Consider the following 144,179-nt stretch of genomic DNA (forward strand, 5'->3'; position numbering starts at 1 on the left):
TGCTGAAATGAGAGCTGGAGTCTTGAGGTCTCTTTCCTGAACGTTTCATTTGCCACATTCAGTAGAGTTGAATCTTCTCTACTTAAATAAGTTCCACTATTCCAAGTTGTGCTTCAAAAAAATAGCACAAAGAATGGAAAGTCCTTGGGTGTCTCTGGATGTTTTCATTTAAGGAAGAGATACAGGGAGGTCTGCCTTAGATTCACATGTGTTGTGGGATGCCACTGCAAGTCCCTTAATCTGTGCCAGGGTGTTACTAAGATCATTGTTTTGCTGCATCAGCGTAACATTTGGAATGGTGAATTCTAGAAGAACTAACTAAAAGAAATTTTAGTTTGTTGTTTGAATTTTCAGTAAAATTCTTTCTGCCATTAGAGAAGAGAATGGCTGATTAAAAGGACTTGAGTAATTTCCCAATGCTGTGTAAGAATCAGTAACTAAGTAGTAGTTCCAGTGTTTCATAATATTTAACTTCCAGAGTTTTGCAAGATTAATCCAAGGCAGATGTCCACTCCTTTTCCTTTCAAAATAAATATTCCTTGTTTATTTTTTTCATGTGCTGTTACTAATTTTTTACGTTTCCTCTTTCTGATTTGTAAAATTCTACTAGATTTTATTTCTTTTGATGTTATATAAAGAGAAGAATGTCTATGGAACACTACTTAGCATTTTCATTTCTTGCTTTGGATTTTTTAATTTGTTTTGTTCTATGAATGAACAAATTAATTAATCTTTCACAAAAGAACAAGATATTCTTGATAATTGGAGTTATAGAGGCAAACATTTTGAAAATTAACGCATCAAAATAAAACAAATTCAACAAAAATCTAAAATCTTGGCTTTACATTCAGACATTCAGTGAAATACAGTAAAGCAACTTGGTAGAATGGAAAGTAATTTTGTTGGCAACGATTGTCTCTTTCTTCTCCTTTGTAGATGAATCAGCACTTCTGCAATGACTTACTGTGACTTTGCCTTTTCCTTATTAGCTTACTGTGTAAAGTGTAAGCAATTATTAGATAACTGTATTTGTAGGCAGACAAGCTTCAGTTTCTCAAAAATGTAGATATGTGCTGGGTGGATAGATTGCTTGGTTTACAATATTGAACAGGGATTTCAGCTGAGCTGCATAGAACATTCATATATAAAATGCAGCATGTCATCCTTGCAAACAGTTGCTTTGGAAAAGAAGAGGCAAACACTGACACTATTGTAATGTTTCTTGTAATAATTTACTTCAATGTATTATATACAAATTTTATGTAGTGTACCACATAAAAGTGTGTATTTGTTAAACAGCATTATTTAGTGTGCCTTTCCAAATGCACCAGTTTAACAAGAAAATGAGACATTTTTAAGGCTCCTTCCCAAGATAAGTTAGCCAAGGAATTAACTACTGTGTGGCCCTCCAGCTTAAGTCAGAAGCAAGTAATTTTTTTTTTTTTTTTTTTTACAATAGAGAGTACTGAAATTTATTGTATTTTTTGTTACTGGAGAATTTACAACATTAGAGGAAAGCCTGGGAGTGTCTAAACAAAAAGATGATGGAGTGATAACTGAAGAGACTTAATTGAGATAAATACATGTATGCATTATGAATGAATACGCAAAGGAAAGTAGGAGGTGATAGAATATGGAGGAAATTTTGAGACCAGAAGTAAATGAAGCAAAGAGGATAACTAGAAAGTTTAAAGGATTAAAATTGTGTGTCTGTAGGGAAAACAAAGTGGAGCAGGAACTTTGAAGTTCTCACTTCAGTTTCCTCTTGAAAAGGTGAGGTGTTTGGTCAGGTGTTTAGTCAGAGGAAAGAGAACAGGAGATTTGTGAAAGGGTACATAGGGACTTTAACTAGAGAAGTAAACTTAGAGGTTGGTGAATGGACAAAGAAAGAGAACATCTATCTTAAGAAACATTGTGCAGTGGTGGTGGGACTTTTGGGGTGGCAAACAATGTAATGGTACAGAGAAGGAAGTCAGAGTGGAGTGAACCCTGAAGAGATTAAACTGTTCTGGTTTATTCCTTCCTACTTCATGCCAACTCCAGTCAGCCCCACCACAGCATCTCCTTGGAATGGTTGATATAATTCAGAAAATTGATTTACCTTCTGGATTACTAACTTTTTCTCTTTGAGTCTCCTGTTGCCAGATTGGGGTGAAAATAGAGGTGACATACAACTAACCAGGTATCTGACTGAGAATGATGGAAAGCCAAGAGGACCAAGAGTCAAAGCAGGACAATAAATTAAAGTTTTCCATTAGGGTTATTTAGCCTCTGACAACTATCTGATAACCTTGGGTTTGGTGGGTATCAACTTTCCATTATGAGACATTTTCACTTCTTATTTTGAGCAGTATAGTGTAGTTCTGATGTGCCCTGCTACTTCTAGTTTTAAAAAGGAAGAATGAGGTAAGAGAAAGTCCTAGTAACAATGTAAGTATTTTCCCTTTTGGTTACAGGGTGAGAGGTTCTGCCTTATTCAATATATGAAAAATCTGCTGGTATCAGTTTTATATGTCTTGTATTTTTTTACCTAAATTCTACCATATGTGTCTTCAGGGTCTTTAAATACCCTGGAGTACACTGATAGTTTGAAAAAGAAGCTGAACCCTGTCAGCAGCCTTTCCAGGCAGCTTTAAATATAGGAACCAGTGACTTGTCCAAATAGACTTTAAACAATTATGTACCATGGATACAGAAGATAATCACGGATTAAGCAGCAGAAAACTGTGAGTATTTTTAAACCACAACAGAAGAAAATAAAAAATTTCTTGATGTCCTAGTGAAAAGTTCCTGTTTCCACAGACAGGGACTCACTGACTTTTGATAAATTGTGTCCCACTCGAAGCATTTTGCCTTTGACTAAATTAACCCATGCTTTGCCTGTGGTAGATGTGAAATATCCTTTTTATATTTTTTAATAATGTAATTAAGGTTCAAATATCATCTTTCTCTCATTGCATCTGATCATTAATGCCACTTAAATGTCAATACTCTGTCTACTGCCCGTGGTAACCTAACACTGTGCCATACAAATCCAGGCAATGGCTAGTAATAAGAAACAACTCGTGTTGTATACTAGTGTCCTAAACTCTTTAGTTTTTATTTACCTGTTGATTATATTTTAACTAAAAATTTCAACTTGAAAAACAATTGGCATGCTAGTATTAACAGTCTGAAGATGTCTCCTGGACAGCCAAATAATTGAATATTTTTCCATCATTACAGAATTGGTACCTTAATAATGCCTCCTGTCAGTTGTGTTTAGTAGATATTTTTTTTTTTTCCACCAGACAAAGTGCTTTATTTCTTTCTGGAATAAGTGCTCTTTGAAATTATGAAACCAAATTGACAAACATATAGGTGCCACCTCCCTCCTTCATCTCAGTTGTTATAACAGAATTAAAGCTTTTTGTAACTAATGGCTCAGTCTACTGAGGTAGATAGAGATATTCAAGATCTCTTGACTTGTTAATGCTCCTTAAGAAAAGTGTCTGTCAAGGGAGAGAATACAGTTCTTTCTTTTGGTCATTCAGTCAGTGTCAAATTTAACCTCTGAGCTGAAGTAAAGTAAGATATTAATGGGATGAAAATGATATGGGATTGGTGAGCATATACTGTTTCAGAGATTCAATAAACTGAGGACCTTCTAGATGTTAAACTAAAAAATAGAAAAGAAGAACTTAATTTGCTTGATCTTTATGAATATAAAACCCTCAAATGTTGTTTGTTTGTTTGTTTGTTTGTTTGTTTTTAATAGTTTTCTGAGTTAGTGGAAACATGAGTTTGTAGAAGCCTAATTTCCAGTGCATTTGTTTCTTCTTGTTGATTGACTTTTTAAGCTGAATTTATACTAAAGATTTAGAGTGGACTTGAACTTCATTAGATACAAGAAAATTATAATTCAGGAGAGTTTATAAAAATGTCATAACAGCAGAAAAGGTTTGAGTCACCATTTTCTGTCGCACAATCTGATCTGTAGGCTCCCACTGTCATTGACTTCTAGGTGCCTCACTCTCCCCTTTGTTTTTGATGCATAGGCTAATATATTATCCTGAAATATGAATGATTCAGTATTAATCTATGTATCTCTAATTCCTGTAGGGTTTTGTTCATTTATCCTGCAAAGCATACAGCTTCCCACCCCTCCATTCTAAAATCTGCTGGGATGTTTTATAAGTCTAGTAATGTAAGATTTGTCTGTATTAAATTTCATTGATCACTTCTCTATGAATGCACATGTATATAACCATCTTACTTTGTGTACGTATCTTTTTTAATGTATCATGAAAGACAACCTCTGTAAGAGCTCATGCATTACTGCGATTTCTTCTGTAAACTGCCAAAATGATACACAGCACAAAATGTGATGTGTGCTTATATATATCATCTAAACTGACTTTTCAAAGAGTAGAGAAATACCTTGAAAAATGATGGCAAATCTCCTCTGAAATTTGAAGAAAAATTTTATATGCAGCTGTCTTTGTTTCCTTTGATTAAACAAGTATAGCTTATTTAGAAACTTTGCTTTCCACCTTGTCACTCACCTAAAAAGTTTACTATAGTAAAAAGTATGCCTTCCTGGTTGCTGAAGAGCTGTGAGTATTTTTGTGTTAAGATAAGAGTGCATTTCAAGATTCAGTGTAGTGTGCACTTCAGTTACACACATTCTTGTTGGGCTCAGTATTTAAACTAGAGATTAATTACTGCTGAGTACATGATCATCTTGACCCAATATTTCTTTTAATTCTCCATTCTCTTAGTTAACTGATAAGAATAAAAAAAAAAATTAAGAAGAATTAAAAAAAAAAAAAACAACAAAACACACACAACAGAAAATCACCGTCACTTTTATGCAGTTTCAGTGTCTTACATTTTTAAGAGAAAGAAATACACTGGACATCCACTTAACCAGAAGATAAGAGATATGGTGTCTGTATTGGTTTTCTGTGGAATGCAATGTTGTAAAAAAACACTTAGCTATGTTAACAGACAATTTTCACGCTACCATGAAATGGAAGAAGAGGCTTTGGGGAATATGTAACCTAGACCTAACCTATTGTATGTGCCTGTATGGCTGATTAGCAACTTGGGGCTCTGGGAATAGTAATTAGAGAACTATTGGTACAGAAACTGTCACAACTGTCATACGTTAACCCAAATAATTGTATAAGTTCTTTTGACATCTGGAAGCTGTCTTGATTGGCATTCACATGAAAAAGTAATGGCAACTTAAATTAGAAACACTGTGCTATTGTCCTGAATGGTTCATTCACTCACAAGAAGTGAGCTTGTGTTTGCTGGTTACCTGTTAATTTACTTACATGTTGCTGGAAAGAGATGGAGGATTTGTGCACACTTGTTTGGACTAGAAAGGCTCTTTTTTTTTTTTTTTCATTCCATGTATGCTTTAGATGAAGATACACCCTAAATTTGGTTAATATGTCAAAGTTTGACCTGCTCTTTTAATAAAGTTATCTATTGTAATGCATTTTCCTTCTAACCCTCTTTGCTCTTGTTTTCCACAGGTAGATACAAATCCAACAGAAGTTTTGAAGCAGTGTCTGGATAGTGGTTCTTCTGAAATTAACTAATCCACGGAATAGAGCTGCTCATACTCAAGGTAATTAGATAATGAAATTAATGAAATAGCCTTTTTTAAGAATTAGCTTACAGCTGGTTTTGTGAAGCCCCATTCAAAATCAAAGAATGTTAAAGGCTGATTTCCATCTTGAAAATAAAGCTGAATTCAAATTTCAGAGTTTACAAATAAGGTTGAGATAAATACATTTTTAAAATAATTAAAATATGCTACATAAATTACACTTAAAATGAAGTACTATTTAATTTTGCTTTCCATCACAATATGTTCAAAGTTCCGTATTGAAGTCCTATTGAAATAAAGGGTTTTATTTTCAAAAATATAACCACATTAGAGATGCTTGCCATTAAACAAAGTAGATCTTTGTATGGCTGTGCGCTTATGTGTAAGTTTGCAGCATATCAGAAGGAAAGTCAGCAGGTATATGACCTAAATGTAATACCTGTCATATGACAGATTAGTCTTTAGGTATAATCTAACTCTGGAGCAATGTGTGTCATCTTTTAATAAAAGACAGTGTTCTTGCATCTCTCAGTTATTTTCGCAGAATCTGAAGACATGTTTCTAATTTATACCTTGAAAGTAAAAAATACTGTTTCTAAAAGCACAGAAACATCAGAATTACTGCAATCTAAGAGCATTGTTTTTGATATTTTGGGTATTTTAACAATATTATTTTCTGTCTTTTATACCTGCAAAGATTTAAAGTGATAAATAGTGTTTTAAAACCAAAAAGCCTTTGAAATACAGCATAGTGTTATGAAATAACATAATTATACTTTGCCTGTATGATGTGAAAGTTAAACCAAAAACGCATATTGCTATCTCAGAAAGCCTGACTTGCTGTTAGTCTGACCCAGAAAGAATGACATTTTGAGAAAAGCAACATGTCTCTAATAAAGACAACAGTTGTCTTTGGATTTCTTTTTGTCTTTCTGGTGATACAAAGAAGGTTTGTCTAGTCCTAATTTTGCAGTGACCTCAAATTGTATGATAGAAAGTTTGGTTTGATTTTTTTTTTTTTTTTTTTTTTCATTTGGCCAGTTTTTCATACCTACATGCTTCTTGACAGCAAAAGTTAACTGCTGCTCTCTGTAGGCACTGTTTCAATCCCTCTTTTTATAGGTTCCCACTATCGAGTAAAAGATTGTTCTGGAAGCATGCCTGAGTTCTGGGGAAAATCTTTTGACATTTCAATGGGAGTGGTGACCTTTCAATTAGTCAAGTGTACTGCAAGCCTTAGAATTGTTCTTCCAGCTCCAAATAAATAGAAAATGTCAAAACATTCTTATTAAAATATTATGTATTTTAATGTAATTTGTAGAAATTATATAGTCATTGTAAATAATTATTTTTACTTGGTGTTATTGTAGCATCCAATTGGTTTCTAATAACATGGTACTAATATTAGCATTGCACTTCTGACATTATTTTCCATTATATTTCTGCCAGTGTTTTGTGGAAATTACTTAGGAATTTGTAGATATAAGTAGCTGGTAAAAAAAGGGCAATTGATTATAAGCTACCCTTACCCAATTAGGGGAAAAAAACATAGTCAAAATTAGCCAGCATTGCATGAGTTTCAGTGGAAAAAAAATTGTCAGCTGATAAGTTGAATGATTAAGAGGAAATGCAAGGAAGCAGTAAGATTTGCACAAGCAATGTGCAAATTGAAGGTGAAATATATTCATACTGTAATTAATGTCTCCATTGTAGTGATGAATATAGGTAAGTGATTGGCCAAAATTCACAAAAGGAGTGGATAACAGAGACTGAACAGAGTTGATTATCTCTAGAACTTGCCATGTGTAGTTGCTGTTAAACTATACAATATTTAATTTATAAGATATTACATAATAGAAGGAATAGTAGAAGTATAGAAGGAAGGAGAAGTGTAGAAAGAATTTTCTCTAGTAGTCAAATTATTCCTACTCACATTCTTTTTCATGTAGCAAATCCATTAATAGTGAGTGATGTCCTGTGCATCATCTTACAGCATTCTAAGTTTAGTGTAAAATTTTACTTTTTAAAAAATTTTAATTCTGCCAGTTTCTGAAAAATATAAGTCTTATTTTCTTCACAATGAAACGTAGAAAGCTGTCAAGACAATCTTGAGTGCACTGTATTTTCAATTCAGTTTAAATGTCCTGAGATCTACACTTGAAAAAATTTGCCTTTATCTTTTTCGTTTTGTTTTGTTTTGTTTTGTTTTTTAACTTAAAAACAAATCAAGGGCCATATATGATATTCTGTTTTTAAAGGTTCTGTTCCGTGGTCTGCATCTCTTAATTGCTAATTCTGCTTATGACATTTATGACAAAATGAATGTTAAAAACTATTTGCTAGCTTCTAAGAAAACTGTGCTAGTAGTCTCCTGTAGATCTTCATTATACCTTATAAATTCATGTTATACTGCACAGTAACATAGTTAAAAGATGTCAGAACTTAGATCTCTCAAATACTTGCTTTCTTGGGGATGAGGATATAGCACAACAAATGACCTAACAAGAGAGTATACCCAGGCTTCTTGGCTGATGGCCAGTTTGCAGATAAAATATAAAAGGCTGTTGGCTGTTTAGGGTCTTGCTCGTTTTTTATACACACACTCACACACATGTACATATTTTAATGCTACTACCCTGAGGCTAAAATTTTATGGTCTTTTAAAAAGCTGTATACAAAATTCATTTTGTGGTACATTGTGACATTTTTTAACAAAAAGAGAAGGCATTAAGTGAATAAAGTGTGAATAACTTCTGAGAGGTTTACATTACTTTCTTGCCATAAAGGTGATATTGTGATGAAATGCTGAAGGATTAGAGCTTGAAGGTAAATTTGCTTCCTGTAACACTGAAGTAATTTCCTGACTCCTGCATACAAATATTTAATTAAAGAGGAATACATTTCTAGAAAGGCACATATTTAATTTTATTTTGAATATTTCCTTTTATGTACAAGAAACAATGGGAAATAACACTGTGGTAAAAAACGTGTATGCAAAGCACAGAAAAGTTCTACATCTACTTTTGGAATGAAATAAAAGTATCAGATCCTAAGCTTCAAGTAGTAATGAAAAGAAAACAATTCACGTATGTTGTTAAAATATCTAACAAAAACCAAAACCACCGCTTTCATTTTTTTGTCTAAAAGTGTATAATTGTATTTAAAAAAGCACAAAGTTGTACAAAAAAAGTAGTATATTGTGACCTTGAGCATAGCTTTAACTGTGTCATGTTATATTCTTTGTAAGAAATTCCTTTTGTCTTACTCTAAGTCATGCAAACCAGCAAGAAAGAAACACATGGTGTGTATTAGCTTTTATTCTATCTGGGGACCACCAAAAGTAAACTAGGTATCCACTTATTTATAAATTTTAAACTAATCTGATTTCATAGGCAGTTTTCTGTGCCAAAGTGTGTTCATCCATTTTTATTTTGGCATCAGATGTTATGCTGTGACTTAAGCGAATCTCCTTTCCATTTCTGTTGAGTCTGCCAACAAGGTTGCTACTCTAATTAGTACTGATAATGATTTTTATGTGTGCGTATTTATGATGTGGGCACTTACTCATTGGGCAGCTGTCCAAGGCGATACAGTGATTTTATGTCAACCAGTAACTGGACATTAAATGGTGAAGATTTCTGATTTTAACTGCAGATTAAATTGTAGTGTAAGGTACCTGCACAGTCATTTCCTCAGTTAAATATTTTGCCTATTCTGAAGATGTTAGTTTTAAAAATGGGCCTTGCCTGTAGATATCACATGATTTTCAAGTGCAATGTCATATGCTGTTATTTGGCTAAAAGTTGTCTTATGACAACATTTTTCTTTTTCAGAAAGCTTAGCGATTAAAATCCTGCACTCGATGTAGGTGCTGTTCTTTTAGCTGGAGTTAGTAAAGGACAGACTGTCTTGAAAATGAGTCATTTGTTCGGTGACACTTCATTAGGGTTCTTCTGTCAATACAGAAAGATCAGGTTTCAAGGCTTGAGGAGGAGTAACTGTGTCATCCAAACATTCGTTGACTTCAAGTAATTTGCCTCTGGTGTTAGCACTGTGCACATGTCTGCACTCTGACAAATGAATACCATCAGCCCTCAAAAGACCAGGTTTTTAAAAGTGAGTCCTGTGGTCTATGTAACCAAAGCCCTCACTTTGGCACTACTTCTGTAATCATTTGTTTAACTTTTCCAATTCTATTGGCCCTTTCCAGCCCTTTCCCTTTGACCAGAAGGATTGATGAGAATGCTACATGTGTTCCTGAGCCCTTCACTGCTGCTCCCAGCGCTCTATTGTCTTTCTTGATAGTCTTCAGATTATTCCTATCTGTATCATTGCTGCCCATGTGAATAATCAGTGGGCCATACAAGTTAGTGTAATCTTTCTGTGTACCACAGTTAGCTTTGTGATTGGGAATTTAGGATGAACTTCAGTGTTAACAAAATATGCTCATTTTTTCACTCTGGTGCCTGGTTTCCTTTACTGCAAGAATACTAAAACTGCCTTCTGCTTCTTGGTACAGGTTTTTTAACATCCTTCTGTGTAAGATATAATCTTTTAGAGTAGACCTTTAACTTTCCCTCTTTTTTTTTTTTTTTTTTTTTTCACTTTAAACTGCACCAGTAACACTGTGAATTTCTCTTTATGGAATTCACCACGCTCCCAAGTTTTCTGCCTTTATGATACTTATTTATAGTTTATTAATGCTTATATTTATTTCTGTTTATTCTCAGATAGTATCTTTGAAGCTTCATTTAGAAACATAATGGTCTGTGCTACAAGCATAACTTAACCTAGGAGTATTTATCCTGAAGAGATACTCAGGATAACTGAGATAACTGAGGAGAGATGTATATAGAGAACAGGACAGTTCCAGTAGTCTGTTGGGGCTTGAAAAGACCCTTTCTGATTCTCTTATAGTCTAAGCTAAGTGGCAGAGGACAGAACTTTTAACATCTCTTGGTGCTTCAGTTTCTTGAAAGCCACTGGGGACAGTAATGGCCTTAAGGATAACCTTCTGAGGAGAAGTTCATCATTACCTTGAAAAAGTCATGTCTCCTGACAGTCCAAGCAGAAAAGAAGACAACAATTGTAGCTTTTAAAATAGGAGGAAGTCATTATATTGCCAAGTGCACCAGCCTAGGCAACAGAAAATTCAGATTTTATTCCCAGTTCTATCATGGACCAGTTTTACATTATTTCTTTTTCACCCATTGTCTGTCTTGTTTCTTTGCAGACTATTGGATTATATTTGGGGTCTCACACAATGGTGTACTGGCTTCTTGAGGTCTCTGTTAAAATACAAGCAACTTGGAAGATTCTGATGATTCAGTGAGTAAATGCTCTCTAATAAGGGGTGACTACAAGATCAAACCAAGAAGTAGTTTCCAATATGACAGAATATTGGAGTTTATTGGACTCAAATGTATAAAACCTATGTCTTCCAGTAGAAGATAAATGCACCTCTACAATATACTTATATTAGCTTTTTTGGTACAATTAAAACATAAGAAATCAATTGTTACTGGTACTGCCTCCTAGATGAAAGCTTTAAGCACAGAGACAAAAAAAACCTAGTAATAATGATGAATTCTGTTGAAAACTGCTCTTACTGAGAATCCTGACTGCTTCCACATTCTGAAGATGACATTTCTCAGTTAGAATTTAATTTTGCACTGAAGAAAAAAATGCAGTTTCAACATTCTCACTTCTCATTTTGTTTATGCAATGGATCAGATCTAGGAGAATTCTGACACTGACAAGACTACATATGCAAAATTATTACTGTTCTATTGTTCTCCAAGTGATGCAAGTGCCATTTTCACGTACTTGATTAAAATGCTTTCAGAAAAGAAATTCACTGAAGTTCTAAGTCTCCTGATTTGATTTGTACTTGATACTTGTGCAAATTTTTCTTCCTTGGATTTTTGTCAAAAGACTTTGCTTTCAATCTGGCAGTCCTGGAATTCATGCTAATACCATTGCTCTCATAAACTATGTGAGTCTTGAAATATAAAATTGAACCGTCAATAATGATGGTAAAATTTGAAGGATTCAACCTTTATTTCCCAAAATTTTGAGAAAATATTTGTTGTTTATACCAATAGTCTAGCTAATTTTTACTGTATTTCTACTTTTGACTATATAGACTTCACTAGAAGGTGAAGTTAAGTAGGTGAATTTGCTACCAATCTCTCAGTCCTTATGTCTGGATATTGCAGTGTTCTTGATCAGTTGGTATATACAAAGTCTTTTGTATACGTAAGTAACTTTGAGCATAGTGTGCATTGCCTCTAAAAAAACTTGTACGAAATAACTATACATAGAATCTTTAAGTCTTTGATTTGCATGTTGTTAATCAGGATTTTTACCAAAAAACAAATCAAAGTTTGGTCTTAATGTTTCTGTAGCATTTAAATGTATGTCTTTTAAGTGGAACTCATGGTTTTCTCTTGAGTCATGGTACTGAGTAAGAAATTGTGCAGTAAAGTCCCCCCTCTACCTATGGTCAGAAATAGACTGAGTTTGTCCAGATTATCTAGAATAGATAGAAATATTGCCTGAATTATTTAGAACCAGAGCCCAGGTTGATCTTCTACCCTCAACAGGGGCTTATCATTACTTATCATTGCTGATATTTTTGTTAGGACATGAAAAAATTAAATGCTGTATCACTTCTGTTGGTAAACAACTTTCCTCTCTCTAAACTTTAAGTTTATGCCTGCACAATTCTAGATACCAAAGAAGAAACTGTGAAATTGCTTAGGTTTGCAAACCAAGAAATAGTGAAATAGTGCTAACAGGAAAAGAAAAAATATTTTGCAGCCTCTGCCGTTCACTAGTTTTGTTGTCTCAGTTAGAACTCAGTCCCAAGTCTAAACTCTACTAAAGAGGTGTTTCAAAATAAAGGTGAAGTACAAGCGCAGAGCTGATTCTTACCAGGAGAATTTATAGGTGAAAACTTAGAAGGAATAGGCTTCCATACCTGCGGCTTGCAACTGAACTTGGTAACTGCAAATCATTTAAGAATGGTTACGAAAGAATTAAGGATGAAGGGGATTGGGGCTTTTTTTGTTGTTTTGTTTTATTTTCTTCTTTGTCTGGCTTGTGACCTGTTAATGCTACTCTCTGTGAGTTCATTGGAATAAAGCATTTTCTGAAGTGTACTGCTTTGCAAATTGGAAGCTTGATTCATATCAAGCACAACAGACAACAGAACGGATCCTTTCTTTATTTCACTTCTTTTCTGCTATCCTAACTTTAAGGTGTGCCTCTTGATAAATAAGAAGGTAACACAAAAGTAGCGCTTTTCATAATCTGTTAAAGCTGAAGAGTCAATGTGCATCTTGCTAATTGCATATGGACAGTTCAATTAATAAGAAGCTTAAACTATCCCAAAGTCTCTCTGAATCCTAATGTGATAGAGCTAAAGGTTATACACATGTTGATATGTAGTACTTCTTTGTATTTTGGCTTTTGATTTTTCTGAGTAGGGTTATCTTTATTACAAATGTAATGCCTGTTATTATTTAGACTGAAAAAGTATGCTTAATTTGTTTTGTTGTTTTTTTTTCTCTGCAGAGATACAGTATTTTTCCAGTGTGAGCAATTGATCTAAAGCTGTGTAGCAGTTTCGCTGTTCTTAACATATCCCCCATCACATTTGCTAAATGTAAAATGATACATCTGTGTTCTTCCAGATATCTTACTGGAGGGATTTCTTGTGTACTTCTTAATTTCTTTGCAATTGCATATACACACATATTCGTATATAAGTTAATGGAAGGGCACTAAATCCCCTGACAAACCTGCAGCATTGGTATACAATAGTAAAATTAGAACCATGCAGCTAAAACAAACTTCTCAATAAAACCAATGTTTAACATTTTTTTACATTATTTATGCAGAGAAACATATTGATATTAGATGGGAATGAAGCAATAAGTTGTTAGAAGCATTCGTACAGTTTCTAGTGCAGTTGCCACTGAATGGAAACTGAAAAACAGAAAGACCAAGGAAAAGAGAGATATAGTAACTTTCACATTATTATGATTAAGGACATCTTTCATAGCAGTATTGTGTTTACCCAGGGTTATGACTGCAAGTAAACTTTAGTAATGTTCAAGCCAGTACTAACAGAAAAATAACGAGCTAAGTGACTTGAAAAGGGGAAAGTCACAGAATAATTTTAGTGAAGTCAACTGAAGATATTTTCTGTTATATTTATTTCCATAGTATTATACAGAAATAACACCCTTCATCCAAATCAGAGGATATCTCTTTTGCCAAAAAGTTTTGCTTCGTTGTATTAATAGAGCATTATTTCTAAAAAACACCCTGTCTGTTCAGGCTGCTAAAAACATGATAAGCAATTTGAAGAATGTTACCAATAATCCATAAAGATTTTTCTTTGTGGTTGTGTTTTTTTTTTTCGTAATCATTAGGTAAACTATAGACAAGTTGGTATACAATAGAGCTGGTTTATGGATATCCAGCTTAGTAATTTTGTGTTTTGTGTATATAGTCTTTTGTACGAATTCTGTTTAATTTATACAATATTTATGTGTGTTTTCTAGGTAACTATAAAGTTTTTTTTAGTTTACCATATTAAAATTCACTTGCAGTATCAGAGTATTTGAATGCTCCAATACAGGAGTAGATGATTTTTAAAAGCAAGAGTTTTAGCAGATACCAGGATGTGTGCACTTAGAAATAACTGAAATGAATGAAAGAATAAGTTGTTGATACTTTGGAGATGGCTATATACACTTGACGGCTTTCAACAAGTGGAAAAAAAAAAAAAAGTATGTTTTGGTTGAAATGGGATGCCAGAAACTCAAAGTATGCAAACAATTTATGGTGATGGTGGTGATTTTTTTTGTTTTGTTTTCTATCACAATAGATCAAGGGATATTTATAACAGAGGTTAGGGCACTGCAAGGCATTGCTGAGTCTCTAATGGAGAATTAGAGGAAATGTGAAATACTTCATTTGTGTGGGATCTGTTGTAGTTGTATTTTTGTCCATGTGGTCTCACAGAATTACAAAACAGTTATGGTTGTAAGGGACCTTTGGAGGTTTTTTTGTTCAACCCAGCCCTGCTAAAGCAGGGCCACTTAGAGCCAGTTGCCCAGGACTATGCCTGGAAAACTTTTGAATATCTCCCAAGGATGGAGACTCTACAACCTCTCTGGGCAACCTGTGCCAATTCTCAGTTACCCTCACAAGATAAAAGTTTTTCCTGATTTTCAGAGGGAACCTCCTCTGTTGGGTCTCTCTCATCCTGCTGACACCTTGTCATCTTCCTACAAATGTGACTCTTGGCTTCTGGGGTCTCTGGCAAGTTTGTAACTACAAATGAAAAACAAAGCATCTCCACTGTAGTCAGAGTAGGTATCATACTAGACCTATTGTTTCAGAGGAAAAAGCTGCCTATCTTGAAGACACAGATGGCAAAAAGCAACTCCAGAGAACCTGGTAAGGTCTATGCACTATACCCCTCTTTCTGACTTTGATATTTTTTTTTCGTTCTTTCCGCTCAAGTTTTCTTGTCCAGTCTTGATGAATGGACATCTTTACCCCTGTTCTGTGACTTTCTTCCTTCTCAATTCTTTAGCAGAAATATATATATTTTTTTAATATATTTATTTTTTTAAATTTGCTGTCCAAGAAGAATACATCCTCCAGCTGCCACTCCTCGTGCTCCAACCACTCTTATGTTAATGCTTCTTGACCTAATCTGTCCTCACTGATAAGCTTCTCAGACTCAAAGGCCAGCTGTACCCTGTGGAGTTTTATATTCTGCTTTCAAAGCACGAAGGTTGTTTTACTCCCGTGAGAAAATTTCAGCTGTATAGTTTTTCTTCCTTCTATGAAATCTCAGTATCATTTTGGCTGAAATGTTTTTAAATTATTTCTGCCTGAGGCAGACCATCAATGTAGAAAATTTAATTCTAAATAATTTGTTTGGTAGATGTATAAGCAACTATAAAAGAACTCTTCTAATGGGAAGCATTAGACAGTATTAAAAAATAGGTTATGATGCCACTTTGTTTTAAAGTTACTGTTGTGTATGAAGAAGCAAATGATTGAGTAACTGTTTTGCCTTAGATATCGATACGCTATCCACATAAATGAATACTGGCTTTTAAATAGTTGACAATACCAACAGAAACAAGAGTTAGTGACAAAATATGGCTTTTGAAACTTAAACCTTAACTCCCAAAGTTAGTCCAATCGAAGTTTGTAAGTGTGACTTGAAGTAACTATAGCCAAATATATTAATATAGTTCTAGGATAATATTGGTTCATTCTAGCTGCATAAAACCATGAAAGAAATATACCAAAATTACTCTGCAGAAAAGTGAGTGTAGATACAGTGATTCTGAAGTTCTTGTTCCTCAGTAATTCCACTAGATCATTATTTTCTTTGACTTCAGAATTTGGTGTAGTTCTGTGTGTTAGTGTATGCACATGTGTAGAATGAACTTTTGTGCATACACACAAATTGATATTTATTTGGTTGCAACTCAAATAACAGAAGACAAAATGTTAAAAGGAACTAGGCTTTCTATTTTAAACACTCAATATTTTGTTCATTATCCAAAAAAGCAATGCAGATTTAAAGAGCTACTTCCCAGACATATAGATAGATTTCTACATATTTCTATCTCCTTTAATTATAATTTACTTTATCGATGTTACCAAATTGAAAATATAACTTTTATTTTAACAAAGTCTTTAGCTTTCTACTGTAAGGTCCAAGCCTAAATCTGGTATTTTTGGAGGAAGAAATGCAGTGCAGTTGGTATAGAAGAAAATAAAATTCCATGAATCATAGAATCAACAAGGTTGGAAAAGTTCGAGATCATCAAGTCCAATTGTCCGCCCTGAACCCCTAACCACTAAGCCATCTCCTGAAACACCATGTCTACCCATTGCTTTTTTTTTAACACCTCCAGGGATGGTGCTTCCATCACTTCCCTGGGCAGCCTGTTCCAATGCCTCACCACTCTTTCTATATAAAATTGTTCCTAATACCCGATCTGAACCTCCTCTAAAGCAACATGACCCCATTTTCTCTTGTCCTATCACTAGTCACTAGGGAGAAGAGACCAACACCCACCTCACTACAACCTCCTTTCAGGTATTTGTAGAGAGCAATGAGATCTCCCCTCAGACTCCTCTTCTCCAGGCTGAACAGCCCCAGCTCCCTCAATCTCTCCTCATAAGACCTGTTTTCCAGACCCCTAATCAGCCTAGCTGCCCTTCTCTGTACCCTCTCCAGCACCTCGATGTCCTTCTTATACTGCAGTGCCCAGAACTGCACACAGTGCTCAAGGTGCAGCCTCATCAAGGTGTAGTGGAGGGGCAGGATCATCTCCTTGGTCGTGCTGGTCACACTGTTTCTGATGCAGGCCAGGGTGTTGATGGCCTTCTTGGCCATGTGGACACACTGCTGGCTCATGTTCAGCTGTCTGTCAGTCAGCACCCCCAGGTCCCTCTCTGCTGGGCAGCCCTCCAGCCACTCCTCCCCAAGCCTGTAGCACTGCTGGGGGTTGTTGTGGCCAAAGTGCAGGACCTGACATTCGGCCTTATTGAAACTCATGCCATTGGCCTTGGTTCATCTTACGCTGCTAGTTTTGCACAAAAAAAATGGGTAAACTTGGAAGACAGCACAAATGTGTTAATATTGTCAGTCTGATGTGGATCACTAGGAACTTTGCACAGTGTGATGATGTTAGAGATTAGGAAACCTGATTTAGATCCTGCAGTCTCCTCCTTTTCCTATGATAGGACTGAAAATGAAGTTCTCTGAAAATCTGTAGGTGGTAACCTGATGACCTGACTATTGATCGAGGGACAGGCTGTGGATATTGTCTATCTGGACTTCCAAAAAGCATTTGACACAGTTCCCCATAGAACTCTCATTAAAAAACTGGCTTTTCATGGCCTGGATGAGCACATGATCCATTGGATCCAGCACTGGCTGGACAGTCGGGCCCAAAGAGTGGTGGTCAATGGAGTAAAATTCAGCTGGAGGCCAGTCACAAGTGGTGTTTCTCAGGGCTCAGTGTTGGGACTGTTTCTGTTTAACATCTTTATTGATGATCTTGATGAGGACATAGAGTGTATTATCAGTAAGTTTGCAGATGACACCAAGCTAGGTGGGAGTGTTGATCTGTGTGAGGATAGGGAGGCTCTGCAGAGAGACTTGGATAGATTAGATTGTTGGGCTAATGTTAATGGTCTGGGCTTCAACAAGGCCAAGTGCTAGGTCCTGCACTTGGGCCACAACAACCCCCTGCAATGCTCTAGGCTTGGGGAAGTGTGGCTGGAAAGTGTCTGGCAGAAAAGGACAAGCAGCTGAATATGAGCCAGCAGTGTGCCCAGGTGGCCAAGAAAGCCAATGGCATCCTGGTTTGTATTAGAAATAGTGTGACCAGCAGAAGTAGAGAGGTGATTGTCCCCCTGTACTCAGCACTGGTGAGGCCACACATTGTGTATTGCGTCAGTTTTGGGCACCTCAGTTCAAGAGAGATATCGAGGTGCTGGAATGAGTACAGAGGAGGGCAATGAAGTCGGTGAAGGGCCTAGAGAATAAATCTTATGAAGAACACTTGAAGGAGCTGGGATTTTTTAGTTAGAGGAAGAGGAGGCTGAGGGGAGACCTCCTCAGTCTCTAACTACCTGAAAGGTCATTGTAGAAAGGTTGGTGCTGGTCTCTTTTCACAGGTAGTTAGTGATGGAACAAGAGGGAATGGCTTCAAGCTGTAACAGGGTAGGTTTAGACTGGACATTAGTAAATTTTTTTTCGCAGAAAGAGTGGTTAGACACTGGAATAGGCTGCCCAGGGAGGTGGTTGAGTCACCATCCCTGGATGTGTTCAATGGTCGTTTGGATGTGGTGTCAGTGGATATAGTTTAGGGGAGAACTTTGTAGAGTAGGGATGATGGTTGGACTTGGTGATCCCAGGGGTGTTTTCCAACCTGGATAGTTCTATGATTCTATGATTCAATTCTGAATTTTGTATTGATACAATGGGAAAGGGAGAAGGAAAGCAGTGGAAATTTTTTTTACTTACGTGTTATGTATTGCACGTGTATTAATGAACCCAAGTACAGCCAAAGCCAATGAACTTCGTTGTCTTTTCTTGGAAGATTAAAAATCTATCATGATATGTAATTTTTTCTAAATCACTTTGTATATGGTAGTAAAAAGTTCCCCCCAGCCCCTTGCCTTTTGCTGCTTTGCTTCTTTCTATCTAGATGATGTGTTCACATGATAGAATTGTATTTTACCTAAATGCTGACTTGCTCATCTGTCAAAAGGTTGTGTATAGGTGGTGGGTCATTTCTGCTCCTACTGATGGTTACAGATCCCAGGAAATGACAACAGTTGTGATACGAGGCATGATAAGGATCTTGCCTTTTTTTGGTGTCTTTTCTACTCACATTAGCAGCTGAAAACAAGAAAAAGAGTTACCACTGAGCAGCTAGCAGCCACCAGTTGTCTTTGTACTCTTCACTAGATCTTCTGATAATGAAATAATTTTCATTGTTACTTTCTTCCTCACTCCCAAATACAACATCTTTTAGCTCCTGTTTTGTCAGAATTTGTCCTTTTTTATTATTTTTAGGAAGACTTTTTTACCACCAGAGAAAGTCACTTATGACGCCTCTTAGATAGAGCAATACTGACATCCATTGGTTTAGTCTTATGTGACTATTTGTTAAATCTCTCCTAAGTAATGTACGTGCAACTCTACAGTGTCACAATGAAAGGATTGGAATTGATATGATCCAAGGAGGATTGTGCTAAGTCCAATTTGCTGTATTAGAAATATGAAACTAACATAGATTAACTTGATGAAAAGGAACACATTGCAAAATGTGAAGTCCAAATACGGTCCTCCAAATGACTGGAGGAAAAAAAAAAAAAAAAAAAAAAAAAAAAAAGCAGCAGGCATTGCAGGTTTCAACTGGGGAAAACATTAATGGGGGATTAATAGTGATGCTGACATTTTTTTCCAGATACCTAATATTATATTAACCTATCTTGCTTTATATTAATCATAGAACAGCTGAAGCATGAGGAAAAATATTTTCGTGTAATAACACAAGCAGTTAAATTAAGAAAAAAACTCCTCTGGTTCATCTGAGTCCTCTGAGGTTGTAATTTAACTTGACACTCTGCTATTTTTATGTATATATATATTTATAAACATTGGTATAAGATCACCGGTGGTATAGGAAATGGCTATATTTAATCAAGAAAAATACATCACAAAAATTCGGTATTTATTATCACGAGAAGCTAAGCAGATGAAGCTGATTACCTTAGACTTCAAAAACAGGGAACCGTTCTGTCAGCGAAGGGAGGGCGATGGGCTTTAACAAAAAAGCTCTCCGTTTGCTGTACCCTCCCACCGCATTCACTTGCAAATCACTGTGTGCTTGGAAAAGCCTGCACTTCCCTAGTCTCCAACCTTCCCAGGCTAAGTGCTGAGGCTCCATCAGCAGCGCCTCTCCGCGCTTTCGTCCTCGGAGGGAGAGTGAGTGTGCGTGTCCGTGCATCTTGCGTGTGTGTGGTGGTGATGGTGTGCCGTGTTTGGTTGAGGATTGTGGGGATTTTTTGGTTTTGTGGGTGTGTTGTTTTTTTTTTTTTTTAATCGGGAGCTCTGAATGAGTGCCAGTCAGAGGGAGAACTCTCCTTTAGCTTTGATTCCCGGCTGTCCAGAGTTAAGTGATGCTGGGAGAAAAAGCCTGAGTTAGAGCCAAGTAGGGTCAGCCTTAGAAAATAACAGGAGAAAACAAACAAAAAAAGGACTCTACTAGCTCGTTTTTCAGTTTGGTTTGCACGGACATCACTTTCTCAGAAGCAGAATAAAAGGTAGGAACCTTTCATATTTTCATTTCCTTAAGCTCTTTGTAGTTATTATTACACCAGGAATAGTAAAATTGTTCTACTATGTATAACTTTTTACATTTTAGAAATATGCTTCAGGAGTAATGAGACAAGGGATAGGAAATAACTGCTATGCATTCTCTCCTCAAAGTAAACCAATATAATATTTATTCAAGATTGAAGCACTGAACATTTTTTTTTTTTTTTCTTCTAGTAAGCAGGCTATCTTTTGAGTAGCAGTTTCCATCTGTATTCAGCTCTTCTGAATTCAGTGGGGGTAACAGTACTATTTGGATTGAAAAAATACAATTTTCATAATGTAACTGTTAGGAACATAGCATGAAACATACACCTATGTACCCTCACTTCCTCTATATCAGTGCAAGTCTGTTAAAGCTTTCACTGCTATTTGCTGTGTCCTGAACTGTATTTCAGAGTAATTGTACACACTCAGAGCAGATGCTTCTTATAAAGGAAATTCCTATGAAGAGGGAGTAGCAGGGTGAATACAGGCAGCGTTTCAAGTATCTGTGCAGAGCTATATACACGCAAATGGGGAAAATGCTGCCAGGTTTGACATTTCAGTAAAGGGAGGGTGGGGGGGATGGGGAGGGAAGAAGGGAAAAGGTGGAGAGAAGAAAATTTCAGTCTGCACCTGTGTGAGCATTTATTGTTGCTGCTGCAATGAAGTCCCTATTCTGTGTGGTGTTAAATTAATACAGCACAATATAAGTCTAAATCCATGTCCCCTGCTGCTAACTATTGATGGCATTGTTAGCTGCAATAGAAATTTGCAATAAGCTAATAATATACATGGTACTAGCTGCAGCCATAAAACCCAAACAGTCCTTCAGCTCAAGAGAGTGCATCTGCATGGGCAATCAGTAACAAATAGCAACTGCTATTTTAAAATTGACTTACCGTGTTTGTTGCTCCCACATAAATGGGACTGTTGCCTATAATCTTAATTTTTCATTTTAGTATTACCCAAACTGCATACCCATTGCTTTTAAGTTTTGTTGTTTGGTTTTTTTTTGTTGTTGTTGTTGTTTTTTTAATTATATAACTTGTTGTGTATGCATAGATGAGTGTGTAAGTGTGTGGTTTGAGGAATCAGGCTTGTTAAACATGATGTGGTTTGGGCTTGTTTTGTGTTTTTTTTTTTTAAACTGGTAAGCTTTAAATTTACAAAATTATATTAACTGGAGGGTAAAAGCAGGGGGTGGGAGACTGTAACATGATTATGAATCTCAAAATCTTTTTCAAATATGCTTTTTACTAGGAATACTATGACTGGTACAAATATTTATTGAGATTTTCCAGTTACTCAAACTTTTATATTAATTGGTACTTTTTGGATGTAACCATAGTTTGTGCTATTTTAGAGGAAGAGATGAAAGAATGAACTTAAGGGGAAAAGGCAAATAAAAAAGACAAGCTATCTTTCTCTAGAGTTGAAAAAAAACACTTTTTAAAGTCAATATGGGCTTACATCAAGAAATGAATGCTTCTTGGATTCTAAACTGGTAACCTAGTTAGTGTCTGAGAGCATCTTCTCGGATTTTTGTATACTTTGTTAAATAATAACACAGAGGTCATTTGAGTAGCAGTTTCTGTTAATCATAGTTTAGCTTTATGTCCATGTTTTTTTGTGTGATGTCAAGACAATTTTGTACAGTTAAATAGGGACTTTGTATTATCTGAGAATTCTTATCTATAATACAAATATTTAAACTTGAAACTGCTAATGAAGGTTTGATTTTTTTTGTTACTTTGGGTAACGTTAGAAAAATATGTCTTTGTTGCTTACCAAGACAGTTTTCCCAACAGTTTATATGTATAATGCTTTGTAACAGCTCATGGAAAAGAAAATAGCAAAATGTATCTTAAAAGGACTGTACACGGAACCTTACATATTCTTAAATATTCTTGCTGGCTTTGCATTACAGTGAATCGTGTAGATATAATAAAACTTTTTACTGCATGTTCTCAATAGACAAAGGATCTGTGAAGAAACTGATGAAATACTGAAATGGGCTCACAGTAGACACTGTGGTTACTGTTCTTTTCTGTGCTTAGCTTTAGTTTAAAAGTGCATAAAAATAATGTTATATGTCAAAGTAAATGAGCTCATCATTGATTAAATAGATTAATAAGGTACACATCTGCACATGAACACGACTATACAAATTTCAGCTAAGTAATGTAAGTTATTTTTTCATGGTAAATTATTAAATGCAAAAGGCAGAAAATGTTAATTTGAAGGTAATAACTACCTCTGATTCTGAGAAAGTAATTTTCTGATGACAGTGTGATTGCCCAAGGAATCATGACTGAAACAGAGCCTGTCTCATCTGGGTAATTCTATGCAGGTGACTTAGTTTTTATATCTGTTAGGCATATTTACAGCCGGGTTACAGGTCACAACACCCTGCCCAAGTATAATTTTATACCTTATCACACCACTAGGTTGCAGCACTAGTGCAGGGGGTCAAATGAAGATTGAGTGGTAGAAATGGGGTGAAACAATTGAAACCAAGTTTGTAAACACCAAGACATTATAATTGAACTTAACAATATGTCCTTTTTAATAGATTTCAAAAAATATGCTGTGTAGGTAATTCTTTGATATTACAGGATAGAGAGAAATGGAAGGAAAATGCTGATTATTTGGGCAAATAAGTAGACAGAATATAAAGGTTGAAGAAACGTTTTGTGAGTGCCTTAAGTGAATCATGTAAATATATGTTCTGTATTATCATATATTTGCGATAGGCTTTTTAATAATGCATTAATTTAGTTACCATTATTTAAAAGGGAAGAAAATTGAAATTCAAGAGTAAAACTTATTATGAGCAGTTAAAGTATGCCAAACTAAAAGGCATACTGGTGAAGGGTGTCTTTGCTGCATATAAGGATGCCATACCATACTACAGTTTCAGTTTCATCAGTAGTTGCTTACTATTCAGAGCAAGCTCATACAAACTAGAGGTACAGTTCACTGAAACCTTAATTGACTATTCAACAAACACACTGAACTTCCTGCACCCTCATGTCTACTAATGTGAACATATTATTTTCAAAACAACCCCATACTTCCTCTACTGTCCAACTTCTGGGAAAACTTGAAAGCAAGAAACAAGGAAGAGACAGTGGTATTCTGAATTCTGTCTTGAACTAAAAGTTCCCCGAATCTCTTTTCAGGCCAAGAGGAATTCTTATGCTTGATTTTGCTTGTTTTTCTCTCCCTGGATTTAAAGCTCTTCAGCTCTAAGTCCTTGGCATGGAGTTTTTCTGACTTGCCTGTTTCTGTGGACTGGAAGCTCTACAATAAAGCAATGGAAAATAATCCTAATTTCTGAGGAGTTGAATGTGTTACAGTTATCAGGCTGTATTACCACATAAAGAAAAATACCAAATAGACCTGAGCAGTTTTGTCTTTGTTCCAGTTTCCTCTGGTAGGAATCCAGAGCACCACCAAAGAGTTATTGAGCTTATACATTCTATTTACTGGCTTATCAGTCTAACTTTTGTATGTGGAGGATCTGCCAGAGTTTGCCAGTTGAAGCTTTGTACACATTTCTCTGTACGTGGAGTCTTCTTGATTATTAAACATTAGAGCCAGTTACTTCAAGTGTGTGTTTGTACAGTAGAGGCAATACAGGGAAAGTCTTTGTCTGGTACAGTGATTGCATTCCAGCAGACAAAATACTATATGATTCCTCTTTTAAGATATATAAGCTTTTTATCATTTCACTTTTTCTCTAAGCTCCCACTACCAATTCTTGCCTCTGCTAACTTATATGAAATAGATAAGGTTTATCACTTTTTTGATAAAGCAAGTCTAGGAGGAGGCATAAAGCTCTAGCAGTATTTCAGAAGTACTTCCCATCTGATACTTTCACAGGGCGTCTGATGTATAAACTCAAAACTGCTGGTTGAAAGTGTGTAGTACTATGCCTGTACCAACAGGCTGCATCAGGGGAATACAAAAACATTAGAAGTTAACTGGATATCATGAGAAGAACATGGCAGGTGTCCTTTTAAATGTTGTTCCCACATGCACATCATTCTTCACACAATGTTGGGGTTTTTTATTTGTAACTTTATTATGGCATCTCTTAATTGTAACTCAAGGTGAATTTTGAAGCATATTTCACACAGTACGAAAACATAAAGAACTGAGTATGTGATATGTATTTATGTAAAGGTAATGATTAAAAAATATAATTTGAAATAGTTTCTTGAATCCTCTTGCTCAAGAGCTAGAACTGTGTTCTTTGTGTTATAAAAATAAAAAATCCTCTCTTAAATATTTTCTCATGATGAACCATATATTTTGTGATTTTGATGTGTGTATATGTGTGTTTCAGTATTTTACTGTTAATATTCCATCACCTGCCACATTACAGATTTGACTTTTTGTATTATCCTATTTCAGTGCTTTGCATTACAGCATAAAGAATATGACATGGCATTGCTTAGCCCAATCAGATCATGATCCTTTAAAATTAATACAGGCCTCATAAATTCTGCAATGCTATAATATCCATATTTTTAAGACCTAAAAATAGCTAAGAATGTAATTTCCAGCACTATGACTAAGGCTCAAATTACAGTGTCCAACAGGACTGCTAATTTCCCCCCCAAATTAGCATAAAATAAAAATATTTATAATTGTACTTTTATCAGTAGTTGTGAATTGTTATACTGTCCTAGTAGCATGTACAGATAAAACAGAGATATGCCTGTGTCTAGGAAACTTAGGTGCTGTTCATTCTGTCATTGGTATCACAAGTGTACGGCTGATTTTTACTTCCACTAAAATCAATATGGTTTTGTACATAGATTTTCTTGAATATGTTTAATATCATTAGATAAAATACATGGGCAGAATGGGTTTTTAATGAGTGTGAGAAAAGAGGTAGGAACCTGAGGTATTTGTAATTAGAGATGATATTCAAGATAGAGGGAGGTTGGCCAAGTTTATCCTGCTTCAAGGATTTATAAGAAAAAATATCCATTAAATATATAAGTTAATTTCTCTTGCAAATAGTCACCTGCCACTTTCCTGATGCCTTTTTTATGGTCAGTGGAACCGAGACCATAAATACAGATAATGTCCAAGATACAAGTCTTGGTCATTATCAGTAATGTTGCTGTCTGCGCCATGTTAGCATCCTTGCCTCTGTTCACTGTTCTGGGGTGGTGGGAACTCTAGGGCCGAGGCTTCTGTAACCTGCAAAGTTTTTTTGTATGGGTACCACTGCCACAGATGAAGTCTCCTAAAAAGGCTGAGGACAGATGGGAAGAAAGACATGCCTTCCTCTCTCATACATTAAGATTTTCCTGATTCTAACCACATAGTTTAATAGGAATTATTTTTTTTTTCTTAACATGTTAAGCATTTTTGTAATGTTCCCTTAACAATGCTGTCCCTCACTAGACCTTAAAATGTTGTCAGATATGGCCTTGACATGCATATGGACTTCAAATATGAATTGGAGCTGTAGTGTGTTTTATCTACAAGTTCCAATTTTTAAAGGGAGAAACTCTAATCTTTTCTCCATATGCCATTCTACAGCTTTGGCAGAGAGGAAAAGTGGGGAAACGTGTACCTAATCTTTTTTGTAATCTTGACTGAAAATTGCGGATAATATTACTACACGTAATTTTAAATAATTTTTTTTAAAAAGGCTTCTTTCAATCAGTAGGCTATTTCCTCTATTTTTTAAAATGCACTTATAATCATGTTTTCCTATTTCATTTCTTGTTAACAGAGGAATACCTGAGCCTAAACAGATCAAACAAGGTGTAAATCTTTAAGTTTCTACTGGCTCCTGTTCTTTGGTCCTTGAAGACCTGTAGAACCATTTTATCTGTGTGTCATCAGCACGTTATTTAAAAGTAGACTTCAATGTAATTGATTTCACTACATACATTCATTAGAGGTGCACTTGTGGTAATTAGGTGACTAGGATTCAATTCTTTAAAAAATGTAGGGTGTTTTTCTTTTTTAATGTTGAGGCTATTCAGCAGATGACCTGGATTTTCAGTTGCAGACTGTCACTTCTTAGAAATAATTGCAAAACAAAACCCAAGGAAAATGGAAAGAATAGAAAGGGGTGGGGGTTGGAGGGAAGGCGGAATGTGTTTAAAACAGATCCCAAAACATGATGAACTGAAACAGCAGAATGCCAGTATTATAGCTCTTAGTTTTTTTCCACCGGTAAGAATAAATTTTAGTAACAAATTATACAAATAATCCATCACAAAAATTACATCATGTTTTAGATCATATTTTCATTATCAGTAAAGATGACTTCTCTTTTTTAAATTTAATTTAGTAGGGGGAGGACTTTTACAAATCAGTACTGTTGTATATTTAGGATATTTTTTCTTTCACTGTAAGCTTGATCCAGCAAAGTAAGGTATGTAGAGCTACTAGCCTACCCTCATGATTTTCTGCTAAAAAAACAAAACCGGTTAATCGAGCTAAGTCACTCTAGGGTCATGTAGTAGTGAATTACCATTAAATAATTTAAAAAATACCAAAACAAACATGTCAGAATCTGTAAAATTGCAGCCATAGAATAAGGAGAGTTTTAGCAGAGATCAACAGCATTCAGCCATTTAATCAGGAGTCTTTAAGTAAAATGGTCCTGTGTTAAATGGTAAGTAATAGTACAGATCTCAGTTGATAAGTGACTTATTGCGTTTATCCAGTCATTTTGCAGATACATGGAAAAAAAAATAAATCCTTTCTAAGATTAAGGAAGTAAGACTTTTCATTATAACATGAAAGATCATTTAAGATCTGCTTAAGCATATTACTTTGAAGCTGCCTAAATATGCTACTACTTCCCACCCGCCAAGGTTAAGTTTTAAATACTATTTTTTGTTTCCTTCTTCTGCTTCCTTTTGTGATAGTTTCCACAGGCTTTTTGACAGAAATCTATAGTGTCCATAAAAGAGCAGTACATATTGCACTACTATGAATACCATTTTATGGAAGTGTGATTTTTTCCCCTCTGTTGCACAGTTTTTGCTGTCATTAATGTGCTGACATGTGCTCTTTTCCTTGAGTAAGAGTATGGTGCTCATGGTCAACATATAACTGCAGCTGACATCTTGACCAAAATGAGTTAACAGAGCCCCAGGTGTATTAGGTATATTCGGTTCTCTCCATGACTTGATAATTGGGGACATTTTATTGATAGTTTCTGATTAAGAACTTAAAAGCTTATGTGTTACCCGTTACTAAATCTGTTTTTTTCTGGGAATTGCATCTGGATGGCAGATGAATAGATACAGATAGATGGATTTTCCTCTGTAATATTATTTTTTTATAAAATACATTCTTTTTTCCTTTCTTATAAAATTCCTTCAAATTTATCTTCTTAAGTCATTTCAAATGGAGTTACACCCTGATTTGACTAATTAATTTGAGAAAATCTTTCTTAAGGTGGAAATGTATTATTTTTAAAAATTCATATTATTTAGACAGTCTTTAATTGTTCTGATGATCAGAAGAAACTAATCTCTTTTCTGAAATTTAAGTATGTGTGTGAAATATATGTACTAAATGGAAAATTATGACAAAATCAGACCATTATTATTATTATTCTTGACTTTCAAGGGATCTGAAACCATGCTGAAACATGTACATCTGAAATATATCCTAATTATAGCTTGATTTCCTCTAGCTTTCTCTTTGAATTCAGAATCATGAGAAATAGAAAGAATTATAAACTAAGACATAGTGTATTTATAGTAATAATCCCATTAAAGTTTTGATGAGCATAAATCTTCAAGAAAATTCAGGAATCTATAATGTCAATAACAAAGATCAGTGAGCTTGAGCTATTCAAATTTGGATGCCTAGAAGTTTATGATAAAGAGGAAGAAATCAATTCAGTTCTGGAGTGCAAAGTTGTTGGGTTGGTTTATTTGGGTTTTTTTTTTTGTTGGGTTTTTTTGTTGTTGGTTGTTTTTTTTTAATAACATTATTTGGTGGTTTAAATTATATTTGTTATGCTATTGTTTTAGAACAGAATTTACAAATAACATTTTAGAAATTAGTTTTTTGGGTTTTCATTTCTAGCAACACCCAGATGGTAAAGCTCAGAGAAGTTCAGCCTTCTAAATTAAAGGACCAAAAAAACCTGTGTTAATACAGCAGAGACTTCTTGCTGAATTTTGGGTTATGTATACTCAGGAGAGGAAGTACCCACCTTTTCCTTCCTCCATGGCTGCAGCCATCAAGATCTATCCACTAAGTGCTTATGTACATAGGGTCGGAGGTGTGTTGCCACTTGGACAGCCTGTGAAAGGCAGGTCCAATGGGATAAAAGCAGCCTAGGTGAACCACAGCTGCCAGTTAAATGGATCCTGCACATTCTCTGGAAAAGCGCCTGGACAGTCATCTTACAGATATACATAACCATGGGGTAATTTTAGTGATGTAGCTGTTTCCCGTTTATATTGGGTATGCTGATTGGAGTCCATTTCTAGCTGTAGAATATTAAAAACCTTTTCACAAAAAAAAGAGTATACAAGTAAAAATAAATTATACTTCAGACCTAGAAAAATGAACTTTTGGACTAGTTTAGAAACTTTTTTTTTTTAATCATTATACTGGATTAAAATTGGATTATTCGTCATCAGGACAATAACATGAAAAAAATGTGTCATTACGGCATGATGACTACAAAATAAAGAATATTTTAATGGATTGAATTCTATTTAAGTCAACAGAATTCATCTCAATGATTCTAATGTGTAATCAAGCACTTAGTTCTCAGGGTAATCCATTAGTGCATTGAAAGATACGAGTTAAAATTAAGTGATGTACAGAAAAAAAGTTTGGGGGTAGCTTAATACATTTATGTATAATCAGAAATATTGGCAATGAAGATCAGGGTATTGCTGACACAAAATAATTATTTTATAATCTTGGCATAATTTATGGTATTTTTAAAGGAAACAACAATAATTACTTAATTTACTGGTGAATTAATAGTTTTATGTTCTCAGATGCCTAGCTTCTTTCTGGCTGAAGGCTGCAAACGCTTTTAAATAGTGGTTTTGTTGGAATTTTTTAATAAATGAAATGTGCTACCTGAAATAATTGCCTGTGAAGTAATTATGGTTTCAAATTTTTCTTCCCCACAAGGCTTTAGAGTTTTGATTTGGTTTTATGGACTTAGTGCACTCTGACCTGTTACTCTCATACCATACTGTTCTTTGTGAAGCATGAGGTTTACTGTGGGAAGAGAAAACATTTATTTGACAGTTATCCTATAGGCTAGAAATATTTTCTTCAATATTTCTCCAATTATATACTATGCATCTTTTTACAGTGTTCATTAAATTTGAGATTTATTTATTTTTTTTTTCCCTAATGAAAATGGAGAAGTAAAATTGAGTGGAATTAAAAGAAAGGTACTAATGTATAATTTGTTGAACTTTATTTTGATAAAATTTCCTTTAGGGGAGACCATAAACTCTGCCTTTTTCATTTGTAGTTATTCATTTGTGTATATTCTTAAAAAGGACATTTTTCATTCTGAATGTTTACTGCTTGTTCTTTGTAATTTGTAGGAGGTTTAAGCTTTGGTAGAATATTTTTTCTCCTTATTTATTAACTTTATGGTAAGTCTCAGCATTTCTTCAGTTTGTCAAAGTAGGCAGAATGATATTCATATCTTGCTAACCAAGTCAAAAGTCAAACGTTGATGATATTTGTGTGCAATTCCCTGAAAAGTTTGTTCTTTTTTTCAACTGAGAACCTTAAGGATTGCAGCTATTTTTAATCGTTTGGTGCCATCTTGTGGTAAGAGGATAGTTATATGAAACCAGGAGGTACTCTTTTCTAGCCCACAGTGTCTATGTCTACACCAAAATATCTTGCTTTGGTGATACTGTGTATGTCTGATTTTTTATAGTGACTGTAAAATACCAAGTCAAGTCATGCAAAGGACAGAGTTCTCTTTAGTTGCCTTTTTTTGTTTGTTTATTGAAATATTTTCAAATGCATTATAAATACTGATTAGAAAAATCTCTCAAACAATTGACTCTAATTTCCACATAGAAATAGATTTTTGGTGTGTAATGCATTAGATCTCTGTAGAGTACTTAAATACTTGCCTATTACAACATAATTCTCAATAGACTTTTATTGTATTATTGCGTTAGATCTCTGTAGAATACTTTAATACTTAAGTAGCTCAAGGCAATATTCATTTCAGCATGCTGTCATGTTTAGCAGAAAACCAGGGTCTATGCTGGCATTTGTGCTTTTCATTTTATTTTCTGGTTTTGGCTTGGGAAAATTCATACAAACCTGCATACAAAAAAGCAATAAGAGCATAGGAATGTTGTTTATTTTACTGATGGGTGGTTTTGGTTCTGTCTTAATACTAGATTATTGCCTGTTTTTTTGAAGATAATGCTTGTAGATGTCTGCAATCTCACTCTATTTCCTGAGGAGTTTTCTATGTGATAGTCCATATTGACTTACTTACTTATCTTTGAATTCCAGTAATGCTGAAAGCCTCTGGATGCAAAATTATTAATCCCTGTCAATAGCTGGAAAGAAAGTCAAAATGTCAGTCTGGCTTTTACTCAAGTCAGTGGTTCTCATTCTCTCAAAATTAAGAATGGTTGCATTTTTTTATTTTGGTAAGACGTTTATTATAATTTGGTCTAACATCCATCCAAATATCTTGTAGTCATTGAATGTAAATTGCAGATTATACCTTTTTGAGTGATAATAATATCTTTTTTTCAGACAAGGAGTATGAAAACATATAAAGATTAAAAATGCACATACTTTAGGACTAAAAAACAGACTGAAATTTTGAATTTTGGTCCAGTACTATAGCTTTAAAAGTAAAATAAAATCACAGTGTTTTTGATAGTGTATCCTCCCAACTGAAAAAGGAAAGACTGTCAATCAAAATGAGTACACTGATTAAGATCTCACTTTTTAAATGAATGTACTGTTCCAACTGGCTATTCTTGCAATGGCAGATACTTCCATCACTTTTTGTACACATTGGCAGTACTTCTTCACTGCGCATTATATTATTTCTAAACTTTTACAGAAGACGTATTCTAAGGATGTTAATACAAGTTATGTTTTCTAGCAATTTATATGTTATATATGAAAACGTTAGTAGTCAGAATGTGATTTTTAATAAGCAATCTCTAGATGAGGTACAGTTGCATGCTGAACTAGCTTGTGACTGTGATAAATCATTCAACAATTGGAGGGTTCCTTTGGGTGGTTGGAGATTGTGTGATTTCTCTGATTAGGGTTAGCTGAGTTAGCTAGAGATAAAACTCAGGAATGGAGGGAAGAATTAGTGGTTTAAGATATAGAATGTCAACACTTTTTTATGTGTATGTGATTATGTGTTTGTCAGAATTTTCTGATCTCAGTAAAATTCTCTTGACAGCACACTTGAAGGCTTCTCTCTCCTTCTGTACCTTTTGTTGCCTTCTATAGTATATGTTGTCTACAAGATTAAAGTGGTAAAGAAAGATTTGCAATTGCTCATTCAGTGAATTCTCTTACAAGGACAACTGTCACGATCCAATAAGCCAGAGATGTGGAGATTCTCATGGGATCTTGCAGAGACAAAGTACAGTATTGAGTGTTAAAATGCAAACAATCACCAGGGCTGGTGTATGGCTTATGGAAGATTGGGCAGAACCCCCTTGCTTTCTAAGCTCCCTCACTCTTGTGTGGAGCCCAAGTGTGGCCTTCCCTCCTCTAGTATAAGTGGTACATCATGTACATCCCTTTGTCCTGAGGCACCCTGTGAGAAGATCTAAAGGTGATCCCAAATGGTGAAATTCAGATGCAAATGAGGTCAGGTGTCATGTACACACCAAACTTTATTGGAGTTGCACAACAAAAATTCAAGACAGGGAAGTGAGAAGAAAGCAGAAATACGGAGAATAGCAAGGGATAGGTTAGATAACACCACAGTGCAGTGAAGTCAGCAGGTGGGGAAGCGCATCACTGTATTGATAGTCTCACAGCTTTTTATAGTACCTCAATCCCTCCTCCATGTACATGCACAGTGGGTTTCCGAGGTGGATTGGGGGGAGGGGTTCACACATTGACTTCCTCCTCACAAGTCTTCCACAAACCTCCGGCTGCAGGTAAGGGAAGGGGGTTGGTACTGAGCTGTCTCCTTCCTTTGCGATTTCAGCACCTTCTGGATAATTTTGATGAGATAAGCCATTGTTTGGTGCTAAGGTTCATTTCAACTTCTAAGGACACAAGCTTGCATTCCAACAGTGTTGAGACATCTTGACAACACAAGGTTAGCTTCTCACAACAATAAACCTAAATATGTCTTTTTGATAGAAAGGTGTCAAGCTTAAAGTGTGACTCTCAATAATGTTTGCATAAATATAGTTACAATATTATGATATACATAGTAAGATAACAGTAATTACATGGAAATAAAAATATAATTTGTACATTTTGCAATCCATATAAAATCAGTTTCTATATCATTCCATTATTTGCTTTATAAGTCTAATAGAGACAATATAACTATAATTTGTAGGCCCAGTAGAGTTTACATTTTCTTAGATTGAAAAATACAGTCAGTATTTACGCATTAAACAATATTCTCGGTTATTTCAAGCATGAATGGTCTGTAAAAACGAAAACTCGGAAAGATTTCTGGAAAGTTACCAAAACCACATCTTAACATTTTATTCTGGATTAATAGTTTTCCTTTGTGTATGCATGGCACTGTACTTTTCATGTAGTTACTTTTAATACAAGCTGAGTACAGAACATTTAAAAGAACATTAAAGAGAGGAAAAGTATAATTCCGTTATATATATATATATATATATGTATTAGAGTTGTGGGGTTTTTTGGGAGGTTGTTTTTTTTAATTTATTTTATTCGGTTTATGGGATTAAAAAAGTACATTTGCTTAAAAAAGCTGTAGGTAAGGCAGACAGCATGCCTCACCTGAAACGTGGGGCAAGATGGGCAACAAATCAAGCACAGATCCAGAAAGATGATGTGTCATGTCATACATTAGCAAAGAAAAAGTCTCTAATGAGAAGTGGTTGTGTTTATGCAGTGCAAAAAACCAGAAATATAACTCAATGGATGTTGTGGAGGAACAGACAGAGACTTTCTTGGATTGATTGATATACATACTTGAAATACTTCAGAAAATTAAGTGAATGTGTATTTGAATAAATAGTGAAATTTTGAGTGAAATTGTTGTGAAGATTGCATCTCTTAATTCACATGAGAATATACTTCACTAGCCTTCAAAAAAAAAAAAAAGAAGAGGCCGTATAAAAATAAATATAATATTCAAATATAGAAGAAATTCTGGTTTGGTCAAGGATTTGAGCAAAAATAACATTGGCATGAGATTACAAGAATTCACAGATAGTGTTATGTGGCTAAGAGGGATGTAAAATAAATTTAAAGGAAGAAAAGGGAATTTAGATAGTTAGGCAAATGTCTTAGAAAGATTAAATAACCCAAAGTATCAATGTCTCTATTGATGTTAGAGGAAGCATGGTCATTTGAAGTGATTATTACTATTTGTGGAGCTTCTGCAGATGAAGAGAAAATAGAGGCAGTTAAGGCTTTTGTGATTATAGTCACAAATGCCTGGAAATCTGTATATTACCATTTCAGAATATGTTTTTGAGAGAAGTGGAATTGCTAGAATTCCTTCATCTCAGTTGCCAAATCCCTTGTACGCCATCTCTGCAAATTACAGGTGTTGAATAGTAGATTTTTCTCTTGCAATCCCCGTGTGTTTAATTTAGTTAGAATTTTAGATAGGTAAGTAGATACATTATTTATGCTGGAAACTGTTAGATCCTGTATATAAAGGGGAGACTGAAAAGTGTCTGTTACACAACTTGCCTAGACGATCAAAAGAAAAAAATGTTTTTTAAAACTGTTTCTGGGGTTAGTCTGTCAGATAAGATTGATTGCTGATCTGTGGAACTTGTATATTTAGTGTGTTCTGCTCCTGACTGTCAAAATTATTTATGTCTAGTGTGACTACCCGCTAGTCTAAGCAACATTCACTGAGGCTGTGGCAGTGAAAGAAAAAAAATTTAATCCTGCTATACAACTGCAGTAATATATAACTGACATGTTTCAGAGTTTGAAAGCCTAGAGAAATTCTGAACAAGATGTAAAAGCATATAAGCACAGGATCCCTACAAACATGGGTGCTGTTCATACATACAAGACATAGGTGTACCATCTTTTCAGACATCTGCAGAAACAATCTGAGTGAGTTTGTTGCTATGACTTTGTGCTTTAGAGATTACTGGCTAATGTATTTAGGGCAAACCAGGAAGTTCTATTTAAACTGAAAAAAGAACTGCTACAGTAGGGGTATTGGTACTGGTATTTCAGGTTATGTACTTTTTGGCATTAAAGATCTTTTGTTTGCCAAAGTGAACTTCTTTGCCTTCTTATGAAGCTGAAGAGACTCCTAGGTATACATTAACTGCAAATGAAACACTTGTTTACTTCCCTACCTTTTACAATGTAAACATAGTTTGAAACATTTTTGAGGTATGAATACTGAAGTAAGACGAAAATTAAAATGGTTATTTTATTGGACTAATGGAAAAAAGTCTATGTACTTCAGAAATAAAACTGTATCTTCCTGCAATAAATTTATATTGTGTACTTTGATGCAGAGCAAACTGTGAAACACGTGGAGATAGCTGTCATTTTTGGGTACTGTAAAAAAATGCAGAAAACTAAAGAAAAAAGAAATCTTGTTTCCTTACAAATGGGGGCAAAAAGTCCTGCCTTAAAAAAAGCAAACAAACCCATATTTTTTCCCTGATTTAACAATCATTTGACAATAGTCTTTCAGTGCCTTGTGCAGGGAAGAAACATTTGCAGAGAAACAAAGCCTTGTTTTTAGAGCTGTCTCCTTTCAACAGTATTCTGTTGAAATTCTGTAGTGTGAGGGTGATGAGACTCTAGAACAGGTTGCCCAGGGAAGCTGTGGGTGCCCCATCCCTGGAAGTGTTCAAGGACTGTTTGTATGGGACTTTGAGCATCCTGGGAGCATCCTAGTGGGAGGTGTCCCTGCTTATGGGAAGGAGGTTGGAAATGGATGATCTTTAAGGTCCCTTCCAACCCAAACCATTCTATGATTCTATTATATTTTAAGTTTTCAAGGACAAAAGAAAAAAAGGACCTCCAGATATTCCAGTCTCAGACTAGGCTACAGCGATTTTTTAGTTCCTCAGAGTTTGTCACAGCTGATTTACCTGAGAAAGGAATGGTAGCTCTGGCTTTCCCTTTGTTAGTCCACATTGCTATCCACAAGAACTCCTCTGTCACTTCGAAAAGACCATACTAGAGTCTTGCTCCTCATTAAAAATAATAATAATACAAAAAAATCCTGAAGAAGAGGAAGTAAGAGTTAATTCACTCTGCTTCTTTTTGTGTGTTTTAACACTTCCTCTGAAAGGCATTTTGGTTAACAGCAGCAGTCAGGTGCTCTTGTTAATTAAGTCATGCTTGAAATATTTTGTAGTTGTTCATGCGTAAGAGCCATGCGTTTGAAGAACCAGAAGATGTAGGGCTGGACAGCACTGCAGAAGCTCCTCATTGTCAGTGGGTTTCTGATGTTCTTTTCCTAGTTAGAGGGGAAGAGCTTGCCTGCAAGGAGGATCAAAAGCCACCTCCTACTGTTTATTGCAATCTTGGAGAAGGTACTAAACTGCAGAAGTTTGAGGGCCATGGTTTGTTGTTAAACTAAGGTGCTTTTGTGCATGGGAAATCCCAGCCTTTTGCCAATGACTTAAGCCTGTGTTTAATTTCCATTACTGTTGAAAGGATTTGAATATATATGTAAATTTAAGCATATTTAAATTGTTTTTAACACTATGCAGACATGTACACATCCATGTGCTTTTGCCAACTCAGTCTTTAATGAAAGCTGTGCCTTGTTCTGAGACTCTTAATTTCCTAGCAGAAAATCAGAATAAGATGGTTCTGTATTTCTGAGACTAACTGGATGTTAACCAGTGACCTTATATGTCTTTGTCTCAGTTTCTGCTTAGCAGTACTGTGTTCAGAACTTATAATTTTTCAGACATTTTATTGGTTTCCACCTATATTTTAGTAAAAGGGCAATTTTCATCCCTCATGTAATTCATAGAAGGCAGTGATCCTTTTTTTAATAACCTTTTAATGATCTCCACAAAGTATTTGTCACGTAGTTGATGTAATTGATTTAAAGACCAAGATGAGCATTCTGCTTTAGTAATTAAATGCAGAGGGCAGTTGGAATGAATAAATTATATATAAATATATGTGATTAGAGCTTGTCCTGGAAAGAAGTGCAGAATGAGAACCTACGCCGAGCTGATCGTTGTTATTACCTGAGAAATGCTTAATTGCACTTTTGCTTCAGGGTACATTAAGCAGAATTTTTTACATCCAAATCAATATATAGAACTATATAATTAATAAAATATCAACATGCTATCCCACTAAAAAAGCTACAGTGTTGTAAGCCAAACAGTGTCAATTATTTTAGAACTATTAAATCTTCAAAATGAGACTGTGACCCAAAATGATAAGGGGAATCATATTAAGAGCTTTCTTTTCTGTGTTTTTTTAATACATAAATTTTACTCCTAAAATATTAGTGTTTGTTGTGTTATCCTCCTGTTTGTTTCTGTTCACAAAATTTCCAAAATCCTAAGCAATGCTTTTGTAACGTTTCTTACATCCTCGTGTTGCCCAGCTGATACTCAGAATGTGATCAGCTGTTTGCTTTCTGAGCTGTGCATGCACTGGTATTTTGGTGTTGCTTCTTTGTGTCATGTTCTTTGCTTACGATATACTTCTTACATTCTTTGCTTCTCACTTCTTATTTCTTGCCAGTCTCAAATGTTTGTCTTTAATCTGTATGATGTAATATAGCAAAACAAAGGGTGAATACTTTGAAATCCTGGTTATTGTGAGCAAGACTGGAGTTCACTGTGACAGACTAAAAAGAGCCTGAAGTCCTTTGTGAAAAATTTTACTATGCAGCTGAAACTTAGAGCTCTTTTTTAAAGCAAAATATATTAATTCTGGCTGAGCATATACAATTTCTGTTCCAGTGAGTGGCTAAGTACCATGTCACAGAGTCACCGAGTGGTCAGGGTTGGAAGGGACCTCTGAAGATCACATAGTCCAAGAGCAGGATCACCTACAGTAGATTACTCCCAGATGGGTTTTGAATGTCTCCGAAGGACACTCTACCACTGGTCAGAGCAGCCTGTTCCAGTGCTCTGTTCCTCTCTCAGCAAAGAAGTTTTCCTGGATGTTTAACTTGAACCTCCTATTCTCCATTGTGTGCCCATTTCCTCTTGTCCTGTTATTGGACACTGTGAAAAAGAGACTGGACCCATCCTCCTGATGCCCTTTAGATATTTATAAGCATATATGAGATCATAAATGTTGTAACTCTTCCAGGTATGCTCTTCCTGGACTTTATCACCAAGACCCACAAACATTGGTTTAACTTTGATAGGCCTAATTTAAGTAGCAATGCCCTGAATAAACATGCCACTTAAGACAAAATATGGCACACTAGCAAGGAGGAACATTAAAAAATTGTTCAATTTATATCTGTCCACAAAAAGAGACTAACTCTGTGTATCACTATACACATCCAGATACTTCCTGAATACTCTATGATGCTTTGTGTATCCTTACAGATATTTTTTTCTTGTGTTTCTTACTCATACTCAAAGAAAGAAGGACTGATAGAAGACATTGAAGTTGGGGGCAGCCATGGTTGTAGTGACTATGAGATAGTAGAGTTCAGAATCATGTGCAGCAGGTACCAAGCATCTAGCAGGGTCAAAATCCTGGATTTCAGATGAGTTAATTTTGGCATTTTCAAAAAACAGCTTGGAAGAATCACATGGGACATGGTACTGGAAGGAAAGGGGGCCCAAGAGAGTTGGTTAATATTCAAGCACCACCTCATCCAAGTTTAAGATCAAAGTGTCCCAAAGAGTAAGGAATCAGGTAAGAGAGCCAGGAGACATGCATGGTTAAGTAGGGAACTACTGAACAAACTTAACTGCATGGTTAAGTAGGGAACTACTGAACAAACTTAACTGGAAGAAAGAAGTATAGATGATTGATTAAGCAGTTGACCATTTGGGATGAATACAAGAATGTGATCAGAGAGTGTAGGGATGCAACAAGGAAAGCTAAGGCCTCCTTAGAATTAAAACTGGCAAGGGAAGTCAAGGACAACAAGAAAGGCTTCTTCAAGTACATTGGAGGTAAAAGAAAGACAAGAGGAAATGTGGGCCCACTGCTGAATGAAGTGGGTGCCCTGGTGACAAGAGAATGCAGAGTTACTTAATGCCTTCTTTGCCTTGGTCTTTACTGCTGAGGCTGATCATCAGGATTCCCAAACCTTCCAGACCACAGAAGTCGTCAGGAGTGAGGAAAACTTTACCTTGATTGAAGAAGATTGGGTTAAAGATCAGTTAAGGAAACTGGACGTCTTCAAATCCATGGGCCCTGATGAGATGCACCCATGCGTGCTAAGGGACCTGGCAGAAGTCATTGCTAGACTTCTCCATCATCCTTGAAAAGTCCTGGAAAACAGGAGAGGTGCCTGAGGAGTGGAGGAAAGCTAATGTCACTCCAGTCTTCAAGAAGGGCAAGAATTAGAACCTGGGTAACTACAGACTGGTCAGCCTCACCTCCATCCCTGGAATTATGCTGATGCAGCTTATTCTGTGGGTCATCACTAAGTACATGGAAGAAAAGAAGTTTATCACAAGTAGCCATCATGGATTCACCAAGGGAAGATCATGTCTGACTAATCTGATAGCCTTCTGTGATGGTGTGACAGAATGGATAGATGCAGGGACAGCAGTGGATGCTGTCTTCCTTGACTTTAGCCAGGGTATTGACACTGTCTCCTAAAGTGATTTTGCGGGAGAAAAGAATCAGGAAGTCTGAGCTACTTACTGAGAGATGAAATATGTAACCAAGGGCACACATAATGCGTACAGGGGCATATGGTTCTCTGTAAACATATGCGGCTTTACCCATTTAACAATACATAAGAGTGAAAAGAAAATTAAAACATTTATTGTTGTGTGTTGGGGCTTCCAGTATTAAGAAAGACCTATGTAAATGGTTTAGTCTAGCTGTTTGAATTTTCTTGCTGTTGTGGAAGTATTTGTACAGACTGTTTGGAAATGCTAGGGTCTGATAGAGACCAGCACACACATATGGGATTGATAAACTAGACAAGACTGGAAAAGGCTAGAAGGTTGGGAGTAGCTTACAGAGGTTTGAAATAAATTATCCTAACTCACACTCACATTACTTGAAGATTTAGGGTTAGAAACCCTTTCTTCCAGGTTCATCCCTGTCCACTGGCTATGTATCACATTAGATTGCTTAAGTAAAACAACATGAACATGTGTAATAAAATAAATGTGGGAAAAGGAAGGTAACTTTCTGGGACCTTTAAAAGCTGATGAAGAGGTAGTTTACCAATTTAACAAAATACTGTGCTTTTAAAAATGATTTTTGTGTGTGTAGGGGTTTTTAAATTTTTTTTGTCCAAATTAAAAAATACTGATTTGTTTCATATGCTTCTTTCCACTACATCTCTTTGGAAACATAACATTTTCTGTTTGATGATAAATGACGTGTCACATTAGAGCTATATGTGATTTGAAATGGCCAACATATCTAAAAGAATCGAACATATTGGAGACAGGCTGTTCTTAAAAGCAATGTGATTACGGTTTTCATACTATATTTCTTCTTTCAGACAGTATTTCTTCTGCATACTTGAAATAATTTCATCTCCCTTTCCTTGAAGACACAGTGGGTATATAAGCATCAACCATTTGTGTGTTCAGGCCCTTGGGCTATGTTACCTATTACCAATGATGTTAAAAGGTACTTCTGAAAATCCAGTAGTCAAAAGTGACAACTCTGAAAAAGCAACTGTAGAATGAGCTACTACTAGACAAAATATGAGTAGGCATTTGGTTTTTCAAATTATGTTTAATCCCTAGAGGGTTGTGGAAGCCAGTCTGCAAATATTACTTATGTTGAATCCAGGTTAACAGACCCTTTTATTATTTTTTTATTTCACAAAAGAGGGTCTATATGATTAACTTTGGCTCAAAATATTTTATTTTTGTAGTTCTTTCAGTTATTGTGTGGAAGTGAAAGTTATCTGAAAGTATATATTATATAATAGACTATATTGCTTTTTTCAATGTAAATAAATAAAGTTCAAGGTTGGTCTTCTGGGTATAGCATTTACAAGATTCCAGATAGATAGAGGTGGAAAGGAAAGTTAATCTCCAAGACAGTCTTAAGTTATGAGTTGTATTATGTAAATATATGCTAGTTCTGTCTGTAGATGTAATTATCATTAAGATTACCAAAAAAAAGTAATTCTTAGGGCTGGATTTTGTGGCTTTTTCCCCAGCTACATATCATCTTAACTATTATTTCTTGTCATGTTAAGTATATATGGATAATAGATTATCCCCTGTCTCTTTTACAGAAGTCTTATATATTTGAAAGTTCTAACTTGTTCTTCCCTCTAATAGATTTTCATATTATAATGCAATGGCACCAGTGCTGGGATAGTGATAACAATTCTTCTTTTACTCTGACTTCACCATGCCTCTCTTAAGATGTGGTGTAAAAAAATCAATTTATTGTTTTAGCTGAACACTTCCCATTGTTGTAAGAGTAGAGGAGATATACTTTCTTTCCTTATAAATTGTAATCCTCCTTATACATCAGTTTCTTTTTTGGATCCACCTGCTGTCATTAAATCATATTTAGTAATCCTTTTTGTCTCACTAGCATTAGAATGGTTGACATTAACTGATTTTTCTCTGTCCACAAAGTATGATAATTATTCAGTTAAAGAAAGAATTTCAAGTGGAATTGGGTATTTACATATATACATATATATATACATATTTTAAAAAATAAGAATGAAACTGCTTCAGCTAGTTCATGTTCTCTACTAGTGGTAAATTCATTCATCCCTGTAAACCTGTAATTTGCAGTGGAGACAGCATGTGGTCCTTGAGCATGTCTGATTTCCATGCTGTGGTGGTTGTATTTTATCAACACATGAACATGCAGATGCTGGGTTGCTGGATTTTCAGAATGTTGTCAATGAAAGAAGAGTCCCCTAACTTAACATAACCGAGTTACCTTTGTCATAGATGAACACTTTGTCCAGTGCTGTTCCATCTTCTTCAGGAGGAATTCACATCACTTCCAACCTACAAATTGTTTATGGAATTCTCCAGTGTTTCTTGGCTCTTGGTTGCAAACCCAGTTTGTTGCACATTTTTCTGTCATTTCTGTCAAGGGCTGGTCATTCTCATCTATGTTATTCACTTAATCTTTATGCTCACTTTTCTCTGTTTAATGTTGATATCATAATATCTTGTTGCCAGTATTAATGTTATTAGCTACCTGCCTTAAATTTACTTTTAGAAATAATGCTGCTGAGAAAAGACTCTGTGTTCTCCAACTCCTTTCATTCTATCCATAAAAGCACTATTTATCCATTGTTTTTTGAACCAATGTTTCTAATACTGCTGCTTTTATTAATGCTCTTACATAATTATTTCATCTTAGATGTCTCTGACTTCTTCCTTTGTGCCTTGACTTTGTCCATTTTACCTCCTTCTTTGCCTGCTATTCCTTTATACTCGCAATTAGCAATGCAACATATTTTCTTTCTTCCCTGTGTTTTAAATGAAATGAGTGGCTTAGACAAAGTCTGTTCTTTACTGGTATTTCCTGTTCCACTTTTGCACTAGAAAAACCTTTGTGCCATATAGTTCCTCTCAAAAACTACCTCCTCCTTTGGTCTTCCTGTCTTTCCTGCACATAATATTATCATAATACCAGTCCTATGGGATACTTCCTCAGCTCTCTATTATGATTACTGTATGATTTTCAGTTTCTAAAGCAAAAGAGTTAAAGATACTCCAGATTTGTTCACTCTGGCTTTTGTTTCAAGGTACAGATGCCAAAGATGTTTGATAGATGGTTAATGCAGTACCTTCTTGATCCTTTCTGACTTGCTGTCACCTGTTCTTCTTATCCTCCTTGCTCTCAGATTAGTTTCCAATAATTTCCTGTTTATACATAAAATACATATTTATATTAGCATACCCATTTTTCATCTTACTTAAAAATCCTTTTTACTAAGCTAATAACTGAATCTTCCCTCCTTATTTCCCTCCATGTCCCATAAGAAAAAACTCATCTTTATATAATACCTCAACAAAAATGTTCCCTAAGAGAGGAAGACAAAGCAGTCCAAGTGACACCTTTAGTCACTAATTTATTTCCAGAATATGATTCTGTAGAACCGATGTTTCCTTCCTAATGAGAAGATTCTTTAAAAGACAATTAATAAAAGGAGCTAGCTAATGAAAAGAGGAAGATTTTGTTGAAGATGTTGATACTGTGAACGAAACTTGCATACCATAGTATGGATGAGCGTTTGTAGGGGAACTCAGCAATTTGCATGAATAGAGTTTTTAGAGCAGAAAGTTTCCGAATTAATTGGAAAACATTTGTGAAACATGGTTTGGAAAAAAAACATTGAGGCACAGAGGCTTTGAAGAGGCTGCTGTCTAATTGTAGAGCAGAAGGGACACATGCAGCATCTGTCAGGACTGAGAATGTAGATAACAGCAGCAGTGCTACTGGGGTGATCCAGTTGCTCTGTGACCTGACTTCTTGCTGGCCTCATTGACCTCTTACCTCACAAGTTGCCAGAAAGGTGCAAAGCTGTCAGTAGCGTGAAAGTGACTTTAAATCCCTTGGACATTTTTCAAACACCTGTCTGTCTTATAGTGCTGGTGTATTCATTATGGTTTTATTTGCTGTTTTTTTTTTTTTCTTGACTATCATACAGCTACTTAAAGAGTTGTACTGAGTAATGTCATGAAGACTTTGCAAATTGGAAGCTTTTATCGTAGGCACAGGAAAAAATTACACTTGAGCTCATCAATCTTCACTCAACAGTTATTGGAGATTATATATCTATTTTACTTTATAAAAGGTTTTAAAGGAGAGGGAGGAAATAATTGCTTGACATTTTCTCTGAGTTTTGCTAACATCTGTATACATATGTGATAGCATTGTAGTTCTGTGCTTCTCATCACTTAGGAAAAAAATCCCCATAGTGTATTTGAAGATGCTAAGATAGACTTTAATATATATCACACTGTGCTGTGAGTGACACAAGTGAGTATCTTCAGCAAGTATAGTTCAGTTACTGAAGTAGCTGGGTTTTTGTTACTGAAAAGGAAAACAGATCCTTGACATTCTTCTGTAGCATAAATAACTTATTTACATTAGATTCTTATGCTAGCCTGGCTTTCTTAAACAAGTGTTTGGAAGAGGACTAAAAGAAACATCAGGGATAAAAAGAAAATGTTAGGAAAAGAAGGGGTAGCTGTCAACATACCAGTGAAAATCTGTATTTGACATAAAGGCTAAAGCAATTAACTCATGGATGGCACAGCATGTAAATTGCAAAAGTGAATTGAAGGAGTCATAAAAAGAAATAGTTGATAGGATGATGCCATTTAATTTGTGTGACCTTTACAGCCTGTTAAGAATCACTTTTACTTCCAGTTTGGAACAGCTGTTCTTCTGGACCTTAATAAATGCATGTAAGACCTCAAGTAACCTTCTTCCTATGCTTGTCTGAAGTCCCAAGCTTCTTGCAATTGCTTGCTTTACTGTAAAGCAAGTTATCAATGAGTATAGGAATCTTTAAATGTTCATCATTTTTTCTTCCCATGATGACACTAACACTGTCTCCATGCATTTTTGTTGGTAAGTGCAAAATAATGTATGTAGCAGTAGGACAGAGATTCAGCCTGACACAAGCCCACCAGAAGTGACAACCTGGGCATTGTTCTGTAAAAATATCAAGGCAGATTGGATAAAGCAGTAATTCTTTAGCTACTAGTTAAGTTCTGGTATGCTTTGGACAGAAATGGATTTGCTTCCACAGGAGGGATTTTGATCACAGATGATCCATATTTTCTATATTGACACTTCCAGATTTAATTTATTTTTTTTTAATTATCTGAGCATAATGCATCTGCGTATGTACTTTTTTATCTGTATCTGTGTGGATTTATTTCCTAGCCAGGATTTAGACAGTAGTGTTAGTAGAAGATAAGAGATTCAGTTTTAATTTTGCAATCCAAGAATTGTAAGGTGAGTCTGCTACAAATTGTTCTGTGATCTTCTATGGTGTTTCCCTCACTGCAAGTGATTTGAAGGAATCTGTTGGTAAAAATGTACTAGTCAGCTGATTCTTGTTATCCTGAAAGATTACCTTTATTTAACATAGCTTTATTTGAGAAAAGAGATGGATGTATGTTGTGGATTAACTCTGGTAGGCAACTAAGCACCACGCAGTTGCTCCCTCATTCCCCTGTAATGGAATGGGGGAGAGAAAGGGAAGGATAGAAGTGAGTAAACTTGTGAAGACATCTTAATAGCAAAAAAACCCCTGCATTTAAAAGCAACGCAAAACAAGGAATTTCTCCTTTTGAGGTAAAAGAATAAAAAGGCTCCAGCAGATGTTAATCTTAAATAATACACTGATGTGCACAGTAGCTGCTGTGTATTATCTGCCAATTACCAATTTACTATATTCCATTTTTCCAACTTAGAAGCCTGACTGACCAAAAGAGGACAAAGGTAACATCTGTCACCAAAGCAATCCTTACCTAAGTTTTCATTTTCCCGTAATTGTTCTATAAATACCTAAGCCCACAGTATTATTTTTTTTATTGTCTGAATTATCTCTAGTAAAGAAATTGTGTGTGAAATTTATTGAGTTATCTGCAAATGCTATTCAAGACTCATTCTTTTTACTAGAGAATGTTACAAAACAAAGTTATTTTACTCTGCAGATGGTACACTATGCCATTCTGCCACATAAAAAACACACAAGAAGAAGAAAACAAACAAATAAAAACAAAACAAAACAAAACCCAAATACTTTAAAATGGTACTACATGAAGGTTCCATTCTGTTAGCTACTGTCAAACAGTCTAATACAGTCTGTTAGATGAGTTCTTCAGCACAATATTAGTGGTCATCAGGAAGACAAAAAAGGAGGAAAATCTTTTTTTGTTAGGATCATGATCAGTTTAGAGCACTTCAGTTTTCAAGTCCCTAAACATAATGAAGTTAGACTGAAATTCATGGGTAACTGGAGCTTCTTGTGGTTGTTATATGAGAAATTAGATCTTGCAAGTTTCAAGTAAGTTTTCAAAATCTGTTAGCACCTTGGAAATTATTGATGAAATCACTGTTTTATTTAGGATTTTTGTGCCGTTCCTAGAGATATTAATTGGTGTTACAAGCAGAAGACAAGAGCAATGAGATATTGCCAGAATGCAGATTAGCAACAATTATAAGGTAATACTCTGCCTTACTTGATTTTTCTTCCTCTGAGTCTTTCTTGAATGCCGTGGGTATGGGGCAGCTGTCATTCTCTCTTACCATTTTTTTTAATGTTTCATCGACTATGAAAAAGTCTACAATATTGAATAATTTCAGTGCAAGGGGCTGTGAGAGATCCTAAGACCTGCTGATCAGAACAGGAAGGCAATGGCCTCCACATCTCTGCCTGATTAGCTGCCATCTGTACTGAATTTATGAATGATTTTTCAGTTAATTAAGTTGTACTTTGGAGATAAAATATGCTGGGAGAAATAAAAAAACAACACCACAAACCAAACCAATCAAAAAGCACATGCCAGTACTGGATAATCATTCCTTACTTGACCCCTCTCCTTGCAAATATAATTGCTCTGGAATATCTTTGTGCTGTATTTCACTGATGTTGCTACTTCATTACTTGCTGCTAAGCAAACTTTGGGGGTGTAAGAGGAGATTAAGAAATGGAGAGTGCTGATTCTCTACAGCCTTTTTTTTTTTCCTCCCACTCTTCCCTTTTTCCTGCTTGCCAATATGTGCATTGTTCAATATTCATTTCGCAGACATGGCGAACAACACTTACACATTCAGGATACAGCTGCTCATGCACTAATTACAATGGCTTGAATTTGGTTAGTATCTTGCATCTTTGGAAGACAAGGTCTGCTTATGCTTACCCACACAACACCACTTAATACTTCATCTGACACACAGGGTTTCTTCATTTGGAACAGCAAATCACCTGCACATTCAAAGTATTTAGGATTTCAGTGTTTTCTATTTTCAGCAACTTCTTTCTAGAGAATAGCGTCTCTCCTGTATATGTCTTTAACAGTTCCTCATACATTTTATGATTCATTCTCCTATTATTTATCAGTCTTTGGCACTTCTATTTTAAGTAGTTAGAAAATTCATCTATTCATATGCAGTCTCATGAACTTTAATGACAGCCAGCACCAAGTTTTAAATTAATTTTATTCATATTTGAAAGTGACACATGGACACGTCTTGCTCTGCACATCCTTTCTCACAAAATAGCATAGATACCTTCTGTAAAACATTTTCAGTCTTCCCACAAACTGAGAAGATTTTGCTTGTTTTTCCATTTTCTAATTGCTTCTCAGTCCACAAGTATATGTTAATGCTCTATTACTTGAGTTACACAGCTATAATAATTTAAGTGTGTTTATAGCTCTTCAGAGCATAGTTTTATCCTACAGGTAGGAACTTATTATTTTTTCTAGTCTTAGACACACACCTCCCTCACTGAGCTCCTGAATTATTTCACTTGTCTAATAGTAAGCCCATTACTATTCACAGACTTGCTGACCACATCAAACAGACATGAAACATGCTACATAAGTACAGGATACATAAAAGAGGGCTCTCAGAAGAGGATAAATAAAGGGTCACTCAGTACTGTACCTTGAGGCTTCAAAAGATGCAGTTTACCTCCTTGCCTGTCTCATGCTTGCTTTAGAGTCTCAGGTGATGACTATGTCTTTGCCTGTGTTTCTTGTTCATAGAGCCTAGAATAACATACTAGAATAAGAGAATGATAATTTATTATTGAGTAGTTGAAATCAGTATTATCCTTCTCTGGATCATGGATGAAGCAATAATGCATGCCATAAAGACTGCTTGTGTTGCTGCAATTGTTATGTTCCAAGGACATAGAGATGACGTATAGCATTTTTAATGAAGTCAAAATATATTACGAGCCCGTTGGGCTGCATTTGGAAAAATAAAATAAATTATTTCAGGCATAGAGGTCTTTTTTTAGAGTACGGTATCTGTAATTTTATTGAAATAGCCATCAATTACATGAACTATTTAAAGAAATATATATACATATATACAGTTCCCACCAATGAAATAGACTGGTATAAGAAGGGTGCTGAAGAATAAAAATTAAAAAAAAAAATTAGCTCTTAAAGGAAAGAGAGAGTTAGGTAGTTTATAATCTGCAGACAAACAGAGTTTAGAAGGGAAAGGAGAGAGATTATAAATATCAATAAAACCAGAAACTCATTTGAGTCCATTATTTTTGGCTTCCAGCTGAGTTTTGAAGTTCTGTTCCAGATTTATCTTTGAAAAGTGTTTCATTGGTTTCCCTTGAAAATCTGGAGTGAAAGATCAGAGATGGACTCTTTTGAAAAAAATGTGTTTCTTGTGGCAACTGGGTGTAGCCCTTCAGCAATTAACTGCAAATTCATTCCAGTGAAAAATGATGGCTGACTTCCACACATATAGTTACTAGAAAAGAGTACAGCACTGTGTGTGAAACATGTTGCCATATGGGGAAAAAAAAAAAAAAAAAAAAAAAGTAAAATTCAGAGAATCACAGAATTGTTCTGATTGGAAAAGACCTTTAAGATCATGTAGTTCAGCCATTATTCTAACTATACCAAGTCCAATGCTTAAACCATGTTCCTAAGCACCACATCTATACATCTTTTAAACACTTTCAGGAATGGTGGTTCAGCCAGTTCCATGGGCAGCCTATTGCTTTCTTCAATTACACTTTCAGTTAATAACTTGCTTCTAATATCTAATTTAAGCCTCCCCTGTCACAACTTGAGGCCATTTCCTCTTGTCCCGTTGCATTTTATTAGGTAGAAGAGGCCAACCCCCACCTATCTACAACCTCATTTCAAGTACTCGTAGAGAGTAAGGAGGTCTCTCCTTAGCCTCCCCTTCTCCAGTCTAAACAACCCCAGTTCCCTCAGCTGCTCCTTGTAAAACTTGTGATCTAGACCCTTCACCAGCTTCATTGCCCTTCTCTGGACTCGCTCCAGCACCTCGATGTCTTTCTTGCAGTGGGGGGCCCAAAACTGAATACAGTATTCTAGGTGCAGCATCTATGTCATGTATGTAGAGCACTGCCTGACCAAAATATACTTTAAAAATATTATTTCAGTTAGAATATGCATAGTTTCATTTGTCTGGTCAATGTCTACCTCTATATTCTTATTCAGCAACAGCAGTATATGTATAAAGGATGTTTACTGAGTGAGGAGCTCTCTGAATGTCAAGATAATTACAGTCTTGGTGGAGTTTTAAAGTACACAGAAACATTCTTAAGAAAAAAAAATTCCTTAAGAGAAAATTTCCTTACCTCCAAAGTTGCTAACTGACCCATGCCCATTAGCAGTTTATCACCCTCATATGGTGCCATATTGTACAGATCTCTCATCTAAAAACTACTCAACACACATGCTTTTCACTATTGAAATATGCAAAAAATGTGACTTTTTATGATGTGAATTGTAGGTCTTTTATAGTTAATACTAATGAAAAACTTAATTTTTTAAAGATGTCTGCTTCAGTCTGCTGTGTACTTTTTTAAAGAAAAGACCATTTAGGAAGAAGTAGGATATGATCTTCTAATCAGGTGTTATCATCATGCATACGTCGTACAACTGATAGTTTCACATTGTATAGGCAGTATCAGATACTGTACTGCCTAAAATAAACACCTGATGTACAGTATTTCATCTTGCAATGCACTGTAGATGGTACAATGTTAAGCACAAAAGATTACAGATTATTATATGTTATACTTCAGTGGTACTTTCTTAAGAGGTTTCTTGTCATGGCTTAACGTTTAAAAACTTACAGACAAGTCACAATGGAGGGTCTGTAACTTTGACTCACTAATGGTGAAGAAATTATTACCATTTTATACAACCATAGCAAACCAGTATAATAAAAGATATAACCACTCTCTACATACTATTTTTTTTTTCATAATTTCAGATCATCCTGACACAACGAACTGCAGTCATCCCATAAATGGATTTTTACTTTGCTGTATAAACTGAAAACAAAACAAAGAACCATAGCAGAACTTTTTGATATGCTGGAGTAACTGTAACGGAGTTGAACACAAAGTGAAATTCCAAGCACTTTAAGAAATATTTATTGTAAAAAACTTCACAAGCATTGCAAAGATACCTTCTTGTCATTCAAAACTGTGGGTTTTTTTAATGCCAAATATAACATTTATGGGATTTGTGAATAACAAAGTGCATTTTTCAATACTTGCATTTTTATTCTAATAAATGTGAGAGATACAATCTTATGCTTTAACCAACTTTCTTAAAATGTGATCCTCTCTTACATTTCGACTCTGAGCTTCCATGAGAAGCCTTTCTGCCTGCTAAGAAAGAATGTAAACTTTCTGCCATCATCTAATTAGCAGGAATGGAACTATACATGCTGCAGGCACAGGCACTAACAAAAGTAGACATCAGTGAACACTTTACTAAATTACACAGTTTACTAAGTAGGTATGGTCTCTCACTGCCTCAATTCTTTTTGCTTTAGTGAACTGCCTGTGCTCTCTGAAGCCATAAGATATAAATTCTTGATGATATTATGGTGACTTTTTAGATACTTGACACATCTCTGTGCTTATTCTGTTTCTCTAATAAGGCTTAGAGTTTGGTGGCAAGTGAAAGCATCAAATAGCTAAGATTATGAGATTTAAAATTCCACCCACCCTGAAGGAAAACAGCATCTTTTTCAAGACTGTTCAGCATTATTTATTACAATTCACCCTGTTCGGGAAAATGGTCCAGTACAGAAAGAATATTAAGTCCCCAGTTCTAGGTATTGAATGATCTCTCAGTTTTGGCTCTTGGCAGCATCCAGATAATATTTTCTCATCTTTTCATTTCCAGAAAAATCATGGTCTGTCAGAGATGGTCTAGAATTAATAAGAATCAGAAAATGGAGTGTTAACAAAATCTCTTTAGTATATGCTCTTGTGTCTAAATTACAGTGTCATAATAATGCAAATATATTTGCCTTCTCCGATTAGTCACAGTTTTCTTCCTACTCCATACTTCTTCAGAGAATAAAACATTCTGGAACTTGGGTTTTGCTGCTTCCCATTGGAAGGAGTCATTATCATCGTCTACGCTATTACTCTCTTCTCCTCTTCCCCTAGTGTGCATACTAAACATCAGAACAGGTTTTCTTTTTTTAATTGTGAGAGGTGTATTTTATTTTCTCTTTCTCCAGGACCTTTCAGAACTGCTCACAGCTCAGGAGATGCCGTGGGAGTTGCTGAGGGTGGTCACAGGCAATAGGGTTTTGCTCATTCCTGAACACATTTGTATATAATTGTATATATTTTCTTTTTATCATTAATATTTATTTAAAGCTGTCTAGTCTAGTATTCAAGCTGGAAAGTCTCTCTCTCTCTACTCTCTCTCCTTTCCCTACCTGGGTGGGAGGGGATCGAGAGCACTATTTTCACTGGTTCAGTTGCCAATTATGATTCAAATCATGGTAGTAGTTTCTATTTTGTGTTTTTAAAAATCATATCCAGCACATTTCAGATAATTTATTTAATTTGGGGGGAATACTTTGAATTTGCATTCCCTTTTTTTTTGTTGTGGTTTTAATACTGAGGAGGAGGAGGTTAGGATTTTAAATCTGATAAATTAACTTTCTAATTGTTCATTGATACTATGCAGAAAAATACTGGGTGGCTACCAAGAGCTGTGAAAGTTAACTCAGTATATATACTCAGATAGGAAAGAATAATCTAGAAGGGAGAATAGGCTGCAGCAAGGAATGAAATGGTAATGGGACCTCACAGGTGACATAAATTGTAAGTTTTAAAAAGTTTCTTCATGTCATTATGCATGTTAACCCATCATAAGAGGACTACCATAATAGTGTGATACTCTGTGTCTTGCTGTAAGAAAAAGTGAATTGACTATACATAGAGAGCTAAGACTTACTGTTAGGTAGCTAAGTATATCTAATCAATACAGAAGAGCCTGATTAATAAGCAGGCATTATTGTCATGCAAGGTAATTTACTAACATTTTAAGCTTTTCCTTTGGTGTTCTGCTCACCCCTTCACTGTCCTGCTGTATCTTAAGACTCAGAGTTTCAGTCTTCCTTACAAAGAATGGGGAGGGGTTGCAGTGAAGCATCCAGAAATCTTTAGAGGGAGGAGGACAGTGTTCTCTGCAGCAGGGAGTGAGGTGTTAATGCTTTCTTCCTCCTTGGTTTAATGTGTTTTGGGTTATTGTATTAGTTTTTTGCATATCACTTTTACTGAACTACCAGTGAAAGGCAGACTGAATCTTTAACTTTTGCCTTTGAAACCAGTATAATGCATGTTAACTTATTTTTTAATAACATAAATATTATTAAAATAAGATGTAAGTTATACTTCTGTGTCATCTCTCTATTGCCTAAAATACTCATTAGCTCTTGTAGCCAAAGTTATAATTCTCAGTATTTTCTTTTCCTTTGTTTCCTCTGCTTGTTTTTCAGTCCCCACAAACTATGAAAACAATATGAAAAACTCCAATCTGAGCGAAGAAGTTTTGACAATTGGGAAATGTGATTACTATTACTAATTAAAATACATAATTCCTGAAATGTTAGTTACATTCTTGAATTTAGAATCAAACTATACATATTCAGTCAAAACTCCTAAGGGGATCAAGGCCTGAAAGACTTAATAAAGAGGATTGGAGTTCTAAAATTTGATGATATAGATGACTACTTTGCAAATTCATGTTATATTTTAGTAACTGGAAGTGTGGTCACTGTGGTGTGTAGGTGTTCTGGTGGAGGTTATGAAATAAGCAGCTTATTGAGAAATTACCAGTTATCTCCTCAGTTCATAACTAGGCAATTAAATTATGAATGGCTTTAGGCAGCTTAATCGGGGTATAATAGATAAAGCAAGGAACATAAATCTATAATACAAGGAATGATGAAATTTAAATGCGTTAAGAACAGATCATTTGAAAAAGCTCACTTATTTGCTTCAGGCATTCTTACAAACCTTTATAAAAATCTTGTCTTATTTTTCTCTTAAGGTTAACTTACACCTGTAAGTTACACTTATAGAGGGAAGGAAATATTTTTTTGTGTTTTGGGAAAGACTCTCTCACAAAGGTGTTATTTTAAAGAACTTGCTTCATCATACTATGCTCTAAAACATTAAAACTTTGTGGTTTTGATAAAAAGATGGTAAATAAGTTAAAACAACTAAATTAGCTGAGCTGGAGGCTCTTCTGAGGCTCATTGAAAAGGCAGGTTTTTTTTCTGCACTTAGCTGCCTTCATACTTCAGTTTTTACTAGCTTGTTAAATAGTTCCTGTTTTTCAAAACCTAGCCAGAGTTTTGAATTTTGTTTATGCGTTAGCCAGGAGTTGGAGTTCTAATGAAAGACAGAGAGACTTTTCCAAGTTACCTACTCCACGGAGGAAATGAAAGTGATAGCAATTGTGTCTGATGGCTGTAACCACTTTGAAAGAGGGTTTCAGCCTGTGGTGGCAGCTCTCTACTGGTGGTTGGAGGGCAACCAAAGATTTGGAGAAGTGGGGTAGTATAAAATAAAGGTTTCTCAATGTGGTTGTGAGATTGGCTCTATTGGTGTCAGCTCTGCAGAGCAAAAACAAGCAGAAGCAAAATATGCTCCATTGTCTTCCATGGTAATAAAGTCAAAGATTGTTCACTGCATAAAATTACAATGAAGTTTATCCTAAATTGTCACGAAGAATCTTTGATTCCAAAAATATCTTTCTTTTGTACAAACATATCAAAAAATAACTGAAAGAGCAGATTAGAGGTGTGAATGATAATGGCTCTTATGTGAAATAGAATTGTCAAAATAGAAATGGCATTGCATAAATATCTTTCTTTAAACAAACTTTTGGAAATGTTAAAAAATTAAATAATCATTTCATGTTTTACCAAAGTAAACTATAGGGCAAATATCATACCCTCTTCTAAGATAAGATTTTCACAAAAATGTTTCCAATTATTTTTCTAGGGAATTAAAAAAAAACAAAACAAATGATAAATTTATCTTCTGCCATTGACTGTTCTGGCTCTAGCAAGGTAACACAGAACACAAATATGCAATTACAGAACTGGGGTTTCTATCCATGTTCTGTAGTTATATATTAAAAGATTTCCTTAATCCCATTCTCTTCAAACATTGTAATTATTCCAGTGCTTTTTATTTAATATTTATTCAGTCTGATTTTCCTTGTTTGCAAGCTCATTTTTAAAGGTAAATACTATTGCTTCAGTGTAGATTACTATCAAATTTATTACATTTAAAGTAGGAAGCTGAACTCCCAACAGGAGTCTCAAAGGAGGGTAAAGACCTTGCTGGTCCAGACATCTATTAAGCAGCCATGCTTGCCAAGTCCATGTGCATTAGCTACTTTTGTAACTTTTAACAAATTTCATCTGAGCTTTCATTCTGCTGACCTAATTTAACAAGAAGGAAATTCAATAACAACCCCTAATATCGAAACATTATTTCCCAAGAGGAATTTAACAACATTTCTGCATCAAATAATGTGTGAATAATGAAATATATATACTGATGGCAACAAGAAAGTGAAAAAAGAGTAAAAAAAAAAAAAAAAACCTAGCAAAAAAAGAAGAAAATATCTCCCTTAAAAAATCCTCAGTAGCTTTAAAATTTAATTAATAATCTCCTGAAAAGGTAATTTCAAGTCTGAAATTCCTGTGGGTTTGAGAAGAAACATTTCTAAGTATCTGAGAATAAATCATAGTCCTCCTCTCTCATTCAGTATACCTTTGTTTCGAATAACATATATCTGGGTTGTTATTTCCAAGGCAGAGGGCCATGTCTCCAGTCTGTACATGCTCATATAATTCAGCATATGTGCTTAGTGATTTATATTAGGACACGTTGTTCTGAGTAGTATTCAAAGTTCACAGTTAAAGTAAATGTCACAGTTTTAGGAGAAAGGAAGAAGGGGCAAATTAAACAATACCTAACGTGGTGTTTATTAAGACAAATGGTAAAGGACACCTGTGAGTTACTGTGAAGTTTTCAGGCTAAAGTCCTTGAAAGCAGTGGCTTTGAAAAGTTCTTTAGTCTTCCAGATGTTGAAGGAGAGGGGAAAACATTGTCTTGAGAGAACTTAACTCTGAAGACAAAAGCTATTTCCTGAACTGAATCTGTTCAGTTATTAACAAACACACACACACGCACAAGAAGTATTCCAACTGTAAGAAATCACTGTATCATAGGCTTTCCACTCTACATTCCTGACATTTTATTGCAAAGTTTTTGGATGAACACAGGCTTAAGGGGAATATAGTAGCAGTTCAGTATCAAACTTAAACACAGAAAGAATTTCTGAAACTTTTACATAGCTCTGCTTTTAAAAAAAATTTTAAAATATTTTAGATGGTAGTGAGCTATAGTACAATATTGAAACCAGAAGACGTGGTATTCTTGTGTGTAATCTTGCCTATCTATCAAAATCAGTAAAGAGGAGAGAAAAACAACCCAAACTTGAGTTTCATGCCACACGTGGAAGAATATGTAAGTAACTGCAACCACCATATATGCACTTTGTTTTCTGTGAACATGCTAAAAAAATAAAATAAACAAAACACCCTGGTTAAAGTTTGCAGAAATTATACCTTATTAAGAAAACAAATAATAGATTTTCATTTTTTACTGCAGGAAAACATTACCAAATTATATGAGTAAAAGGTGTTAATCTTTAAATGCTGGGATGGAAATAAAGTGATGAGAACCAGGCTGAATTTGTCTTGCTGAAATACCATTTCATAGTTCTGTCAGAAGAAGGAAGAATAAACCAAAACAGAAAGCACAGCAAACCAAAAAAAGGTGGCAACAAAAGAAAGAGGAGATAGGCAAGGCTTGCCATCTCTCTGCAATATCACTTCCGTCAGTAAGATCTATTTCAATATTTTCCAAAATTAGTTATTCAGGATACCTACAAAACAGGCCCACATTTTTTGAATGTTCCCTACACTTTAAGACTAAGCTTGCATCTCTCCTTATTACAATGTCATCTCAATAACTTTTTATATTGAAAAGTTTGCTTCTTTCATGTTGTATTTCTTCTGATGCATGTGATACTCTCTTTTTACCATTTAAAACACCCTGGGAACTGGTCTATTACATTCTCCTCATTTCTAAAACTACTTTGTGTTGGCTTTTCAGGCCACTTGATAGTAAGATTAATGTAACACTGGCATTCTTGTAAATCAAATGGGGTGGAAAACATTTGAAGCAAAGGCAGAAGTATTTTATGTGTAAATTTCAGCAATATTAAACCCCAAGTCTACATAAGGAACACTTTTAGAAGTTTCTAAATCAAAAGGTTTTTACGGGGCACTCTTTCTTAGGAAGTGTTTTGACAGCAGCTACCTAGCATTCACAACATTCTGCCTATCTGGAAAACTTTTACATTCCTGAACAGGTTGCTTTCTATTCTTTGTATCTGCTTGGTACAGTAGCGAGGATGTTGTGTTCTAAGAGGGAATGCATTTCAACTCACATTGTCTCCTCCCTGTTTAATTTCAGGGCTTGGTTACTATGTACAGTTCAGAGATGAGTTGCTGGAAACTGCCTGACTGCACCAGCAACTAGAGACATAAAAAGTAAATCAAGGGAAACAGAACATCTCTGACTAGCTAGAAGAGCATCAGCTGTGGAGAACTATGACAATACAGCAAGTCCTATTACTTCTTTTGCTCTGGATGTGGCTGCCATATCCCTGCAATACAGAAATGCTGTTCAGACGGACTCCTGATCTCAGACCCAAAAGCTTTGGGGGACGTGCGTCAGGGATTGATGGAAAAGCTATTCACCGCCAGAAGCGAGGCTGGATGTGGAACCAGTTTTTTCTCTTAGAGGAGTACACAGGATCTGATTATCAGTATGTAGGCAAGGTAGGTTTTTCATTAATATTTCAGTATTATTGTCAATTTTACTTATCTTTCTACAGAACCCTAGTTTCTATGTTTTTTTTCTAATGCATAAGAAGCAGTTTTTCAGGTGATACATATATTATTTGTACTGCCAGAATTACTAAAAAATTATTGCTGTTAACGTTATTAAGAAATATTTGAATTAAACAAATGAAGGTATCTTTGATCAATTTGTTTGCTTTAGCACATCATTCCTACCAGCAGCCCACTCAGTATCTCTTCTATATAAACCCATAATATTTTATAGTTCATTATAAAATTCTTTTTTAAATTTCGGAATATTTCATGTTTCATGTAAGATAATACTTATTTTGAAGAAAAAATACTCTTCCTCTTTAGCTCCTCTTGTATTTCAATAACATTCAGTGATTAAAACTCACTAACAGCTATGTGATAGAAATGGGATGGTTAGGAAGTTAATAGAAGTCAGCAGAACTGCATATGGGAGTATGTTGCATACTAGATGCAAGTAAATTATTTTCAGTTGAAATTTATGTTTTACATTGTGATTTGTTGAAAAATACATAGTGTCTAATACCACAATAACATTCAAAGAATACAAGGTATTAATTTAAATAGGCAATTGGCTTAAAGTGGAAGTTAGTGTCAGCAGTAATGGGTATCCGTTAGTACCAATTATAGGTGATAAACACAGAAATTTTTCCAGAATTTCTCTTTTTGGATGGTTTTGAACTTGTAAAATACTGCAGAGGAATACTGACTTGTTGAAAATCCCAGCATCACACAATAGAAGAGTTTGTAAGGCACTGTTGGAGATTATCTATCCTAAACCTCCCCTGCTCAAAGCAAGACTAGCTAGAGCTTGCTTAGGACTATTTTTGTTCAGATTTTAAATATATCCAAAGGTGGACACTCCACAATCTCTCTGGGCAACCTGTTCAAATGTTAGAATGCCCAGTCAGTAAAAAGCTTGGTTTTATATTTAAAGAGAATTTCCTGTATTTCAGTTTGTGCCTGTTGCCTCTTGTCACTGAGCATCACTGAAAAGAGACTGGGTCTGTGTCCCCTCATTCCTTCCCGTCAGGTATTTATATACATTAATAAGGTCCCTGCTCAGCCTTCTGTTCTCCAGGCTGAACAGTCTCAGCTCTCTCAACCTCTCCTCAAATGAAAAATGCTCGAGTTCCTTGATCATCTTAATGGCCTTTTTCTGGACTCTCCAGTAGCTCCATATCTCTCTTTTATAGGGGAGCCCAGAACTGGACACAGCATTCCAGATGTCTCTCACCTGGGCAGGGCAAACTTATATCAAGAACTTGTAAAATCTTTGCAAATCAGGAGTACATTCTGATTGAACTTAAATTTTTCATTCCCGTCTGGGGAGATAAACAAATTAGTTTTATTTTATTATATCATTATTTTTATTATTGTTGTTATTATTGTTATTATTGTTATTATTGTTGTTATTATTATCCTCCGGAGTTTAGTAAATTGCTGTTAGTATACTTACTCTTGATTCTGTTTGAGAACTTGTGAATTTTCCTCCAGGAGCATGTGTAATTGCTCTTGTTCTTGTAATCCCCACTTGAAAGTTTAGAAATACAGATGTAGATGTTCGTTTTGTTTTCAGAGCTCTGGATTTTATCACCAGTGAGGGTCACCACAGAGCTGTTACCAAATGCATTTTGAGAGCCTTTTAAGTAGTCCCTGTATTTATTCCATATACTTAGAAAATGTAAAAGAATGCCTCTAAAGTGTTCCAAAGTATCCAGACCAGATACTCAGTCCAAGCCAGAGTAATAGCTTGTGAAAACTGACCTTGCAAACAAAACAAGAAGTGTCACTTCATCAAAACACTATGCTGTTGTATTTGGAAGTGAACTGCTCCCAGGAGTCCCATGAAATAAATATTTTTGCACAACTTTCTGATTTTCAAATGATTTAGATTCCTTTAGAAATTAGCTGATTACTTTTTTTAAAATTGCATTTTTTCATATTTATCATCCCAAATCATAAAGTGTGAGTGATGTTATACGATAATTTTCTGACAGTGAGTGAAGGAAGATTCTTTAGAGGGAAAAGAGTTACCATTTTCATTAGAAAGAGAGAGAGATGTTGATAAATGCAGAAACACTTTAGCTGAGAGAAAATAAGTGTTTGCAAATGGCAAGCGGTAAGTAAAGATAAGTAAAATTACAAATAAAGAGTACAGAACTGAGAAGAAACTCTAGGAGCAGTTAAGACTGCTCTTTCAACTTTTTTTTTTGTTTGGTGAGAGAAAAAAAAAGTTGCTATTTTACACAAGCAAATTTAAAATTAATCTGAATATATAAAGTTACCCTGCAGTGATTTTCTGACAAGTTAGGGAAAAGTGTAGAAAACACATACAGAATTAAGAGAATCATAACATGGGAAGAATTTTACACAAGAGAAGCAAAAGGAAACGGAGATTATAGGTGGAGGTAAGAACTGATTGTTATGCTAATTAATGTTTTTTTCAGTCTGATAGTCCAATTTTTTTAATTACTGGAGACAACAATAATCATTAAAATGCCAGAGCATTAGTGAGTAACAAAAGTTTGAATGGAGCCCAGGACAGCAGACCACCAGTGATAGAGATCTAAGCAGGAAAGCCTTAGATGTTGCCTGTTCTCTAGTTAAATGTGTTTTAGTATTGCTTCATGTAGGCCATAATCTATTGAGAAATATTTCGCATAGGATTTTGCAACAACACAGGTAGGAAGATGCATTTTCCTGAAAGTCCATGTTCTGTTAATATAAAAGGGTAAAGGTTACCTAAGATCAGGCATGCATAGAGTTGTCACTGTTTGAGAAACAGTCACTTTTAAGGAAGGATTAAATTAAATAATTTTCTGAAAGAAATGGAAGCCAAAAATTATCCTGGGCAGGAAGTTGTCTTTACACTTTGGAGTTTTTTGGTGTAACTAATGGATCAAAAAGCATGTTGTTCACAGATGTATATCTTGCAAAATCTTACATGACTGAACATACTGCAGTGTAGTGGAATAGACACTTGAGGGAAAACAACATTTAGAAAATTACTTATTTCTTAGCAAGACTTAACACATTGGCTGTGAAGAGGGTTATGTAAGGCACCAGTTTATGGTAAGGATATGAAAGCTTGTGTTCAGGGGCACATTTTTGTGCTCCTAGATACTTCAGCACAGGTCAAGACTTTTAGAGTATGTTTCAATTTATGTTTTTTTTCAAAGGATTGGTTCTTTTCTACCTCTTCTTGTAGTCCAGAACACAGGAACTGTGATGGCATCTCAAAACACATGTTACAACCTTTGTCCTTCCACAATCGCAAACTTCTGTAAGATTGTCAAGAAGGGTGATTGATTCTCAGTGAGTGCTGAAATGAAATACTTTGTCACAGTCTGTTAGGATCCAGCTTAGTTTATGACTGTAGAGTTTATGATTTCAACTGATCATGAATCTAACAGATTCATCATTTACTCTAAATTGTAGTGTGAAAAAGGTTTATATTTTCTGTTTGCAAAAGGACTGTTCCTTTGGAAACCTCAGTGTATGTTGAAGGCTCTGACTTCATGCTTCATTAAACAGTAATAGAAGGTACTGGTGGCAGAGAGCTGACCTGGCTGAATATTAAGTTTTTGTTCCCATAAGAAATCAATTATTTGGTAACTATTTTACTGGATGTGTCCCTACAGGACACTTGGTTTTTGCTGGATGACACAAGTCAGAATTAACAGATAGTTGTTACAGAATGCAAAGGCTTTGCAATATCCATCAGGCTTTAAGTGAAGACTGAGGAAGCCACACTTGTCATGTGCCTAAATCCAAAGCCAGATGTATTTGTTAAAGGTTGTGGATTCCCAGCCCTGGTCAGATGTCTGTGAATAGGAGTTTCTTAAAAGTGCTGTCTGTTAAGGAGAGAAGGGCTGGGTTGTTTCAGTAGGGCAGTGAAGAAGGTAATTCAACTTCTCCATTTACCTTTTTTACACATTGGTACTTGAGAGCAAACCATTTATCAGTATACTCCAGTTTTGTTTAAAAGAAAAATAAAGGCAGGTGCATTGTGACAATAATTTAGAATCACAACCTTATATCACAAACTATTATATAAGAAGTCAGAGAGATTTTGTGTGGTTTTGTGTATGGTTTTGATTAGCACACTTCAAGTTGCAGCTAAGGCAGAGGTCCTTTTCTGAGTGTACAAGATGTCTACAACAGTAACAATGGTAGTTAAAATATAAATGATTTATGGACTAAAAGCTTCTTTCTGCTGTGAATTTGATGAGAAGTGATAATGAGACTGAGCAGTCAATATGGTCCTACTACTTACTGGGGTATGTTTCCTGCCACTCACTCTCAGTCTCTGAGAAAACTATATTAAAATGTTTTTTGTTTGTTTGTTTGTGTTTTGTTTTTTTGTTTGTTCATTTTGTTTTGTTTTGTTTTGTTTTTTCCCCATAATAATCCCAGTAGCAGTGATCTGACAGGACACAATTCCACTCTATGCAAGCACAAAGTGCAGTAGGGTCAATCAATTGTTGGGAAGATTATGGAGGGAAAATAGCTTAAATTATGGGCATCCTTCCAGCTGATGTAAAATCACCAGCAAGATGTGTTTTTCTGCCTTCATGGAGAAGAGTCTCTTGGATGTTTTCCGAACTCAAGAATTTGTACATTATTATATATTGCATTTTAAATGGCATCATGCTTCAAAATAGTGTAAGCAACAGGGAAGTAATTTAGTCTGAAATCACCAGTTCCTTTCAGTTAAATTTCTCTTTCAATTTTAAGTCTGTCTGCTTTTCAGAAAAAAGACACTCCAGAACAAAAGAACTGATAAACTAAAAGGATTTATATTCAAAGCCATAGCTCAGGAAAACTAGAGTCCATTTCATCACAGTACATATGTTCACTCAAGGAATTAAAAAATAATACAAAAAAGAGAGCTTTAGAAATGTTTCACCTGCACCTTGTTTGAAATGATAAATGTATAAATAGCCAATAGTCCCAACAGCAATTCAAAGGCTGATACTTTAGGTGCTTCCCCTCCCCCCCACCCTTCCTTGATTTTTTTTTTTAAATCAGATGCAGATGACCTTTTAAATAACCCATATATACAGATAACAAGGAAGAGTACGGGCGTACTACTAAGGGAGAGTGTGTGAGTTGCATCAAAAGGCCCATAGGGGAGAGAGTTCTAGAGAAGTTAAAAGTTGTTGTTGCCTCTTTTAAAATGTCTTGCCACTGGAAGCTTTTCCTTATATTGATGAGTGTTTTTTTCTTTAAAGATAATTATAAATAAGCAGAACCAAAAAGGCTGTAACAGCAAGCTCTTTCAGACCCTCCACTGACTTCTGTTTTGAGGCAGCAGTAGCTATACTTTCTATGTATCTGCAGTCTCTGACAGACAGTAAGGTCTGTTGGCAGGTATAAAAAAAACATTATTGTGCAACTCATGAGTGTTACTTCCTCAAACTAATTTATTTCTGTTTCTTCAGTCTTTTAACAACTATATACTTCAGAGTGCTAAAGGAGAATGACCACTTAGGGAAAAAAATGTTATCTCTACTTTGACAATATTTTGGTTTGTAGCAATTTTAAATGTGTAACCACAGATGAGTTCATACACTCTTCAAGTCTGAAAACAGAAGCTGGCTTGTTTCCATTTCAAAGATCCAATTCACAGACCATCCAGTTGCCTGAAACACAGGTGCAAAGTACATTCATACCTTACAAAGGTATGAATGAGTAATTCAGTGGCTTGGCATGATAACAGGCATGTTCAAACACACTGTATGCAAGCATCTAGATGGAAAATAAAAACTGAAAGAAGGATTATGATATTGTACAATTTAAAATTGTATTTCCAAAGATTACAGCCTACACTGTAAGACTCAGGTGGCTGAGCACACAAAATTTCTGTGGGAAAAAATTCTAGATACTTCCAAGAATATGTAAAAATTGGAGAAAACCTCAGTGGTCAACTGTAATTTTCTTAATCTCTTCTGATCTGCTTTTCCTAGTTATAGGAAAGCCTTGTTCCCTCATATTGATTTATACTGATACTGATACTCTGTGCCTTTCTTTTATTTCCCATATCTATGGTGTTAGGTCCAGTTATGCTACCTGAGTTTAGTCTTACTGCTTTACATGCAATGCAGACCCACACCAAATTACCTTTTCTTGAGTAATTTTTATCTAGGCAAAAATGAAGGTGCTCTATATACTTATGAACTTTTATTTTCTTCTTATGATCCTTCCTTTACTTTCAACTTGCCTACATATATATCTCAAAGCAGTGGTGGGAAGACATGAACATACTATGTTTCCTCCTGATGTAAAGTTTGGGGTAATTACAGTGTCCTTCATTGCCAATATTCAGTGACTTCTGATATGTTTTTATTGCCTAAAGAATGGTTGGCTTTTCTTAGTATTTCTCCAGGAAATTACATTTGTTAAGAAAATAAGGTTGGAAATAAGAGGTTGGACGTAGGATTTGAAATATTTTATGGTAAAATATTTTTCCTATTAAGCTCCTGTACACTAATGCACATGGTATGGGGAATAAATACAATGAGTTAGAGATCTGCATGCAGTTGCAGGGCTGTGATTTTGTTGGGATTACAGAGATCTGGTGGGATTGCTCCCATGGTTAGAGTGTTGCAGAGAAGGGATACAGGCCCTTTAGGAAGGACAGGAAAGCATGACAAGGACAGGTAGTTGTGCTTTATGTGAGAGAGCAGCTGGAGTGCATGGAGCTTTACTTGGAGATGGGAGAGGAGGAGCCAATGGAGAATTTGTGGCTTTATTAAAGAGAGGACAAGTGAAGGAGACAACATAGTGAGTATCTGCTATAGGCCACCTGACCAGGAAGAACAAATTTCCTCTAAAGACAGATAGGAAGAGCCCCGTATTCACAGGCTCTGGTCTTCATGGGGGATTTCAAAAACCTTAATACCTGTTGGAGAAACTACACAGCAGGGTATAAATAATCAAGGAGGGTCCTGAAGTTCATTGATGATAACTTCTTCTACAAGTGATTGAAGAGACAACAAGTAGAGGACCTCATACTCACCAAAAAGAAGGGCCTCACTGAGGATGTAAAGGCCAAAGGCAGCCTTGACTGTCATGACTGTGAGATGGTGGAGTTCAGAATCTTGAGGGGAGGTAGCGGTGTGAACAGTAAGCTTACAACACTGGACTTGAGGAGAGCAAACTTTGGCAAAATCTTAGGAGGCCTGTGTGGATGAACAAGGAGCTCATTGCCAAATTCAAACACAAAAAGGAAGCATAGAGAGGGTGGAAGCAAGGATAGGTGACCTGGGAGAAATACAGAACTATTGTCTAAGCATCCATGGATGAAGTTAGGAAAGATGAACTGAATCTGGCCAGGGGTGTCAAAGGGCTTCTAAGAGAACATAGTAAACAAAAGAAAGACTACAGGAAATGTGGGTCTAGTGTTCAGCAAGATGCAGGTCCTTGCTTCTCTGGGACAGAGGACATGGAAAAGATAGAAGTACTGAATGTCTTCTTTGCCTTAATATTTTGTAGCAGGACCAGCTTTCAGGAATCACAGGTCCCAGAGACAAGGAGGAAATGTTGGAGTAAAGAATATGTATCCCTGGTGAATGAGGATCAGGCCAGGGAATGCTTAAGCAAACTGGACCTTTTTAAGTCCAGTTAATGGGCCCTGATGGGAGGCACTCATAAGTTCTGAAGGAGCTGACAGATGCATTGCAAGGTCACCCTCAATAATCTCTGATCATGGTGACTGGGAGAAGTACCCAGAGATTGAAGGACAGCAAATGTCAGCTGCATCTTCAAGAAAGCCAAAAAGGAGGACGTAGGGAACTACAGGTCAATCAGCCTCACCTTGATCCCTGGGAAAGAATTGGGAGTGCCTAATATTGGAAATAATTTCCAGGCACATTAAGGATGAGAAAATTATCAGGAGAAGTCAGAATGGGTTCACCAAGGCTAAATCCTGCTTGATCAACCTAATAGCCTTCTGTGATGAAGCAACTGGCCTGGAAGATGAAGGAAGAGCAATTGATATTGTCTGCCGGGACTTCAGTAAGGTCTTTGACACTATCTCCCATAAGCTCCTCATAGATAATCTGTTGGTGTACAGGCTGAATGAGCAGACTGTGAGGTGGACTGAAACTGGCTTTATGACCAGGTCCAGAGGATGCTGATCAGTGGCATGAAGTCTAGTTGGAGGCTGGTATCTAGTGATACACCCCAGGATCGATATCGGGTACAGTCCTGTTTTAACATCTTCATGAATGATCTGGATGATGGGGCAGTGTTCCCTCAGCCAGCTTGCTGCTTACACCAACTTGGGAGAAGTGGCTGATATGCCAGAGGGCCATGCTGCTATCCAGAGGGATCTTGATAAGCTGGAGAAATGAGCTGACAGAAGCCTCATGAAGTTCAGCAAGATGAAGTGCAAAGTCCTGTATCTGGCAAGGGACAACCCCCAGGCACCAGCAAATGCTGGGTACTGACCAACTTGGAAGCCGCTTGGCAGAAAAGGACCTGGTTTTTCTGCTGCACACAGGGTTGAACAGGAGCCAGCAATGTGTCCTTGCTGCAAAGATGGCTAATGGCTGCATTAGGCCAAATGTTGCCTAATTAAGGTAAAGGGAGGGGATCCTTCCCCCTCTACTCTACTGGACCTGAAATGCTGTGTCCCATTCTGGGCACCCCAGTACAAGAGAGACATACTGGAGAGAGTCCAGTGAAGAGCCATAAAAATGGGCAAGGGACTGGAGCACCTCACATATGAGGAAAGGCTGAGAGAGCTGGAACTCATTACCCTAGAGGAGAGAAGACTCAGAGGGGATCTTATCAAAATATATAAATAACTGAAGGGAGGATGCAAAAAGGATGGGCCAGGTTTGCTTCAGTGGTGCCCTGTGAAACAACCAGAGGCAATGGGCACAAACTGAAACAGAGGAGGTTCCCTCTGAAAATCAGGAAACACTTTTATCTTGTGAGGGTAACTGAGAATTGGCACGGTTTACTCAGAGAGGTTGTGGAGTTTCCATCCTTGGAGATATTAAAAAGTTTTCCAGGCATAGTCCTGGGCAACTGGCTCTAAGTGGCCCTGCTTGAGAAGGGTTGCATTGATCAAGAAAACCTCCAAAGGTCCCTTACAACCTCAACACTCTGTAATGTAATTGTGTATGACTTAAACAATAGCTTTTTTAATTTGCAATTGATCTACGACATCTTCGTATCTCATTGTTTTAAGTCTTATAATATTAAATATAGCATCAGTTCAGATTCATCAGTTTCCTGAGACATATGAAAAAAATATATCTACTCTATCTCTTTCTCTCTCTACCCTTCATTGACATTGATTTTAACAATAATACTATATTATCATGGATATTACTGTGTTAGAGGTTACTACAATATCTCCTTAATTTATTTATTTTTTTATTCCTTAATTCTGATATATACCCCCCACCTTAGTAGATATTTTCTACTTCCTGGGTTGACAGACATTAGCAATAATTTCTCTGTGGTATATTTTGTTGCTATCCCTAAATACATCTCTTCCAAATATACATGTACTTCAGAATATCCATGAGGAGAAAATGCACCCATAATAAAGGTTGAAAGTCTTCACATCTCTTACCAATTTACGTGTTACAGTGATTTTACATGGAAATGAAGACACACTGGTTTAATGTGTTTTAGAATGGCCTTCAGCAGTAGACTAAATTAACTAATCATTACAATTCTTAATGGTATTCTGTATTCGTTTAAAAAAAAACACAGTGCTTTTTATGTATAATGCAAGTTGCACATTATGATAATAACTATAGCTGTTTAAATAGTTATTTCGTTAATAACTAGGCTACTTTATGAAATTATATATAAGCTATAATGAAAAAAATCTTACTGCAAAAAAAAAACAACTTACCTGAAATTGCTTTTTAATTACCTGCTTGTTGTCAGAGCATGAGGATTAATGGTGACTTTTTCCTTAAAAAAACCCAAAACTAAACCAAAAAATACATAAAAGTTGTTCTGAATTTGGTAAAGAAAGAAGATATGTGCTGTTTTAGCATCTTGAATTTCCTAGGCCATTCCTTGGTGGAACAGAGAGATTGATCTAGAAACTACTTAATCCTTTATACAGTATTTAGTATAGATTTTTATTTTAGTCTAGAATCAGACAAACTACAGAAGACATAAATAAATATGTTTAAAAGTCTGAGGAAAATATTATTAGATGTATTTCCATCCTGAGAAGATAAGAATTAGTATATAGCAGCTACTCCTGGAAGCAGGAATACAGGTTGGAGCCACAGCAAGCTGAGTAAGAGAACAACCAAATGTTTCTTCGTTTACTTCAGTATTTAAATGAATAGGGTCCTGCACAGCAGGCATAGATCAGGATTTTTTTTTCCCCTTTAAAACAAGAATTCCCTTCTGCCTATCCATACTCAGTCATCTACAGAAAGTATTAAACCAAGCTGCCAGAAAGCAAGGGCACTTCAGAGTGGAAGAGAACTTACACATACTTACGCAAGAACTCTTTGGTGTATGAAATTCAATTAGTCTCTAGTTAGTTAGAGGAACACTTGCGCGTCTACCGGAGTAAAAGCTGCAACAGTCTAATGAAGCTGAAACTTTCTTGTTCTAGCCCTCTGAACATCAGCTAAAGACCTTGGCTTGAGGAGGGAGTTTGGTTATTGGTGTGCTGATTCAATGCATCTATATAAGATTCTCTGCTGCTCATATGATGTATCATAAAAAAAGAAACTGCCTTTCTCAGCTGAAATCCAAGAAGATTTTGTCAGTGACAGAACCCCACCTACATTCTCCAGATTGTGTATCTTACCTTCAGAATAAGCCACAATAATGGGGGAAAGATTCAAGTCTAGTGATGAAAAATGCCTTTGCTGTATGATTAGTTTGTGGAAATCAAAAGTTTTGCAGCTGATACCAGTTTGTAGTAATGATTGCAGGAGCTGGGAAAATAGTATTTCTAATCCTGTGATAGATATTGCTTCACCAGGGGTGTGTAAAGGAATCCTAAAAATATATCCTAAAACATATATCCTTCCAACCCCTTGAGCTGGCAGACATGGACAGAGAGCAGAATAAACCCCCCATAATCTAGGAGGAAGTAATTAACCTGGTTTTTGTGGTCAATTTGGGGGTTGCTGGGTGGGACACTCTGTCAATGAACAGGATCCCCAGCCAGTGGGGTGTCTTGGCCCAGGTAGATGAATGAGTGAATGACCACAGGTCTGATCGGACTTAGTCCATAAACACAGAGTTCCTGCTGGGAACTCCTCAGTTACGTTTTACCTTGGAGCAGCAGGTCTGTGAGGAAGTTTTCCCCTTATCTCAGGATACTGCCTAAGGAGACTTCTCACATTGAGTGACCTCATTTTTGGTGAGTGATAATTCTTCTAGATACATCTTCAAGCGATCCTTGCCCCTGTTGGGCAAGTGATTCCAGATACCTGAGAAGGAGGCTTGTCCTTTGTCTGAGTGAACATGTGGAGTTATTATTATGTAATTTAAGCCTACATAAAAAAATAAGCTAAAAACAGTCCAGAGGAGAAGGACTTGGGGGTGGTGATGGACAAGAAGCTCAACCTGAGCTGGCAATGTGCCCTTCCAGCCCAGAAAGCCAACTGTGCCCTGGGCTGCATCAAAAGAAGCATGGCCAGCAGGTTGAGGGAGGTGATTCTCCCTCTCTACTCTGCTCTTATGAGATCCCACCAGAGTACCACACACATTTCTGGAGCACCCAACATAAGAAGGACACGAAGCTGTTGGAGTGAGTCCAAGGGAGGGCCACGAAGATGAGCAGAGAGCTGGAGCACCTCTACTATGAAGACAGGCTGAGAGAGTTGTATTGTTCAACCTGGAGAAGAGAAGGCTCCGGGGAGGCCTCATAGCAGCTTTTTAGTACCTGAAGGGAGCCTACAGGAAAGCTGGGGACTTTTTACAAGGGCTTGTAGTGAGAGGACAAGGAGTAATGGATTAAAACTGGAACAGGTAAGATTTAGGTTCAACATTTTGAGGAAATTCTTTATCATGTGCGTGATGAGACACTGGAACAGAATGCCCAGGGAAGCCCCATCCCTGGAAGTGTTCAGAGCCGGGGTAGATGGGGCCCTGAGTAACCTTGTCTAATGGGACGTGTCCCTGCCAATGCAGGGGGGTTGGAAAGAGATGATCTTTAAGATCCCTTCTAACCCAAACCATGCTATGATTCTATTATATGATACTATGAATTTGCCCTGAAATTTGTCCTCAGAATTAGGAGAAATTCAGGGCTTACCTGAATAGAATCTAAAGGATAGTGTATTAAGAGTGTACTGAAGTCTCATTCTTACTGTAATACTTGGATTTAATTGAAATGTTGACAATTATATTGCAGAAGAAAGTAGAAAAATATTTTCTAGATTATACAAATAAATCACTATTACAAAGTAGGACAGTAAAAAATTAATATGTTTACAGAGGTAATATTAGAACAGTCTATCATTTGTTAAAGACTACAAAAAACTGTAAACTGTGTTGGAAAATATTCTGTGTATCATATCATACTAACATTAAAAAAGCAACTTGAACTGTATTAATGCCTAAAGTAAGAATTCAAACTAAAAGCTATTTTGTTAACACAATCTCTAGTCTCTAGAATACCAGTCACTGAAAATTGATAGAGGGACTTCTGAATCTGAAATTTAAATATAAATAGGTGTGACAAATCTTAAAGCCTTTATCTGGCACTGACATAAATATTTCTCAGATTCCAAAAGTAGTTTGTGTGATAAAAAGGGGTCTGACTAACCTAATTTTTCATTTTCACAGTAACCTCTTCTGGTCTTTTGGTGAAAACATTATTAGTACTTTGTACGCTATTAAAAAAAAAAGTCCATGACTGTTATATTAATTCAGGAGATTTCAGACTTGGGTGGAATTCATAGGGGGAGAAAAAGAAAACCCACATTACTGTAATTGGCAGGTTTGATTTGAATAATTGAAACATAGAATTTCCCAAGTTGTAGTTTTCAAGTGATTTTAAAGCAGTATTATTATGTTGATCTAAAGTCTGCTGAAACTTATTCTACAAACATATTTTACAGATCTAAAAAGATACTGAGCTGAATTTGATTGTGACATCTTTTTAGTAACTTATTTTATTAGTGGTTATGTCTAACTTGAAGAACAAGGCAATATATATTAATTAACTCTGTTTTTATTGTAATTGAAAGAAAAAAGAAAGCTGTTTTTTAAAACCTTTTTTTCTGTTTTTCCTGGATTGGTAACACAGTTTCTTTTTTAAGTATTAACACTCCATTCCTTTAACGTTTTTAAATATTATCTTCTGTTTAGCAGTACCTGCCTTTTTAATTTATATTAAATCCTTGTAAATTCAAGAGTTTATTCAGTAAGTTTAGACAGAGCACCAAATATGTAAAATTCCTTTTCACAGTAATTACAGTTACTGTATGATGTAACAGGGCTATGTGAAGTAAAACCAACAGATACTCTGATTTTCTATGCAGTGGGAAAAATTATAGATAAAGTAGGTATATAACTGACAGCTCAAAAGAGAAGTATTTCTGTGGAACAATGGCAAGAAATTCACTGAAAAAAGAGTTTGCAAAATATCAGTGACAGATATGAAAACAAACCCACTTCTTCATTGCTGATATAATTTTGTGCAATAAAATTGCTAAATGAAACAGATGTCTCTCCATTTCTCAGCTTGGTTGACATGAATCACAAATGCCCATTAGCCAAAATAACTATTAGAAACATTTTATCCTAAAAGTAGCAGAGAAATATTTTGCTGAACGTTTTAAATTGCAGAGTAAAATGAAAAAAAACAACTTTACTGTGCTAACTGACACACTGCTCATGTGTTTCAGAGCTGGATAAGGGGTATCCAAGGTGATCAATTGCATAGGGAGGTCTTTAGCCATCTTGATTCCTCTAATAAAATCTGAATTCAAATAAGGGCTAAGAAAATTAATTCAGAGGTATCCTCTTTTCTTACTTACATATAACACATATATTCTCTCCTTTAATTATGTTTGGAAGCCTTGTTGGTTGTATCTGTAGTTTTGTGTTTCATGATCACCCAAGAAGACCTTCTGATATGTAATTGTGAAGTTGAGGTTTTTCTATAAAAACTGTGGACTGCTATGTGTATGCATTACATTTAAATTAGTTTACTAATCTGAATTGAAACTATTAACACTTTTTTAGAAAATGAAAAGTGATATAAAGTGTTCTTCTAAACTATGCAGGTTGGTATTCTTTACAAATATATTACTCTTAAGTGCGACTATCAGATCCCTAAGAGCCATTATGTAGATTTCTCAAAATCTTACATTCAACTCCCTTTTCAGTCTTTTTGCTAATATAGTTGGGAAAAAAATATCTAAAGTTTGAATTTGGTGGAGGTAAGAAGTTACCTTATCCCAGCAGTCCACTGTGAATGTTTGGTTTCAGCACAAAAGGCAAGGAAAGCCACATTCAAAACACTAATAGTTGAATATTCCACTTCGATACTGCCTTGAAAGGGATACTATGGAAGAAAATACATCAGTGAGGCTGCACGTTGACTACTGTGTTCAGTTCTGGGCCCCCCACATTGAGCTGTTGGAGCGTGTCCAGAGAAGAGCATCCAAACTGGTGAAGGGGATTGAGAATGAGTCCTATAACGAGAGGCTGAGGGAGCTGGGGTTGTTAATTTTGTAGAAGAGGGTGGTGAAGGGAAACCTTATTGCTCTCTACAGCTATCTGAAATGAGGTTGTAGTGAGATCGCTGTGGGTCTCTTTTTCCAAGGGAATAATGTTAGCACTACAGGAGATGGCCTGAAGTTGCACCAGGGGAAGTTCAGACTAAGTATTTGGAAGAATTTATTTCCTGAAAGAGTAGTTAGACACTGGAACAGTGGAGGTGTTGGAGTGGTGGAGTTCCCATCCTTGGAAATATTCAAGAAATGTGCAGATGTGGCACTTCAGGACATGCTCTAGTAGGTTTTTTTTGTGGGTTGTGTGTTATTGTTGGTTTTGTAGTGTGTATGGTTGTGGTGGGTTTTTGGTTTGGTTTGGTTTTTTTGTTGTTGTTTGCTTGAGTTGATTGTGTTTCCTCTCCCTCTCCCTGCCCTCAAATGGACAGTTGGACTAGGTGATCTTAGAGGTCTTTTCCAACTGTGACGATTCTGTGACTCTGTGAAGGCCACCATAGAAAAAAAAATAAATTTAAAAAAATATTTCTGAGACTGGACATCAAGGGGATATTTATATTAAGCTACTTATAACATGTTTTTCAGGAGCCAGATTGTGAGCTTAAATTAATGAAAACCCTACACATGATTAAATGTGGTCTTGCTGCAGTTCTAAAATTCCATTATTGTGTGTTCAACTATTTTCACAAAGGAAAAAGTGCGCTAGTTCTGACTTAAACTTTCTGAGACATTTTTTAAGTGTTATTTTTTAAAAGTCTTTATATGTGCACTTCATTTCTGTAATCAGAGCTTCCATCACTGCTTCTACTTGATTTAATCCTTCTGCTGTATTCAAACATTAAAAAGCGTACATTTCATGGTGAAAGTAAATATGAATGCTAGATTCTTTCAGTTAATTATGAAATCAATGAGACTGGAAGGAGCTTTGCAAAAAGGTGACAGGATATATTATGGTAAGTGTATCCAAAAGATCAAATAACCCAACCACACTGATAATTGATTTATCTTAATATTTTTTTTTTTGGTGGTTGTACTAAAGTCAGTCAGTAATACAGGTAATTAATAGATTAATTTAAGCTGTATATTACTAACATAATGGGTATTAAATTAATATTGAATGCTTAAAAATTTGTTTCCTTTAGGCTATTTACATTAGTTGATGAAGTCAAAGTGATAATGACTCAAAATATAGTTTGCCAATATAGCAGAAATATAAATATTAAATATTTATTTTTTTATTTTAAGTTTAGTATGACATGGAACCAGTTGTTCTATTTTCCTTAATTGTCTTGTATTCTGCCATGTTCTTCATCTGCTTAGTGAATTTACAACTAGCACAGCAGGTTGTGAATTTTTAATAGAATCTCTTCAAGGAAGGAAAAGGTCAGTATTAACATAAAAATCTTTTTCAAGAATTGTGGTGCAAAGGTTTCCTAGCAGAGAACAGGTGTTGTTGCAAAACTCAAATCTGCCACAAGAGTCAAGTCAGAAGATTTTTGGAGCTAAGCTAGGAAACAAATGCTTCAGTGTGACACTATGACTGCCAGTCAATGGTGATAGAAATTACTTTGTTTTGTTGATATTAATCACATTTGTTGCACAAAGAATGATTTAATATATAACAAAAAAAACCAACAAACAAACAAACAAAAAACACACCAAAAAAACCCACAACAAACCAAAACAAAGAAAAGGTAAAAGGAAAACCCAAAACCAAACCATATTACTTCTAAATAAAATGCTCTTATTTTTCCTCCTTTTCAGCTTCATTCTGACCAGGATAAGGGAGATGGATCCCTGAAATACATTTTGTCAGGAGATGGGGCTGGTACTCTTTTTATAATTGATGAGAAAACAGGTGACATTCATGCCACTCGAAGAATTGACAGGGAAGAGAAAGCCTTTTACACCCTGCGTGCCCAAGCTATTAATAGAAGAACTCTGAGACCAGTGGAACCTGAATCTGAGTTTGTCATCAAAATCCATGACATCAATGACAATGAACCAACATTTCCAGAAGAAATTTACACTGCTAGTGTTCCTGAAATGTCTATAGTGGGTGAGTGCTTTACACTGGGGCACAAATGCCTGCCTTTTATTTGACAGATAATTTACCTGTCCTCTGAAAAGTAATTCATGTTTGAAATTCTGCCTCATGGGTTAACTATTTTTCTATTTTGTTTGTCCAAATACTGGAAGTGCATCCAGAAAGAGTATTTTGTGATTTGAGATCTCTTTCTAATTAGAATATTTGGATTATTAATTTATAGTTATTTGAAATTTAAATATTAATAGAAAGTAGTTAATGGTGAATCATCCTCCTCCTTAAGAACTATCAGAATAAGATCACTAAATTAGCCCATTGAAAGATGAATAAATTTTTCCTTGCATTTTCACTGAAGGTCCCCATTGGTGATAAACACTGAATGGAGAGCTGTCTCCACTTCTATTCTTTCTGCAGCTGAGGGGAGTTATATGTTTACTCATGTGCTGTTAATGCAGTGCCTGAAGGTAGAGATTATCATTATTCTCTTGGGCTTTCAGTTCCTCCCTTAACTCGCTCATGAATAACAGCTTCAAGACCCTTAAACAGCTGCTTGAGTTCATCTGTTTGCAATGGATTTTCATTTCCTGTCTTAGCTACAAAGTTGTGGCCTGGATCATGCCAGCTGGTCAGATGCATAAGCAACAGCATTTTGTAATATGGGGTATTATTAATTGGTGCATACAATTCCTTAGGAAGAATTTTGAAAAGCTTAATAATTTTTGCTTATTAGTAGTACAAATGGAGATATAATACTAATTTTAAAATTCTAAATAATTACAGTGTTTGACAGAGAGTGTTCTAGTGAGGTTCCTCAGTCTGCTCCATGGTGTACTAAGTACACTGGAGCGGCACTGGAGCATTAATATCTTTATACTAATGTGTGCACCAGGAGGAATACACAAGAGGAGCTAGAAGCTTTGGACCACTCCCAGAGCTACACCCATTGGTGGTACATGAAACCTGGTGGGATGAGTTCTGTGACTGTTACGCCATGATGGAGAGTTATAGGCTCTTCAGAAGGGATTGTTAGGGCAGGTGAGGCAGGCAACTGGCAGTGTGTTTAAGATTGCAATGTATGGAACGTATCGCTGGCAACAACACAGTTGAAACCCTCTGGGTAAGGATGAAGGGGAAAACACATAAAGGGGATGTTTTTGTGGGACTCTTATCAGCTACCCAGCCAAGACAATGACACCAATGAATTATTCTATAAGGAATCAGGGATATCTGTAGATCAACTGTCCTTGTCCTTATGAGTGATTTTGAATTCCCAGGCATCAACTGGGAATATCGTACAGCAGACACAAACAAGCCCAGGAAAATTCTGAATCATGTTGAAGATATCTTCTTGGTGCAAGTACTAAAGGACCTAACTATGAAAGGTGCCCTTCTCGATTTATTGTTTTTGATCAAAGAGGAACTTGTGGGTGAAGTGGTGATTGGTGACTGTCTTGGTCACAGTGACCACAAAATAGTTGAATTTCAGATCATTGGAGATAGGAGAAAAACTGACAGTAAAACTTCAAGCCTAGATATGGGCAGAACAGACTTCAGGCTGCTGAAGGAGCTAGTTAATAAAATCCCCTGGAATTCTGCTTTTGAAAGTGTTGAGGTCAATGAATGCTGGTCACTTAACAAGAGGCATCTCTTAAAGAGTGCAGGAGTAGGAAATTCCAAAGTGTTGAAAGTCAAGCAAGCAGGGCATCAGGCAGGTGGGATGAGCCGAGATCTTCTAAAATTTAGGCAGAGAAGTGTATGGGCATTGGAAATGAGGACAGGTGATATGGGTGGACTACAGAGATGCTGTTCACCCCTGTAGGGGGAAAATTCATGTTGCCAAAGCTTGATTAGAGTTCAAGCTGTATAGCATTGTGAAGGAAAACAAAAGGACTTAAAAAAATATGTTGACAGCAAAGGAGGATCAGAGATAACATTGGTCCATTACTTAATGAGGCCAGTCACCTCACAAATAGGGATGATGACAAACAGAGGTATTTAATGCCTTCTTTGCCTGTGTGTTCAACACTGATGATGGGGCCTGGCACCCCCAGAGCCCTGTATTGGAAGACTGTTGCTAGGGGGATGTTAAAATACCAGCTGACTGGATTTGTTTGAGACTTGGTGCTTTAGCTGGATGAGGCCCCACAGGATTCATCCCAGAGTACTGAAAAGCTGGCCAATGTCTTCACAGGACCTCTTTCCATTATTTTTCAATAGTCTTGGGAGTCTGGAGAGGTTCCAGTTGGCTGAAAGCTGGCCAATGTTCCAATTTTCAAGAGGGGTAAGAAGGAAGACCCTGGTAATTACAAGCCTGTCAGCCTCACTTCACTGCCTGGTAAAGAAGATTGTTCTGGAAGTTGTACTGCAACCACAGTGATGACATGTTGATATTAACCTTCTATGTGCTCATCTGAATGCCAGAAAGAAGACAGGCATGGTAGCATATCATACTATGTAAGCTTACTTACATGCCTCACTCCTTTTAGAGCTACACTGTATAATGTAGATAGTAACTAGAGTTCAGAGCTTTTAAGTTTTTCTAAATACATTTTCAGTTTTCAGCAAGATTGCAAATATTCATCAGTGTACTAAATTTACTTTAATGACCTAATAAGTAAGTAAATTAGTAAACTTTTAATCCACAATATTTCTTTACTGTTCATAAATGAAGGCTGTTATTGCCTAATGTCCTGCTTTCTTCACCAAAAGCATCACAAGAAATGTACAAGTAGCAAAACATGCAAGAAGCATCAATTTGAAATAAATCTGTGCACCCCTTGGAGTGCAGGGTCTGCTCCATCATACCTTCCTCATGAGGAAGACAGAGATGTAGTAAGGCAATGCAGGGAGAAAATTAGGAGGGCCAAAGCCCAACTTGAACTCAACTTGGCTACTGCTGTCCAAGTTTTTATATTGATTACTGGGTATTTTATCTTCTTTCACTTTTTTCGTTTCCTTACTTTCAAAGTGTATGACTCATAATATTCTTACAGTTTTGACTGCTATCTGTCTGTCATATTCTTCACCTGCTTATATCTTTCTGCTCATTTGAAGGTTGCTTTTCTGAACTGCAGATGAGTCTGTTTTCCACTGCACAGCTTTTCCTGTGGGTTTTGCCTATTGGTATATCTTAGACAAGCTTTTAGAACCTTTTGCTATTTAGAACTATTTCTCTGTTCATCTATTGTAGCCTATATATTTTGCAATCATACTTTATCTTTATTCCATCCTGTATCTTCAGTCCTATCTCTGCTATCCATAATGCTCCCTAGCTGGTCTTTTCTGCTTTTGAATTAGAAATATCAATATATGCTTCATAAGATGTTACCTCCCTCTGGATTTAGAAATGAACTACAAGTTGAGGGTCTCTTCAGTCTATCGTCTCTACCTGTAGTTATCTTTTTGTCTCTCTTCAGACAGCGTTTAGAGCTACTATTGCTTGGCTTTCTCCCTAGGCTATTTGTACACTGCCTCATTAGTGCTGTTCCACCAATTACCAATGCATAATCCTATCTGCCGTAATATTTATCCTGTAACAATTTCTTCATGTTTTCTACTAAGAAAGTTATTTTCATTTTTTTTTTTAAATAATTCTCTCACCAAACTCTTTTGCATCATCTGGCTTATAATTTCATAATATCAGTAATGACAGATTTTGAGAACCCAAATGATGACAATTTTCAATTTTTGCAAACTCCACCTTCACTCTGCACACAAATCCTGATATAAGGGAACAAAAAAGGAGAAAAAAAACACCAACAAAAGAACTTATTTGTTTTGCTTATTTCTGTGTGTAGTGTACTTTTTTTTGTTGTTGATGTTTGGTTGTTTTTTTCTTTAAAAGGTACATTTTAAAAGAATTGGAAATATCCACTGATGTGCTTCATTCCTAGTTGTTTTCCAAGACCTTTTCAACAGCAGCTTCTCTGAATATATAAACCTTCCCACTTCTTCTCTGTTACTCTGCTGCACTGAATAGTTTATTTCAGGAGAGAACATGTGTCATTATTTTCCCCTTTCCCAGTAGAAAAAGCAGAAAATTTCTGTTAATTTGATTTGTCATTTGTATGGATAATTTACTATGGAGGTTACTTGGTCTAGTTAAATATCACGTAACTCAGTTGCGAATAAGGAAAAGAAAACACAAGTTCTAAATTCAGCTCTACAATAGATATTCTGTGAGTTCTTTTTCCGAGTTAATTATCACCAGCAATTCTTATCTAATGCATCTGCATTAGAAATGCATTGTGAGGGAGGTCAAAGTCATTAATATGTGCGTGGTGTCTGAAGATGCTTACAGGGAACACATTAGAAAGGGCCAAATATTTTAATTACTGTTATAGTACAAGACCCTAGGGAGATTAAAAAATTATAATTAAAATTATGTTTTTTGAGAACTCAATCAGATAAATGACTGTTTACTTCTGGGCCTGGGCCTACCTCACCACTGTATAGTTTTAGCTTATTGTATAATAAAATTTGCCAGTATACAGGGGCAAAATTGCAGAATTCATCAGTCCTATTAATAACATAGCTGGTGCCATGTTCTCCAGGATATTAACACGGTCTTCCTTATGCACTCGTATACGGTTCAGATTAGACTTTAGAAACTGAAGGCCAAACGCTCTTTACTGTCTTCATCAGAAGCAATCTGTGCCTATGTAGAAGGCAGAGCAAAGCCCAGACTAAGTAGTTCTGACTAAGTCACACCCACACTGTAGGTTTTAAACCCCACTATTACTGATTGTCTTCTGGGCCTTTGTATTTCTGGTCCAGTTTTCAGAGAAACACAGAATGGTTTGGGTGGGAAGGGACCTTAGAGATCATCTAGCTCCAACCCCCCTGCCATGGGCAGGGGCACATTCACTAGACCAAGGGGCTCAAAGCCCCATCCAGCCTGGCCTTGAACACTTCTAGAGAGGGGACATCCACAGCTTCTCTGGGACAAACAATTTATTTGTAGTACTGAGCATCAGTGGTCTTCAGTGACTAGAGTGAACTGAAGCAAAACAAAAAAGGTGATGGTTTGACAGTTGATGTGCACAACATAATTGATACACTGATATAGTCCTCCTGTTCATTTCTCTGCATGGTTTCTGTAAGATTTTTCACAGAAATCACTGGTTTCTCTGTGGAAGCCTAGAGAGCCTGTCTCTCTTCCCCTTAAGAGCAGCAGTCAAGATCAAACTTCTGCATCCCAAATGGCAGGCAGAAGTGTAGTGATGCCCTTGTACTTTTCCTGCTAGGTATGTGACTAGTGACTGGCCAGCAAAAGCCAAAGAGCTCAGACAACATTAACAAAGGGTAGTCCTTACTGCTTTTGGGTGAAGGAGCGTAAGTTACCCTGAGTACAACCCATAGTGTAAATCGTTGTGCGATAGTGATGAAATTAAGGACCAAGTATTTTCCCACTGACGTTAAAGAGAACAGGATCAAATCTAGTTTCCAAAAGGGTCTGATAGATTTTATTGAGTGTACATGCAGCCATGCTCACTGCAGCTAGAGAGAAGGATAACTGATACTATTTTTTCTCCTTCATGTGTATTAAAATAGGATTAATATATATATGTGCATTATGAAACTCTTAACTGAGGCAGCAATAAATATTAGATGCATATTATTACATTGCAAATGGAATTTTAAAATTTATTTGGAAGCTATTAAACAAATTTTTCAGTTTTCTTCTACACTGTCCTTTAAAATACATTATGCATATTTCTTTAAACTGTAATGAAATAAAAATCTCCTACAATTGGCCTATTAATAAATACTACTGGTTTGAAGATCTGAAGGAAATTAGAAGCAACTTATAATTCAGTTACATGTAACAGAGATAAAATACCACCTTAAATAGTTTGCAGCATAGACTTTTCTCATTAATACATGGTGCTGTTGTGATAGCTGCCTTGATGATGAGTGTATTCCAGTTTTATGGATATAATATGGAGGATCTATAAGCTTTACTCAGATAATGCCATGTCTATCACTGTATTTAGGGTGTTGAGTTTTTTTCTTTATCTGAACCACTATGTTACTGAACATTATTTGTTCACATCTCTCTTTTACATACCCCTTTGCTACTTCAGAGAAGATATTCTTTAGGATCAAGTATATAATCTAGTGCTGAAGTTGGCTACACACTGCAGTGGTCCAAAAAGTGCATTTAAGAATCAAGGCAACACTCTTCTGACTTTAAAAATATTTAAAAAAAGACCAGCGTGTCCTTTCACAGAGTTTATTAGACCTATATTTACAAATGGAAACAAAGGGAAGGAGGGTTCCCTCACCATTTATAGTCACGGGCAAAACAGACTCAACTTGGGGGAAAAGGTCTGAAGGTCTTCTGATCCTCAGAGGGCTAACCAGTCACATGCATATGATTATTTATTTACTTGTTTATTTTCACTTCTTTCCTGTGTACTAAAAATCATATCTGCATTTTATGGAGGTACAAGATGGGAGAGCCTTGCTGATACTTTATTTCTCTGGTGGAAGAGTTCAACAGAATGTACAAACTATTTTTATTCAGCAAGAAATGGCAGAGGGAATTGTAAGCATTACCTGTTTTGAAGGACTGGTATATTCCACTAAAATGTAGAGCTGGTCTTTAAGATTAGAAAATTTCTTGTAGTCTAACCCACATATTTCAAAGTCCATACAACAATATTTCTTTTGGTAGTATGTATCTATACTTACACTTTAAAAGTAGGGAAAACTGATTACTAGTTTTTCCCAAGTTCCAATGACCTATTTAATCAACTTTTCCTGTCATGTTCCTGCATGCATAGTTTCATACATTGGTCAACAACAACAAAAAAAACCCAAACCAAACCAAAACTAACCAAACAAAAAACCTGTTCTAGGTAATGGAAAGCAGATACTTATTGTAATAAAAATAATTAAGTCTTCTGATAAGAGAAAGTGAGTACATAAGTATGAAATTTTTATAGCTGGGTAAGAATTAGAATTCAACTCAACCAGAGCTATAACTTACCTTTGATAATTAGATTTTAATCACACCTGTGGGATTTGGGAAGTTTAGATTCAGTTTATTTAGGATAAGATCCTGAAATAGATAAGAATGTAAATGAAGTTGACTGGAAGATCATAAATATATTTGAGAATCCCAGTTAACAGTAGCTGAAATTTCCTTTGGAGTATGCTCAAATGGAAATGGATGTTCTTGGATCTCCACCCAGTACCATGTGAAAATAAGTTGACTATGGATGTTTCAGGTACTTCTGTGGTGCAAGTTACAGCTACTGATGCCGATGACCCTTCATATGGAAACAGTGCAAGAGTAATTTACAGCATACTTCAGGGACAGCCGTATTTCTCTGTGGAACCAGAAACAGGTCAGGGAAATTGCAATTATTCCCATTTACCATAAACTGTGGTCTTTTCATTTCATCTTAAAAATCTTAAATCACCTAGAGAATTAACTTTAGAAACTGACTGAAATGAAATAATGTTTCTTGGTTTTTTATAATAATGTATAACTTTTGTATTAATATGATATATTAGAGTTATTACAGCTGACACTATGATGCATAAGTAACTTTACAGTGGTACTACTGAAAGATTCAAGATTTAAGTAACAACATTTCTGGTAAAGGTTCATGTCCTAGAAAAAAATGTGCTTTTTTTTCTTAATGGCTCTACTTGGACTAATAAAAGGTGTTCTTTCTACTCATAAACCTTATGCCTAAATATATTGAATATTTTTTGATATGAAATATAAGCTGGGAAGGGAACTGTGATGTAGAACTAAGGTTTGTTCAACAGGCAGCCTATACTGAAGACTATTTATAAAGCTTAGGAGCAGAAATCTATATTTTAAAATATGCAATATATTTTTTAGGTATATATTTCACAGACAGATAATACAAAAAAGATGCAGCAGATTGCTGCACATCCAAAATAAAGAGATTATTAATTTTTTTGTTGTTTTTATTTATTTAAGGCATCATCAGGACTGCTTTACCAAATATGAACAGAGAGAACAGGGAGCAGTACCAAGTAGTTATCCAGGCAAAGGACATGGGAGGCCAGATGGGTGGATTATCAGGAACCACCACCGTGAACATCACTTTGACTGATGTCAACGACAATCCACCTCGATTCCCCCAGAGTAAGCTGTATTTAATTGTTGCCTTGCACTGTAAGAGCTTCAAACTAAAGAGTTTAGCAATCACCATCTGGTTTAATTTTGAGTAAATCTAGATTATGGGGCATACATGAACAAAAAAAGGCTTATGTGCTGATTTATTCACTGTTATTAAAATAGTATATTAAATGTTGCAGCATTTGTTTGTTAGGAGAACAGTTACATGGTCAAATGTAACTGCTTCAAACCTGGAATACTTTCCAGTATTATGGGAGTGGGTGGTATGCGGACTTAAAAGAGTATTAGAGAAGTGTTTTCTTTTCCCTTACCTATTACTTAAATCCTATATACTCCCCCACTGGAAAATAAAACATGTAGTAATTTTATATATGCAGAAATGTTTGAATTGTACTATCTGCTTAAATATTTAATCATGAAGAACGTGGAAAAGAAATTACTTGAAGGGAATCAAACAGATATGTATTTTTCCAGTTACAGTACCACAAAATCAAACCTAACAGAAAATTTTCCAAAGTGAAATGACTGGCATTTGACTATATTTTTTTATTGCACCTTAAGTTTATGAAAGCCTTTTATAATGCTCTTTAACTTCTGATAGTACAGCTATCAAGTCTTTGTATCCTCAGACTAAAATACAAAAGCATTATTGATCTCTATGCACTATGGAAATATTAAACTGCAGTACCAAACGTGTTAAAGGTTAAGCATTTTGTATACATTTAAAGGCTTTTGCTTCTACTGAAGTTGTAATGTTTTGTTTGGATACACTTTAAAGAATGAAAAGTATCTGCACTGTGCATTTTTATTTCTGTAGAGCTCTGCTGAATCAAGTAGTTATTGATGGTCAGCTTTCAGACTGAAAATAACAGAATCAGCTTTAAATAATTCTGATGCTCTTTATGGCACAAATAGAGCACATAGTGTTGGGTTTTTTTAAGTTTAGTGTTGTAGTTAATATATATGTCTTTAGCAAAGATGTTAATTAGCATGTGATTTCCTATACATACTCAAAATAGAAAAATGATGAGCAGTTGATTACTTAAAATTTCTGCATTTCCACATAGGCCCTATTCTGGACATTAATTTATTGCTAATCATTTTATGTTCTTTGTATTTACACAAATTTATGATTTATTATTTTTCCTGTTTCCATTTGTATATAGAGAATTACAGTAATTCCTTTGCTGTGTAGGTGAGGAATGCTGCATGACTATTTTGGAGATTCATTGAGGAAGACTATTCAGAGTTGTCATGTTAAAAGCTTTATGGAAAAGCTAATTTCAACAGTTAAATTTAAGACAATATAGAAGCATCAAAAATTGATATTTATATACTTTTTTCTTCTTTTTTCTTAAACACTGTGTTAATACTTAGAACAATGGAATCAACTTTCTAGACCATTTTTACATGACTTATCTAGCAGTCCAGCATCATATTTGAGTCAGATGAGGATTTGATTCAGTATCGTAGAAATAGCTCTGCATTTTTTTTGTCGTTTTAATGGCAGTGTGCATCAGATGTGACCTTGGCTTTAAAGAAACTTTTAGTCTTACTTTAATGGGGGGAGTTGTTTTGTTTTGCTTTTCTCTCCACTTCTTGCCAAGAGCTTTGCTAGATATAAATGTATGTTTCACTGGAAATGAAAGCTAAGACAGTTATAAAGCAGGCTGATTTTACTAGGTATATGACAATAAAAGTTGTGTTTAATCTTGAAATGCAAATAGACATTATAATGATGCCCAATTTTAATAGAGTTCAATGAGACTACTGGTATTGATACTGATGAAGTTATTCTGTTCCATTAACAAAAAAAACGCAATGTGTATTAGCTTAATGAGACAATCATACTCATACCAGATTTATAAATTACCAGGAAAAATATTAAAAGGTCCATTATGTTGTCTGTTGACTCATTGACACATTAAAGCTACATGTTTCATTAAAATGTTTCCTAACAGATTATATTTATCCCACAAGAAACTCACATTAGAATTATGAAAAAAAAACTCTATCTAGTGTATTTTATCATAATTTCTTAAAATAAATAAATAAATAAAAGAGTCATTAATTCCTTCATTGTTACAGATCAAGGATTCTTCAGAGTATTTTTTTTCCTCTTAAAGATATCCTGAAAACCATATAGATAGCAGTGCCTGTTCTTTTGAGGAAATGATAACATGTAAAATTTGATCAAGGTCCTTCACAGAAAGACCATAAAATAACTCAGATATTGGTTCTCTGTTTCAGCTGTAGTGTTTCCAAGTGTTCTCGGAAATAAGGAGATGGTGTTAATCAGTGATAAATGGGAAATCTGGTTTATGGACTTAGAAGCTTGAGTCTGACTTAGAATCATTGCATCTGTGTTATGGCAGCTCATGTCTCCTGTAAGACTATAGCCTGTATTGTTCCATAAAAAGATTTATCTTTAGATTATGGGCCTATTCAAGAGTGAATGGGAAGAAGGGTAAACATTAATATGATTACATTTTCATTGTTTATGACTGACTGAAGTCTTTCCAAACATAAGTGTATAGACTTTAAACGTCCAGCTGATTCCTGTACTATATGAAAAAGCTTTTCCTTTTCTTGATCCTCCATTTTTATTCCTGACAGACAAATGAAAGAACATCAGTCACTGGAGTATTTGCAAACAGTAAATTACTCTCCTTGAGTGAGAAGTGAGAGAAAAAGGATTTACAGCAGTTTTGCAAGAATAGTTCTGGTCTGATGTAGTTTGTGTTCTGATACAGTTTCTAAAGCTACCCTGCATCCCTTACTTAGTCAATGCATTAAATGTCTTCAGCGACAAAAACAATAAAATTGTCTTATACTAAAGTGGAGATTTCTATAAATTGATAGGTTAGAAATAAAATTATTTTTCAGATGATAGGTTTCTGATTATATTCACTCTTTGTTTCCACTACCTTACTAGCAATTCAAGATAGGAGCTCTTAAAAATTTTTAGACTAAATTAATGAGTTGGGTATTGCAGTGGTAGTCAAAGTAGTAAGCATTGCTTGGGGAAGTAGTATTAAGCTCTCCAGAAAAAAATATGGGAAGTAGTTGACACACCATGAAACTAATTACAGCATATACATATTAAGTTGGGAAGAAAGTGGTCTTTCACCCTAGCCTAAATGTAATATTGAATAAACACTAAATGGGAGCAGGGGCTGTTTTTTCTTCTGCTTTTTTAAAACATTAACCGATTATAGGGAGATTATATACTAACATAGCAAAGCACATAGATTTCGGTATTAGAGAAAGGTAATGAAAATGTCAGAGCAAATGCAAGATAAATCACTCAGCTGAAGCCAAAATATAACTGAGCAAAATTAAATTAATAGAATGTGGAGTGTATATGACAATAAAGTATTAATTCTGCTGCCATATATCAGTTTTGTACCAAAAGCTGCCTAAGTAAAACTAGATTAAGAAATTAAATTTCAAAAAATGTCATTCAATATTTGATTACAAATTGTATATGAATGTGTTTATCTTTTTTAATTTTTGCCTTTTTTTTTTTAAGTTTGAAAAACTACAACATAATGGAACAGAAAAAAAATAGTTCTATAGCATGAAAGTCTCAAACATCCCAATGAATAATGGGTTGGTTTCTTTCCAGGGATTGTTCCCTAAAAGAAAAACAGTTCTTTTTTCACTCTGTAACTGGCTTGTAATATAGTCTATTAGGACACACTGATAATCCTCACATGATTCACCTGTACTTACCTAAAGATATGATCAAGATTATATTGCCAGTGGCCTTCCCACAGTGTCTTGCCACTGCTCTTTTCCTACAACTCTTCCTTATTCCACAAAGTTCATAACTCCCTTTATGGGCTTCTCTGTATTTCTTATTTGTAATGAGGTGTATTTGTGCTGCTTTTTGGTAGCCTTTTCAGCATTTTCCTGTTGTGGTTTCTGGCCATTACCTGTTCCACAGTTGTGTCACTTTTAACCAAGGTAACTTTCTACCTCACTTTACTTACTTTAGGAAGCCCGTGAGTAAAATGACAAATCATGGAACACAACTAAGGCTAGAGAAGAAAATGCTTTGATGACTTAACTTTCATCTTTGGAATGACAGCTGTATTTGCATTAATTTAAAAATATTTTTCTGAGAATTCTTCATGGTGCATTTTGTGTCCCACATGTATTCCAACCTCATGACAAATGGAATCAGAGATCTCAACCTTTACTTACAGTTTTCTCAGTAGGGCTAGAGCATAGACTACTAACATGTGTGGTAAGATATGTATTTCAGTTTATCGCAGCATATAAGAATTATGACAGTTCTGTACCTATGGTTGTTGGGGTTTTTTATCAGCATTATGACACCACAATAAAGAGATACAACTGAACTAGGAAAAGTAGCACAAACCCAAAATTGCATAGTTCATACACCTTATTTAAGTATGAAATAACTGCTTTAAAAAGTAAAGGTGCATGTTCTACTTGTGGATTTTCAAAAAACAATCCCTGCATTAACATGTCATTAGAATTTATCATTGTATCTGACTACATAGTTTTGAAAGCTGAAATGTCAATCTGCTGCTTAGAATTAGGAAGCGAAGTCAGGGAATTGAGTTCTTTTTGTTGCTTCTATGATTAAATAGATGAAAAATGTATTCCCAAAGATTTACTTTAGATTTCAAGGGGAGAAAAGGAAAGTGGAGCCTGAAAAGAATACAGAGCAGTCTTTCCAGATGGTGTTTCAGGAATGACAAAGTCAAGAAGAGTCAAGAGTTGATTCTCCTTTGAGACAGGAGAATGGAGGCCCTTTTCAATTCTATTTTTCTTATTTGGTTCTTCTAAATTTTTTTTTTCAATCTTCCACCTACAGATTTCTCCTGCATAGTTTTCTGCCTCTTTTTGCCCATCCTCCCAGTATTAAATAATGAGTTGTCTAGAATAAAAATTACACAAAAATATGTACTAAGCTATTTTGTGACACGATATTCGTTAATGCATGAGTAATGGCTTGTGAGGCTCCTGAATGGCTCTTTGTCTCTTTGACAGGTACCATCCACCTCCGCATTCCTGAGTCCTCCCCAGTTGGGACAGCCATTGGCAGCGTCAAAGCCACAGATGCAGACACTGGAAAAAATGCAGAAGTAGAGTACAGAATTATAGATGGTGATGGGACAGATATGTTTGATATTGTTACACAGAAGGACACACAGGAAGGCATCATAACTGTTCGAAAGGTGTCTATCAACAACATTCACTAATTTGGTGTCAGTGTTATGTCACAAATGTTCATTGAAAAAAGTGCTCAGGTGTGCTGACATGTTCTAGCTGCTTAGCACTTCGAAGCATTGTCCCTCAGTAACTGAACAGTACTGTCTTCAGATGAACTGGAAATATCAGACAGTAGCAGTATCTGAGATGCAGCATAGCTTTAAAGTATTATTGCCAGCGAAGTGTGTAAAATATGAACCATATCCAGTATGTTAGGACTAATTATCTCTGTGAGTTCAAACACAGATTTCTTTAGTATTCATATACCATATTTTCTTCATCAAGCAATGTGCAGTTCACTCACTACTGAGAGACATTTATGTTTGCGATTCTCATCAACTTGGGAACTTAGAATTCTTGTCAACTCTTAGGGAAGATCCAGTGAGCCTTGAGTCCTCTTCAGTGTATACCAGAACACAACAAACTCACAGAAGCTGACTTGTAAGCTATATCATTTTGTTCTTGTTTCCAACATGTCAGCTGGTTGACATGGGAGCAGTGAATAATCATTGTGTCCCTGGTCACACAAAATCACAAAATGTTAGGGGTTGGAAGGGACCTAAAAAGATCATCTAGTCCAACATCCCTGCCGGAGCAGGATCCCCTAGAGCAGCTCACACAGGAACGCATCCAGGCGAGTTTTGAATGTCTCCAGAGAAGGAGATTGCACAACCTCTCTGGGCAGCCTATTCCAGTGCTCTGTCACCCTCACAGTGAAAAAGGTTTTCCGTGTGTTTACATGGAACCTCTTATGCTTGAGCTTGCACCCGTTGCCCCTTATCCTATCACTAGACATCACTGAGAAAAGCCTGGCTCCGTCCTCCTGACACTCATCCTTTATGTATTTGTAAACATTGATGAGGTTGCCTCTCAGTCTCTTCTTCTCCAAGCTGACGAGACCCGGCTCCCTCAGCCTTTCCTCATAAGGGTGATGTTCCACTCCAGGGCTAGCTTTAGTTATGCCCTCTGTCTTGCATGTCAGAGAACTTTCAGACATACAAGATCTCACAGTTGAAAAAAAAAATTCTTCTGCTCCTCAACAGTTTCCCCTTCAGAAGTCCCTTAGTTCTTTTAAGTGTGATTTTGAGATATGTTCCTGAAAATTTCAGGGAGCATTTCTAGCATAAAGCACTTTTATATTAGCTTTTAAAGCTAATCTCCTTAAGCATAGAATAACAAATTAAACACTGCTATGAAATATATCTCTGCATCTCTTGATAAAGGCAACCAAGGAAAAGATAAGTTCAGCAAAGATCAGAATGTGTTCCTTTTTAATCTATATGTTCTTCTATGTTTATAGTCACCATTGTAATTTATTTGGAAAGGAATGAAAATAGGAAGCTTGAGGCTGAATATTTTTCCTTCTCCTAGATGTTTGTGAAGGGTCCTGTTGAGTTGCTCCTTTCTTGTTCGCTTCAGATTTTTCACACAGACTATTATATTAAATCAATACAGTCTTGAAAAAAAAGTCTAGTAACTGATCAAGCATAAAAATTTGATAAGCTGTATTACAGCAGCTCCAAAAATGTCACCGATAAATGCTAATGAACAAGATCTTCACTTTTGTGTCATTAACAATCTAACATATTTTGCAGTTTTCAGGATGCTTTCTCATATTAATAAGTAAGTAGCTTATTTGGATAGCACAGACAACAGCATTAACCAGCAAGGAAGAAGATATCCTCAGTTTGTTACTTTATGAAATATTCTTTATTTTCTTGTTATTTATCCAAGTCAATGGTAACTTCTGGTTTCAGTAGTGAATAACTACAAATATCTGGTTTTCCTTTACTGAGCCTTTAAGTTATTAAGTCGGAATTTAATACCTGCTGCAAAAGAACTTTTTCTATACAATTTCTTTAAAACCAAAATAATTGGTTTGCCACAATTTCATATATTTGGGAAACAGCTTTGTTAATTACCAGTGATATGTTGCAATACTTGTACAACCACACATTTTTATGTCCATGTGTTGCATTGTAGCCTGAAGTGTTGTCCAAACTGTATGTGAATGTACTAGTAGCAAGTTACATGCATATACATGGTGCACCTTCTGACAAATTAAGCCAGCTAATTAGAATAAAGCAGGACTAACATAGCTTATTTACTTCTAGGCTAGAAGCTAATGTCTGTTAACAGGAACATGCTGCATTTTATAGACACACCCAATAGTCTCTGATCTAGCTTAAATGGCAGCATTTTGTTGCATTTCTCAATTTTATTAATAGGTATTCTCCCTTTTCCTCTATTTTTTTTAAAACAAGTTTGAGGCAGTGGGGAAATTCATTCTCTCACTGGACTGCATCCTTCAGCTCTTAAATGGAATATTTAAATTTCTAGCCTGTCACTCTAGCATCTGTCAGGAACATTAATTTGTATTTAAAAGCAGTTAGGCAGAAAAAACAATCTTCCACCACCTATTTTGGTGCATGAAAACAGCCAGTTTGATATCTTCCCGAGACTTTCAGTGAGTTAATTAAATCTTTTGTGTGTCAGAAAGGTAAATTCTCAGCTTGCTCACTTCCTCAGTATCATTAATTAGCTAACACATTTTATCTATGACATTTAGAAAAAATTGAAGGAATTAAGCTTTTTTTCCTTCCAAAATGGTTTCTAATTATAACACCAAATGTTTCTTCCTTTCACTTTAAAGGGAGCTGCTGACAAAAATATCAATTCTATTTTGAAAAAAAAAAAAAACAAACCACCAAAAAATCAACACACAAAAACAAAACAACAAAACCAAATCAAAACAAACTCTAATATTAGATTAATTAAATTAAAAGGAAAAAAAAAAATGAAACTCCTAATGTTTCTCTAGTTGTAGAGGACTTTGACACACACCCCCCTTCTGTGAAAGAAACCCAAAACATTCCTGGTATTTAAGGCCAACTACATTTGTTTGACAATAAAGATGCTCAGACCATTTTGAGTATCCAAGAGTTTATAATATTTCCTGATAAATATTAGTATAGAACACTGTGTTCTAAAATGTTACTATTTCAACTCTGTATTTCAAATATTTTATATGCTTATATGATTGTTTCAAATCCATGTTCTTGTGAAACAGATGGAAAATTCACTAACTGGTAAATTTGCACTGAACATCATTTTGTCATTCGTGCTACAATTCAAATAATATTTAGGAAGAGAAGCTTCCTATAAAAACAATGGAAATTTCTTACTAGAGAAAGTTATTCCTGCACTCTGGAAAATTTGAACTGCATTGTGGTTCCCCCAACCCAGGGAAAGGTCTAACAAGGCTACAGTCCTCTTCAGTTTCTCTTATGTATATAGGTCAATATCTGTCAATTTATAATGTAATGTAATAAATGTATTATCATCTTCCTTTTTAGCCACTGGACTATGAGTCAAGACGACTTTATACCTTGAAAGTAGAAGCTGAGAATACCCATGTGGATCCACGTTTCTATTATCTTGGGCCTTTCAAAGACACAACTATTGTGAAAATCTCTGTGGAAGATGTAGATGAACCTCCTGTTTTCAGCAGATCTTCTTATCTTTTTGAGGTGCATGAAGATATTGAGTTGGGAACAATAATAGGAACAGTAATGGCACGGGATCCTGACTCACTGTCAAGTCCGATAAGGTAATACTCCAGTCTCTGTAAGCACACAATTTGCTAAAGAAATTAGGATTAATAATAATACAACATGAATTTTCACATAACCATTGTTCACAGTGAGAACATCCTAGTATTTTTTTCTGTTATTTGTTAGTGTCCCAGAGATAGATAGAATTGAGAATGATGCTATTCATAAGGCTCTGAACACCTCAGGGAACAGCCATTCACTTGCACCCAAGAGACTGCGGAAAAGTGAAAGCTTATTTATTGTCTTTGAAGTCAAATGTCACATAACTTCTTAATGAGGCCCAGGTGGCAAACCTGGAATAGGAAGTGAAACTGAATCTAACTTTCCCCTGTAGTGATTAATGTGTATGAAAACTATAGAAGATAACATCAAGACCCTGAAATTTACGAATATATGAATAAGTAAGAATTGAATCTTTATGCACTCTAAATACATGAGAAAACTTAAAATTTTAGTAGCTATATTTTCTTAATCATGACTGGAAAAAGAGCAAACTCGGAGCTTTTGTTCATTGTGTTTCTGACACAACGATGAATTGAAGAACGGTGGCAGGTATTTTCTTCATCACTATTATTTACACAGAGTAGAAACTTAAAGATTATTCCAATTATTTTATATAATTTTATATGATCTGTTGATGTTCCTCTCATTCTTCCATAGAAAATCATTTATAAGAGGCAAGCGGAGAAAACTAAAGTAACAAGTACAAAGAAATTTCTGAAAAATGGAAAGGGACCATTGAACGTAGATTTAGTTCACATGAAGAAAAAACATAGAAGATATATGTGAAAATGCCCAATCATCTATTTTAGCATTCATTTCATGGTATCTAGTAAAAGGCAAGAACTTTAAAACAATTTGCATAGCCTACATCAAATTCTTCTTAGTGTTTGCTCTGTTGGCCAACTTCCAAAGCAACCTTGTGTATTTATTCATTACCTGTATATTCATTCATTCACTAATTACCTAGGATAAGCTTTTACCTCTTACAATACCAGTACTAATAACTGTGTGTTATATTGCACTTTAAAAGTGTAGTAGCAATTTTTTATTACTGTTTTTTACTTTCGCCCAATTCTGCCATGTAGTTAGATAAATGTTCTGTACTTTGCAAAATCTTACATTAATTCCACATCAAAGCTTCAGTCCTAACTTCGAAGGAAATGTTAAATATTAGAAAAAATGGAGGAAGGAGCAATTTTCTTATGGTAGTTTGACATTCTGCCATATTGTTTTAGTAGAAGTTTTGCTTGCAGAACCATAGCAATATAGAAGGTCCTTTAACATCGGTATACTAATGAAAGTTCTGCATGTAAAATTATTATTATAGAGGTGTTTTTTTTTATTTGATCTCTAGTAAATGAGCAAATTCTGAAGTGTAGAAGCTGAACTTAAAACAATAATTTTGAAAATCAAATAAGTTAACTGTCAGACTCAGTCTGAAAGAACAATACATTGAAGGCAATTATCCTTTCAGGTTTAAAAACATTCTTTAATTATTATATTGATATTCTGACTTATTTTTATGATTCTATTATGTCTATAAAAGTTTAGGTGTTCAAATATTACACTTCTGTATCATATTTATTAAATTATTGCCATTTTTATTCCTCATTCTATGGAACTGACCTTGACAATTTTCATAAACATTTTTAGAAACTAAATATATGTCTTCTCAAAACTAACCTTTGTAATGTAACATATAGAACCTAATAGCTATATTGACTTGCAAAACTGTTTCTGCCATTTTCTTTCTTCTGTTCTTTATCATTTTGACAACACTTTTTCTTTATTGTATTTAGGTTTTCTCTGGATCGTCACACTGATCTTGACAGGATATTTAATATTCATTCTGGAAATGGGTCCATCTATACTTCTAAGCCACTTGACCGTGAAATATCACAATGGCACAATCTTAGTGTTATAGCAGCTGAGATCAGTAAGACAATTTGGTCTCTTTTTTTCTTTCAGTTTTTCTTAGCCTGTAAAGATGTAGCTGTGACTTCAAGAAAGAAGTCCTCCCTTTCTTTCCTCCCACCCTTTTCTGTTTTTGTCTCTATTGTTTTCTTAATTTCTTTAGAAATAATTTAATTTTCTCTTCCTATGGTATCTACACCTACAGCTCTTGGAATAAATAGATTTTCAAGTTAGGTTCAGTTTGTTCCCTAAGTTGTAGCATTTCTTGGACTATTTAAATTGGTTCTCTGTAGGTATTTTCATGTTAAAAAGTACAAAGACAAAAGCAAAAATTATCCTACAGCTGCTACATTATTGACATTAACTCTAATCACCTGATGGAAATTTTAATAAGGGACAAAGATCTGATATTTTAAATCAGCCAGTGAGGACCACTTGCTTTTTCAAATACATTTTTTTTAATTATTATTTTTGTCAAAAAAAACCAAAAAAAACTAATCAGCAGTGAAGCATGGCTGGCAAGAACTACACTACAGAGAACCAAATGGAACATTGTGTCCAGCCAATAAACCATTCTTAGCCTGCCTGTTCCCCTTTCTCTCGTCCAGAGCAATATGAGCATGGAGCACACTCAGTAGCTGCACTTAAAAAAAACATTTTTTCCTCTGGCAATGCATGGTCCTGAGCTTACAATCCTTCACAGTGTTCTCTAATGTTGTAAGAATGCTTTTCAAAAGTATTTACATAATGGAAAAGTTAGTATCTTTGTATGTTTGTAACATAGTTCTAAACTTGTTGCCTCGTCAAGATTCTGTGAGTATATTTACATTCTGTACCTAATTGGAGTAGCTAGCTTTCTTCAAAGACGTACGTTAGTTTTGGAGAAGAATGAAGGGGGAGATTTAGGTCTTTAAATCTTTAAAAATATTACCTGGGAAGCATGACCCAATGGGAAAGCCATGTTAAGAAGAGAACGCATTTGGAAACTTAGTACAAAAATACACAAGGCTAAGAAAACTAATGCCCTAAACCTGCTGTTTTAAACAATTCAAATTATCAGAAAGATCCACATCACTCTTGAGCAAAGGTGTTATGAATAACAAATTAACTTAATGCTGGCAACTCCAACTGCTTACTGTTTATTTGAAGCAGCTTAAAAGGGAAAAAAAAAACCAAAACAAAAAAACAAAACACAAAACCAAAACAAACCCCATCCCAAAAACCACCCACCAGTAAATTTGGATAATCTCTATTGTTAATTATCCCATTCCATTGAAGTTGCAAAATCATATTGTATTTAGCTACCAACCATCAGAATTCCAATAAATGGCTGTACTTTTTTACTCATAGGCATTATTTGAAATTCTTGGTAAGGCAACTAGATCAGCAAGGGGAAACAAGGACACTTGTATTCCTGAATTAACCTATACTAATGAGGTGGCACTATCAATAATACTAGGGTTTTGGCATTTGGCAAGGGGAATGTTAATATTCTTATTTCTTAACCTAAGGTCTGAAAATCTAGTATTTTCTAAGGCAATTGAAATATAAAAACTCTGATTCTAATAAATTTTTTACCACATTTTTTGGAGGATACTTTTATTCCTTGTGATAGAATTTCTCCCTACTTATTAAGATCCAAGAGAGGAAAGTCAGGCTTGACAGATTTTCAAAATATATGTCCACAAAGTGTATAATGCCTTTTCTGTGTAAAACAAAACATATCACAAATCATTTTAAAATTAAAAATCAAAACCTTACAGCAAAGTAAATACTCTTGAGTCCACCTAATAATCAAATGTCATTATAGTAATAAGCATAATTTTCATATACTATATTTGCATAGCGCTTCAGCCCGTTTTCATATAAAATGTTTATTTTCTCACTAGATACCAATAATTGTATGTATTTTTTACTTTACATAAAGCATGTCCTTAATTTTTAGGTCTGATTCTCACATGGTGTCAGTTTCTATGCTAAATTTTTACTATTTCCATACCTTATTTTGCACACCTATTGCTTATTAAATTTGGAAGAAAACAGAAAACTTTTAGTAAGAAAATTAACTCATTATTCTTCTTTCTTCTCCTGTCAGACAACCCTAAAGATACTACTCGCGTTCCTGTCTATGTAAGAATTTTGGATGTTAATGACAATGCCCCACAGTTTGCTGTATTCTATGATACTTTTGTCTGTGAAAATGCAAGAGCTGGACAGGTATGCCTTTGATAGACACTTCTCACTATGCAGTTTGTTGGTACTCAACTTCAGATCATTCTTGCCAGTTGCTTCAGAGAAATAATATCCAAAATAACTTCTGAAGAGTCAGAAATGAAGGCACAGTAGCTCTGTAGGTGATGCTTAGAGTGAAATTTCAATGTGTTGTAACATCATTAGTGTGCAAATTACCACTTTTCTTTCCCTAACCCTCTACCACTATTACATTCTGACTAGATATTTCCAAGAGGCATGGTCATAATTAGTTTTGTCATTATCTTCACAACAAAAAATATGATATGGCACTACCAAAATGTTTCATCTATATTTTCAATAACTCCCAAATAGGAAATTTCAGATATATTTCAATCCATGCTGATGGGGGTTACAGATATTGACATCTGTCATACCTTTGACTTATCACATCAAAAACTTCTGAAAATATAATACAAAACATACATTGCTTGAACTGGTAATATAGTATTTTGTTTTGCTTCAGGCTACAGAATGCGTTCTTCAATTTATGTGAAATGACTATACTGCTTAATATCTAGTTGCTAATAGGCAGTTGCTTATTGGAACTGTTAAAAAAATGTTTTCCTATTACATCACAGCATGTCTCAGCACAGTCAGTTAGCAACTTTGAACAGAATATGGAAGAATTGCCAACTTGTCTTAACTGTTTAAGTCTTAGAGGTATGGCATTCAGGTTGTATTACACATTCCACATTCAGGTTGCCATTCTTCTTTCTGAAGTAACATCACTTAGAGATTAGAACAGAGGATTTAAGGCTGAAATTTATAATGCATAAAATATCTAAAGGTACTGAGTAAGGTTATTAGTCTGCTACAAGAACTGTAAGGTAAATCAAGGTGTTAGATAAATAGAAATCTTGGGCTAAACACGTAGAATTTTTGAGAGTTGCAGTGTCTTCTATAAATGCTAAAATACTATTCTAATCCTTTACAATATGATATATAGATTAAGAATTGGAAAGGTAGAGCATTGCATTTTCCTCTTCCAGTTTCACAAAAGTCTTGGGTAAAAAAAATAAATAAAATCTAAATGCATTCATTTACAAATCTTACTTTGTTTGAGGTTTTAGAATCTGTTCTGTCCAGCTTACTAATTACAGAGGGCACAGAAAATTCTTAATTCAACAGTTATTTTTCCGTGTAAACATATTTTGAGTAACTCTTATTTTTCTGAGCTACGTGGAATATTTACGTCAGTATAATTTAAAAGTAAATGTAAAAGTTACTTCTGCATTACAGTGTTTTTTTGTTTACATTCAGAAAATGCTATCAGTTAAAAGTTGAAAAACCCACACTAATAGTTTATGACTAACAAATGAGAAGCTACATGAGTGCATGCATCCATAAATATTTATTTAATTTGTTAATAGAACTCAAAAGTGTGTCCTTAATCAGAAAAATGTGCCAAGTTTACTAAAAGGTCTATAAGTGTAAACATTTACTTAAAAAAAGGGTTACAAATAATTCTTTAAAGGAAGAAATCATAGGAAGAAAAAATGCAATGCGGGATAACATGAATAATCCATTTAAATGTAATTAAAATCTTCTTGGTTACTAGTAGATCATAAATAAGACTTGTTATTTTGGAATTCAGTCTCTTCTACTGACAAACATTTTAATGTATATTACAATTTTCCAGTTGATTTATTTTCCCTTAAAATTTCAAACTACTTAATTTATATAGAAGTATATGTAAAATGTATATAGACATATATATAAACACACACAATGTATACAGTGTGTGTATACATATATATAGACATACACAGATATACATGTATAGCAACAGAAAAGAGGGAGAGTATTTTTTAATTAAATATGATTTTTGGAGTTTGATTGACTCAAAAGGACTGTGATTGTTTTCCTGCTTTCTCTTACTAGTCATGTCAGATCATATAATGACCTTCCAAACAATGGGAATATCCTTTTCCAAAAAGCTCAAGCCAGAAACGGGCAGCAGCTGTGGCAGAATGCCATTTTGATGGTTGTTCTTTTGAGTCCTTTCCTCTGTCTCCCCAAACAAAAAGAAAAAAAGAGGACAAACTTGGTGTGATGGCTTAAAAGGGACACAGGCATTCATGTGAGTCATACAAAGTTGTCCTAGTACGAGTTGAGGGGAAGAAAAAAATGAAATATTCGAACTGCTGCAGCCTTGTACACAGACACGTTCAGCTGTCCTCCACCCCCAGGTGAGAAGAGCCAGGAGCAGGGCAGCTGGGCTGGCCGATGGATTCCCACTGGTTTTGTCAGTTCCCATCTGCCACAGGTCTGGCAGCTCAGCAGTCAGCCTCCAAAGATCCTCTAATGTAAAAGACAGGAATCAGTGCAGAAAGCAGATTTTACATGGATGCCGAGTATATTTTTTCTACATACTCACTTTCCCCATAGTAATGGTCAGAAGAAGGACCCTTCTCTCTTTGTAAATGACCTGCCAAAATAAAATAAGACATGAGTTAGCTTTGGAGAGCAGCAAGCCGCCAACTCTTCCACTCCCTCCCTCCTCAACAGGACAGGGCAAAAAAATAAGATGAAAAAGAAAGTGGGTTGAGATATAGACTAGGAGGTCACTTGATTGTTACCATCACTGGGAAAACAGAGTCAACCTGAGGAAAATTAATTTAATTTACTGCCAGTTAAAAATAGGGTAAGATGGTGAGAAATAAAAATAACTAAAACACTTTTTCTCAACCCTCACTTCTTTAGAAGTTCACCTTCATCCCTTCATTCCTTACTCCTCTACCTCCTGTTTGGGTCTCCAAGCATGCTTGTTACAATCTTGCTGGTATTAGCCTGTGTTTTACCAGATCTCTACATGTACACTCCCTTTTTGCGTGTCCCAATGTTAAATACATTGGTCTAGCTCCATGAATTCCCTTTCAGCGACATTTTAAAATATTAATTTATTTTTTTAAAATCTTTTCCTATATCTTAATTCATCATAGATTGTATAAACACAAGTTTTCTTGAACCACTTATTTTTGTGTTGCTTTTCTTCTTATCAACTGTTTTGGCCCATGTAAAAAAACGTTCATTAGGGATATTTTACCCATCATAACCTGGCTCAGACATGGATTTTGGTGTCTTTGTATTTCCAGCAGTTTCCTTATTATATTCACTAGCTGTCTTTCTAATAATTATTCCTTCTATTAAAAAATAACTAAAATATGTGTCTGTGGAAAAACTTAATTCCTTGTGGTTTCAATTTCTATCATTCAGTTTTCCCTCATTTTGAAAAGATATTTTTATATAACTTTCTTACATTCTTTGATCCTGAAGTGTTATTTTATCCTTCCCTATTTTTGCATCTCCCTCATATCTTTTACTACATTTTGTTGTCAATTTCCATGAATATTTTTTTCTTTTCCATTTCTTTTCATTTATCCTTTATTTAGTTCCTTCAGTATATTTCCATAGGTGCTGTATTTTCCAGTGTTTGTAGTAGTATTCAAATTTTTTTCTTGCCTTTCTTTTTTCAAAAACTCGCAGTGTCTTTATTTTACTCTGGCAAGGTAGATTTTGTAATGCAAATCAATACAGGGTTTCTAAATAGTTGTAGGTTTTTTCATAATAGCACAGGATGTTTTCTGTTCTTTGTACAGAATTTAAAAGCAAATATCTAGTGTGCCTTAGAAAAAAAATAAACAACACAACAAACTATTTCCTTAAATAGTGGATAGAAGTGATGGATTATATTGAAATAAGCAGCCTACACAGCAAACTTGGTTCTACTATCTAATCAGTTTTTAGTGGCTAACAACCCTCTTCTGTTACTTTTGGGCCCTTGCTTTCCTGCCTTTTTTTCAGAGTAACATGTTTGGCTTCCCTGCAGTTACTGCTTTTTGGGATTTCTAGCAAAGACAAGTAACATACTGTGGAAGTACTGGTGGTATCCCATGGTTGATTGGTCTAAGAGGGAAAGAACACTGTATGAAACCATGTGTAAAACAGGATATACTACAGTAGTAGGATTACCAATATAATATGGAAATTGTATGCAAAACATGCAATATATTGCTTTCTTGCTTGGTTCTTTTTTTGAATACAAGCGAAATATACTCTGCTACTTAAGAGCAGTGGATATTCTGCAATACCTGTTGTCTATATTTACAGTGTAACACTGGGTGGTAGGTGACCTAAAAGGCAGAATTTAATCTCTGCCATTTCAATATGTCTCAATTGTAGGTTTGTATTCAAAAGCCAGTGAGAAAAAGAAAAGGCAGTTAATGTATATTTTGGTTAGAAATAGAGGTGTACCCAGTAAGAAATGTTTCACTTTTTCTACAACTGGATTCACAGTTATTCAAGAGATTCTTAGTAGTTACCCTGCCATCAGTTACTGCCTAAAGGACAGGCAAGCAAATGGCTATAAACTAGTATACTGAAGGTTTGTTCAGTGCTTGAATCTTAAAGAATTAGTCCAGGTTTGGTAAAAAAAAAAAAAAAGATAATATCCTAAGTGGCTGCCTAGCAACTGAGTAAAAGGGAAAGCTCATGTAACACAGCTTCCATGGTTCATTAATTTTTAATTACACCTTCAGTTCTGTACCCACAAAGAATTAGATAGTGACTGGTTAAAAATTGTAGAATCATCGGATTTACCTGTCAGACAGTGCTACAGTCTGCTTAAAGTGGTTAGATTAGTGAAAAGAAATAGTAAAAAAATTGAGCACATGAATACGCACTTTCATAAGATTCATCAGGTGCCCCACGAGGGCTGAGACCGGAATGCTGGAGGAACAATACTGGGAGCAGCAACAAAAATATCCTGAAAGCCTGGAAGGTAATACAATGTGTCAAATTTAGGAAGCACTTCTGTCACATGTTGCAATTACTTTCACTACAGAATGCAAGGAAGAATCAAAACACAGAGAACTGTCTGATATAAATGCTATGGCATGGGAAAGTCTGGCTACAACTTCTCATGGTTTGGCTCAGGATCAGCAATTGAACTAATGACAGCAATATTCTCAATCCCCTCCCACCAGGGTAGGGAAAGGAGAGAGAGAATAAGGAGAGGGACTTTTCCAGATTGAAAACTAGACAGCTTTAATTAAACACTAATGATAAAATATGTACAATTATATACAAATATGTGCAAGAATGTGCAAGACCCTATAACTCCTCCCCACCCCCAGCAACTCCTGTGGCACTCTTCTGAGCTGCGACCAGTTCCAAAATGTTGTGGACCACTGCCAGAGATAGTGCCAGATCAAAAAAAGGAGCTGGGTGTAGAGTTACAAGGCTCAGGCATGCATGGGCCTAGGGATCAAAGGAGATGGATAGATGGAGTCCTCCCTGGATGCCAGCCGTAAACAAGAGAAAAGGAAAAGGGAGGGCTTGACTTACCTGATCCCTGAATTTATACTAAGAATTATGTGCATATATATGTATGGAATATCTCTGGCCAATTTTGCTGTCCTTCTAGTCCACTCTTCCCTATAGATACTACTCTTCTGCTCCTTTAGTGCAGCAAATCTGGTAAGTAGAGCCAAGTGTCCTTGTTGTCTTGGCAGTATCTATAAGCACTGAGCATTATCAGTCCACTAGCAGGTAAACTTACTGCTACTTTCAGTAAGTGTGCTGCTTAAAAGGGACTTCACTGAAGAAATGAAAAAAAAAAAAAAAATAAGAAAAAAATTGGCTTCATCCTGGCTCAAACCAGGACACAAGCCAGGTCTTGATTAGTCAGGTCCTGAAGAAGAGGAAGAACCATTAGTTTACAAATGGCTAGTCTGAAAACAGTGTGAAAGCAAAATTCCCTGTGGTACACAGTGTCTCCTCACCTTCATTTTTATTAAAACTGGTGAAACAGAGTAGAGATTAGAGGAAACAAGTACAGCACAGCTCTTTTGACAAAAAAAAACCCACCAAAACCACACACAAAAACCAACACAGAAAAAGTAATGCAGCTTAAATGCATTCCAGAATTCAACCTACTCTCAAACAGAAGTTGTGATAACTCTTTTTGCTCAACTCAACAAACAGAAAGTCAAATATGTCCTATTTAGGACATCAAAACCTGTGGTGCTTTTATAATTGTCTGCAAGAGAGATGGAGTAGTCAAGCAATCACCAGAAGAGCCTATATGATTGACTGTGGCCTACATCTGTACTTTTATTTATTCCCAGCGAGTCAGGAGGAGTCTGCCTTCATCCTTTCTCATTTGCATGTTGTGCCTATGTGTTGTCTGAAGCTTGCTTCACATACAGGCCTTGGAAGAGCACAAGAGATCATGCAGTGCTTCAAAAAGTTAACAGAAAGATGCTGCTCCCTTCAAAGATCTAAGCCCAAATCTAAACAAACTTCATCTACACTGACCTCTGAGTCTGATCAATAGTGTGTTCCTTACAGTGACCTACAGGAGGAAGTGAGTGCACCAGTGATACCACAAGGAGAACTTTCCAGGCTCTCACAGGAGATGATGAATACTTGTTCTAATGGACTATGTACATGGCCACATTTGAAAAAGAGCTAGTCATGCACTTTCAGTGTGAATTTCCAGTCATATCCCCATTTGCAAAAAAACCCACACATGTATAAATATATTGAAATTTTAGGTTTTATTTGAGAATAGTAAAACAAATAATGCTGTTTGTGATTTCACAATTTCATTTAGAGGTGCGCTAAATGCAAGAATGTACCTAAACACAGTTTCACTAAGATGACCCTTAAAACTTCACATTTTCAAGAAATGTATCAGCAAATAACTCAAAACTGCATATTTAGTAAGCCAAGTGTTTGCTGGCATTTTTAGTTATCTTTGCATTTTAATATGTAAATGATGCTTGCAACAAAACAATAAAAAACACCAAACCAAGCAAGGATTTTTTCATTACCTAATGTAAGCAAATTAGCTGAATTTCCTTGCAAAATATTTAATAAGGTTAAACGTTGTCAGTATTTTAACAAAGAGGTTCCCAGAGAACTTCAGTTGCTACAATAAGTGATGGATAGCGGAATAAACAGATTTTCTTACTGTCTCTCATGGTCCTAAGGGACTCTGGTTAGCAGTGCCATAGTAAGAGAACAATCCCTGTAAACCGTAAAAGATTTCAGGCTATAAAAACTTCTACCTGCTCCTTTTAAACTATAAGTATAGACACCCAGAATTGGAGGAGTGGTTTTTCATGAGCTTAACACCAACAACCTACTGCATTCATGATCATAGCTAGCGGGGTTTTTTTTACTTAATTTTGCAAAAAAACTGTAACTCACAAAATAATTGAAAGGCTCATTCTTTAAAAATAAATAATATTCTCTACCTGTATTACCTGTTTTGTTAATCTAGTAAATTATTGGAAGTTTATTTAGAGTAGGACAAAATTCCAGTTGAGAAATCAAACAAGCTGCTTTATTAAAATAAATTCAATCCTTGCCTCACAAAGAAATGTATTACTGTATTGTTGATGGACCAGAGAGAAGTTGGGAGTTGATCATGCATTTGTTAAAGTTGATAGGAAGTACTAGTGTAAAAAAGTAGATGCTATTTCAAGCTTGAAAAAAACACTGCAATTTCATTTGATGGATCAGAAATTAAAAATAAAAATTAGCTATGCCAAGATTGACCTAGTTTTGAAGGTTAAACTTAAGAACATAGCTGAGCATGCACACATGTATGCATAAAAATTCAGCCATAAGTAGAGTTTTAATTTCTATGGGTTTAAAAACAAACAAACAAACCCAAACTCTTAAATAAAGCAAGAAATATATCAACAATCATATTTCATTTAAGAAATGACATTTTGCCAGCCTTAGGTATAGAAACTTCAGTGAAAAAAAGCCACGCGTTCATTTACCTGCCAGATAAGTAAATGTTGAAATGTTACCATTACTTCCCCCCAAAAATACCCAAACTTTCTGCAGACATTGCAGAAAGCAATTATTTAGAAAGAAATATTTCTATTTTGAAATTTTAAATTTTAACTTCCCTATCCGAAACATCTATTTGATAAAATAACATTTTTCTCAAGAAAATATATAATTCCTATTGTATTGTTTTAATTTAAAATGATGGATCAGAAATTAAGAATAAAAATTACCTCGGTTACAGATAAAACTATTTTTGGCAAGTGTAGTTACAAAAATATACAAACATGTATTGAAAAACAGAAATAGAGGAGGACTAAGGTAGAAGCTTAGCATTCTGTATGTGCACATGCACCACCACGTGAATCATGTATGGATGCTCTTCTTGGAAAAACTTACATGATACGCTTCTTTAACTTCTGTTCAGTTAATATGTCCTACAGATTAAGTCAATTTGTTATCTTCTAGTCTTAATCAGACAGCTGTATAGAAAACCTAGGTATATTGGCGTTCTTTTTTGTGTTTGTTGTCTTTATTTCCTACAGCTTATTCAAACCATAAGTGCAGTAGACAAAGATGACCCTCTCGGCGGCCAAAAGTTTTTCTTCAGTTTAGCTGCCGTTAACCCCAACTTCACTGTTCAGGATAATGAAGGTAAAATTCATGCCTGTTACAGTTAATTTTGCTATCCAGTGTACATTCCTGAAATATTTTTGCTTTTGATATCTATCAATACGTAGAGAAGGCATTAATGCTGCTGCTACCAAGAAAAATAATTTTACCTGAATGTTTGTGGGTTAGAACTTCTACATTTTTATCTGTGTAAGGCAAAAATTAATATGACAAAATTGTGAGAAAGCAAATTATAAAGAAAATCAGTAAAATTGTTGGCTTGGGGTGAGTAGCCACATGCAATGCATGATGGAAGGAGAAAGAAACTCTTTCAAAAAAATCTTCAGCTAACAAGTTCAGATTTTTCACTTTGGCTTCCTGTAACATAGTTTTGATTCCCCTGGTATTCTGTTTTGCTTCTTCCTGACCATTAATGAAAATAATGGTTTTGAGTGCACAGCCACTTTAGCTTTTCCTTTGATTTTTGTCAATCTTTCAGAGAAAAATTGCAGAAGATTATTTTGGGGGAGGGGGTCTATACACTCATTTATGCCCTCGTTGTCAGCATGACTAACTCACAGGGCTCTAGATTACAGAAGAAATAAATGAGAGGGAACATGGTATCAGCCTTAAAATGTGTTAAAGGCATAAAGGCAATGTGAATATTCCTCTTTTTCTGATTAAGACTTCAGAAAGTAATAAGCTTCCAACAACAGCAGAAGAAAATTCTAACAGCAGGGAAAGTGAAGAATTGAAAACTATAAAATCCCCAGAAGCAGAAGTATTTAGAGATCCATTTGAAACATAGTTTTTCATGTTGAGTAAAAACAAATAGAATAAAAATGCTCCAAACTAATGAAGCAATGCAATAAAGGAAAACTTGGTGTTTGACATCATGAAGGCTATGAAAAAAAAATAATTAAAAAAATGATGTTTTAAGCACAGATTATATCCTGGTGACTAGGTCCTGAGTGTATGGAGGTATAGACCTTGTTAATTGCTTTTCTATCTGTAGCTATTTTCTTTCTTTTAAGCATGGATTATTTTAATTCACCCTAAAGTTAGTTGGCAGGATAGCTAAACACTTGCCTCAAGAGATCCACAAGTATGATGAAAATTAAATGTTCCTATTAATGGAGGCTAAATCTGTATTTTCTCTCTTTTGGACTAAAAAGTTAGCAAATCTAGTGTTGGCTCACACTAGGGTTATGGCCCTAACAACAGGAGAAGTATTCTCTCTCTGTTATTCTTTCCTTCCCTTCCTTTCCTTCCCTCTGGCTATTCAGTAGACAGATTTTGATGCTGAAGTATGCTGCACACAACTAAGACTTTTCTTCTAAAAATACAGTTTAGTAAATTTGCTTCTCAAGACTGTATAGGAAAACCTGTCTTTCACATTTTCTGAATTCCTAAGACAACTTTTACACCCCAAAAAATGTACTTCGTGTGCTACAGTATATAGTTCATTGTTCTACAATATGTTGAAAGTATTTTGGTGTGGAAAATGTCATACTGAGTTTACAGACAGTATTCCCATGGGTGTTATCATAGAAGATCAATAGAAAGAATCTTTCAAAAGAGCGTGCTTGCTGAACAGCATGAAGCAGAAGGTTATTTTTTTCTCAATTGGCCACTTCATTTCAGGACCTCAGCCCTGAACTGGAACTGCGTCAAGCACCACATGCATTAATCTAGAAAACATTTTAAGCTTGAGAAATCCTCTTTTCAAATCATACTTAAAGGTGGTGCAGAGGCACAGAGAGAGGAGCAGGACAGATGAACATAAAAAATTATAAATAGCTTTCTGATCTAATGGGAATATCATTATAAAAAAAAAGAGATAACACTGATACCAGGAACAGTTTCAAAATGCTACCAGTTATGTAAAATGTGATGGTTTGCATGTACCATAAATTATACATTTTATATTCATATGCTCTACAACAATGTATTTTAACCAATCTAGATAACACTGCCAGAATTTTAACAAGAAGGAATGGCTTCAGTCGACATGAAATAAGTACTTACCTTCTACCAGTGGTGATATCAGACAATGACTACCCCATCCAGAGCAGCACTGGCACGCTGACCATTCGAGTGTGTGCCTGTGACAGCTGGGGGAACATGCAGTCCTGCAACGCTGAGGCCTTGCTCCTCCCTGCTGGCCTCAGCACGGGGGCACTGGTTGCCATTCTCCTCTGCATCATTATCCTGCTAGGTAAGAAAAAGAAATGCACCTCTTCCCCCATGAGCAAATCCTTTCATTCTGACTCATTTTACAGATTAAAAGTAAAGATCATGGATTTTGCAAAAAGAACTTAACTGCAACTTCAAACAAACAAACAAACAAAATAATACAAGGCAAAACCCATTTGCCTGAGAATTGGACATAGTAAGTAAGAATTCAATTTCAAGACTGTTAAAACTATCAGTGTGCAACCTGAAATAAATTTTGTAAAACCCCTTTTGTGGTTTTCAGAGTATCACTTTTGACATAAGAAGAGGAAAATATCTTTAGAATGGACCGAGCTATTTCAAAACTCATTCAAGTAACAGAAAGAGCATATAGGCAAGCCCATGATTCTGTAAAGCAGAGCACACAATATGTGTGCAAAATAGCGCATTTTGCTCTAGATCTTCGTCTGCTATCATAGTACAAATATGCAGATGTTTATCCATGTATCAGACACAAATGAACTGCTGAAATATATCTGAAGGAAAGCTCTTGTACCTAGTGGATCTGCTGCTAAGAAATGGTTAAATAGAGATTTTTACCCATTCTTTGTTTCTCTCTTTAAGTTATAGTGGTGCTGTTTGCTGCTCTGAAGAGACAACGAAAGAAGGAGCCATTGATCCTCTCTAAAGAGGACATCAGAGACAACATTGTGAGTTATAATGATGAAGGTGGTGGAGAGGAAGACACCCAAGCCTTTGATATTGGCACACTGAGGAATCCTGCAGCTATCGAAGATAAGAAGCTTCGACGAGACATTATCCCTGAAACGTTATTTGTACCACGGAGGACTCCTGCAGCACCAGATAACACAGATGTCCGCGATTTCATTAACCAAAGGCTGAAAGAGCACGATACTGATCCTTCTGCACCTCCATATGACTCGCTTGCAACCTATGCCTATGAAGGAAATGATTCAATTGCTGAATCCTTGAGCTCCTTAGAGTCAGGTACTACTGAAGGAGACCAAAACTATGAATACCTCCGAGAGTGGGGCCCTCGGTTTAATAAGCTGGCTGAAATGTACGGTGGAGGAGAAAGTGATAAAGACACTTCTTAACTTACAGCAACCTACATTTTTGTTTCCTTTGAGGGGAAGTAATTTTACAGACACCTTCTACACTCAACAGTATTTAACATTCAGGAAAATTTTCCTGCCACTCAGCACAATGGTTTCCTTTTAAAATTTGTTTTAAATTTTTTCATTAATGTAATTAATTCTTTCTAGTAGGATGCCACTCAGAATATATACAGCATTTTATTTAATCACCTTCCTAGAGCCAAAGCTATGGAAATTCAGTGTTGTCCATTTTAGTAAGTAAAATAAACAATATTTTACCTTCTGAAATTTGAACAGGGTGATAATCCCTTAAGCAACCTCATGTACAAGCCGCTTCTGTTAGGTACATGTCCTATCCTCACGAGTGCAGCTTTTAAGATTACAAAGAAGAAAAAATCCAGTATGTCCTGTTCTTTATATTAAAATTAAAACGAAGTGTACATGTGGTGTTAATAAGTGTAATATGCAGTTGGTTTAAAAAAAAAAAAAAGTTTGTGCAACTTCATTTCATCAAATTCTATTTGCCAATGTTTTATATTTATATTTTTGTATTTATTTTTAAGAAATAAACAAGTTTTTACAACTATGTTGATGCTTGCCTGCCTGTTCTGGCCATCAGTTCCAGGCGTGAAGAGGACATGAAATTTCTCCAGTGACAGCACATCCAACTGCTGGTATTTATATGTTGCAGTATTCTCCATATATTTAACAGATTCTGAAGTGCTTGTGCTCACAGGGAGAGGCTCGAGTTATAGATCCACTCGCTCACTCAAAAGTGCTACTTCCTATAGCTGTCATGTTTAAGTGAAATTTTATTTTTGAGCTGAACCAGTGATACTCTGTTCTAGAAAGAGGAGCTGTCTCAGCTTGAGTTTCCTATTCTAAAAACATTCTGGTACAACGAATCCATCCAAATATAAGGAATTAGTTTTAAAAACTTTGTTTGTTCTGTAGTTTCCCATTTTGAATTATAATTGTATCATCAGAGATTATGTGTAACTGGAATAGATAAAGCGTTTAAACAGTCTCTTTTAAGCATTATGCTTTTCCAAAGACAAATTATTTGATGACACACCACTGTGTGGTGTACTGCAACCATCTGAGGGTAACCTAATCTCTTTTAAAGCTATCAGGTTGAAGTCTGAAAAAGTGCCAGTAAATTAACACACCTTGCATCAAATGTACTGAATAGTGGGCTTTTTTTAATTGCTAGCTTGGGACAGTCTAGTAAAAAAATAATCTGGACAACTAGCCAACTGTAACAGAAATAATACTTTCAGCTATCACAGAACAGAGTAGGTATCCCAAGACATTTTAAATTGTCTCTTCTTTATTTCAATCTTTAGATTATACAAATCTATTTAGTAAACACGCACTGTGATTTTCAAACATTGCTGAGATGGAATAATTTCATAACATGAACAGGCTATCTTTGGGTCTGTATTTAGTTATTGCGGAAGAAACACATCTGAAGGAGAATCCCTGCTGTGTCTCCCTTAACTTCTTGCTTGCATAAAATCAACAGATATTGAAAATATATTGGTCCTTTGAAGAGTGAGATGGTACATTTGTATTTGATCAAATAATTCCTTTCCTTAGTGGTTAAGTGATTAAACCTAGTGAAGCTGAAAGCTGAATACAGTGCCATTACGCAAGCTGTTTCGGAGACAAAATTCGTATTGACCTTATATCAAGTTAAATTATTTGATCTATTAAGATACTGTTAAGATTATGGATTTTTTGTTTTTTGAATTTCACTGAATAATACTTTCATTAACTTGGGAATTTTTGTATTCTTTAATAGAAAATATTCCCGAGAATATTAAGAAACATCTTAAATATGCAGCATTACAAAACTTTATAGAAGTCTTATAGAACATACAAACAGTTGATCTTTATGATTATTTAGTGATAGGGACCTCATTTTTTCTTCTTTCCTGGTCTCCATTTCTCCTTCAACAATGTGCAATAGGAATAAACTAAGAAAATTCATCCATTAAATACATAAATAGCCAAAAGGCACTCTTCCAATACTGTTTTCTGTCTGCACCAATGTTAAGTAACACCCTACATATTTAATTATCTATTAGGATGGGGAAAAAACGGACTGTAATACAGGTGCATTTTACCTCTTTGTTCAAAACAAGATTTTGGTTGAACAGGTCCAGCCAACATTTTTACATGTAACCCAGTAAGAATCTCTATTTTGTTTCCAGAAAGAAAAAAAACCAACAACACAAAAAAAAAAGAAAAAAACCAAACAAACCAAACACAGACAGCTCTGTTACTTCTTAAATATATCAGCAAATGTCAGATAACTCTGTTGTTTTGATTCACATTACAGTACTTCTTTCTGAATAATAACTATATGGAAATACTTGTCTATCACTACATTTAAGGAAGGTATTTTATAGTAATTCAGCTGAATCTGAACCTAACATTTAAAATTTAATCTTGTATGCGTTACTAAATAAAACAGTAGCATACGTTGTGGAAATATATAATAGTACATAAACATACTGCTAAAATTATTCTCGAATTAATATACTTGAAAATTGCTTTTTATCTCTTGCTGTATCCTTGGAGTTTTATATCTCACTACATTTTAAGAAAAAGAAACAAACAAAAAAAATCAACAGTATATATGTTCATTTCCTTTCCATTGCAGAAATGTGTGCCATTTTACTGTACAAATACAGCAGCCTGACGAAAGTGGGCATAGCAACAGGCAGTCACCTGTGCAGACAAATTGCAAAAAAGCATTCAGGAAGTCATAATTGATCATCATATCTAATTTATGTTAGGAAATGGATCATTTAAGCAACTGAGTTTGTTCCTTAATATTAGACTCAGTTACAGAATAGTCCACAAACAATGTTTCCCATATTTCCCATGCTCCTACATGCCACAGATGTGTCATAGCTGCATAGTTAAATATAAGGCCATATTGTAGATTACAAAAGCCCTGAGTATCAGATGTCAAGAAAGGGAGAAGAAAGGAAGGAAGAGCACTATCCCAATGTCTTTCTTAGAGCCTCACAATAGTGAGGAATTGGAAAGTGACACTCCCAGTCAATTCAAAGTAGAGAAAATAGGAGATGCAATACCTGCTTCCCAAGTAGTACCTACTAAACCTAGCTACATGAAACGTTATTAAACTTAACAAAATGTAGCATATAGTAAACAAGACCCTGATATTGATTAGTCTGAATAAATTTTCTACATATCACAAAGTGCTACAGGACCACAAAAAAACCAGAAAGAAAATACAAAAATATTACATTTCAGGTGGAAACTACAAATTGCTTACAAGACAGACGTTATGAATGTTTACCTATTCAGGAACATATAAAAACTATTGCAGCTATTGGACCCCAGGAAACAATGAGTTCTTAGAATTTGTTGAAATTTATTTTTGTAAGGAATTTTATGAAAGGTGTTATGTACAAGATCTTATGTTAACAACTAAAATAACAATATTTCATAGGGCCTTCAGGGGAAAGGCTGATGGTAAGAAATGTCTCAGAAGATTGAAAAAATACAGGGATTAAAACAATAAAATCTTCATATTGCACATCATCAGGTCAATATCCACCAGCTGCCAGCCCTGTATATACAGGTATTTTTCACTCAGTCACTGTTACAAGGTGTCATATTTCGAACATTTGGCCTTCAATTGCAGGGAAAAATATTACATTACTGTCAGTCAAGAGTCTACTTTTCATTCCTCTCACTCATTCTCTAGAGTGACCCTATTGCCCTTTAATCAGATGTTCACATAATACTTTTTAAAAAAAATTCTATTATGCTTATGCTACCTGTAACACAAAGTTGGAAGAAAAACCAGATTTTCTACACTGACCTCCTTCAAAATTCTTATAATTTACCCCAGGTTATTTCAAAATGGTCTGTCTTTATTCTAAGAGAAATCAAAATATTCTATAGTGTTCCTCTAGGTTTATCCAACATTGGGAAAAAAATAAATAGTTTCTTTTGGTCCATCACTAACAATTAAAAAGAAAAATCAATGAACTTTTTAGGAAGCTTATTAGTAACATGTATGTGATATAGGCATATCAATAAAAGACTTTAGGCTTCCTTACTTTTTGTCAAATGAGTGGACTGGAAATCTGCCTATAAAAGTTACCAAAATAATTCAAACACTGCATTATCATTATCAGATTCACTTAAATATCACAGAAGTCACCCAACAGTAATCTGCTTACAGCAAGATGAGCAGATAGATGTTCAAGCTAAAGCAATTTCACTTATTGATAGCAGTGTTATCTATTATGTCCAAAACCATTATGTAAGTAATATACATGAGGAAATAATAACAAATCTAAAGAGACGTGAGATTTTTTTTTTTTTTTCTCCGACAAAATGTCATGGGCTTGTCTTCTGTCTCTAGTTTTTCAGAGGCTTATTCAAACTCTGTTCTAATATGGTTGAATTAGCTGATAAGAGGTTTTTCACATAACTGAAGATGTAAAATATAGCAACTTGGGAATTAACAAATAATATAAGCCAGATACACTTAAAGTTTTAATTTTTTTCTTTCTTTCTTTACTTTCTTTACTATTTTTGTTTTCATTTTAAAGAAATAGAGACAACTATGAAATCAAACTGACAGTTTTTAAAGTGATGTTTTTTTCTGAATAAGAATTTTTTTTTCAAAAAATAATTTTCCAACCAAATATATAGCTTTTGAAAAACCTTCATTGTATTTAAGTTGATGTCAAGCTCAGTAAACCATGAAAAATAAAAAATTCTGTGAAAAGAAATATGACATCTTTGATTATTTTTTAATTTTTTTTTTTTTTTTTTTGCTACAAAGAGAGATCAGATATACTTTGAATATATACTTGGCAAAATGCTACCGAACATTTCCATTAATATTTGCAAAACAATATTTTCATTATTGATTAAGCATTGGACGGAAAACATTTTCTAAATATACTTGCATCCATGTTTATGTTCTGTGTGTGGAAACTTGCAGTAAGCTGCTCAGATCTGTTTTTTTGAGGGAAACAGAACAAATTCTAATTGAAATTAATAATATTACTTAAAATGCCAGAGGCATGCCAACAAATCTAGAAAGTACCTTTTATGTTCCAAACAGTGTATAGGATGTCAAAGTAGGGAGACTTGCAACTGTACAGTCCCAAAAAGAACAGCAAATCCAATAAAATACTCAATAAACCCTGAAAAGCTTTGTAAGTCATGACAGTGTTGACGTATTTTATGGAGGAACTTTGGTATATTTAAAAATGGTGCATATAGGATTTCTCCATCATAATGCATGACTCTCATAGGCATCTCCCCTCATTAATGTCATCATTATAAAGAATTACAGAAGTAAAGAACATTTGTAATATTGGCTAGTTTCCAGATAGTGTAGTAGTCTGCTCATCCAGAGGGACAGAAAGTCTGAAGATTTTATCACCTCAGGAACTTCATTTACTTGCTATGAACCAAGACAGTCCCAGTTTCTATACATAAATGAGAACTCCAGATTTCATGTCGGCTTATATATCCAAAAGCTGTTTGAAAAGGTCTCTCATTAAAACTCCTAAAGAAATTAAGCTAACAGAGAAAAAAATGGAAGCTCTCACCGGGGCACAAGACAGAAAATAAGTGATAGGAGTAAATATTCAATAATCTTAGTAGAGTGATAGTAGAGATGAGTAAAGTGGTAAAACATTATTTGTGGTTGCTATTAAGACCAGCAAACAAAATTGCCAGTCATAAGAAATGAAGGGACACATTGTAACTGAAAATGACTGGACAATAAATTAGCACAAAAAATCCCTGTAGATTGATATGAAGGGATGCAGCGATGGGACATGGTTATTCACAAATGAGATCTTGTAGTAATAATAGCTCACTGTTGGAAAACCACAGCTTAGTATTAAGTAAATAAAGGAAAAAAAATAATTAAGAATTATTAGTGAAAGAAACAAAAATGTTACACTGTCTGTCGTGCCCTTGTATTGAAGGTTTTATTACAGTCTTTATTACATTCTCACCACATATTCTAAACCTAGAAAAGATAATGAAGAGGCTAAGGGAAGATCTAGGATGGAAAGCCATTTCTTTGTGTTGAATGAGGCAGGTTGGGATTCTTCCTCATTAGGAGCAATAAGGCAGCTGATAGGAGATACGACAGATGTCTATGAAAGCATGAATGATATAGAGGATGTAGTATGCACTGTGCTGTTGGTTTTGGAGTAGTTAGGTTTTTTTTAAATACAGGAATAATCTAATAAAATCAAGAAATACCAGGTTCAGAAACAAAAAAAAGGTTATTTTTCACACACAGAAACCACCACCATGGAGTTCCTTGCTGCAAGACTTTGTAGATGCTCAGTGCTTGAATTGATTACGAAACTATTGAAGGAAATGTTTCAACAGCTCCTCAGTGTAAGTTATGATCATTCAAGAAGCCCTGCAATTTTATGTTGCCACTGATCATAGAAATAGCTTCTATGTTGAAGTATCACTATGTGCTTCCATTATACTTTCACTCTTCCCAACTATCCACAGCTGGCCACCATAAAAGAAGCTACAAAGACATTTGGATTTCTGGTACAATGATTCATATGTTCTCATTTTTATGACATTCCCCCTTGCACCCAAAACCAAATCTCACTCTAATAATCTGAATACAAATTGATCAGTATCCTTGACATATTTTTTTTATATTTGCAGCTGCTGCTGAATCTTCATGGGATAATTTTCCAGAAAATTATTTAATAGTATCCAGAAGAGTAGTACAATAGGACATTGGTAGATGGTATTAAAAGAAAAACTTCATTTTATCTGTACTCAGCTAAACATACCTTGCCTTTACTACAGTTGAACTTTAATATAAGTGGGCCCAAAATACAAATTTATTTGAAGAAATTTTAGTGGCTGCATTTTCAAGACGTTCATAGCATAACATATAACAATCATTAGGTTTAACATAACTATATTTAAATTGCCATTTAAAATATCTCACTCTGTATGAAAGTCCATCAGACATAGTCAAGGATATTATAGTAAATTAACTCCAATAAGCAGCATTTTATTTAGTAATAGAACTTGGTGAAACTTGTTCATAACTCAGAGGCTGTTGAAACCTGTACTATTGGAAAGACATTGTCCATCTTCTCTCTCTCCACCTAATTATTCACTTTTGAGAAGTAAAGCAGAATAGAACATAAAGAAAATATTTCTAACGTAAAATTCCGTAGATATGTACAAGTGCGTATGTGTTTTCTAGATAAATATGAATAAAAATGTACAAACTACATATGCATGACATAGGAAACCAACATGTTTCATATTAACAAGAGACAATTTTTGAAATTTCTCAGTAACCATTCTAGGTTATGCCCTCAGAAGAGAAACCTTACACAACCATCATGCATAGTTATTCCCAAGATATATAAACCTTCCTGCAGCACCATCTCGAAACAGTGACCTGAACAGCCTTGGTATGAATGAGGATGGAAAACAGAAAAAAAGAAAAGCATGAAGGTTGTCTTCTGGCCTCTAATTATATAAACTGTAAAACAGTTCTTGTAAAGAAACAGACCTTTGTAGCCAAGGGCTCAGTCTGGCCTTCTTCCATACTAATGTGTTGTGGAGAGAGAGAGGAAGTAGCCTTCATTATTGCAAATTTCCATATACTACAAGTATTATGGTATATCCTGCATTCTCCACAATCTTGGTTTACACTGCTCTGTTTTCCTGCTATGCACTAAACAGGCTTGTTTTGTGAATGGTTCAAAACTACTGTATGAAGACTATTCTGTGTAGATATTTGCCTCATTTGATACAGAGGCTGGCATTTTGCAGTACAAATATTCCTTCCTGTTCCTTCCCTTATCATTCCCAACAACTGGAGGGATAGAAGAGAACACTACTTGAGCTCCTAATACCTTGACCAGTTGTGCCAAGGCCACAAAGTGTCTCTTGATTGCCATTTGTTGTGGTTTGGATCTAACATGACAACAAAAAAACGGCCCCATGGCCGCTCACTTAACTCCCCCCTCACACACACTCTGGGATGAGGAAGACAAAGGCCAACTAGAAGCTCAAGGGTTGAGACAAAGAACAAGGAGAGTTCTTCACTGATTAAGGTCCTGGGCAAAACAGACTCAACTTGGGGAAAAAAAATAGTTTCATTTCATACTAATCAAACACACACAGACCACAGACAACACAAAGAACAGTGCTTGCATATGTTACCCCCACCCTTCCCTTTTTCCTGGGCCCGAATTACTTTGTTCCTGGTTTCTCTCCCTCCTTCCCCCCAGTGGCACAGGGGGACAGGGGATGGGGTTTAGAGTCAGTTCACAGGCTGGTGGTTCTTGCCATGCCATTCTCAGGAAGGAGGATTCCTTACAGGCCTCCCCTGCTTCCCCATGGGGTCCCTCCCATGGGAGAGAGTCCTCCACAAACCTCTCCTTCATGAATCCTTCCTACAAGGATTGGAGCAAGCTGCTCCAGCATGGGCTTCTCAGAGAGTTATGGGCTCCTTCAGGAACAGTCACCTCCCCTGGTGCCAGGTTCTTCCACAGCTGCATAATCAAAGTAGGAATGTCAGGGAAAAAAACAAACCAAAACAAAAAACAACAAACAAAACTTGATAGCCCCCTCTGAGCAGAACAGAGAAAAAGACACATATGACCACCCGTTGGACCAAGACAATATTTACTTATGAAGTACAAGCCAACCATCTTTCAGTAAAGAAGAAATCTGAAAAAATCCCCACATGATTAAAACTAATTCATAACACACATAAAATAAATAAGCAGAAACAACCTCAATAATTGCCTTTCCTGAATTTCCTTTTCAACCTTAAATATTTTAACTCATATGGTTTTAGAGTATGATGTCAATTATGTGATAAAGGCAATCAGATTTTTCCTTAGAAGTTCTGATTTTCCTGTCTTTGTAATGTGTGGTAAACCATTTAATAGGTACAATTTTCAAATGTGACAGGTCTGAGATTCTTTTGTAGTTTTAGCATTATTAAATATTGGAGTTTATTTCAAATGCAAAGAAAACTCTTATTTGTTTTCTGTAAATAAGACTCTGCTAGATTATTGTGTCCTAAAAACCTCAATCTTCTGTTAAACAGCCCAATAAAACTTCAGAATGCTTTTCTGCCATATAGCAAAATAAATTAAGAAAAAATAAATCCTAAACTTTCAAATTAAAAGCAAAAAAAACCCCACAAAACCAAAAATAAAACAACACTTTCAACCAGCCTGATATCTACTGGATGGACAATACAACAAAGCACCAGTGATCCAGGAAGTTCCTGGAGTGCATTTATGACAACTTCCTCCTCCAAATGGTAGAGGAACCAACAAGAAAAGGTGCTATACTGGACTTTGTTCTCACCAACAGAGATGGGCTGATTGATGGTGTAAGACTTGTTGGGCGACTGGGCTGCAGCGACCATGACATGATTGAATTCAGGATCCTTAGGGCAGTGAGGAAGGAACAAAGGAAGCTCACCACCCTTAATTTCAAAAGAGCAGACTTTGGTCTCTTCAAGGATCTGCTTGGGAGGGTACCATGGGACAAAGCCCTGGAGGGGAAGGGAGCCGAAGAGAGGTGGTCCATATTCCATATTCCTCCTAGAGAAGCTGGCTGCTCATAGCTTGGATGCATATATGCTTTGCTGGACAAAAAACTGGTTGGATGGCTCTGTCCAAAGAGTTGTGTTCAAAGGAGTTAAATCCAGCTGGCGGCTGGTCACGAGTGGTGTTCCCCAGGGCTCAGAGCTGGGGCTGCCCCTGTTTAACATCTTTATTGATGACTTGGATGAAGTGATAGAGTGCACCCTGGGTAAGCTGGCAGATGACATTAAGCTGGATGGAATTATTAATCTGCTTGAGGGCAGGAAGGCTCTGCAGAGAGATCTGGACAAGCTTGACCAATAGCCCAAGGCCAATGGCATGAGTTTCAATAAGGCCAAATATTGGGACCTGCACCCAACAACCCCTGGCAGTGCTACAGGCTTGGGGAGGAGTGACTGGAGGGCTGCCTCTGACCATTACATCTCCCTCTAGTCCTTTGTTTAAGAACAGGAGGTCCAGTGTGGTACCTCCCCTGGTAGGCTCACTTACCAGTTACATCAGGAAGCTATCTTACACACACATTCGAGGACCCTCCTAGCTCTCTGCTGTGTTATATTTCCAGCAGACATCCAGTAGGTTGAAGACCCCTACCAGAACAAGTGCTGGTGATTTTGAGACTTCAGCCAGCCCCTTATAGAATACTTCATCTGCCTCCTCCTCCTGGTTGGGTGGCCTAGAACAGACTCCCCAACACAAGATCTTCCTTATTCGCCTTCCTCTTCATTCTTACCCATAAACACACAATTTCATCATCGCTGTAACCAAGTTCTGTACAATCAAAACACTCCCTAACATACAGAGCCACACCACCGCCTCTCCTTCCTTCCCTATCCCTTCTAAAGATCTTACATTCATTCATTGCAGCATTCCAGTTGTGACAGTTTTCCTACCACATTTTGTGGTGGCAGCCATGTCATAGCTGTCCTGCTGCTCAACAGCTTCCAGCTCATCATGTTTGTTGCCCATGCTACATGCATTACTGTAGAAGTACTTGAGCTGGGCTACTGATTTCACCCTCATTCTTGGTTCTTCACCCCTAGGCTCATCTCTGGTGGGCCTGATTTTATCCCATTCCATGTTTAAAGCCCTGTCCATGAGCCCTGCTAAGTCTTGCCCTACTACTCCTTTTCCCCCTGCAAGATAGGGTTTTCTCACCTATTGTGAGCAGGGCCAGTGTCCTGTAAATCAAGCCATGGTCAAAAACCCCAAAGTCCTGCTGGTAGCACCAGGTTTGAGGTTTGGAGCCAGACATCGATCTATCGGGTCTTCTTGATTACACAGAACTGGGGGGACAGAGGAGAACACAACTTGTGGTCCTGGTCCCTGGACCAGTCTTCTCCGGCTGCTTTGGAGAGTTCCTGGATGGGACTTCATCAGCATCCTCATTTCCCTGTTCCTTTATCTCCAGGGACCTGCATCTGCTCTGTGAGGACACCTGAGAATGCAGGGGAGGCCCTGAGGTGACTCTTCTGCTGCCCCAAGCCAGGACCATTCGTCCCTGTCCTCACCTAGTTTCCCTCCTTCTGGCCAGTGATAAGAGGGCAGGGAATCCTCTGCCTTTTCACTATCCTCACTGCTGCCAGCTGTTTCTTCCTGCAGGGCCCTATGCCTATTCTGCAAGGGCACAGAAGACAGTGAAAGTCTCAAGGCAACAAGCCTGCCCCATTTGTGTCATCGAGCAGGGACCTGCTCCCATTGTCCCTGCTCCTGCAAGTTAGCTTAGGAAGGCTGGTGAGCTTGCTGAGATGGTAAGGAACCCTGTGCTCTGCTAATGATGCTTGCCTACCAAGCTGATTTTGTAGAGAGTAGGCTTTGAAAACCCACATCTAACCCCCTCTCACTCTCCCTGATACTCCTCAGCCTGCTCTTCTCCTCCCTGAGCTCCACCATTTCATCCTGCAGCTGTGCCACTCAGCAGAGCAGGTCATCAACCTGCTCACATCACAGATGTGGTCAGAGCTGCCCTTTGTTACCAGGTAAAGGCTGTGGCATTCCCAACAGTCTGTGACCTGGATAGCCCCCTCCTTCCATTGGGGCACCCTCTGAGTACCCACAGCCATTTTGGTGGCTGCAGGGAGCACTGTCCTCTTATGACTCCTTGATTGAGCTGGCAGTTCTCAGAGCCCTGTCCATGCCAACTGCCATGCTAACTGCCCTGAGCACTCCGGCTCCTGTACACTAGCACTTCAATTCTGATTCAATAATAAATTGCAAGTATGGTTAAAAGAAGATTTAACAATTTAGTAGTATTTATTCCTTTCTGATAGCACATGAGGAAATATCGAAATAAGAGTATGATTTATCCTCATTTTATTGACAGGCATGTCCTGACTAACACCATAGACCTTCCCTCTATTCTTAAGAACTGTCAGAACAATATCTAATATCTAATGTGAAATTACTCACAAATCTAGACTTGAACATTTGGTTCAGAGCATAACAACTCTGCAGATATAAAACATACTTGCAAACCGAAAGGGTGTATTTTAGCTAAGAGAGCAAGCAAACAGTCTTCAAAGTTCAAATCTGTGTAGTTCCAGATCTATAAAACTTACTGATTATTCATCCTTGCAGAAGGATGCTATTTATTTCAGCATCAACTACAGTAGGTGTTACAAAACAAGCATGGCCCATGTATTTCCCAAGTATGTCTCAACACTGTTAAAGTGAATGGCAGTAAGCTTTTTTGAAGATGCCTAAAACCAGATTTGGGAGTAACTTTGACCTGTAAGAGGAAGATCAGGGGAAATCTTCCTCAAAGTTGTTTGTAAGATTAAAAAACAACCCACAGAGCTAACAAGGACATACATAATCTAAATAGTTACATTTAAACTTTGTAGCAATTTGTCATCTCTGTCCTTTTCAATGAAAATAAAACATTTATATGAGTACATCCATTATTTTAATTAGTATAAGTAAAGCAATAGCAATCAACATTTACATGTTCAGATATAGTCTGTGTAAGCCTACTGAAAATTGTTTCTCCTGGTCACTGCTAGCTATTTATAAACTTCTAAGCCACTTAATGCACAAACAATTATCTTACACAAGGTATTAAATGAAAAGCAATTCATATTTGAAAGGAAAACTTCAGACAGGAGAGAGGAGAACTCTAATGTTTGCCTGTCATCAAAATGCTGCAACTGGAGTTTAAATATAGTTCTTTCTTATTTATACAATAGTGCAAGCTCACACAATGATTTTAATTTATTTTTGTGCAGTGTTATTACAGGAAAGGATTTAAATGATATAACAATAATATATTGCTGTATTACTTGCAAAGATGACATGTTTCCTTCTATCATTGATTTGGCTTTATTTTTTCCGTGTTAACAGTGGATGCACCTCAAACAGTCAAGAGGTTTATTTCAGTTCTAATAAGCACAAAAAAGAGTGATTCACAGCCTAGTTGAATGTTTTTATGCCCTAGTCCTTCTTGGTGAACTGACTTTCCATTGATGATGTTAAAGAAGATAGAGCTCTTAATCTGGCAGAGAAGCTTGATATATCATAAGACACCTTTGATTTAATTTCAGCAGCATCCAATTTGAGTTAATCAGGACCATCTACTTTATGATTCCTGAGTTTTTAATCTCTTTAATAACTGTAGTGGGTTTTGTCATGTGCAGCCGAGGAAGCAGAGTGAACATGCAAACATAAAAGCATATGAATTAAAAAAAAAAATCTATTAAAATATTTTATTTCTGAGAAACTAACATGTACAATAAAAAAATCAACTTGTTTATTCATTCTGAAAGTCTACCATTCCCTCGATTGTCACAGACCTTTAAAAAGAGAAACAAAGGACTGTGGATGTTTTAACTTCCTTCTTCAGCAGAGATGGTAATTCACTAATCTGTGTTCTGAGCATGAGGAGGATTAAGTTTTAAAAGTTATAACAGATTCTACTACTATGTCCTTATGAAATTCCAAAGAGAAGCACCATTAACTTACTTTCATGGTGTTTATCTCAGATGGATAAGGAGAAGAACAAGATTAGCGAAAAGACAACAGAACTCCAAAGTCTGTGACCCTGCCCTAATTCATAAAAACATTCAGAAGAAGTATAGTGTGTTTTTACTTACTACTCTCAGAAGACTTACTAAGATTGAAGATCACCTCTATTTCTAGCTGGCATTACTATGACTGAAGATGACCCACAGCTCTGCTGACCCATAGGTGACCCATATATCTGACGTTGCTATATTTCAGGGAAAGCATTACTTTTAGTCTTTCTTAATTTCTTTAAAAATCAGATGTTAATACCACACCACGTTTATTAATTGATTTTAATGTATTCAGTTACAATTTGCTGTTATCTTAACCAGAAGACTTATGAAGAATGGCAAGAATTACAGGAAAATGGTCCATTTTATTATCTTTATTAGTGCTCTTTCTAAAACGTGTACATTTCTTAAATATCACGTAGGCTACTAAGGAGAGATTCGAGAGACAACTGTCTGCAGTACATCTTATATGCTCAAATATTTTTGCCTTTATGTGAGAAGCCTTATATCTCTAAGGTCTGTGCAGATATAATTTGTTTTGCTGAATACCAAAGCTGAGCGTATTTCAGTTACAGTTTCTCGAGTATTTTTAAAGAGAAAGCCAAATATTTAGCAAATGATATTTTTACAACAACAAAAACTTGTATCAGACTGAACTCCTGACTCCCATGTTAATTACATATGACTTTCTAGCAGAACACACTTCAAAAGTGTAGAGGAATCTAAGAAATTATTTCAGAAGTACTAGTATATATTAGAGCATTCCCACAATACGGATATATCAGCTATCTCTGAATGAGAGTTCTAATCACTGTCTGTGTTAAAGCATTACCTAGTTCACATTTCTGTACATCCTTGGTAGCATTCAAGGCCAGGTTGGATGGGGCTCTGAGCCACCTGGTCCAGTGGGAGATGCCCCTGGTCATGCAGGGAGATTGGATCTAGATGATCTTTAAGGTCTCTTCCAATTCAAACCATTCTATGATTCTGTGATTCGATGGTAACAGTTTCATAAAGATGGAATAGCTCAAGAAATATGTCACATAGTTTTTGACTACACAGGACATACATACCATTATACCTTTAAGAGAGGTATAGAAAATGGTTCAGGAACTTTGCATTAGAACACTTGAAATCACTCCTTTAGACAAAATAATTTTACAAATACAAAATTAACCATTAAAAACTAATTCTCATCCCCAAGTGAGCAGCATTCTAACAATGAAAATTTATGTCAGCACTGTTTCAAGCCAGAAAAGAGTGAGTTACATCAAGGGGAAAAAAAAAAAAAGAAGAAATTATATGAGCTTATACAATTGCCCTTTCTATATTTTTATTAGCTTAGTGAGTTTGTGCTTTAGCATGACAAATCAGGATATGGAAAAAGATTTCTAGAGTTTTTCAGTGGAACTGATGTGTCAGTTGCCTAAAAAAAGCAAGGAAAATATATAAAATCCAACATAATCCAATGCTGTATTAGGAAATCAAGAGTATTTTTTTTAATAGGCTTCAAATCCTCCTCTGTTGATTTATGGATCTTTCAACCCTCTGAACATTTTTTTTTTTCCAACTGGATTGACACATTAAGCAGAGGCATAGCATGAAAAAATGCTGTCAAAGTGCTTTCATCTTTAATGTTTTGGGCTCAGTCACATAATGATGGCATTCATTGATTCCACATGAAGGATTAAATTGCTGTGATAATTGTAATTTCAACTGTATAATGTTAAGTCTTTTAATTAAAGTATACTCAAGTACTAGATATGCTTTAGTAACAATATCAATGCAATTCATAAAATACTAGGAAGAATTAGAAAAAGGACAAACTTCAGATGTTAGTTAAGTGATTTTGTGTGCTAATGAAATATCTGTAAGAATGCTCTTTATTAAAAAAAAGAGAAGTACATATTAAAACAACATTATCTTCATAACAAAAGGTCTCATGTCCCACCCACAAAATGTATCTCTCAGTGAAATTCCATTAAAAACCTTTCAATACATTTTACATAGACTGTAAGTATAGCAAAAAATTGAGACTCTTTTTAATGTCTCTTCTGAGTTGAAGTCTCAGAATGGTTTGAGCTCTTTTTCAGATAGTAATGGCATCTTGCTCAAGACTCTAAGAGACGTTCTTGGTCAATCAAATCTTATGTTGGATACCTGAAGCTATGAGTATTTTCCATCAAAATGGAAACCATAATAATTCTTTTCATGGAAAAACATTGGAAAGGTTCACTTAGTGTATAAACAACCTATACTGTTTTTTCAAAGACCAAGATATGGAAATGTAATGATGTGCAAAGTTTTCCTGAAGCATTATCCCTTTTGTTATTAAATGTGAGGCATGCTTTATTATTGTATTCATGATGTTAAAGAAAGCCATATAATATCTCCAAGGAAGCTAGATCAGCTGTTGCAGGAGGCTATGGAAAAAATATTTTTCAGGCCAAGACAAAATGTAATACTCTATAGCATCTGATCTTTTATAAAAGGCTTTCTAAAGCATGGTGATTGAAACCTGATTCAGCCAATTTATCTTCTTCCATTGTAATGTTTATAGCAGTGAAACTGATCTCATTTTCCTCCATGCAAATTTTGGAAGACAGTAAATGCAGTTCAGTGGTTTTGGATTTTAACAGAAAAGAATGAAATCTTGGTATGCTTCTTCCAGTTAAAGCGCTTGAGGTTTTTTTCTTTAAACGTCTTTTATTCACAAAATTCTAAGTAGTAAAGAAAAAATAGCCAGGAGTTCTCTTTGTAAAGCATAAATCCTTATTTCCTTTAACCCTTTTGAAAAGGTGTTTCACACTTTATTTCTGTGGATATTATACCCTATGAACTGCTACTTACTTTCATGCTAATTAGTTATCTCATATATTTCACAGTTCTTCTTTTTCCTGGCAATGTGTGAGGGTTTGCATTATAAAGTGAATGGCATCACCTATTGAAGTAAAAAACTGAATTCTGACTTTTTCAAACATCCACTGCTATGCATGCTGTTGTGAAAGGCTTGAGTGTCTATAAACTGTTTTCCTTTCTCTTGGTAATTTAATAGATTTTGGCTAAGAACTGAACAGATATGATCAAATGCAGGAGGAATCTACTAACATACAAACCTAGCACAGACGAAAATAAGAAATGTTAATATGAAATGTTTCTTTCAGACTTATTTTTGCCAAACCAAAATACTCTTTTGAATGGCTTTAACTTCTGATTAAGCACAATGCCACCCCAACAGATTGACAAGAAACACTGATGACCAAAGACCACACATGCACATCTGTCTGTCCTTGGGTGGGGTTCAAGGTTTTTTGTTGCTGTTTTTCAGGATGAGAAGTAGGTGTGTATGTATGAGGTGTGAGAGTGTGTGTTTATATAACAGCATTTCCAGCTATGAGTAGGAAAATGTGCTCATCATTATTCATGCATAAAATAGACATTCTAAGACACTAAAATATCAGGAGTTTTTAAAGTTAACCAAACCAAATCCCAGTTGCCAGTGTTTGGAATAGCTGTTTGGAAGTCTTTGTACTCTAATTAAAGAAAAATTCAGTTTTGTTTACAACTGAAGATGCTCATTCTTGATTGCTCTTGTTTTTTTACTGTATAAAGTGTCATTAAGTGCTCTTGATACAAACACATTTTATATAAGTATAAGGTATATAGGTAACTCAGTAATTAAAATTACTAAGTCCAACTTGGTTGCCTTTAAACTGTCCAGGTTGCAGGTGTGAATCCCATCTCTCCAACTCTTTTCACAAAATCCTGCTTTTCTAAATGTGAGCAACTTTTCAGCAGAGAGAGATAGAACTGTACTTACCTATTTAAGCCTGGAAGTAATGGATAATTGCCATATTGTGATGGTGTTCCTTTTAGATGTAGCAAGTTCAGGTGTATGTATGTACCTGTTCATGCATGCATGTTGTATAAATTGAAAAAAAGTATTTTGATTAACTTGCATCCTGCTTCAGTTTTTTTCCAGGGATCAGAATTGTCCCAGCTCATTTTCAACTGACAACATCTTACTCAAGGCTGCTAGAGACAATCCTGACCAGTCAAGCCATGCCCTATGAATTTTCTCAGCTCATTATTGTGTCAAAATCTGTGTAGAGTCTGGTCAAAACAAGGTAAATTTAAATAGGCAGATGACACCAAGTTGGGAGGGAATGTTAATCTGAGGGTAAGAAGGCTCTCAAGAGGGATCTTGACAGGCTGGATCAATGTGTTAAGGCCAAGTGTTGTGCCCTGCACTTGGGTCACAACAACCCCATGAAACACTACAGGCTTGAGGAAGAGTGGCTGTAAAGCTGACCAGCAGAAAAGGGCCTGGGGCTGTTCATCAACAGCTGGCAGAATATGAGCCAGCAATGTGCTCAGGTGGCCAAGAAGGCCAATGGCATTCTGAGTTGTATCAGAAATAAGCTGACCAGCAGGGCTAGAGTAATCAGCCCAAGGAATCATGTAGAACTGCTTAGGTCAACCAGAATAGTGTCTTTTGAGTAATCTTTGCTAATTATAATATGAAAACCATGCTTGTAGAAGCTACGGGACCTGCCTCTCCTTGAAGACCCCTTACCCACTGAGCTTGTGCATTAGAAACATAATGTACTGTATCTTTAAATCAAGATGAAGAAAATCTTGACTAATACAATTCAAGTTACTGGATAGTAAGTACCAATAAAAAGCATGTAATTATTGCATCTGTTAATAGATTGATTATGACATTATAAATGTTTTAACATTCCAGTGTTAGGTCTGCTAACTTTGTAGAATCATCACCTAGCACCCCTCTCTGTACACATGAATGAATTAAACAATTAAAACTTGTCAATGTTGTGCCAAACCAAAACCATGTGGATGATGGACATTAATACTTGACTGACTGCTGAGACTGCCTAAAATCTCGTTAGCTGCCATTTCCACTTTCTCTCCATTTTTTTGCACTAAACAACTGAATCATACAGTTGTACATGATCGGTACACAATTGTTTTGACACACTCATGTCTGCTTGAATAGAGAGAGCTATAAGTGAATAACTGGACCAAGAATGTCTTTGCTCCTTAAACTGGTGGGTTAGAGTACACAGCTCCAGATCCCACATGCAATCAAAGTATTCTCTTAAACACTTTATCACAGCTTTTGTTTAATCACTATTACTACTCAAGAATACCCAAGATCTGGAACCCTATGAGTATATTCTTGTTTGGATTTTGGATGGGACTGGCTTCTGCTCCTCTTTCTCCCCCACGACAGTTTCCTGCCTCAACAGTCCTACTATTAGTCTCACTCTGGATGAGATGGTCTGATCCAAATGGAAATCAGAGCTCTGGAAAACAACAAAAATTAGTTTTGGGGTTTTTTTGTTTGTTTGGTTGGTTGTTGTTTTTGTTTGGTTTGTTTGGGATTATTAAAAAGACCACATATTTTACAGTACATTATGGTGCAATACAATTGCACAGCTGGAGGTGAAAATGCCTTATTTTGTGTTAGATGAGTCCAAATGAGTTTGTGGAGACATTAACTTTTCAGGAGAATGATAGTGATAATGAACTTAGGCAAGATATAATTTTAAATATTTTCATATGTTATCAAGATAGTAAGGCAAAGTATTAATGAGTTGGTGGCTGAGTTGTCTTCGTCTTTTGTCTGATGAAGTCAAAGGTGTATCTATGAGAAACTTTCAAACTCACAGGTAGAGAAAACAAGAAGCATGAATCACACCACGAATGTTTATTTATATAAAGGTATTGAAATCATTACCTAGCATACAGGAACATGGCTAAGCAAAACAGATGAGTGAGTTTAATAGCTTGCTGACACCAAACCCAGGGATTTTATTCTTCACAGGTTTCTCCTGTGAATCTCCAGAATTTCTTCAAGTTTATGTCACCTCCTTCCGGCTCTGGCACTTATTAAAATAATTGTTGGGGAACAAACTAAAAGGCAAGTAAATTCACCTCAGCAGCCCAGCAGTTTTTGGATGATTAGTATGTCTGCATCAAGCATCTGAATGCAGTCATTACCCCTTGTAAATCTGACAAGGATAATTCTCATTTTGATATGTAGAAATGCAGCACGTATTAACTCAATATAATTTAATTCTTGTGTAACAAGTAGCCATATCTTACTTTTTCATTCACTTTTTCAGTGCACGTGTGTATGATCCAGTTGATGACCAGTCACAAGCGGTGTTTCCCAGGGCTCAGTATTGGGCCTGTTCTCTTTCATATGATGAGAGGATTGAACGCACCCTCAGTAAGTTTGCAGATGACACCAGTTAGAGTGGGAGTGTTGATCTGCCCAAAGGTAGAAAAGTTCTAGAGAGGGATCTGGAGAGGCTGGATAGATGGGCCAGGACCAACTGTGTGAGATTCAATGAGGCTGAGTGTCAGATCCTGCACTTGCGTCACCACAACCCCATGCAGCGCTACGGGCTTGAGGAAGGAAGAGTGGCTGGAAAGCTGCCCGGCAGAAAAGGGCAAGGGGCTTTTGGTTGACAGCTGGCTGAATATAAGTCAGCAGTGTGCCCAGGTGGCCAAGAAGGCCAATGTCGTCCTGACTTGTGTGAGAAATAATGTGGACAGCAGGATTAGGGAAGGCATTGTTCCCCTGTACTTAGCACTGGTGAGGCTGCACATCAAATACTGTGTTCAGTTTTGGGCAGCTCACTACGAGGAGGACATTTTGGTGCTGGAGCATTCTCAAAGAAGGACAACAAACTGGTGAAGGGTCTGGAGCACAAGTCTTATGAGGAGCATCTGAGGGAAACAGGGTTGTTTTGACTGGATAAAATGAGTCTTAGATGAGATCTTATTGGTCTCTCTACAACTACCTGAAAGGAGGTTGTAGAGAGAAGGGTGTTGGTATCTTCTCCCAAGTAGCAAGTGATAGGACAAGAGGAAATTACTTCAAGTTGTGGCAGGGGAGGTTTTGATCAGATATTAGGAAAAATTCTTCACTGAAAGTGTAGCCAAGCATTGGAACTGGCTGCCCAGGCAGTGCTTCTTTTTTATGATAAAAGTTGTTTTTTTAACAGATTGCGTATATCTGTGGAGAGACTTCTTTTCTTTTTGAGCTTTTAGACCCATTGACCTTTGATAATCCCTTAAAATTTTATTCAAAAATAATTTTAAATAGCATTGAAAGAGAGGTCAGGCAAATTTTATAATTTCATGTAGTAATTTGATGCACTTTGAGGATACTAATGTTAATTCATTATGTTAATGATTCATTGCTACAATGTAGTCTGGCAAGTACATTTGTAGGAGTGTTAAGCATTGCTTGCTTTTTTTCACTCTTCTTTATTTTGCCCCGTCCCTTTAGAGCTTTCACTATAACCTGTGAATGCACTTTTGTTATTTGATTTTATGTCTGGCACAGTAAAACTAGGCTGTAAAGGAAAAATACCATAGGAAACTACATGTACTTCTGGAAGACTGATGAAATATGGTTAAATTTCTTTTTAAAAAAATCTATTTCACAGATGATCTACTCGAAAGCTTTAGAGTATATTCCAGATTTTATTTTGGCATGTTAATTCATTTTGTTTATTTTTTTTCTCTATAGTCCTTCACATTTTAAAATATCATTACTATAATATCATTTAGTATTTAAAGAATTGGTAATGCAGTGAATTTGAACACAGAGTGCTTCTTATTCTGCAAAGCATTTATGGCTGGACTTGAATACAATAGGTCTAAATCTGTTTTCTTCTTTAATCCAGCTCCATTACATTCAGATTATTTCATATTTCTACGATGACATTAAGTTCTACTCAGTAATGGTGCTTATTACATGAAAAAATTTATTCAAATATCTTTTTCAGTAACACTGTTTTTAATTCCAGTAATGCATTTTTCCCCTAGATATGAATGCCAAAATCTTTATTTCAGTTTGTTTTATTGTCCCTGTGCAGGAACTAAACACATTTGGGAAATTGTTACAAGTAGCCAGACATTTGTCATAACTGAATGAACAACAGTAAGGTTTCCAGCAATAGCCCTTTTTCCAGAAGATTTAGAGGAGTTTCAGAGGAACTGGGGAATATTCAGCTAAATATACGCATAACAGATATAGGGTTAGTTTGAAGGCAAAATGTTAAGAAACACAAAATTGAGGTTCTGTATTGATATCGTTGACAATAACAACCAGATTCACAAAAACTGCCTTTTTACAAATGGAAGAACTGCAATTAATTTTTTTTTTTACTTTCCTGAAACTTAAGCTGATTTCTACATTTAGCAGGTGGTGGAACATGACTGCTATCTTCTTATTCTATTTGATCAGAGATGTTTATATGTTTTTCTTTGACAAGTCTGGAAAAAGGGATGCTCAAAAATGATCCCTAATCAAATTGTTACAACTTTTCCTATTGGAAAATGTACACTGAAAACAATTTCATGCAGGCCTTGCTTCAATTAAACTTAAATTTTTTTTTAGGAGCAGTTCTGAAGGTGAGATGCAGAAGTGAAAATAGATGGAAATCCAGTTACTGATTAAGTTCTTTGAAATATAGGATTATCCTTTCTTGGGGATGAAATGGGGTGAGGTCGGAAGAAACAGAATAGACAAAACTGAGAGATTATGTGTAGGATGTTTCTTCCTTTCAGGAGTTGTCATGAGATAACTTACAGGATTGGTTACTGTCAAATTAACCATGTTTTGCTGTTGCATTCATTCTACAATTATTTTGTTCAGCAATTAGGATTCTTTAGTTAGTTAATTATTCTCAGGAAACATTGCTGTACATTATACTACCTACAGCTACACATAACATTCATCTTTAAAATGTTTTATTTCTGATTATTTATTTTTTAACTGTAAGAATAAAGAATTAATTAGCTGTCAAATTGTTAGTTTAGGTATTTAAAAATGTAAGCTAAAAAGATATCATATTAAAGTGCTGTTTCCAACACAATTGGGAAGAGAAATTAAATTTCCTGAGATATCAATAATTAAAAAAAGAACAAAGGACTGAAAACATTGCTAGGGTGATCATATCTAGTAATTTTATTATCAGCCAGTCCATAAAGCTATGTAATAACTTTCATAAATCTCATCAAGAAAAAAAATCATAAACATACTAATAGTATTACATTATGTCCTGGTTTGAGCCACGATGAAGTCTTTCTTTTTACTGATTTATTTTTTTTTGCTGAGCTCTCTTTTTAAGTAGCATCAAGCTTTCCAGCTAGGGAACTGATAATGCTGGAATGTTTATGTTACTACAATGATGCCAAAGTCACTTTGCTCTGCTTGTTGAATCTGTGGCCTCAGATGTTACAGGGAGAAGTCATATCTGTAACCCTCCTGAAGGAAAGAGTGGACTAGATGGACAGCAAAATTGACCAAAAGATTCCATTCCATATATCTATGTAAACTCAGTATAACGTCAGGGATCATGGAATCCTTTTCCTGCTTCTTCTCCCCTTCTCTTCCATCCATGGTTGGCATCCAGGGAGAGCTCTTATCTATCCATCACCATCAATCCCTAGGCTCATGCACTCCTGACCCTCATATCTCTCCCCTCAACTCCTGTCTGCTCTGCTGCTCTCTCCAGCAGTGGTCTGGGACATTATGGGACTGTTCACAGCTCAGGAGATGCTGTGGGAGTTACTGGGGGTGTGGGGAGGCGATAGGGTTTTGCACAGTCATGAACACATTTGTATATAATTGTACATATTTTCTTTTTATCGTTAGTATTTAATTAAAACTGTCTAGTTTAGTTTTCAATCCAGGAAGACTCTCTCCTTTGTTCTTCCTCCTTCATTCTCTCTCCTTCCCTACCTGTGTGGGAGGGGGAGGGTATCAAGAGTATTGTTGTCACTGGTTCAATTGCCCATCCTGAGTCAAACCGTGACAATAATTTGTTGGTGCCCAAACATGAGGCTCGATTTTAAGCCCAGGGTATAAATGCTCACTAATTGGTGAATGTTTAGACTTCCACCTCTGTAGGAGGAATCTCTCAGATAGCTATGGGCAACACTTCTACTGAATATAATAACGGGTTGAAAACCGAACAGACACATTATTAAATGAAATGCAGTACAAAGAGTAGAAGTTTGTACTTATGAATACTGGGTGTCTAAGGCTCATACATACTGTTCTCTGGTACAGTGCTTTTGTGTCTGTAACAATAAATAATATGGTAGGTTGCTAAAATATACTTACTATCGTCCAGTCTCACCTACATAGCTTCTTTGAGTGTGTTGAAAATGTCTCACACAACTTCAATATTTGTGTATTTTGTGTCTGTATTATATTTGTGTGTGTGTACTTCATGGTTAATGCAGAGGGAAGCAAAATATTGTAAGAATAGTCCCAAAGGAAAATGAACAAAAAAAAAAAAAAAAAAAAGAAAGAGTAAGATGCTTGAGAGATTGATTGTGCTTTTATTTGCTATATAGTCTTTGGTCATAATTACGATGAAATCCAGCTATTCTGCACATATGTTGGTGAAGAAAACATAATCATGATTGAGATGCTTAAGCAGGCTCTGAATATCTCAATTTCATTCCCACTCTGATGATTATGTTTTAGTTTTTAAGTAATTTAATTTCTATGTGTCTTTGTTGAAATGGGAATAAATGTACTTCTGTCAACAAGCTGTTTTTCTAAATAAGCACAGGAGAAAAGGGTTCCTTTGGAGGATAGCTTTGAATGGAAGATTATACCCTGAATATTCATCAGGTAACTGTTTTGGCCGAATCAGGTGCAGGATGTGTGCTATTCCTAGGGTAATTTTTACCTCTGTTCCCTCCTTTAGAAAAATAACTTTAGAAAGGAAGCTATGTAGGATGTGCTGTTTGGAAAACTGTTCAACAAGAAGGCTTATAGATGTGTACTCGCTACTCAGTCACCTGTTTTGCCACTAGAGGTTTGGTAAACAGGTTCCTACCCATTCACTCAGGAGGGATAAAGTCAGCAAGAAGACTCTCACACTCCTCAACCTTTAAAAGAAGATAGATACTTAGGGAAGCTGAGCAATGGCTACAGACTAGTTCATAACCTGAGAGATTTGTCCAAGGCCAGGGGCTGTAAACACTGAAAAAGGGATTGAAGACCTACAGCTCCTGAGGACTGCATCCCACATTTTGGGGTTTCCAAATGGAAGGTATAAGTGGAGTGCTATTCTTTGCATTGGTCACTGTCAGATGTTTTGGTATATAATTTTCATGATGCTGAAATAAATCAAGAGGTGAGCTGTCAAATAAATCTAAAAATCAAAGGACTTGTGTGGACTTTCAGAAACTCTTTCAATTCTTATCAACCATTCTTTCCACAAACAACATCCTGATCTACTCACCTAATTTTGCCTTAACTTCTGAAAAACAAGGCACTGAAACTAAAGCTGTGTGAAGCCTTTCTTGGCCTTTCTGCCTCATTGTTACACAGCTTGTTTATAGATTTTTCTGTTTTTGATAAAAATATCTTACATGAAGAATCTGCAAAATTCAACTGTAAGAATCTGGAAAAACAGGAATTGTTTAAATATTTCCATCCTACGTATTCACCAGTCACTTTTTTTCTGTCTATATGCTTTTTCATAACAACTTCAGTAGTGTAGAGACTGTAGACCTGTTAGAATCCTTTAAAAGCTAAGGAATTACTTTGCATTCTTGGAAAGCTGGATTCGGAATATTCCTGAAATCTAAGAAAATTATAGGTTGGGAAATGCCTTGGATTGCTCTCTAAATAATTAAAATTTTGGGGATAGAATTTTTTTGTTTGTTTTTATTTTGTTCTCATCCACTGTTCTTGATAAGTCCCACTGGAAAATGCCTGGAGTGTTTTTTTCCACTCAGAATTTATTGTATCATATTACTTCCTCACGGAAGATAAGTTAGAGCTGCATTTGAGACTGGACAAAATGTTACAGCACTTGATTATTATTATTATGAAGAAAACATAGATACTCTTGAAGAAAATTATTCTTAAATTAATATCCTAAGCTATCTTATAGTACAAATGTTCAACATCTGTAAGGATGTTATATAGCTCTCCTATGTTACACATAGTCACTGATGTGTCTCCACTGTGCCTTACACTGTGCATTTTAACAGCTTATTATATAGTCAGGAAAGTATTTGGTATTCTTCCATCTTATAAACACCTTCTATATAACTTATTTAAATGCAGGAACCATTACATATATCATATTCATATAGTAAGAATAATTAAACTATTTTAATATTAATAAAAGTACATAAAGTTGTCATTTTAATATACAGACTTAGTATCTTACATACACAGTACAATTATTATAGTGTTAAGATAAAAAAAAAAAATTGGTCATTAAATACAGCAGACATACATTTTTATGTCATATGAAGAATAGCTTCAAAGAATTTCTATTATCCAACAAAAAACAAAAGACATATAAAGATACATGCTGTGCTTAGGTAAATATATTTCATATTTTGACTGATTAATCAGGGACAACCGTTTGAAGAATCAGAGAATCATATAACTGTTTTTGTTGGAATAGACCTTTAAAACCATCAAGCCCAACCATTAAGCTAGCACTCTGCCAGCTCCACTAAACCATGTCTCTAAACAGTGCATCTACATTCATTTAAATACATTCAGGGATGGTGACTCCACCACTTCCCTTGGCAGCCTATTCCAGTGTCTGACAAGCATTTCAGTGAAGACATTTTTCCTGCTCTCCAGGTTCTTTTCCTCTGGGCAACTTTCCCACACCTCTTCCCCAAGCCTATAGTGTTGCATAGGGTTGTTGTGACCCAAGTGCAGGACCCAACATTTGGCCTTGTTGAATTTTTGCAATTGGCCTTGACCCACTGATTCAGCCTGTCCAGATCCCTCTGTAGAACCTTCCTACCCTAAAGCAAATCACCACACCTGCCCCACTTGCTGTCATCCACAAACTTACTGAGGATGCACTTGCTTCCCTCATTCAGGTCATTGATAAAGATATTAAACGGAACTGCCTTAAATATTGAGCTCTGAGGAACACCACTTGTGACTGGCCACCAGATGGATTTAGGTCTGTTCCCCACCACATCTCATTTGCTTAACTATTTAATGAATTGTAGTTGTTATTGCTAGGCTGTATAATTGTTCTCTTTAATTTCTATTAACTGGAATGTGTATTAACTCTGTCTTTAGGCAGCTATAAATAATTGTCTTTAAAATAAAAAGGAAGTGGGAAGAAAATCTATTATGGAAATGTCATCCCTTGCAGCCAAATTGTGTTTTGTCTATGACAATATTGTACTAGTGAAAATTTTATAGTTTTATGTATACTTTCTACCTAGTGCATAAACCCTTCCTACTTTTTAAACTGGAATATAAAGCATGAAGTTTCAGCAAACAGTAGAGCCACTTAAACCATTTTTCTGGTGGATTTGATTGGTCAAGATATAGACCTTTCTGGGTTCACTGATTTCTTTTCTGCAGATTGGAGAAAAACAAATATATTTTTTTTTCCTTTCTACCTGGATATTTATTTTCATTAAAGATGTAGAAAACTTTTGCCAACTTTTGAATAAATTTGTGTTCTGCAAATGTACTAGAAATCAGGCAGTTGATTTATAAATCACTAGTGGGGGATTTGTATATGACAGCTTTGCTTCTGTTTCTATATGTTTGTGTCTGTGTACATAAATGAACATCCTGTTTTCTTAAAAAATCACACCAAACCCATTAATAACAAACAGATGAAATGCAAATTAATGCCTTCTTAGGACTTTGCAAACTGTATTAGATCTGGTTTTCCCAATTTCATGTAGAGTCATGCACTTAGACCTACAATATCAGAAAACAGTTATTTCAAGAAAATGTATTCAAAAAATGAAGTAATATCAATTAACTGATGTATGAAATCCTGAAAATATGTATTCACATACATGTTTATTGTCAGTAAGTGGAAAATAGACCTAAATCTTTGATTCTTTAAGCATACAATTTCTGTGTGCATACAACCTAGCAAAATGAACGTAACATTTTTTTTTTCAAGTGACTCTTCATTCATTCATAGTTAAGCACTCTCCTAAGTTTCTGAAAAATAAGAGGTTGCAACATTCATAAATATTTCATTAGAGTAATTTGCTTGCCAATTTTCAGGACATGCTGTACTTTGTTAATTAGCACACTGGAACATTTGGTAAACATTAAGCTACAAATTCTATGGTAATATGAAAACTTAAAGTTTGTTTTTGTGTATCAAAAATCGTATGGTTTAAAACTTGCATTTTGAACTATTAAGACTATTAAGTTCTTAGTTCATGAGATGCCTTAAACACTTGCAAATGAGTAGCTGAAAGGAGTTTAGATTTTAAATTATTCAGAAAAAATTTTCTTAAGGATCCCCAAGGACTGCACTCATCATTGATCTCCATCTGGACATTGAGGCATTGACCATCCAGACAATTCCTCCTCCACTGTATAGTCCAACCATCAAATCCGTATCTCTCCAATTTAGAGAGAAGGATGTTGTGGGGAACCATGTAAAAAGCATTACAGAAGTCCAGAGAGATGACATCTGTAGGTCTTCCCTTACCCACTGATGTAGTCACTCCATCATAGAAGGCCACTAGGTTGGTCAGGCAAGCCTTGTCCTTGATGAACACATGCTGCCTATCTCAAATTCCATCCCTGTCCTCCATGTGCCTTATCATAGTTTCTAGAAGGATCTGTTCATTGATCTTCCCAGGCACAGAGAAGAGGCTGACAGGTCAGTAGTTCCCAGGGTCCTCCTTTCTACCTTTTTTAAAAATGACTGCAGTTTTCCCCTTTTTCCAACCATTGAGGACTTCATGTCACTGCCATGACTTTTCAAATATGGAGAGTGGCTTGACAACTACATCAGCCAATTGCCTCAGGCCTCTGGAATGCATCTCAGCAGATCCCATAGATCTATGTATGTCCAGGTTCCCCAGGTGGTCTTGAACGGTATTTTCTCTTACACTAGGAGAGACTTCTCCCACAGTCCCTGCCTTGCAGTCCATCTACTCAAAAGATGTGGGAAGAGAGGTTGCCAGTGAAGACTGAGGCAAAAATGCTGAGTACTTCAGCCTTCTCTGTTGTTACTGGTTTGCCAATTGTGTTCATCAGGGGGTTACACTTTATTTGACCTTCCTTTTCTGGCTGACATAGCTATAGAAGACCTTATTGTTCTTTGAGTCCCTTGTCAAATTCAGCATCCACTGCACCTTGCCTTTCCTGACTCCATCCCTACACAACCCAGAAATGTGCTTATACTCTTCCCAGGATACTTGTCTCTGCTTCCACTGCCTGTGGATTTCCTTCTTACCCCTTTATTCCAACCAGCAAGTCTCAACTTAGCCATGCTGATCTCTTACCTTCTTTGCCTGATTTCCTACACCTGGGGGTGGATAGCTCTTGTCCTTGATGGAAAGCATCCTTAAAACTCTGCCAGTTCTGTTCTGCTCCCATGTTCCTGAGAACCATTTTCCAGGGGATCCTGTTGACTAACTCCTTGAAGAACTATAAGTGTGTTTTCCTAAAATTAATGGTCTTGATTTTACTCTTCAGCTGACCTCAGGACTGTGAACTCTAGCGCATAATCACTGCAGCCAAGACTTCCTGCAATCATGATGTCACCAATTAACTCACTTGTATGGGTGACCACCAAGTCCAATGCCGTATTTCCTCTTATAGGGCTATTATCTGATTTAAGAAGTTATCATTGATACATTCCAGGAGTTTCATGCACTGCCTACTGTTTGCTCTGGTATTTTTCAAGAAGATATTGAGGTGGTTTTGGTCCTCCAGGAGGATGAGAGCCTGTGAGTGCCATGCCTTCTTCATCAGTAGACTCCCCTTGATCAGGTGGTCTATATTGAACACCAACCACAAGGTTATCTTTGTTGCCTCAGTCTTTATTTCTTAGCCATAAGCTTGTCAGTTTGGGACAAGCTTTTCACACTTGAATTGTTGATATAGAGAGCAACCCGTCCACCCCTCCTTCCTTGCTTGTCCCTTCTGAACAGGCTGTAGCCATTGATAGCTGCGCTCCAGTAATGAGATTTGTCCCACCAAGTTTCAGTAATGGCAACTAGGTTGTAGCTTGCTAGCAACATGGTGGCTTCCATCTCTTAGTGTTTGGTGCCCATGTTGTGTGCGTTGTTGTAGAGGCACTTTAGCAGGGCTGTTGGCTGTGTCCTCTTCTTGGTGAAACATTCCTTTATTGCTTTGAGGTACTTCACTGGTGTTTCCCTGTTGGCTCATTTCTGTAAGACTTGAAGAGTGCTCCAGAGTACCCAGCACAACTCAGAGCAAGAGGCGAGCCTCATTATCACCCCATCCCTTTAACCTTAGTGTGTCATCCCATAGCTCATCATTGGCAAGCCTGATATTATCCCCCTCCCCCTTCAAGTCTAATTTAAAGCTCTGTCAACAAGGCCCACTAGCTCATGAGCAAAGACCTTCTTCCACCTTTGAGAAAGGTGAATCCCATAATTGGATGTGCAATACCAAAAAATGTTTCACAGACATGAAGGAATTTGTAATAGTCTGACTAAATAAAATGTAGAGACCTAGATTGTCTTTACATTAAATGTAAACACCTGTTCTTAGAATATCTCCAGGTTTTAACAATAAAAGAGAACATGAAAAGAAACACAGAATGTGAAAACTAGATCAGAGTTGAAGAGAGAAGAGGAGGGAAGAGGAAAGGAAAAGAGAGAATATTTCATTTGGAAGGGACCTACGATGATCATCTCATCCAACTGCCTGACCAGTTCAGGGCTGCACAAAAGTTAAAGCATTTTGTTAAGGGTATTGTCCAAATCCTTTCAACTGCTGACAGACTTAGGGCATTGACCTCCTCTCTTGGAAGATTGTTCCTGTGTTTGACCACCTTCTAGGTGAAGAAATGCTTCCTTATGTCCAGTCTAAACATTCCCAGCTGCAGCTTTGATCCATTTCCATGTGTCCTAACACTGGCTACCAGGAAGAAATTATCAGCACTTCCCTCTCCATTTTCCCTCCTCAGGAAGCTATAAAGAGCAATGAGATCACCCCTCAGCCTCATTTTCTCCAAATCAGACAACCCCAAATTCTCTATTAGAGATGGACACTCAGCACAAATTTTGTTTATTTGTGTCAATTTTTATGGATAATGTGTGATAGTTTATTATTTTGGGTAGTCCTCCATTGCTGCTTAGCCAAGAGTGAAGATAACAGGTAAGATTTTTGAATAAGTAATTTTAACCTTGACAGCCTTTCCTCTAGAAAGTGAGAGCTGGGAAGACTTTGGCACTTTTTCAGATACATTATAATTAGCATAACTTTAGTAGCTGCTGTACATCCAAGACCTCCTATTCAGGCAATGTCAGGTGATTTTTCACATGGACAGTCAATTCAAAGAATCTGTTTCCCATACAGTTTTGGAACATACAGGGAAGAGATGAGAAGTGGAAAAGTGTATCTCACACAGGTGAAGAGGAGATAATACATTGACCTGACTTTACATTTCATACTTCTACAGGTTGACAGTATAAATATGTATTGAAAAGTGTTTACAGGTAATAGAGATCTATGTGATAGTATTGGGTAGATTAAGTCAGTGAATTATTTTTGAACTAAAATATTAATTTTTTATACTAATACTAGGGAAACTGTAATCTTCCCACTCATATATATACTAATATTCTGGCATTTGCAAACTATATGAAATATATTTTTGGCAGACAAGGTACAGTAGAGATTCTATGAATGGATAGTTTCTGAAATTGCCCTGGAAGATAATATATGAATATAATTTTAAAGAGATGCTGAGATGATCCTAAGTAAGGTACAAGCTTAGCCTACTTTTTCTCTCACATTTTACTTAGAATGCTTTGTGCTATCTAATCAGCTGATATTAATCATTCAGGTACCATGAAATACGAACAAGCCCTAGGGGCAGTACTGTTACATTTATCTTATTGTGACAGAACTGGTGCAGAACTGCCTTAAGATATCTTTATTCCTGCAGTGTGTATAATGTTACCTGGAGCTACCCCATGAACATGTGGCAGACTAATCAATTCTGTGAGCTTGCTTTTTCTGTACTAGCTGATGAGGGAGCCTAGAATGGATGTGGGAAAAGAAGAGAAATTGTGACCTTAACTCTAAAACAAAAGTCTCTGGAAGGCTGGAAAACCATGGAGAACTCATCCATTTGGGTTGGGACTGTCATATTTATACCCAATCTCATAAATGGTCCTTGAATGTCAACCAACTATCTTGGGCCCCTTAACCTTCTAGTACCTTGTCCCATGGGATTTCCCCTACCAATTGATTGAAAAGGCCCTGCTGACATCCATGGTCATGATCCTGCTTCTTATTCTCATTTTACTGCACAAGAACTTGAACTCCACTATCTCATGGTTGTTGAAGGCAAGGCTGCTCCCAACCTCCATTTCTTCAACTAGACCCCCCTTGTTAGTGAGTATAAGATCCAACAGTGCCCCTCTCCTAGTTGGCTCATCCATTTGCATCAAGTCTGTGGGTTCACTACTCTATGCAGTTTCTTTTAAATCTTCCCTGCAATTTAAAAATTATTATGACCATTGCAATTTAAATGTTATGTCTGATTGCAACTGTAAGCATAAAGAGCAATTTTTTTTTAATCTCGGAAAAGATTACAGAGTATAAACCTCTTACCTATTTCTTGATAATATATCTTTTTTATACATACATAGTATAATTCAAAGTGGGGAAATATTCTATTAAAGGGATAAATTTATTTTAAAAAGTCACAAATTATAGAGGATTTAATTTTTCACCTTTATTTTGGTTTCAAGCTGAAATCTAAATCATTATGGATTGCTGATTTGTAAAATTAATAACTATAGGGATATTTTAAATCCATTATAATCACACTAGAAAACAATGATGCAGTGGCACTTCAGAATAAGCATTCAGTCATAATTTTCTACCTACCTTATTAAAATGATTTAAGAACTGCATAAAATTTATTTAGAACTAGAGGCTGATAATAATAAATGCATTTTATTAAAAGAAAGATATGAGAAAATAAAACCAGAGAAAATTGGACTAAAACCAGTCAATTTTTAACAAAGGTAAATATTTTTTTTATTAAGTACATGCCATATTTTAGAAACGTATTATAGTGCAATACATGGGCATTCTGTAAAGATGAGGTGAACTTTTAGAGACCGTGTTACCATTGTGATAATTTTGTCTGCCCTTCTGAATATATATTTTTCTGAATAAAAACCTTTTTTTTTTTTTTTTAATGCTTATAATATTAAGTGGGAAGAGTCATAATTTTACATCAGCCAAAATACATAAATTGAGATGAATTGTAAAGATTAAGTTTTATTCATTGCACTCACCTAGGTGGCATCACAGAATGGCAACAAATGCATTCACATGAACAGAAGAATTCAGATTATTAGGTAAATTAACAATGTACAGACACTGGCTTCCTGCAGTCATTTCATGTCTTCTGGTGTTCTAATTTTACTTCTTGCAAGTCATCTGAATATTTTTCTTCACAATAGAGGAGACCTTTAAACAGTATATAGCAGTTCTATATTAATCTGTTAATATCCAGTAGTTTAATTAATTATTTGTAGAACTTAATTAATTAAAGAACTATTAGACATTTCTTCCTCCCCCACCCATAACACAATATCAAAATCTTTTTGATTCACTTAAAGTACAAAATTAGGAAGACACAGATTGAAGCCGGATGTAGAGTATAAATTAGCTTCCTATGAATGTAAAGATTTTGTAGCAGCATTTGGAAACTAAAAAGCCTGACATTTTTACAATAATACAAACATAATTTCCCACTGTATGTTGCATCCTTGTAATGAAAGTAATTTTAAAACACAAGGTCAGAGGAATATCTGCCAATGTCACTAAAAAGTAAAGGAAAAAGTCTAAAAACAATCATAGAAAGCAATTTAGCATTTTTCTAGTCTGTGTAACATTTAGTACCTAACATTCATTTTCCCTCAGAACCAGGGAAAAAGGTAACAATTCTTTCTGTAAGATAGAGATAAATTGTAGGTGCATTAGCCAAGAAAACAGTTGGAGCCACTCTTGCAGGAACACAGTATCTTCTATATCTGATGGATGGTACGACCAGAACAGCCTCAGCCACAGCAGGAAAGACATGGAACAAATTGTCAGCATGATTTACATACAAAGTGTCAACAGCATCTGGGTTGCTGTGCAGAAGAATGATGGACTACAGATGTTTCTAGAAATGTTTTCCATCTGCCCTATCTGAATATACATCCCCTGTGAAACAGTATGTTTCCATCTCTCCAAGAGATCATCCTGTTCTGATTTTTCAACTTTTATACTCCTTCCTGTAACATAAAGTATCTCCCAAAGTGTAACACAACTAACATAAAATTACTTGCTGAGTTATTACTGAGTAATAATCTGTCTCACTATTATTACAGAAAACTGTGGGAGAGTGTTCCAAGACTGAACCAAAGTGGTCACTATTGACTATGGTACTTTCAGCAGTCTAAACTGTATTTTCAAGTGTAAATATTCTTTTGACCTTGTAACCAAATCCTGCCTTAAGCTAATACATACAAGTAGCAAGTAGATAATTAGTATCTGTAGCAAGTCATGCTCTGCTTGATGGGAAACTTTATTGGAATCATCACTGGAAAAAATTGACTTGTCAACAACTTCCCTTTAACAAACTAGTTTTTCCTAAAATTGAGCCAGTTTGCTAGAAAAAATGCAAGTCAGTAACAGAGCCCTTAAATCAACAGTCCTCTTCTGCCAGCTCTGAACTCTCCGCTTTCTGAGCTGGTCCTGAAGACTGGGCTGAAAAAAGCAGCAAATAAGCAAAAGCCTCCATATAGATCTGTACAAAACATTAATAATCTTAATCAGAAATCATAAACAGAATTCTGAATTTTTAAGCAATACAGTCAACTTATATTAATAAAGATATACAGCAGGAAAGACATAGAAGACTGTAAAGATCTGTCAGATCCATGAAAATGCTATGGTAGCTTAAAGAGCTTAAACATTTCCTTGCATCCTGATATGCCTTTCTCAAAATTATATTGTTGATTTTCATCTTTTTGAATAAGAGCTACAACAAATCCCTACTGACTTTTGAACATGTGGCATAAAACATTTGTGACATTACAGTTTACAGATGAAGTAAACCATAATGTACAAAATATTTCAGTCTACTGTGAAATTGCTCATTTACCTCCATTTGCCAAACAACAAAAATATTTAAAATTATAGATTCACATGTAACATTATTAGGTCAAAAAACATAATTTCCTAGATTGCATTTTTCATTAAGTTTTAAAATGTCATGCCTTAATGATCAGTGACCTATCCAATAGATGAGAGAATGAGATGACTGAGGTGTGCATGGCAAGCTGCACATCTGCATATATATATATATACACACACACACACACACATGTATAAATAATTATAAGTCTTTTGATCACTACACTGAACAGTGCAAGGAAATATTTTTATTTACAACAGGTATCTCAAGTTTGACTGATGGACTTGAAACTGGAGCCAAAAACATGGTTCATTTACATTTCAATCCAAAGAAGGCTAGGGTGGCAGGAGGAAATTATATTTCAGGAAATATAACATCACTAGTGACAGTGCATAGAACTTAGATACACATGAGAGGTTAAAAAAAAAAAAAAAAAAGTACAGAATATGGCTGAACTCCACTAAGATATTGACCCTTCTACCAAGTCCCACTGTTGAATGTCTTGTCTTTCAACACAATCAAAACAGAATGGTTGTCTATCACTGCCTCAAATAAGATAATAAATTTATAATATTAAAGAATTTTCTACAAATTTTAGCTACACACTATCTCAAAGTATTATAGAATTCCTTTTTTTTTCTTTTGTAAAATTATCACAGATATGCACTCTTGGCTTTTTAAATAAGGTTGTTCTAAGCACTTAAGATGGGAACAGACAATGACAGTGTTCAGACTACATGCTGACATAGTCTTAAAATTACTATTAGGAAAGAGTATTAATCAGTCATGTTCTTTAAGGATTCAGAAACTTACAGTATTATCAGATCAAATATTGTGAAATCATGCTCTATAATCTTTATGTACACTGCCCCTAGGAAAAAGCTTCTGCCATCAGTCCATCTCTACAACTTTTCTTCCTTCAGTGATTATTGTATTTCAAGTTCAAGCATTGGAATATTGCCTTTACTAACCTTAATGTTACTTTGAACTGATACAAGCAGGATGCAGTGTTGTCATGTGAACTTTATTTTACTAATTAATTACTTCTAGGTTTTTACCATTCCATTTTGTTCTTCTTTAACTACCTTTATTCCAGACAAATATTGTAAATTATTCATATTCCTGTTTGTCCTGCTTTGGGCCAGGATGAAGCAATGTTTTTCTACTGATTTTTTTTTTTCTCTTTCAGTGAATTCTCTTTTAAGCAGCACACTTGCTAAAAGTAGCAGGAAGTTTTCCAGCTAGTGGACTGCTAACACTCAAATGTTTAGAGTTACTGAGCTGAGAGACCAAAAACTTTTTTCTCAGCTTGTTGAATCAGCTTCTTTGGACATTAAAGGAGCAGAAAGGTCATGTCTACAACTCTCCTTTAAGGAGGATTCAACTAGACAGGTGACTAAAACTGACCAAATGAAGTATTCCATCCCACACATGTCATACTCAGTATAAACTGAGAAATCACGGATGTCCAGCTCTCCTTCCTCCATGCTCAGCATCCAAGGACTCTGTCTATCCAACTCCCTTGATCCCTAGGTCTATGCATCCCTGACCGTTGTATCTCTACCCTCAGAAATTGTCTGCCCTGTTGCTTGCTCCAGAAGCCATCTGGGACTTTTTCAGGACTGCCCTGCAGCTCATGGGAGTGCCATGAGATTTGCTGGAGGTGGGTGGCAATAAGGGGTTTGCACACTCCTGCACATATTTTTATAGATTTGTACATTGTTTAGCTTCCACTAATGTACTGCTCAAATAATCTGACTAAATAAAAAAGAACTGGCTAGCTCTATTTCCTACTGTAGCACTTATGAAGTTAAAAACTGTATTTCCTACAAGATCTTAACATGTTAATGTCAGTTATTCTCATTTCAGTAACATTTTATTAAACGTAATATTTAGCAATACTTTGTTATCAGTATAAAATTTATCTTATTTAGCCCCAACAGTTAGCAACACTTTGTGTCACACACAACTTCAGCTGTAAAAGCAGAATAAATTAAAACTAAGCTTTAGTCTGTAGTGTTATTCAGTGATTTATTGTGTGGAAAATCTACAATGTTGATTATATGTTACATGGTTTATTTTAGCACCTCATCAAAGCAATCCAAACAAAGGAAAAATGCCTTAACACTACTCAGAAGTCTCTTTTCTTATACAGCATTCAAGGTTAGAGAAAGGATATACTGTTTTCCCTCAAGTGGAGTAAGCATCATCCAGAATTCTGAGAGCACAAAACCAAAGCAGAACAGGTTAGACTACAGTAATAAGTGCCATGACAACTAAGCAACTTTAATTCAGTGTTGTGCGATAACAATTTCAGACAAATTTCAGTTACACAAAGTAACAGTGCCATATGAAAGAAGAATGATTTTTTTTTTTTTTGCACAATATGAGATGTTTGGTTCTCAAACCAATATAAATTTATGGATCTACGTATCTTTGCAATAGAGCTGTTCTTAAAGCTTGTTATAGATTACTAACTCTAGTGGTTTGAGCCAATGGCTTCTTGTAATACAGATGGCTTAAATACAGATATCTATAAAAGCCCGAATGAACATGAAATTACATCCCATAATCAGCCAACTTCAAAATGGATTTGAAACGGCTGAAGTCTCAAAAGGAATAAGGGTGTGCACAAGCAGTAGCCCAAAAAAAGCTGTGAAAAAACCCAGTGTGATAGAATGAGGAAATGTGAAAATTATGTTCCAAAGACGTTTGCATCAATCATGTATATCTTCCAAATTTTAAGAGTCAAGAAACCTAAAACTATAATATAACATTTGTGATTAATGAAATAAAATACACTATACAAATGCAATTATAAAATCTAAAAAAAAGGTTTTTTATTAGTTTAAAAACAAAACTA

General features: G+C 35.7%; 1 protein-coding gene across 1 annotated transcript; it reads left to right on the forward strand.

Moving 5' to 3' along the window:
• Nucleotides 1-20,063: 20,063 nt before the first annotated feature.
• CDH10 (cadherin 10) lies at nt 20,064-106,711 on the forward strand. The gene is made up of 12 exons (XM_051611635.1): nt 20,064-20,491; nt 56,425-56,792; nt 73,298-73,592; nt 80,816-80,935; nt 81,544-81,711; nt 86,731-86,918; nt 90,309-90,562; nt 92,369-92,505; nt 94,579-94,700; nt 103,088-103,196; nt 105,121-105,372; nt 105,954-106,711. The coding sequence occupies exons 2-12, from the start codon at nt 56,562-56,564 to the stop codon at nt 106,445-106,447; spliced, it is 2,370 nt and encodes a 789-aa protein (XP_051467595.1). The 5' UTR covers nt 20,064-20,491; nt 56,425-56,561; the 3' UTR covers nt 106,448-106,711.
• The last annotated feature ends 37,468 nt before the right edge of the window (nt 106,712-144,179 follow it).

The sequence above is a fragment of the Apus apus genome, chromosome 2 (genome assembly GCF_020740795.1).
Source record: "Apus apus isolate bApuApu2 chromosome 2, bApuApu2.pri.cur, whole genome shotgun sequence".
NCBI lineage: Eukaryota > Metazoa > Chordata > Aves > Apodiformes > Apodidae > Apus > Apus apus.

Bases quoted from the DNA above. Each gene is read 5' to 3' on its own strand.
- CDH10 (XM_051611635.1), top strand. From the start codon at position 56,562: ATGACAATACAGCAAGTCCTATTACTTCTTTTGCTCTGGATGTGGCTG. The intron at 86,919-90,308 runs GTGTCTATCAAC...CTTCCTTTTTAG, and splicing joins GCATCATAACTGTTCGAAAG to CCACTGGACTATGAGTCAAG. The intron at 103,197-105,120 runs GTAAAATTCATG...TAACCAATCTAG, and splicing joins CACTGTTCAGGATAATGAAG to ATAACACTGCCAGAATTTTA.